The sequence below is a fragment of the Haematobia irritans genome, chromosome 4 (assembly GCF_050003625.1).
Source record: "Haematobia irritans isolate KBUSLIRL chromosome 4, ASM5000362v1, whole genome shotgun sequence".
In the NCBI taxonomy this organism is placed as follows: domain Eukaryota; kingdom Metazoa; phylum Arthropoda; class Insecta; order Diptera; family Muscidae; genus Haematobia; species Haematobia irritans.
The window spans coordinates 32,336,396-32,480,574 of NC_134400.1; the positions used below are offsets into that span (position 1 = coordinate 32,336,396).

The window sequence follows — 144,179 nt, forward strand, 5'->3', positions numbered from 1 at the left end:
TTTTATCTGAATTTATGATTGATCTGGTCATGACCCCATGATAAAGATGTCGGTAAGATTAACACGCTTGATATGTTACAGATCTCCATAATCCTGGATTGAGCATTCATATTTGACTGAAATAACTTTCATTTTTATTGGTGGGTGCACATAACCTAACGACAATTATAATTCAAAGACTTGTTAGTTAAAAACAAGTATATACAGCAGTAAGTTCGGCCAGGCCGAAGCTTATGTACCCTCCATCATGGATTGCGTAGAAACTTCTTCTAAACACTGCCATCCAGAAACGAATTACTTAAGTTGCGGTAACGCTTGCCGATGGCAAGGTATCTTAAAACCTCTTAACACCATCTTCTAAATTGTATGTAAGTCCATACGTGGTATATATTAAATCAAAAACGATCGATCCAATACGTATATAATTCAGTTTGACAAAGTAGACATAAAATTTTGGCAAAATTTTCTACAGAAATAAAATTTTAACAAAATTTTCTATAGAAATAAAAATTTTGACAAAATTTGCTATAGAAAGAAAATTTTAACAAAAATTTCTACAGAAATAAAATTGAAACAAAATTTTCTATAGAAATAAACTTTTGACAAAATTTTCTATAGAAATAAAATCTTGGTAGATTATTTTTGGCTCGAGTGGCAACCATGATTATGAACCGACTAAAATTTGAACAAAATTTTCTATAGACATAATATTTTGACAATGATGAAAATTTTATTATGAACCGAATAAAATTTTAGCAAAATTTTATCTAGAAATAAAATTTTGACAAAATTTTCTATAGAAATAAAATTTTGGTAGATTATTTTTGGCTCTAGTGGCAACCATGATTATGAACCGATATGGACCAATTTTTGTGTGATTGGACCAATTTTGGTATGGTTGTTAGAGACCATATACTAACACCACGTTCCTAATTTGAACCGGATCGGATGAATTTTGCTCCTCCAGGAGGCTCCGGAGGTCAAATCTGGAGAACGTTTTATATGGGGACTATATATAATTATGGACCGATATGGACCAATTCTGGCACGGTTGTTAAAGATCATATACTAACACCATGTTCCAAATTACAACCGGATTTGATGAAATTTGCTTCTCTTGGAGACTTCTCAAGCCAAATCTGGGGATCGGTTTATATGGGGGCTATACATAATTATGAACCGATGTGGACCAATTTTCGCATGGTTGTTAGAGACCATATTCCAATATCATGTACCAAATTTCAGGCGGATCGGATGAAATTTGCTTCTCTTTGAGGCTCCGCCAACCAATCTGGGGATCGGTTTATATGGGCGCTATATATAATTATGGACCGATGTGGACCAATTTTTGCACGGTTGTTAGAGACCATGTACCAATACCATGTACCAAATTTCAGCCTGATCGGATGCAATTTGCTTCTCTTTGAGGCTTCGCAAGCCAAATCTGGAGATCGGTTTATATGGGGTCTATATAATTATGGACCGATGTGGACCAATTTTTGCATGGTTGTTAGAGACCATATACCAACATCGTGTACCAAATTTCACCCAGATCGGATGAAATTTGCTTCTCTTTGAGGCTCCGCAAGTCAAATCTGGGGATCGGTTTATATGGGGGCTATATATAATCATGGACCGATATGGACCAATTTTTGCATGGTAGTTAGAGACCATATGCTAACACCATGTACCAAATTTCAGCCGGATCGGATGAAATTTTCTGCTCTTTGAGGCTCCGCAAACCAAATCTGGGGATCGGTTTATATGGGGGCTATATATAATTATGGACCGATGTGAACCAATTTTTGCACGGTTGTTAGAGGCCATATACCAACACCATGTACCAAATTTCAGGCGGATCAGATGAAATTTGCTTCTCTTTTAGGCTCCGCAAGCCAAATCTGGGGATCGGTTTATATGGGGGCTATATATAATTATGGACCGATGTGGACCAATTTTTGCATGGTTGTTAGAGACCATATACCAAATTTAAGCCGGATCGGATGAAATATGCTTCTGTTAGAGGCTCCACAAGCTAAATCTGAGGCTCCTTTTATATGGGGGCTATACGTAAAAGTGGACCGATATGGCCCATTTTCAATACCATCCGACCTACATCGATAACAACTACTTGTGCCAAGTTTCAAGTCGATAGCTTGTTTCGTTCGGAAGTAAGCGTGATTTCAACAGACGGACGGACGGACGGACATGCTTAGATCGACTCAGAATTTCACCACGACCCAGAATATATATACTTTATGGGGTCTTAGAGCAATATTTCGATGTGTTACAAACGGAATGACAAAGTTAATATACCCCCATCCTATGATGGAGGGTATAACAAGTATATATAGCAGAAAGCTCAATCAGGCCGAATTTTATGTATCCTTCACCATGAAATGCGTACATAGTTCTACTAAATTCCTTGAGATTCCGATGAAATTTGACAAACATTTAAATAGAAATAAAATTTTGACAAAATTTTCTATAGAAATAGAATTTTTAAAAAATTTCTATAGAAATAGACTTTTGACAAAATGTTCTATTTTTGTTGTTGTTTTTTTTTTTTTTTTTTGATTTCAGCTTAAAACCATGAATTGACTAAGCTACAAGTGTAGCTTAACCAACAGCGGTTATTGTTAGTTTATTGTAGGTTTTTTTCTTTAATCATTGTTGTTGTTTTTCGGAAGGTTCAAGTGTGGTTTACTTTTGGGTTTAGTGAACTGCCTGAATTTATTCTAATAATTGGCTGATAGTTTTGCTGCAAGTAGAGGATGCTGATGAGGAATGTGGTAATTCCGAAACGTGTGTCCATCCAACCATCTTGCAGTCTATAGGGTTTTGCCCAAATAAATTTGACAAACATACTTTTCCACTGTTGGTCAAGCTACACTTGTAGTTTAGTCAATAAATAGTCAATAAATGTAGTTTAGTCAATAAATGGTTTTAATAAAATTTTGACAAAATTTTCTATAGAAATAAAATTTTGACAACATTTTCCATATAAATAAAATTTTTGACTAATTTTTCAATAGAACTAAAATTTTGACAAAATTTCTATAGGGTAAAATTTTCACAAAAATTTCTATAGAAATAAAATTTTGAAAAAATGTCTATAAGAATAAAATTTTGACAAAAAATTTTCTATACAAATAAAATTTTGACAAAATTTTCCATATAAATAAAATTTTCACAAAATTTTCTACAGAAATAAAATTTTGACAAAATTTTCTATAGAAATAAAATTTTGACAAAATTTTCTATAGAAATAAAATATTGACAAAATTTTCTATAGAAATAAAATATTGACAAAATTTTCTATAGAAATAAAATATTGACAAAATTTTCTATAGAAATAAAATTTTGCCAAAATTTTCTATAGAAATAAAATGATGACAAAATTTCCTATCCATGAATTGCGTACATAGTTCTACTAAATTCTTTGAGATTCCGATGAAATTTGACAAAATTTTCCATAGAAATAAAATTTTGACAAAATTTTCTATAGAAATAGAATTTTTAAAAAATTTCTATAGAAATAGATTTTTGACAAAATGTTCTATTTTTGTTGTTGTTTTTTTGATTTCAGCTTAAAATCATGAATTGACTAAACTACACGTGTAGCTTAACAAACAGTGGTTATTGTTAGTTTATTGTTGGTTTTTTCCTTAATCATTGTTGTTGTTTTTCGGAAGGTTCATGTGTGGTTTACTTTTGGGTTTAGTGACAAAATTTTGACAAAATATTCTATAGAAATAAAATTTTGACAACATTTTCCATATAAATAAAATTTTGACTAATTTTTCAATAGAACTAAAATTTTGACAAAATTTCTATAGGGTAAAATTTTCACAAAAATTTCTATCGAAATAAAATTTTGAACAAAAATGTCTATAAAAATAAAATTTTGACAAAAATTTTCTATACAAATAAAATTTTGACAAATTTTTCTATAGAAATAAAATTTTGACAAAATTTTCCATATAAATAAAATTTTCACAAAATTTTCTACAGAAATAAAATTTTGACAGAATTTTCTATTGAAGTAAAATTTTGACAAATTTTTCAATAGCAATAAAATTTTGACATAATTTTCTATAGAAATAAAATTTTGACAAATTTTTCAATAGCAATAAAATTTTGACAAAATTTTCCATATAAATAAAATTTTCACAAAATTTTCTACAGAAATAAAATTTTGACAAAATTTTCTATAAAACTAAAATTTTGACAAATTTTTCAATAGCAATAAAATTTTGACAAAATTTTCCATATAAATAAAATTTTCACAAAATTTTCTACAGAAATAAAATTTTGACAGAATTTTCTATTGAAGTAAAATTTTGACAAATTTTTCAATAGCAATAAAATTTTGACAAAATTTTCCATACAAATAAAATTTTCACAAAATTTTCCATACAAATAAAATTTTCACAAAATTTTCTACAGAAATAAAATTTTGACAGAATTTTCTATAGAAATAAAATTTTGACAAAATATTCCATATAAATAAAATTTTCACAAAATTTTCTACAGAAATAAAATTTTGACAGAATTTTCTATAGAAGTAAAATTTTGACAAATTTTTCAATAGCAATAAAATTTTGACAAAATTTTCCATATAAATAAAATTTTCACAAAATTTTCTACAGAAATAAAATTTTGACAGAATTTTCTATAGAAATAAAATTTTGACAAATTTTTCAATAGCAATAAAATTTTGACAAAATTTTCCATATAAATAAAATTTTCACAAATTTTTCTACAGAAATAAAATTTTGACAACATTTTCTATAGAAATAACATTTTGACAAATTTTTCAATAGCAATAAAATTTTGACAAAGATTTCCATATAAATAAAATTTTCAAAAATTTTCTATAGAAATAAAATTTTGTCAAAATTTTCTATAGAAATAAAATTTTGTCAAAATTTTCTATAGAAATAACATTTTGACAAAATTTTCTATAGAAATAAAATATTGACAAAATTTTCTATAGAAATAAAATTTTGACAGAATTTTCTATAGAAATAAAAAAGACAGCCAATGCGAAGGGATCCAAAGAGACTCTATAATTTGATGTTATTTCCGATATTTTTTGTTTTTGAACAATAAAATTTAAAAAACAAACAAGTACTCGTATATACGGCCGTAAGTTCGGCCAGGCCGAATCTTATGTACCCTCCACCATGGATTGCGTAGAAACTTCCACGAAAGACTGTCATCCACAATCGAATTACTTGGGTTGCGGTAACAGTTGCCGATGGCAAGATATCTTCAAACTTCTTAACACCGTCTTCCAAATTGTAACTTAGTCCATATGCGGTATATATTAAACTAAAAAGGTCGATAAAATACGTATATAATTCAGTTTGACAAAATTTTCTATAGAAATAAAATTTTGACAAAATTTTCTATTGACATAAAATTTTGGTAGATTATCTTGAGCAATAAGGACCAATTTTTGTGTGATTGGCGATCGGCTATATATATCTATAGACCGATATGGACCAATTTTTGCATGACTGTTAGCGGCCATATACTAGCGCAATGTACCAAATAAATTTTGCTCCTCTAAGAGGTTCTGGAGGTCAAATCTGGAGATAGATTTATATGGCGGCTATATATAATTATGGACAGATGTGGACCAATACTGGCATGGTTGTTAGAGGCCATATACTAACACCACTTATCAAATTTAAACCAGATCGTATGAAATTTGCTCTTCCAAGAGGGTCCGGAGTTTAAATCTGGGGATCGGTTTATATGGGAGCTATACATAATTAAGGACCGATATGGACCAATTTTTGCATGGTTGTTAGAGACCATATACTAACACCACGTACCCAATTTCAACCGAATCGGATAAAATGTGCTCCTCCAAGAGGCTTTGGAGGTCAAATCGGTTTATATGGGGGCTATACGTAAAAGTGATCGGATATGGCCCATTTGCAATACCATCCGACCTACATCAATAACAACTATTTATGCCAAGTTTCAAATCGATAGCTTATTTCGTTCGGAAGTTAGCATGATTTCAACAGACGTACGGACATGCTTAGGTCGACTCAGAATTTCACCACGACCCGGAACATATATACTTTTTGGGGTCTTAGAGCAATATTTCGATGTGTTGCAAACGGAATAACAAAGTTAGTATACCCCCCATCCTATGGTGGAGGGTATAAAAAAAATAAGTATTGTGTATTAATTTGTTCCATTACCTATCAGCCACGCAGTAGATGGATATTTTGCAAACGGAATAACAAACTTATTATACCCCCTTCCTATGAAGGTGGTTATAAGGAATGTTTTTTGATGTAACCATAAAAACACGATGACGTTACATTTAATTATGAGTCAAAATAAATAAAAAAGAAATTCAAACAGAAAACCGCTTCAACTTGAAGAAAACCCGTAATAGATGAACCCCCTGCTATTTCTTTCTCTTTCTAGAAACTAGAAAATGTAGCAGCCATAGTATATGGCAGAAGACAATAAATTGACTAAAATGGTCACTTTTACTTTTAATACAGATTGCACATGAAGGAGTTTCCATGGGGAGCTATATTTGAATGCTGCATGCTTAGCATTATAAAAAATCAAAATGAGAAGAAATCATGAAATTATTTTGTTAACGTATGCAAATAAAATCGAACGTATTAAATAAATCATGGAGAAAATTTAAACATGATCTGCAAAGCCACCTAACCGTTTATTAACCTCATATTTCGGGATTTTTCGAAAAGGAAAAAAGCCATAATTTCATGAAGTCCAATTTGCTTTGCCTGTTATTTATTTTGATTTCCAAGGCCAAGGAAATTAATAAAAACTGGTTCTTAACAACGAAGACACAAAGTTTTGCCGCTAATAAAATAGTTTGTCAAAATTTACTACTATCGAAAATTTTACAAAAAAAAATTATTTCTATAGAAAATTTTGTCAAAATTTTATTTCTATAGAATAATTTATAAACTTTTACTTCTATAGAAAACCTTGTCAAAATTTTAGTTTCTTTATTTTCTTATTTCTTATTTTCTCATTTTATTTCTTATTTTATTTCTTATTTTCTCAAAATTTTATTCTATAGAAAATTTTGTAAAAATTTTATTTGTATAGAAAATTTTGTAAACATTTTATTTCTATAGGAAATTTTCTCAAAATTTTCTTTCTATAGAAAATTTTGTACAAATTTTATTTCTATAGGAAATTTTGTAAAAATTTTATTTCTATAGGAAATTTTCTCAAAATTTTATTTCTATAGAAAACTTTCTCAATATTTTATTTTATAGAAAATTTTCTAAAAATTTTGTTTCTATAGGAAATTTTCTCAAAATTTTATTTCTATAGGAAATTTTTTCAAAATTTTATTTCTATAGAAGATTTTGTAAAAAATTTATTTCTATAGGAAATTTTCTCAAAATTTTATTTCTATAGAAAATTTTGTAAAAATTTTATATCTATAGAAAATTTTGTAAAAATTTTATTTCTATAGAAAATTTTGTAAAAATTTTATATCTATAGAAAATTTCGTAAATTTTTTTTTTTGCTATAGAAATTTTTGTAAACATTTGATTTCTATAGGAACTTTCCTCAAAATTTTATTTCTATAGGAAATTTTCTCAAAATTTTACTTCTATAGAAAATTTTGTAAAAATTTTATTTCTATAGGAAATTTTTTCAAAATTTTATTTCTATAGAAAATTTTGTAAAAATTTATTTCTATAGGAAATTTTCTCAAAATTTTATTTCCATAGAAAATTTTGTAAAAATTTTATATCTATAGAAAATTTTGTAAAAATTTTATTTCTATAGGAAATTTTCTCAAAATTTTATTTCTTTAGAAAATTTTATAAAAATTTTATTTCTATAGAAAATTTTGTAAACATTTTATTTCTATAGGAAATTTTCTCAAAATTTTATTTCTATAGGAAATTTTCTCAAAATTTTATTTCTATAGAAAATGTTGTCAAAATTTTATTTCTATAGAAAATTTTTGTAAAAATTTTGTTTCTATAGGAAATTTTGTAAAATTTTTATATCTATAGAAAATTTTGTAAAAATTTTATTTCTATATAAAATTTTCTCAAAATTTTATTTCTATAGAAAATTTCGTAAAAATTTTTTTCTATAGAAAATTTTGTAAACATTTTACTTCTACAGGAAATTTTCTCAAAGTTTTATTTCTATAGGAAATTTTCTCAAAATTTTATTTTCTCAAAATTTTGTAAAAATTTCATTTCTTTAGGAAATTTTCTCAAAATTTTATTTCTATAGAAAATTTTCTCAATATTTTATTTTATAGAAAATTTTCTCAAAATTTTGTTTCTATAGGAAATTTTCTCAAAATTTTATTTCTATAGGAAATTTTCTCAAAATGTTATTTCTATAGAAGATTTTGTAAAAAATTTATTTCTATAGGAAATTTCCTCAAAATTTTATTTCTATAGAAAATTTTGTAAAAATTTTATATCTATAGAAAATTTCGTAAAATTTTTTTTTTTTGCTATAGAAATTTTTGTAAACATTTGATTTCTATAGGAACTTTTCTCAAAATTTTATTTCTATAGGAAATTTTCTCAAAATTTTACTTCTATAGAAAATTTTGTAAAAATTTTATTTCTATAGGAAATTTTTTCAAAATTTTATTTCTATAGAAAATTTTGTAAAAATTTATTTCTATGGGAAATTTTCTCAAAATTTTATTTCCACAGAAAATTTTGTAAAAATTTTATATCTATAGAAAATTTTGTAAAAATTTTATTTCTATAGGAAATTTTCTCAAAATTTTATTTCTATAGAAAATTTTGTAAACATTTTATTTCTATAGGAAATTTTCTCAAAATTTTATTTCTATAGGAAATTTTCTCAAAATTTTATTTATATAGAAAATGTTGTCAAAATTTTATTTCTATAGAAAATTTTTGTAAAAATTTTGTTTCTATAGGAAATTTTGTCACAATTTTATTTCTAACGAAAATTTTGTCAAAATTTTATGTCTATAGAAAATTTTGACAAAATTTTATTTCTTTAGAAAATTTTGTAAAAATTTCATTTCCATAGAAAATTTTGTAAAAATTTTATATCTATAGAAAATTTTGTAAAAATTTTATTTCTATAGGAAATTTTCTCAAAATTTTATTTCTTTAGAAAATTTTATAAAAATTTTATTTCTATAGAAAATTTTGTAAACATTTTATTTCAATAGAAAATTTTCTCAAAATATTATTTCTATAGGAATTTTTCCCAAAATTGTATTTCTATAGAAAATTTTGTAAAAATTTTATTTCTATAGGAATTTTTCTCAACATTTTATTTCTATAGAAAATTTTCTCAAAATTTTATTTTATAGAAAATTTTCTCAAAATTTTATTTCTATAGGAAATTTTCTCAAAATTTTATTTCTATAGAAAATTTTGTAAAAATTTTATTTCTATAGGAAATTTTCTCAAAATTTTATTTCTATAGAAAATTTTCTCAAAATTTTATTGTATAGGAAATTTTCTCAAAATTTTATTTCTATAGGAAATTTTCTCAAAATTTTATTACTATAGGAAATTTTCTCAAAATTTTATTTCTATAGAAAATTCTCTCAAAATTTTATTTCTATAGAAAATTTTCTCAAAATTTTATTTCTATAGAAAATTTTCTCAAAATTTTATTTCTTTAGAAATTTAATATCTATAGAAAATCAATAGAAATTAAATATTGACAAAATTTTCTATAGAAATAATATTTTGACATAATTTTTTATTGATATAAATTTTTTACAAAATTTTCTATAGAAATAAAATTTTGAAAAAAAATCTAAAGCAACAAAATTTTGCAAAACAAAATTTTTTATCTAAAATTTTCTATAGAAATAAAATCTTGACAAAATTTTCTAGAAATACAATTTTGACAAAATTTTCTATAGAAATAAAATTTTGACAAAATTTTCTAGAAATAGAATTTTGACAAACTTTTCTATAGAAATAAAATTTTGACAAAATTTTCTAGAAATAAAATTTTGACAAAATTTTCAAGAAATAAAATTTTGACAAAATTATCTAGAAATAAAATGTTGACAAAATTTTCTAGAAATACAATTTTGACTAAATTTTCTACACAAATCAAATGTTGACAAAGTTTTCTATAGAAATAAAATTTTGACAAAATTATCTAGAAATAAAATGTTGACTAAATTTTCTACACCAATAAAGTTTTTACAAAATTTTCTATAGAAATAAAATTTTGAAAAAAAAAAATCTATAGCAACAAAATTTTTACAGAATTTTCTATGCAAATACAATTTTGCAAAACAAAATTTTATATCCAAAATTTTCTATAGAAATAAAATTTTGACAAAATTTGCTATAGAAATAAAATTTTGACAATATTTTCTATAAAGATTAAATTTTGAAAAAAAAAATTATATTGAAATAAAATTTTGACAAAATTTTCTATTGAAATAAGATTTTGACAAAATTTTCTATAAAAATATACGTTTGACAAATTTTGTCAAAATTTTATTTCTATAGAAAATTTTGCCAAAATTTTATTTCTATAGAAAATTTTGCCAAAATTTTATTTCTATAGAAAATTTTGTCTACATTTTATTTATTAGAAAATTTTATCAACATTTTATTTCATATTTTTTGTTTTGATCTCAGCTTTAAAACCATTGCGTTGACTAAACTACAAGAGTAGCTTAACCAACAGAGGAAAAGAATGTTTGTCAAATTTATTTGGGCAAAGCCCTGTAGACTGCAAGATGGTTGGATGGACGCACGTTTCGGAATTACCACATTCCTCATCAGCATCCTCTACTTGCAGCAAAACTATCAACCAATTATCAGAATAAATTCAGGCAGTTCACTAAACCCTTCTGATAATTGGTTGATAGATTTGCTGCAAGTAGAGGATGCTGATGAGGAATGTGGTAATTCCGAAACGTGCCTCCATCCAAACATCTTGCAGTCTATAGGGCTTTGCCCAAATAAATTTGACAAACATTCTTTTCCTCTATAGGGCTTTGCCCAAAAAAATTTGACTAACATTCTTTTCCTCTGTTGATTAAGCTACTCTTGTAGTTTAGTCAAAGCAATGGTTTTAAAGCTGATATCAAAACAACAAATATGATTAAAGTACAAACCAACAATAACAACAAAAAACATTTTATTTCTATAGAAAATTTCATCAAAATTTTATTTCTATAGAAAATTTTGTCATAATATTATTTCTACAGAAAATTTCATTTCATAAATAGGACGAAGTATATAGTTCATTGAACTGATAACCCGTCATTATTTCACATCCATACAATAAGCTTTGTCTATATTTCTGTTTATGTTGTTTGTCTCTGTTTGTTTTTCAGGTTACGTGAAACGAGTTAGTGAAACGTTTGATAGAATCTATCGGAATAACTGTAACCAACCCATTAATCAGGGAAAATAGCCAGAGCTGGATTTTCCTCAAGATCATCTTCTTTTACATTGGGCCAGTGTTAATCCTGTTAGGCAAGTTTCGGTACTGGGCAGTTGGATGGGTGGTTAACATGACAAGATGATGATCATTGCAGCTATAAAAATCTCAATACTCACCATACCAGAAACAAAGAAAACACCAAGGCAGAGGTAATTGAGCCATCGTCAGCAGGCAATACAACAGTCAATGGCATTAACATTGTGGACTATATCTCGTTGTATGGACACATCAGGCGAAAGAGAGTGAAGGAATGCGATGCGAGCAGATCCTCCTCAATATGGTTTGACATGGAAAACTACTTTGTGGTATTGCCAGCATCGATGTTGCATTCGCATGAGTTCCAGTTCATCTTTTTTATGTGAGCAACGCCAATATGAAAAACCCGAAAAATTATTTAAGATTTCAGATAAACCGAATGACATAGGACTGTAAGACACAGTAGCTAGAAAATGGATTTAGTGTTGACATTACAAAAAAAAAACAAAACTGAATTATTTAACCATCGTCTTGAGAGATTTGATATAGCGTATGTTAATTCTTATACCCTCCACCATAGGGGGTATATTAACTTTGTCATTCCGTTTATAACACATCGAAATATTGCTCTCAGACTCCATAAAGTATATATATTTTGGGTCGTGGTGAAATTCTGAATCTATCTAAGCATGTCCGTCCGTCTGTTGAAATCACGCAAACTTCCGAACGAAACAAGCTATCGACTTGAAACTTAGCACAAGTAGTTGTTAACAGGTTGGCTGATAAGTCCCCGGTCTGACACATAGATGGCGTCGCTAGTATTAAATGCATATAGTACCAACCTTCAAATAATTCGTGTCAAAATTTCACGTCGGTAAGTCAATTAGTTTGAGAGATAGAGCGTCTTTTGTGAAGCAACTTTTGTTATTGTGAAAAAAAATGGAAAAGAAGGAATTTCGTGTTTTGATAAAATACTGTTTTCTGAAGGGAAAAAATACGCTCGAAGCCAAAACTTGGCTTGATAATGAGTTTCCGGACTCTGACCCAGGGACATCAACAATAATTGATTGGTATGCAAAATTCAAGCGTGGTGAAATGAGCACGGACGACGGTGAACAGCAATGGACGCCCGAAAGAGGTGGTTACCGACGAAAACATCAAAAAAATCAACAAAATGATTTTGAATGAGCGTAAAATGAAGTTGATGGAGATAGCAGAGGCCTTAGAGATATCAAAGAACCGTGTTGGTCATATCATTCATCAATATGCGGAAGCTCTGTGCAAAATGGGTGCCGCGCGAGCTCACATTTGACCAAAAACAACAACGTGTTGATGATTCTGAGCGGTGTTTCCAGCTGTTAACTCGTAATACACCCGAGTTTTTCCATCGATATTTGACAATGGATGAAACATGGCTCCATCACTACACTCCTGAGTCCAATCGACAGTCGGCTGAGTGGACAGCGACCGGTGAACCGTCTCCGAAGCGTGGAAAGACTCAAAAGTCCGCTGGCAAAGTAATGGCCTCTGTTTTTTTTTTTGGGATACGCATGGAATAATTTTTATCGATTATCTTGAGAAGGGAAAAACCATCAACAGTGACTATTATATGGCGTTATTGGAGCGTTTGAAGGTCGAAATCGCGGCTAAACGGCCCCATATGAAGAAGATACAAGTATATACGGCCGTAAGTTCGGCCAGGCCGAATCTTATGTACCCTCCACCATGGATTGCGTAGAAACTTCCACGAAAGACTGTCAACACAATCGAATTAATTGGGTTGTGGTATCTTAAAATTTCTTAACATCGTTTTCTAAATAGTAAGTTAGTCGATACGTGGTATATATTAGACAAAAAAGGTATGTATAGGTAAGTCTACAAATAATTACGAATCAATATGGACTTTTGCACGGTACGTAGAGAGCCAGAATAGAAATATGGGGGTCGCTTATATGTGGGCTATATACAATTATGATCTTGATATAGACCAATTTTTGTGTGATTAGGGATCTATTTATCTGAGGGCTATATATAAATATAGACCGATATGGACCTTGTTAGGCATGGTTGTTAACGGCCATATACTAGCACAATGTACCAAATTTCAACTGACTCGGATGAAGTTTGCTCCTCCAAGTGGCTCCAAAACCAAATCTCGGTATCGGTTTATATGGGGCTATATATGATTATGGACTGATATGGACCACTTTTGGCATGGTTGTTAAATATCTATACTTCCACCACGTACCAAATTTCAAGCAGATCGGATTAATTTTGCTTCTCCAAAAAGGCACCGGAGGTCAAATCTGGGGATCGGTTTATATGGGAGCTATATATAATTATGGACTGATAGGAACCAATTCCTGCATTGTTGTTGGATACCATATACTAACATCACGTACCAAATTTCAACCGAATGGGAAGAATTTTGCTCTTCCAAGGGGCTCTGGAGGTCAAATCTGGGGATCGGTTTATATGGGGCCTATATATAATTATGGACCGATGTGGACCAATTTTTGCATGGTTGTTAGAGACCATATACTCACACCATGTACCAAATTTCAGCCGGATCGGATTATATGGGGTCTCTATGGTTATGGACCGATGTGGACCAATTTTTGCATGGTTGTTAGAGACCATATACTCACATCATGTACCAAATTTCAGCCGTATCGGATGAAATTTGCTTCTCTTATAGGCCTCGCAAGCCAAATTTGGGGGACTTTTATATGGGGGCTATACGTAAAAGTGGACCGATATGGCCCATTTGCAATACCATTCGGCCTACATCAATAACAACTACTTGTGCCAAGTTTCAAGTCGATAGCTTGTTTCGTTCGGAAGTTAGCGCGATTTCAACAGACGGACGGACGGACATGCTTAGATCGACTCAGAATTTCACCACGACCCGGAATATATATACTCCATGGGGTCTTAGAACAATATTTCGATGTGTTACAAACGGAATGACAAAGTTAATATACCCCCCATCCTATGGTGGAGGGTATAAAAACATTGTTTTCTTGCTAATTGCATTTTCCCTCACATCTTTCTCACATCCACGTGGTTTTTTAGTTCTTAACACCTTTTCCTGTAATACCAACAATGTAGAAGAAATTATACGATTTTATAAATTTTTAAAATTTTTTTATACCCTCCACCATAGGATGGGGGGTATATTAACTTTGTCATTCCGTTTGTAACACATCGAAATATTGCTCTAAGACCCCATATAGTATATATATTCTGGGTCGTGGTGAAATTCTGAGTCGATCTGAGCATGTCCGTCCGTCCGTCCGTCTGTTGAAATCACGCTAACTTCCGAACGAAACAGGATATCGACTTCGTGGGAACTATATCTAAATCTGAACCGATTTTTTCCAAAATCAATAGCGATTGTCTTTGTCCCAAAAAACGACCCTATGCCAAATTTGAAGACGATCGGACTTAAACTGCGACCTGTACTTTGCGCACAAAAATACATGAACAGACAGACGGACGGACAGACAGACAGACATCCAGACAGACAGACGGACATCGCTAAATCGACTCAGAATTTAATTCTAAGACGATCGATATACTAAACTATGGGTCTCAGACTTTTCCTTCTTGGCGTTACATACATATGCACAAACTTATTATACCCTGTACCACAGTAGTGGTGAAGGGTATAACTATGAGAAACATATAATCTGAAGCAATTTTAAGGAAACTTCGCAAAAGTTTATTTATGATTTATCATTCGATATATATGTATTAGAAGTTTAGGAAAATTAGAGTCATTTTTACAGCTTTTCGACTAAGCAGTGGCGATTGAATACAGAAAAATGTTGGTATTTTGACCATTTTTGTCGAAATCAGAAAAACATATATATGGAAGCTATATCTAAATCTGAACCGATTTCAATCAAATTTGGCACACATGACTATATTACTACTTGTACTCCTAGTGCAAAATTTCAACCAAATTGGGCCAAAACTCTGGCTTCTGGGGCCATATAAGTCCATATCGGGCGAAAAATATATATGGAAGCTATATCTAAATCTGAACCGATTTCAATCACATTTGGCATACATGACTATACTACCAATTGTACTCCTTGTGCAAAGTTTCAAGCTAATCGGGATAAAACTCTGGCTTCTGGGTCCATATAAGTGCATATCGGGCGAAAGATATATATGGGAGCTATATCTAAATCTGAATTTCAACCAAATTGGGCCAAAACTCTGGCTTTTAGGACCATATTAGTCCATATCGGGCGAAAAATATATATGGGAGCTATATCTAAATCTGATCCGATTTCAATCAAATTTTGCACACTTGACTATACTACTAATTGTACTCCTAGTGCAAAATTTCAACCAAATTCTGCCAAAAATCTGGCTTCTGGGGCCATATAAGTCCATATCGGGCGAAAGATATATATGGGAGCTTTATCTAAATCTGCCCGATTTCAATCAAATTTGGCACACTTGACTATACGACTAAGTGTTATGTTTGTACAAAATTTCAAGCAAATCGGTATAAAACTCTGGCTGCTGGGTCCATATTAGTGCATATCGGGCGAAAGATATATATGGGAGCTATATCTAAATCTGAACCGATTTCTTCCAAAATCAATAGGGTTCTATTCTGACCGAAATTAGGAACATGTGCCAAATTTGAAGGCGATTGGACTTAAATTGCGACCTAGACGTTGGTCACAAAAATGTGTTCACAGACGGACGGACGGAGGGACGGACAGACGGATATGGTTATATCGACTCAGGGATCCACCCTGAGCATTATTGCCAAAGACACCATGTGTCTATCTCGTCTCCTTCTGGGTGTTACAAACATAAGCACTAACTTATAATACCCTGTTCCACAGTGTGGTGCAGGGTATAAAAATCAAAAATTTCCAGAGGGACCACATCACGCACAGAAGGATTACAGTCTTTAGTCTTTAGCAGAACTTGGTGCGCATCTATGGTGGATAAGAATATCAGTCGCTTCTGAAAAGACTAAGAAAATACCCAACAACAGTTCCGATTGGCCGAAATATAGCAACAAAATTTAATTTTATACAAAATCTTATTAAAAGAATATCCAAAGTATTAAAAGTGCCCAAAAAGAACACTGAGTTTGTTTGGGTGATTATATTTCTACAGGTATTCCAAGTCAAAAGTAGAAATCATGTTCTCGGTTTTGCACGCTATTGTATATACTAGTTTTCCATTGAACGTAAACGAGATTGGAACCTCTTCTATTTCCATTTAAAATTAAGGATTCTTCGAATCTAAGCTCATTTCATACAATGATAATACTCGAAAATTTTCATTTATACAACGAAGTCTTCATAGTTTAAATGAAAAATGTTGATGGCAAAATTTTAATGTTCTGCATACTTGATGGCAATTTGCTTTAATTGCGTGGGCACCATCATATAAAAAACATGCTTGCCCCCCAAATAATCGATGATAAAGATCATGTTGAAATTCGATGTAAACATAATGTTGCTGCAACAACTTCCAACGTCCACAGCATCAACTATGTCCACATTGATTCATTTACCTCATACAGCGGCGAAAAGATTCCACCTCCTTCAGGTTTTTTTTTTGTTTTGATCTCATTCATAGCTAATCATATAAATACGTTGCAATGCAAGCATTGCAACTTTAATAGTGAATTTGTCCTTGACATTGACATATCGTGCGCGTGAATGTCCATTTGCCGCGTCTGTGCATCACTGTAAAGTGACCGAAGCGCGTCTTCTTTTCGTATGCGTTTTTACGCATAGTCGTATTCGCACTCGTATTCGCAGTTTAATTGTAACGCCTCAGTGAATTTTATTTGGACGCAATCGAAATCGAATTTTTTAACTAACCTACCGATCGAGTTTTTCGTGAAATCTTGAGAAATTGTTGTGTTTGCAACAACCAAACAAAATGGCCATTGATGTAAGTTTTCTAGCGTAAGTTGCAGCAGCAGCTGCCACAAATGTTGCTTGGAGAAGTTTGACAAGCGTTTTTTCTATTCGCACTCCATATTGACGATTGTATAATCGCCTCATAGTATGGTGATGGTGGTGATGGTGTTGCTCGGTTTCATAAAAGTGAAATGAAAGCGAAAGTCCATATTACTTTGCATTGTTATGTATTCGAATATGTGTGTATGTGTGTGTGCACTGGTGTAAATGTGTGAGACCAAGTGAATCGACTTTCACTTAAGTGAAAGTCTTTTTGGCAAAATTGTTGTTTACTATTGAATTTTTGAACCAATTGAATGTTGAATGCTGATACCAAAGGATAATGACATTAACAACTAAAGGACATTCAACTGAATGGTTATTACTCGCACGCTCTCCATTCCTCTAGCGACCTCTTTCAAGAGAATTATCAAATTGTTTGTGCCATATGTATATTTTCCCACACACAATAATGGCCGTCGGTATTTCTATTTGTAAGCTCAAGAATTTATGATTTCGACAATAAGGGTCTTGGAATATGCTTTTTTTCCAAATTTGTCTGCCACCCCGAAAATAAAGTTCATCGTTAAATGGATAGTAAAATGAGCTTATGTTTATTGCAATCAAATTAAAATGATGCTAAAATGAGTTTATCTTTATTGCAATCAATTTATGTTGTTTTAGTTTATTTGTAAAAATGTTTAAGAATTTTTTCCCCAGGCCTAATGATTTTTTTTGTTCCAATTATTGCAACGGCTGTTGAAACGGTGGACATTCGTTCTATGACGAGTTCCTATTACATTCATCGCTTCTCCGCCAATTTTTCACCACTTCCGGACCCAAAAAGATCATTTTCACTTCTTTTTTGGCGACGCTTTTTTGCAGCATTGTTAAGATATTAATTTATGAAAGAATAGTTTTAATACCAATTACTATTTTTTAATTAAGATGACTAAACCAGACTAAACAACATAATAAAGGAGCTTTAGTTATTCAATTAAACCATAAGTTCAATCACAGCTCTGTTTCATAAATATCAGACTTCAAACATTGCCATCGGCAACTGATACCACAACCCAAGTAATTCGATTGTGCATGAAAGTCTTTAGCGGAAGTTTGTGCGGTTGTATATACTTGTTTAATTTTTATAAAAATGTAAAATCGTAAATAGGTTTTCAAATTCTGGGGGGGCTAAATTTTTTCTGGGGGGGTATAAGCCCCCTCCCCAGAGGCCTTCCTACGCTTATGAATTTGGCACGCATAGCTACAATGCTAATTCTACTCCCTGTGCAAAATTTCAACTAAATCGGAGTTAAAAATTGGCCTCTGTGGTCATATGAGTGTAAATCGGGCGAAAGCTTTATATGGGAGATATATCCAAATCTGAACCGATTTCAAGCAAATTTGGCACGCATAGTTACAACGCTAATTCTACTCCCTATGCAAAATTTCAACTAAATCGGAGCAAAAAATTAGCCTCTGTGGTCATATGAGTGTAAATCGGGCGAAAGCTATATATGGGAGCTATATCTAAATCTGAACCGATTTCAACCAAATTAGGCACGCATAGCAACAATGCTAATTCTACTCCCTGTGCAAAATTTCAACCAAATTGGGGTAAAACTCTGGCGTCTGGGGCCATATAAGTCCATATCGGGCGAAATATATATATGGTAGCTATATCTAAATCTGAAGCGATTTGTTCCAAAATCAATAGGGATCTATTCTGAGCCAAAACACATACTTGTGCCAAATTTGAAGTCGATTGGACTAAAACTGCGACCTAGACTTTGATTACAAAAATGTGTTCACGGACAGACGGACAGACGTACATGGCTATATCGACTCAGGAGCCCACCCTGAGCATTTTTGCCAAAGACACCATGTGTCTATCTCGTCTCCTTCTGGGTTTTGCAAACATATGCACTAACTTATAATACCCTGTTCCACAGTGTGGAGCAGGGTATAAAAAGGCGGATTAATTACGTATATAATTAAGTTTCACAAAATTTTTTATAGAAATAAATTTTTGACAAAAGTTTCTATAGAAATAAAATTTTGACAAAATTTTCTATAGAAATAAAATTTCGACAAAATTTTCTATAGAAATAAAACTTTGACAAAATTTTCTATAGAAATAAAATTTCGACAAAATTTTCTATAGAAATAAAATTTTGACAAAATTTTCTATAGAAATAAAATATCGACAAAATTTTCTATAGAAATAAAATTTAAACAAAATTTTCTACAGAAAGAAAATTTGACAAAATTTTCTATAGAAATTAAATTTTGACAAAATTTTTCTATAGAAATAAAGTTTTGACAAAATGTTTCTATAGAAATAAAGTTTTGACAAAATTTTCTATAGAAATAAAATTTTGACAAAATTTTCTATAGAAATAAAATGTTGACAAAAGTTTCTATAGAAATAAAATTTTGACAACATTTTCAATAGGATTAAAATTTTGACAACATTTTCTATAGAAATAAAATGTTGGCAAAATTTTCTATAGAAATAAAATTTGACAAAATTTTCTATAGGAATAAAATTTTAACAAAATTTTCTATAGAAATACAATTTTGACAAAACTTTCTCTAGAAATAAAGTTTTGACAAAATTTTCTAAAGAAATAAAATTTTGACAAAATTTTCTATAGAAATAAAATTTTGACAAAAGTTTCTATAGAAGTAAAATTTTGACAAAATTTTCTCTAGAAATAAAGTTTTGACAAAATTTTCTATAGAAATAAAATTTTGACAAAATTTTCTATAGAAATAAAATTTTGACAAAATTTTCTATAGAAATAAAATTTCGACAAAATTTTCTATAGAAATAAAATTTAAACAAAATTTTCTACAGAAAAAAAAATTGACAAAATTTTCTATAGAAATTAAATTTTGACAAAATTTTTCTATAGAAATAAAGTTTTGACAAAATGTTTCTATAGAAATAAAGTTTAGACAAAATTTTCTATAGAAATAAAATGTTGACAAAATTTTCTATAGAAATAAAATGTTGACAAAAGTTTCTATAGAAATAAAATTTTGACAACATTTTCAATAGGATTAAAATTTTGACAACATTTTCTATAGAAATAAAATGTTGGCAAAATTTTCTATAGAAATAAAATTTGACAAAATTTTCTATAGGAATAAAATTTTAACAAAATTTTCTATAGAAATAAAATTTTGACAAAACTTTCTCTAGAAATAAAGTTTTGACAAAATTTTCTAAAGAAATAAAATTTTGACAAAATTTTCTATAGAAATAAAATTTTGACAAAAGTTTCTATAGAAGTAAAATTTTGACAAAATTTTCTCTAGAAATAAAGTTTTGACAAAATTTTCTATAGAAATAAAATTTTGACAAAATTTTCTATAGAAATAAAATTTTGACAAAATTTTCTATAGAAATAAAATTTCGACAAAATTTTCTATAGAAATAAAATTTAAACAAAATTTTCTACAGAAAAAAAAATTGACAAAATTTTCTATAGAAATTAAATTTTGACAAAATTTTTCTATAGAAATAAAGTTTTGACAAAATGTTTCTATAGAAATAAAGTTTTGACAAAATTTTCTATAGAAATAAAATTTTGACAAAATTTTCTATAGAAATAAAATGTTGACAAAAGTTTCTATAGAAATAAAATTTTGACAACATTTTCAATAGGATTAAAATTTTGACAAATTTTTCAATAGAATTAAAATTTTGACAAAATATTCTATAGAAATAAAATTTTGACAAAATTTTCTCTAGAAATAAAGTTTTGATAAAATTTTCTATAGAAATAAAATTTTGACAAAATTTTCTATAGGAATAACATTTTGACAAAATTTTCTATAGAAATAAAATGTTGACAAAATTTTCTATAGAAATAAAATGTTGACAAAATTTTCTATAGAAATAAAATTTTGATAGATTAATTTTGGCTCGAGTGACAACCATGATTATGAATCGATATGGACCAATTTTTGTGTGATTGGGGATCGGCTATATACAACTATAGACCGATATGGACCAATTTTGGCATAATTATTAGCGGCCATATACTAACACATCGTTCCAAATTTCAACCGGATCGGATTAATTTTATTCCTCCAAGAGGCTCCGGAGATCAAATATTGGAAACGGTTTATATGGGGGTTATATATAATTATGGAACGATGTGGACCAATTTTTGCATGGTTATTAGAGACCATATACTAACACCACGTACCAAATTTCAATTTTTCTCCTCCAAGAGGCTCCGGAGGACAAATCTGGGGATCGGTTTATATGGGGGCTATATACAATTATGGACCGATATGGCTCACTTTTTGCATGGTTGTTAGAGACCATTTACTAATACCATGTACCAAATTTCAGCCGGATCGGATGAAATTTGCTTCTCTTAGAGGCTCCGAAAGCCAAATCTGGGGATCGGTTTATATGGGAGATATACGTTAAAGTGGACCGATATGGCCCATTTGCAATACCATCCGACCTACATCAATAACAACTACTTGTGCCAAGTTTCAAGTCGATAGCTTGTTTCGTTCGGAAGTTAGCGTGATTTCAACAGACGGGCATGCTTATAAAGGGTGATTCTTTTGAGGTTAGGATTTTCATGCATTAGTATTTGACAGATCACGTGGGATTTCAGACATGGTGTCAAAGAGAAAGATGCTCAGTATGCTTTGACATTTCATCATGAATAGACTTACGATCTGCCACAACGTCGAATTTTCAGTGAATGGGCCCTAGAAAAGTTGGCAGAAAATCCGCTTTTTTATCGACAAATTTTGTTCAGCGATGAGGCTCATTTCTGGTTGAATGGCTACGTAAATAAGCAAAATTGCCGCATTTGGAGTGAAGAGCAACCAGAAGCCGTTCAAGAACTGCCCATGCATCCCGAAAAATGCACTGTTTGGTGTGGTTTGTACGCTGGTGGAATCATTGGACCGTATTTTTTCAAAGATGCTGTTGGACGCAACGTTACGGTGAATGGCGATCGCTATCGTTCGATGCTAACAAACTTTTTGTTGCCAAAAATGGAAGAACTGAACTTGGTTGACATGTGGTTTCAACAAGATGGCGCTACATGCCACACAGCTCGCGATTCTATGGCCATTTTGAGGGAAAACTTCGGAGAACAATTCATCTCAAGAAATGGACCGGTAAGTTGGCCACCAAGATCATGCAATTTGACGCCTTTAGACTATTTTTTGTGGGGCTACGTCAAGTCTAAAGTCTACAGAAATAAGCCAGCAACTATTCCAGCTTTGGAAGACAACATTTCCGAAGAAATTCGGGCTATTCCGGCCGAAATGCTCGAAAAAGTTGCCCAAAATTGGACTTTCCGAATGGACCACCTAAGACGCAGCCGCGGTCAATATTTAAATGAAATTATCTTCAAAAAGTAAATGTCATGGACCAATCTAACGTTTCAAATAAAGAACCGATGAGATTTTGCAAATTTTATGCGTTTTTTTTTTTTTAAAGTTATCAAGCTCTTAACAAATCACCCTTTATATAGCCCCCATATAAACCGATCTCCCGATTTTACTTTTTGGGCATCTAGAATCCGTAGTTTTTATTCAATTTGCCTGAAATTGAAGATCTAGACGTATTCTAGTAAAATAAAAAGATAAGCCGAAAATGGAGATTATCGGTCCCTGTTTTGATATAGCCCCCATATAGACCGATCTTCCGATTTTACTTCTTGGGCTTCTAGAATCCGTAGTTTTTATCCAATTTGCCTGAAATTGGAAATCTAGAGGTATTCTAGGACCATAAAGAAGTGTGCCGAATATATTGTGTATCGGTACAGTTTTTGATATAGGCCCTTTATAAACCGGCCCTCCGATTTGGGGTCTAGATTCTAGAACTACAATTAGATGTGCTGAATACTGTACATCCATGTTTTGGTATAGCCCCCATTACACCGAAATCCCGATTTAACTCCTAGGGTTTCTATAAATTGTAGTTTTTATCCGATTTGTCACAAATTGAAAATATACTGGCATTTTAGACCCATAACAAAGTGTACATGAAGTTTTATCGGTCCATTTGTTAAGGCCTCCATATAGACCGATTTCACTTATTGAAACTGAATGCAAAATTTCCCGATATTACTTCTCGTAATCATATAAATAATTGGGATGAAAATCTACAGATTTTAGATTTCAAATCAAGGCGTTATTTCATCATTTTCTTGCACACTTACAAGAGATGTTTATGATTCCTCTAAAACTCAAACAAAAAATGGTTCTTATAAATTCAGAATCCAATCTAGACTTCATAGGTAAAATCTTTACATTTATCTGTGGGAAGCGTACTGGTTGAACTGATCTGCTTGGGAAAATATCTGTCATCAAACCCCTTGAAATTTTTAAACGAAATGGTGGTGGGTATTTAAGATTCGGCCCGGCCGAACTTACTACTGTATTTATATACTTGTTACAATACATTTTATTTCCAGACAGAACTATAGCTAAACCAATTTTGCTGGTAAAATTACTGTAGAATGCGAAATAAAAAGTTAAAAGAACCCTTAAACCTATGCACCAGTCAGAAGTTTTTGTTCAAATTTCGTTTCCTAAGCAAGTGATTTTGCTCAATAAAAAGTGAGAAATATATAAAAAGAACATTAAAGTTTTAGATTCTGTTATTTATTTGTGAACATCTTCTAAATGTTCAGGTCTGTGACGGTGTAAAATGTGGCACAGAACACCTCTTAAGTGTGACACCTCACGAAAGCGTTACATGTCTGTACACTCAAAAAAAAAACACTTTACTTGGATCCAAAGATTTTGACCTTCCCTTAAGTTTTTGGTATTGATTCTGAGCCAAAGATGCGTGTTCTTTCCAATATTAACTAAAATTAAAATTAACTTTGTCATTCCGTTTGTAACACATGGAAATATTGCTCTAAGACCCCATAAAGTATATGTATTCTGGGTCGTGGTGAAATTTTGAGTCGATCTAATCATGTCCGTCCGTCCGTCTGTAGAAATCACGCTAACTTCCGAACGAAACAAACTATCGACTTCAAACTTGGCACAAGTAGTTGTTATTGATGTAGGTCGGATGGTATTGCAAATGGGCCATATCTGTCAACTTTTATGTATAGCCCCCATATAAACGGACCCCCAGATTTGGCTTGCGGAGCCTATAATAGTAGCATATTTCATCCGATCTGGCTGAAATTTGGTACATGGTGTTAGTATATGATCTCTAATAACCATGCAAAAATTGGTTCATATCGGTCCATAATTATATATAGCCCCCATATAAACCGATCCCCAGAATTGAACTCCGGAGCCTCTTAGAGGAGGAAAATTCCTCCGATCAGGTTGAAATTTAGTACGAGGTGTTAGCATATGGTCTCTAATAACCATGCAAAAATTGGTTCATATCGGTCCATAATTATATATAGCCCCCATATAAACCGATCCCCCGATTTGGTTTGCTGACCCTGTAAGAGAAGCAAATTTCATCCGATCCGGCTCAAATTTGGTACATGGTGTAAGTATATGGTCTCTAACAACCATGCAAAAATTGGTCCATATCGGTCCATAATTATATATAGCCCCCATCATAAGCGTAGGACGGCCTCTGGGGAGGGGGCTTAGACCCCCCAGAAAAAATTTAGCCCCCCCCAGAATTTGAAAAGCTATTTACGATTTTCCATTGTTTTTATAAAAATTATAAACAAGTATATACAACCGCACAAAGTTCCGCTAAAGACTTTCATGCACAATCGAATTACTCGGGTTGTTGTTGTAACAGTTTATTGTGATTTCATCCTTTTTTATGTTATACGCTTTGGTACTTCAGCTTGTGGCCAGATCGAGGAACTCTGCGACTAAGGTGGGGTGCGTCCAGAGTGACCTGGCGGTAAGTCGGGTTGGTTTAGCTGGGCAAGAGAAAAGATGACGCGTGTCGTGTGGCCCTTGGTTGCAAATTGGACATACGTCAGCTACGCTGCTATCAATCACTGATAAATAGGAATTGAGGCGGCTGCACTTGCCTGATCTTAACTGGGCTAAAACTACCCTAGTCTGCCGTGGGAGGTCTCTTTCCTCCGGTGCTATGGGCGGTGGACGGACTCCGAGAACAGGATTAACCTTGTAGCTTCTCACCGCTTCAGTTACAGTATCCTCATGAATCCTGTTCAAACCTGCCTGGTACGCTGCTTGATCTAGAGGTTCTCTTTTGTAGCGCTGGATCTCGCGCTCTAGATTATGTATATCAACCCTTACGTTCCTGGGTGGTGGTTGTGCATCCATGAGATGGTGGTTTGGATGATTACTGCGATAACAACCCAGGAGATACTGCTTTGACAACATGTAGTTGTGTCTTCGCACAGGGATGATCTTTGTCTCCACATAAAGGTGATCCAGGGGTGTGCTGCGGAGATACCCAGTCGCAGTTCTAAGGGCAGCGTTCTGACAGGTTTGTATGTTATTCCACTGCGTATCACTAGTCTGCGGTGTCCACACTGGCGCTGCATAGTTTATCACTGACCGGCCAATTGCCTTATAGGTAGCTAACATGGTTTCTTTGTCCGCACCCCAAGTACTGCCGACAAGTGACTTGAGGACCTTATTTCTACCACGGAGCTTATTACAAATTGCAGTGGCATGGGCAGACGACCTGAAAAGGCTGTCGAATGTGACCCCAAGAATCTTGGGGTAATTTGTGGTCGGAATTATTTCGCCATCGACACTAATATTCAACTGCCTGCGCACTTCTGCCGTCCATGTAGTGAATAGTGTGGCTGAGGATTTGGTGGGGGATATCCTCAAGTTTCTCGCAGTAAAATAACTAGTAAGATTAGCTAAGTAGACATTTAAAGGATCGCAGATGTCATCAACATTGGGCCCAGATTGTACAGTCATCCGCATATGATACAATCTCGACGCCGTCAGGTGGGCGTGGAATCGAGGACAGGTAGAGGTTAAACAGTGCCGGAGATATCACCCCACCCTGGGGAACTCCCTGTTTAACTCTACGGGGTTTTGACTTTTTGTCCCTGAATTCCACGTACGACTGGCGTCCACACATATAATTCAGCACCCAACGTTTCACTCTTGCCGGTAGGGACGTATTCTCGATGTCCTCAAATAATTTGGCATGGTTGACCGTAGCGAATGCTTTCGATAGGTCAAGCGCCACGAGGACCGTCCTATGACACGGCCTGGGCTGATTAAGTCCCTTATTGATATGTGTCGAAATGGCATGTAAGGCTGTTGTCGTACTGTGTACCTTACGGAATCCATGTTGATGGTGGGCAGCTGGAAAATTCTCCACAAGGCTAGGGAGGAGTAGTGCCTCAAGTGTCTTTGCTACTGGCGAGAGAAGGGATATCGGTCTGTACGATTTACCTTTACTCGAATCTTTGCCTGGTTTCAGTAGTGGAATCACCCTTCCCATCTTCCAGACATCGGGTATAATGAGTGATTCTAAGGACAAATGGAGGAGTCTGGTCAGGTACTCAACTCCCAGTATTCCCAGATGCTTCAACATTAGAATTGAAATTACGTCGGGGCCCAGCGCCTTGGATGGTTTCGCGCTGTTGATGACACTGGTAACTTCGGCTACAGTAAATTGTGGTGTGTCGTCGGCTCGGAGACCACGTATACGACGTGTGGCTCTCCTTTTCGCTCTATCACTCTCGGGATGCTCGTCAAACTGTCGGTTGAAGTATTTGGCGCATCTCTTCGGATCAGTCACAGTCACGTCGCCAAAGGTGACTGAAATCCCATCATCCCTTGTAGCGGGGTTCGAGAGGGCTCTAACTGTTGACTCGGGTTGTGGTAGCTGTTGCCGATGGCAATATATAGTTTTATATCTTAACATTATCTTCTAAATTGTGAGTTAGTTTCTTTATTATAAGTGAATGTTTGAAGTTTGGTATTTATGAAATAAAGCTGTGGTTGAATTTATGATTTAAGTTCCTAAATTTATGTTTAGTTTAATAACTAAAGCTCCTTTATTATTTTATTTAGTCTGGTTTAGTCAATTTAATTAAAAAATAATTGATATTAAAAATATTCTTTCATAAATGAATATCTTAATAATGAATATCTTAATAAAAGGCGTCGCCAAAAAAGAAGTGAAAATTTTCTTTTTGTGTCCGAAAGTGGTGCAAAATTGGCAGAGAAGCGATAAATTTAATATTAACTTGTCATAGGACATATGTCCACCGTTTCAACAGCCGTTGCAATGAATTTGCATCACTTCTTAAGGTGCGATATTTTTATGATATTTTCCCAAATAAATAATTTTTATATTTTTATGTTTTTATGATTTAATGCATTCTAACGCTTGTTTGAAACGTTTTCCATCGAATATTTTCAAAAATTATCGATTTTTCTATAATGGATTTGGCATTTTTGTGGCAAAATTTGAATGATTTGTACCATTTTATTTATTCTTACTCTTTTCTTAAACTATTTGAAAAAAAGTTTACAAAAAATTACCCATTAAAATATGAAAAAAAAATAAAGTAAAAAACTTCCTGTGTAGTTAAATAATTAACTTCTTTGTGAGGACATTTTTGGAAGTGCTTTTAAGGTTGTGTCTTTAGAACAACTCCCAATTTTTTGCTGGAAAAAGTGTGGAACTACTTTTAGTTGGTTTATTATAAATTAATTGTCTAGTTATTTTAATGTCTGATTATTTATTCATTTTTATGAAATAAAACATTAATTGAACCTATAAGTTCAGTTTATAAATTCTTAGCTAGGGGGGCCTAGCCCCCCCTAGGAAAATTGTCTAGCTACGCTAATGGCCCCCATATAAACCGATCCCCAGATTTGTCCTCCGGAGCCTCTTGGAGGAGCAAAATTTATCCGATCCGTTTGAAATTTAGTACGTGGTGTTAGTATATGGTCTCTAACAACCATGCAAGAATTGGTCCATATCGGTCCATAATTATATATAGCCCCCATATAAACCGATCCCCAGATTTGTCCTCCGGAGCCTCTTGGCGGAGCAAAATTCATCCGATCCGGTTGAAATTTGGTACGTGGTGTTAGTATGTGGCCGCTAATAAACATGCCAAATTTGGTCCATATCGGTCTATAGTTATATGTAGCCGATCCCCAATTACACAAAAATTGGTCCATATCGGTTCATAATCATGGTTGCCACTCGAGCCAAAAATAATCTACCATAATTTTATTTCTATAGAAAGTTTGCGTCAAAATTTTATTTCTATAGAAATTTTTTTCAAAATGTTATTCCTATAGAAAATTTTGTCAAACTTTATTTCTATAGAAAATTTTGGCAAAATTTTATTTCTATAGAAAATGTTGTCAAAATATTGATTCTATAGAGAATGTTGTCAAAATTTTAATTCTATTGAAAATTTTATCAAAATTTTATTTCTATAGAAAATTTTGTCAAAATTTTTATTCTGTAGAAAATTTTCGTCAAAATTTTATTTCTATAGAAAATTTTGACAAAATTTTATTTCTATAGAAAATGTTGTAAAAATTTTTTTTTGTCAAAATTTTATTTCTATAGAAGATTTTGTCAAAATTTTATTTCTATGGAAAATTTTGTCAAAATTTTATATCTATAGAAAATTTTGTCAAAGTTTTTGTTCTGTAGAAAATTTTGTCAAAATTTTATATCTGAAGAAAATTTTGTCAAAATTTTTGTTCTGTAGAAAATTTTCGTCAAAATTTTATTCCTATAGAAAATTTTGTCAGAATTTTATTTCTACAGAAAATTTTGTCAAAATTTTATTTCTATAGAAAATTTTGTCAAAATTTTATTTCTATAGAAAATGTTGTCAAAATTTTATTTCTATAGAAAATTTTGTCAAAATTTTATTTCTATAGAAAATTTTGTAAAAAATTTATTTCTGTAGAAAATTTTGTCAACATTTTATTTCTATAGAACATTTTGTCAACATTTTATTTCCATAGAAAATTTTGTCAACATTTCATTTCTATAGAAAATTTTGTCAAAATTTTATTGCTATAGAAAATTTTGTCAACATTTTACTTCCATAGAAAATTTTGTCAACATTTTATTTCTATAGAAAATTTTGTCAAGTTTTTATTTCTATAGAAAATTTTGTCAAAATTTTATTTCTATAGAAAATTTTGTCAAACTGAATTATATACGTGTTTAATCGGCCCTTTTTTTATACCCACCACCATAGAATGGTGACGGGGGTATAATAAGTTTGTCATTCCGTTTGTAACACATCGAAATATCGATTTCCGACTATATAAAGTATATATATTCTTGATCAGGGAGAAATTCTAAGACGATATAACGATGTCCGTCTGTCCGTCTGTCTGTCTGTCTGTCTGTCTGTCTGTCTGTTGTAATCACGCTACAGTCTTCAATAATGAAGCAATTGTGCTGAAATTTTGCACAAGCTCGTCTTTTGTCTGCAGGCAGGTCAAGTTCGAAGATGGGCTATATCGGTCCAGGTTTTGATATAGTCCCCATATAAACCGACCTCCCGATTTGGGGTCTTGGGCTTATAGAAATCGTAGTTTTTATCCAATTTGCCTGAAATTTGAAATCTGGAGGTATTTTATGACCATAAAGAGGTGTGCCAAAAATGGTGAGTATCGGTCCACGTTTTGTTATAGCCCCCATATAGACCGATCTCCCGATTTTACTTCTTGGGCTTATAGAAACCGCAGTTTTTATTCAATTTACCTGAAATTGGAAATCTAGAGGTATTGTAGAACCACAAATACGTGTGCCAAAAATTGTGAGTATCGGTCCATATTTTGGTATAGCCCCCATATAGACCGATCTCCCGATTTTACTTCTTGGGCTTATAGAAAACGCAGTTTTTGTTCAATCTACCTGAAATTGGAAATCTAGAGGTATTGTAGGACCACAAATACGTGTGTCAAAAATTGTGAGTATCGGTCCATATTTTGGTATAGCCCCCATATAGACCGATCTCCCGATTTTACTTCTTGGGCTTATAGAAACCGCAGTTTTTATTCAATTTATCTGAAATTGGAAATCTAGAGGTATTGTAGGGCCACAACTATGTGTGCCAAAAATTGTGAGTATCGGTCTATATTTTGGTATAGCCCCCATATAGACCGATCTCCCGATTTTACTTCTTGGGCTTATAGAAATCGCAGTTTTTATTAAATTTACCTGAAATTGGAAATATAGAGGTATTGTAGGACCACAAATACGTGTGCCAAAAATTGTGAGTATCGGTCCATATTTTGGTATAGCCCCCATATAGACCGATCTCCCGATTTGGGGTCTTGGGCTTCTAGAATCCGAAGTTTTTATCCTATTTGCCTGAAATTGGAAATCTAGAGGTATTTTCAGGTCACAAAGAGGTGTGCCGAAAATGGTGAGTATCGGTCCATATTTTAGTATAGCCCCCATAAGAACGATCTCCCGATTTAACTCTTTGGGTTTCTAGAAACCGTAGTTTTTATCTGATATGCCTGAAATTGTAAATATTCTGGTATTTTAGGCTCACAAAAACGTGTATCGGATTAAGTTTTTATCGGTCCATTTGGTAATGCCTCCATATAGACCGACTTCACTTCTTGAGGGTGTAGAAGGCGCACTGATCATGAAAATTGCTTGAAACTCAATGTAAAATTTCCAGATTTTACTTCAACAGATTTAAGATTTCAAATCAAGACGTTATTTTATAATTTTCTTGCACACTTACAACAGTTGTTAATGATTCCTCTAAAACTCAAACAAAAATGGTTCTTATAAATCCAGAATCTGATATAGTCTTCATAGGTGAAATCTTTAAATTTATCTTCGGGAAGTGTCCTCAAGTCCTCAAGCCCTCCTGAAATTTCAAAGGAAACCCTAAAATTTTGTTCATGGTGGTGGGTATTTAAGATTCGGCCCGGCCGAACTTACTGCTGTATATACTTGTTTTTGTTTAATATATACCCCTTATGGACTAACTGACAATTTAGAAGACAGTGTTAAAAAGTTTTACGATACCTTGCCATCGGCAAGTGTTATCGCAACCCAAGTAATTCGATTGTGGATGACAGCCTTTAGTAGAAGTTCCTACGCAGTCCATGGTGGAGGGTACATAAGATTCGGCCTAGCCGAACTTACGGCCTTATATACTTGTTATGAAATAAAACATTAATTGAACCTATAAGTTCAGTTTATAAATTCTTAGCTAGGGGGCTTAGCCCCACCTAGGAAAATTGTCTAGCTACGCTAATGGCCCCCATTTAAATCGATCCCCAGACTTGTCCTCCGGAGCCTCTTGGAGGAGCAAAATTTATCCGATCCGTTTGAAATTTAGTACGTGGTGTTAGTATATGGTCTCTAACAACCATGCAAGAATTGGTCCATATCGGTCCATAATTATATATAGCCCCCATATAAACCGATCCCCAGATTTGTCCTCCGGAGCCTCTTGGCGGAGCAAAATTCATCCGATCCGGTTGAAATTTGGTACGTGGTGTTAGTATGTGGCCGCTAATAAACATGCCAAATTTGGTCCATATCGGTCTATAGTTATATATAGCCGATCCCCAATCACACAAAAATTGGTCCATATCGGTTCATAATCATGGTTGCCACCCGAGCCAAAAATAATCTACCAAAATTTTATTTCTATAGAAATTTTTTTCAAAATGTTATTCCTATAGAAAATTTTGTCAAACTTTATTTCTGTAGAAAATTTTGGCAAAATGTTATTTCTATAGAAAATGTTGTCAAAATATTAATTCTATAGAGAATGTTGTCAAAATTTTAATTCTATTGAAAATTTTATCAAAATTTTATTTCTATAGAAAATTTCCGTCAAAATTTTATTTCTATAGAAAATTTTGACAAAATTTTATTTCTATCGAAAATGTTGTAAAAATTTTTTTTTTGTCAAAATTTTATTTCTATAGAAGATTTTGTCAAAATTTTATTTCTATAGAAAATTTTGTCAAAATTTTATATCTATAGAAAATTTTGTCAAAATTTTTGTTCTGTAGAAAATTTTGTCAAAATGTTATATCTGAAGAAAATTTTGTCAAAATTTTTGTTCTGTAGAAAATTTTCGTCAAAATTTTATTTCTATAGAAAATTTTGTCAGAATTTTATTTCTACAGAAAATTTTGTCAAAATTTTATTTCTATAGAAAATTTTGTCAAAATTTTATTTCTATAGAAAATGTTGTCAAAATTTTATTTATATAGAAAATTTTGTCAAAATTTTTTATTACATAGAAAATTTTGTCAAAACTTTATTTCTATAGAAAATTTTGTCAAAATTTTATTTCTACAAAAAATTTTGTCAAAATTTTATTTCTATAGAAAATTTTGCCAAAATTTTATTTCTATAGAAAATTTTATCAGAATTTTATTTCTATGGAAAATTTTGTCAAAATTTTATTTCTATAGAAAATTTTGTAAAAATTTTATTTCTATAGAAAATTTTATTAGAATTTTATTTCTACAGAAAATTTTGTCAAAATTTTATTTCTATAGAAAATTTTGTCAAAATTTTATTTCTATAGAAAATTTTGTCAAAATTTTATTTCTATAGAAAATTTTGTCAAAGTTTTATTTCTATAGAAAATTTTGTCAAAATTTTATTTCTATAGAAAATTTTGTCAAAATTTTATTTCTATAGAAAATTTTGTCAAAATTTTATTTCTATAGATAATTTTGTCAAAATTTTATTTCTATAGATAATTTTGTCAAAATTTTATTTCTATAGAAAATTTTGTCAAAATTTTATTTCTATAGAAAATTTTGTCAAAATGTTATTTCTATAGAAAATTTTGTCAGAATTTTATTTCTATAGAAAATTTTGTCAAAATTTTATTTCTATAGAAAATTTTGTCAAAATTTTATTTCTATAGAAAATTTTGTCAAAATTTTATTTCTATAGAAAATTTTGTCAAAATTTTATTTCTATAGAAAATTTTGTCAAAATTTTATTTCTATAGAAAATTTTGTCAAAATTTTATTTCTATAGAAAATTTTGTCAAAATTTTATTTCTATAGAAAATTTTGTCAAAATGTTATTTCTATAGAAAATTTTGTCAAAATTTTATTTCTATAGAAAATTTTGTCAAAATTTTATTTCTATAGAAAATTTTGTCAAAATTTTATTTCTATAGAAAATTTTGTCAAAATTTTATTTCTATGGAAAATTTTGTCAAAGTTTTATTTCTATAGAAAATTTTGTCAAAATTTTATTTCTATAGAAAATTTTGTCAAAATTTTCTTTCTATAGAAAATTTTGTCAAAATTTTATTTCTATAGAAAATTTTGTCAAAATCTTATTTTTACAAAAAATTTTTGTCAAAATTTTATTTCTATCGAAAATTTTGTCAAAATTTTATTTCTATTGAAAATTTTGTCAAAATTTTATTTCTATAGAAAATTTTGTCAAAATTTTATTTCTATAGAAAATTTTGTCAAAATTTTATTTCTATAGATAATTTTGTCAAAATTTTATTTCTATAGAAAATTTTGTCAAAATCTTATTTTTACAAAAAATTTTTGTCAAAATTTTATTTCTATCGAAAATTTTGTCAAAATTTTATTTCTATTGAAAATTTTGTCAAAATTTTATTTCTATAGAAAATTTTGTCAAAATTTTATTTCTATAGAAAATTTTGTCAAAATTTTATTTCTATAGATAATTTTGTCAAAATTTTATTTCTATAAACATTTTGTCAAAATTTTATTTCTATAGAAAATTTTGTCAAAATTTTATTTCTATAGAAAATTTTGTCAAAATTTTATTTCTATTGAAAATTTTGTCAAAATTTTATTTCTATAGAAAATTTTGTCAAAATTTTATTTCTATAGAAAATTTTGTCAAAATTTTATTTCTATAGATAATTTTGTCAAAATTTTATTTCTATAGAAAATTTTGTCAAAATTTTATTTCTATAGAAAATTTTGTCAAAGTTTTATTTCTATAGAAAATTTTGTCAAAATTTTATTTCTATAGAAAATTTTGTCAAAGTTTTATTTCTATAGAAAATTTTGTCAAAATTTTATTTTTATAGAAAATTTTGTCAAAATTTCATTTCTATAGAAAATTTTGTCAAAATTTCATTTCTATAGAAAATTTTGTCAAAATTTTATTTCTATAAAAATTTTGTCAAAATTTTATTTCTATAGAAAATTTTGTCAAAATTTTATTTCTATAGAAAATTTTGTCAAAATTTTATTTCTATAGAAAATTTTGTCAAAATTTTATTTCTATAGAAAATGTTGTAAAAATTTTATTTTGTCAAAATTTTATTTCTATAGAAACTTTTGTCAAAAATTTATTTCTATAAAAAATTTTGTGAAACTTAATTATATACGTATTTAATCGGCATTTTTTAGTTTAATATATACCACGTATGGACTACCTTGCAATTTAGAAGACGGTGTTAGGAAGTTTTAAGATACCTTGCCATCGGCAAGTGTTACCGCAAGCCAAGTAATTCTTTTGTGGATGACAGTCTTCAGTAGAAGTTTCTACGCAATCCATGGTGGAGGGTACATGAGCTTCGGCCTGGCCGAACTTACGGCCGTATATACTTGTTAAGCCTCCTATCTGGCTTTAAATCTAGGAGTCTTTCTTCCCTGGAATGGCTGTGTTCTGGTCTTACGAATATCTGATAAGTTTTTCTTTATCAAGGGCCATTTGATAGATCATCTGGTTCATTTGGCTTTTTATACCCTCCACCATAGGATGGGGGTATATTAACTTTGTCATTCCGTTTGTAACACATCGAAATATTGCTCTAAGACCCCACAAAGTATATATATTCTGGGTCGTGGTGAAATTCTGAGTCGATCTAAGCATGTCCGTCCGTCCGTCCGTCTGTCCGGCTGTCCGTCCGTCTGTGGAAATCACGCTAACTTCCGAACGAAACTAGCTATCGACTTGAAACTTGGCACAAGTAGTTGTTATTGATGTAGGTCGGATGGTATTGAAAATGGGCCATATCGGCCCACGTTTACGTATAGCCCCCATATAAACCGATCCCCAAATTTGGCTTGCGGAGCCTTCCGGAGCAGCAAAATTCATCCGATCCGGTTGAAATTTGGTACGTGGTCTAAGTATACGGTCTCTAACAACCATGCAAAAATTGGTCCATATCGGTCCATAATTATATATAGCCCCCATATAAACCGATCCCCAGATTTGACCTCCGGAGCCTCTTGGAGGGGCAAAATTCATCCGATCCAGTTGAAATTTGGTACTTGATGTTAGTATACGGTCTCTAACAACCATGCAAAAATTGGTCCATATCGGTCCATAAATATATATAGCTCCCATATAAACCGATCCCCAGATTTGACCTCCGGAGCCTCTTGGAGGAGCAAACTTCATCCTACCCGATTGAAATTTGGTACGTGGTGTTAGTATATGGTCTCTAACAACCATGCAAAAACTGGTCCATATCGGTCCATAATTATATATAGCTCCCATATAAACCGATCCCCAGATTTGACCTCCGGAGCCTCTTGGAGGGGCAAAATTCATCCGATCCGTTTGAAATTGGGTACCTGATGTTAGAATACGGTCTCTAACAAGCATGCAAAAATTGGTCCATATCGGTCCATAATTATATATAGCTCCCATATAAACCGATCCCCAGATTTGAACTCTGGAGCCTCTTGGATGAGCAAAATTCATCCGATCCAATTGAAATTTAGTACTTGGTGTTAGTATATGGTCTCTAACAACCATGCAAAAATTGGTCCATATCGGTCCATAATTATATATAGCTCCCATATAAACCGATCCCCAGATTTGACCTCCGGAGTCTCTTGGAGGAGCAAAAGTCATCCGATGCGGTTGAAATTGGGTACATTTCGTTAGTATATGGCCTCTAACAGCCATGTAAAAATTGTCAAATTTTATTACTATAGAAAGTTTTGTCAAAATTTCATTTCTATAGAAAGTTTTGTAAAAAGTTTATTTCTATAGCAATGTTTGTCAACATTTTATTTCCATAGAAAATTTTGTCAAAATTTTATTTCTATAGAAAATTTTGTAAAAAATTTATTTCTGTAGAAAATTTTGTCAACATTTTATTTCTATAGACAATTTTGTAAACATTTTATTTCTATAGAACATTTTGTCAACATTTTATTTCTATAGAAAATTTTATCAACATTTTATTTCTATAGAAAATTTTGTCAAAATTTTATTGCTATAGAAAATTTTGTCAACATTTTACTTCCATAGAAAATTTTGTCAACATTTTATTTTTGTCAAAATTTTATAGCTATAATTTTGTCAAAATTTTATAGCTATAGAAAATTTTGTCAAACTGAATTATATACGTACTTAATCGGCCTTTTTTTTGTTTAATATATACCCCTTATGGACTAACTTACAATTTAGAAGACAGTGTTAAAAAGTTTTACGATACCTTGCCATCGGCAAGTGTTATCGCAACCCAAGTAATTCGATTGTGGATGACAGCCTTTAGTAGAAGTTCCTACGCAATCCATGGTGGAGGGTACATAAGATTCGGCCTGGCCGAACTTACGGCCGTATACACTTGTTAAACTTTTCATTATAATTACAACTTTCTCTGGCGTAATAATACACCAGAGAACAGTCTTTGTTTATAGGAAATTCTTGACTAAAATTAAAGCGATATCACTTAACCTAAATGGAATCGAATAAGCGAATATTTCTCGAGACTTTAGATATTTAAACGAAACATAATCTGTCCACTCCATATTAATTTATTTCTCTTTGGATTTCAAAACTAGTCCTGTTATCGACAAAAACATCTGGAAACAAATTAATTGCGTTACAACTTTACAACGTTAAAGACATTTGCCGTTAACTCATTTTAAGCCATGGCAAAAGTATGAATATAAAAAAAAAATAAAAATTTCATATAAAACAGTGGCGTAAGATAGGCATAGAATGTAAAACGAACTAAAAAGTTGTTCACAGTTTTATAGGCCACATTTTTACACTTGATTGTTTGGTAAAACGTTCAATAGTTCAAGCGATGTAGTCGAGAAATGGTTTTCCAATTGTTTCGGGGAAAAAGTGATAATTTTTTCGACATTTTTGGGATTTGGAGCATGAAGATAAAATTTTTCCGACTTAAAATATTTTTTGTTGGCCGAGTCAAGAGATACAACTATACTGAAGACTGCAAAAAAAAATAATAACATTTTGCAAGCTATGACCATGCGATAAATAGAAGGAAATTAACAAAAATATGCCCGCCTTGCATACAAAGTCTTATGGATTCCCATCCCAGTTTCGACCAAACACCAAAAAGTTCTTCAGCGGTGGAATATCCCCTCTAAGTAAAGCTGAAAAGATTTCTAAATATTTCAAAGCTTCTCTAAGTGGTTTCACCGCAATGTAGAATGCCGTTGTGACTCAGCTCTATAAAGGTGGTCCCTTGTTCTTAATATATACATAGCATACAGTGATAAGAGAGAAATTCATCTCATTGGTATCGCAATGGACTATAGAGTCTAAGTGATTCTGAAATATCGGGCTGCCACTATACCTAACATAACCGAACATAGCATTGTCTTGACTATTGCTCAAAACCCTAGTTGCCAACTATGCATTTTTAGCCCATTTCTATGAAATGGTACGTGAAGACCATATTGGAATATTTTTATACTTATTGATTATAATGTAGGATATTTTCGAATAAATATTTCTATTTCATGTCCTAAGTATCATATATATATAAGCCCACTGTATATAAAGAAAATTTCATAGGAATGGAAAATTTGTAACACATATATCTCCATAGGCAATTTGTCTGCCTCATTGCATTACATTATTATGCATATTTAGCACATTTACGAATTGTGAGCTGAACAAATTAATTTATGAACTTATTTCTTAACAGCCATCAATGCTATAGTACAAAAAAAAAAACTATCACCAGCACCCAAAATTTACATGGATGGAGAATGTTGTTAATTCAGCTGAAATAATATAATTAATAAAAATTGAAATTGCAAAATGAATGGACTACAGTCATAGTTGAGTGGAAAAACTGCTTACCACAAGCATTTATACATACCCCCAGCAATACCAAATTTTATTTCCATAGAAAGTTGTCAAAATTTTATTTCTATAGATAAATTTGTCAAAATTTTGTTTCTATATACAATTCTATAAAAAATTTTTTTTTTCTGTAGAAAATTTTGACAAAATTTTATTTCTATAGAAAATTTTGACAAAATTTTATTTCTATAGAAAATTTTGACAAAATTTTATTTCTTTAGAAATTTTTACCACAATTTTATTTCTATAGAAAATTTTGTCAAAATTTTATTTTTATAGAAAATTTTGTCAATATTTTATTTCTTTAGAAATTTTTACCACAATTTTATTTCTATAGAAAATTTTGTCAAAATTTTATTTCATTATTGTTGTTTTTGATTTCAGCTTAAAACCATGCATTGACTAAACTACAAGTGTAGCTTAACCAGTAGAGGAAAAGTATGCTAGTCAAATTTATTTGGGCAAAGCCCTATAGACTGCAAGATGGTTGGATGTACAGCTGTTTTCGGAATTACCACATTCCTCATCAGCATCCTCTACTTGCACCAAAACTATTAACCAATTATAAGAATAAATTCGGGTAATTCACTCAACCCAAAGTGAAATACACTTGAACCTTCCGAAAAAAGGTTTGATAGTCGGCTACTGCCTAAACAAATTTGCAAGCATATCTCTTTTCCTTTGCCAAACTCAAATCATCGATTTGCATGTAGTTGGCTGGGTTTGTTTTTGAGCGTGCTTCCTCTATCTTCATTCGTTTTGTTTGTTAGTGTTGGTTTCTCTTCAATAGTTATTGTTTTTAATTTCAGCTTAAAACCATGCATTGACTAAACCACAAGTGTAGCTTAACCAACAGAGGAAAGCTCAAAAACAAACCCAGACAACTACATTCAAATCGATGATTTGAGTTTGGCAAAGGAAACGAATTTATTCTGATAATTGGTTAATAGTTTTGCTGCAAGTAGAGGATGCTGATGAGGAATGTGGTAATTCCGAAGGAATGAAGGAATGAAGGAAGCACGCTCAAAAACCAAACCAGCCAACTACATTCAAACAAACATAACGATTGAAGGGAAACCAACAATAACAAAAAAAAACGAAAAAAGTTTATTTCTATAGAAAATTTGTCAAAAATTTTATTTCTATAAAAATTTTTTTCAAAATTATATTTCTACAGAAAATTTTGTCAAACTTTTATTTCTGTACAAAATTTGGTCAAAATTTTATTTCTATAAAATTTTTTTTAAATGTTATTTCTATAGAAAATTTTGTAAAAATTTCATTTCTAAAGAAAATTTTGTCAAAATTTTATATTAGCAGAAAATTTTGTCAAAATTTTATATTTACAGAAAATTTTGTCAAAATTTTATATCTACAGAAAATTTTGTCAAAATTTTATTTTTATACCCACCACCATAGAATGGTGACGGGGGTATAATAAGTCTGTCATTCCGTTTGTAACACATCGAAATATCGATTTCCGACTATATAAAGTATATATATTCTTGATCAGGGAGAAATTCTAAGACGATATAACGATGTCCGTCTGTCCGTCTGTCTGTCTGTCTGTCTGTCTGTCTGTTGTAATCACGCTACAGTCTTCAATAATGAAGCAATCGTGCTGAAATTTTGCACAAACTCGTCTTTTGTCTGCAGGGCAGGTCAAGTTCGAAGATGGGCTATATCGGTCCAGGTTTTGATATAGTCCCCTTTTAGCCGACCTCCTGATTTGGGGTCTTGGGCTTATAGAAATCGTAGTTTTTATCCAATTTGCCTGAAATTTTATATCTAGAGGTATTTTATGACCATAAAGAGGTGTGCCAAAAATAGTGAGTATCGGTCCATGTTTTGGTATAGCCCCCATATAGACCGATCTCCCGATTTTACTTCTTGGGCTTATAGAAACCGCAGATTTTATTCAATTTACCTGAAATTGGAAATCTAGAGGTATTGTAGGACCACAAATACGTGTGCCAAAAATGGTGAGTATCGGTCCATATTTTGGTATAGCCCCCATATAGACCTATCTCCCGATTTTACTTCTTGGGCTTATAGAAACCGCAGTTTTTATTCAATTTACCTGAAATCTAGAGGTGTTGTAGGACCACAAATACGTGCGTCAAAAATTGTGAGTATCGGTCCATGTTTTGGTATGGTCCCCATATAAAACGACCTCCCGATTTGGGGTCTTGGGTTTATAGAAACCGTAGTTTTTATCCAATTTGTCTGAAATTGGAAATCTAAAGGTATTTTCGGGCCATAAAGAGGTGTGCCGAAAACGGTGAGTATCGCTCCATATTTTAGTATAGCCCCCATAAGAACGATTTCGCGATTTATCTGATTTGCCTGAAATTGTAAATATTCTGGTATTTTAGGCTCACAAAAACGTGTATCGGATTAAGTTTTTATCGGTCCATTTGGTAATGCCTCCATATAGACCGACTTCACTTCTTGAGGGTGTAGAAAGCGCACTTATCATGAAAATTGCTTGAAACTCAATGTAAAATTTCCAGATTTTACTTCTACAGATTTAAGATTTCAAATCAAAACGTTATTTTATAATTTTCTTGCACACTTACAAGAGATGTTAATGATTCCTCTAAAACTCAAACAAAAATGGTTCTCATAAATCCAGAATCTGATATAGTCCTCATAGGTGAAATCTTTAAATTTATCTTCGGGAAGTGTCCTCAAGTCTTCAAGCCCTCCTGAAATTTCAAAGGAACCCCTAATATTTGGTTCATGGTGGTGGGTATTTAAGATTCGGCCCGGCCGAACTTACTGCTGTATATACTTGTTATATAGTAGATTTTGTCAAAATTTTATTTCTATAGAAAATTTCGTCAAAATTTCATTTCTATTAAAATTTTTCTCAAAATTTTATTTCAGTGGAAAATTTTGTTAAAATTTGATATCTATAGAAAATTTTCTTAACTTAACTCTTGTCATAGAAAATTTTGTCAAAAATTTTATTTCTATAGAAATTTTTTTCAAAATTATATTTCTACAGAAAATTTTGTCAAACTTTTATTTCTATAGAAAATTTTCTCAAATTTTTATTTCAGTAAAAAAATTTGTCAAAATTTTATTTCAGTAGAAAATTTTCTTAACATTTTATTTCTATAGAAAATTTTGCCAAAATTTTATTTCTATAGAAAATTTTGCCAAAATTTTATTTCTATAGAAAATTTTGTCAAAATTTTATTTCTATTAAAATTTTTCTCAAAATTTTATTTCTATAGAACATTTTCTAAATATTTTATTTATATATAACATTTTCACTTCAAATGAAACCTTTTTCAAATCAAATGAAAACTTTTTCAAATCAAATGAAACCCTTTTCAAATCAAATGATACCTTTTCCAAATCAAGTGAAACTTTTTCAAATCAAATGAAACTTTTTCCATTTCAAATTAAAACTTTTTCCATGTCAAATGAGACTTTTTTAAAATCAAATGAATCTCTAAAACCAAAGGAATTCTTTTTAATGAATGAATTTACAATTAGCCCGCAAAATTATTTTAAAAATAAATTTAAAAATAAAAATACACTTTTTTGAAGAATTATTTCGTTGAAGAATTTGTGTTCCTTTCCTATTTGTACACTCAACTAATGCTGAAATTATTGATTATCCAAGTCTTAATTTAGGATTGCACGCCCTTTTAAATATAAGCTCGTTTTTAAATGAATATAGCTATGGTAAACGTTATTCAAAAATGCATTAGGATTTTTAATTAAATTAAAGTCACTATTACTAATCGATGTCTAATATTATCATGGGAAATTTCATCCAATCGAAAATCCATAATGAGTTATAGTAACGATTGTAATTTTTCACACGATTTTTAAAAAATAAAACAAATTTCTTTTAAGTCAAAGTGTTTTTTTATACCCTGCGCCACACTGTGGAACAGGGTATTATAAGTTAGTGCATATGTTTGTAACACCCAGAAGGAGACGAGATAGACACATGGTGTCTTTGGCAATAATGCTCAGGGTGGGTCCCTGAGTCGATATAACCATGTCCGTCTGTCCGTCCGTTCGTCTGTCTGTGAACACATTTTTGTGATCAAAGTATAGATCGCAATTTAAGTCCAATCGCCTTCAAATTTGGCACATGTTCCTAATTTGGGTCAGAATAGAACCCTATTGATTTTGGAAGAAATCGGTTCAGATTTAGATATTTAAATATGGACCCAGCAGCCAGAGTTTTATACCGATTTGCTTGAAATTTTGTACAAACATAACATTTAGTCGTATAGTCAAGTGTGCAAAATTTGATTGAAATCGGTTCAGATTTAGATATAGCTCCCATATATATCTTTCGCCCGATATGGACTTATATGACCCCAGAAGCCAGATTTTTGGCCGAATTTGGTTGAAATTTTGCACTAGGAGTACAATTAGTAGTATAGTCAAGTGTGCAAAATTTCATTGAAATCGATTCAGATTTAGATATAGCTCCCATATATATCTTTCGCCCGATATGGGCTGATATGGTCCTAAAAGCCAGAGTTTTGGCCCAATTTGGTTGAAATTTTGCACAGGGAGAAGATTTAGCATTGTAGCTATGCGTGCCAAATTTGTGTGAAATCGATTCAGATTTAGATATAGCTCCCATATATATCTTTCGCCCGATATGGACTAATATGGTCCTAGAAGCCAGAGTTTTGGCCCAATTTGTTTGAAATTTTGCACTAGGAGTACAATTAGTAGTATAGTCAAGTGTGCAAAATTTGATTGAAATCGGTTCAGATTTAGATATAGCTCCCATATATATCTTTCGCCCGATATGGACTAATATGGTTCTAATAGCCAGAGTTTTGGACCAATTTGGTTGAAATTTTGCACAGGGAGTAGGTTAGCATTGTAGCTATGCGTGCCAAATTTGATTGAAATCGGTTCAGATTTATATATAGCTCCCATATATAGCTTTCGCCCGATTTACACTCATATGACCACAGAGGCCAATTTTTTACTCCGATTTAGCTGAAATTTTGCACAGGGAGTAGAATTAGCATTGTAGCTATGCGTGCCCAATTTGGTTGAAATCGGTTCAGATTTAGATATAGCTCCCATATATATGTTTTTCTGATTTCGACAAAAATGGTCAAAATACCATCATTTTCCCTTTTAAAATCGTCTCTGCTTAGTCGAAAACTTGTAAATAGGATTGTAATTTTCCTTGTCATCAAATACATACACGCAAAAAAATAATTCTTTCCTCCCAAACGAAATTTTAGACAAACAAAGTTCGTTTCTCATTTGCTTTTCGCTGTAAGGAAGTGTATTTGGGAGAAAAGTATATACTTTTTGTGATAAACGTTTATTCTTTTCCAGGATGTAAAAACAATTTCATAAGGACAAACTCAAAAAAAAAAAACATTGTTTTCTTGCTAATTGCATTTTCCCTCACATCTTTCTCACATCCACGAGGTTTTTTAGTTCTTAACACCTTTTCCTGTAATACCAACAATTTAGAAGAAATTATACGATTTTATAAATTTTTAAAATTTTTTTTACCTTTCGCCTGGACGGAGAATCGAACCGCGGACCATGCACTTTGTAAGCCAACACACTAACCACTGGGCTATGTACCTGTTATGGTCATCAATAGATAAATATCCATATAAGTTATATTTATATAGCATAGCTTGCGGCGCCCACGAACCGAATAAACAAAGTTTATTTAACAGAAACAAACATTTAGTTTGTCACCGTGGTGCAGTGGTAGCTACGTCCGACTTGCATGCCAAGGGTCGTGGGTTCGATCCCTGCTTCGACCAAAGTTTTTTTTTGTTTTGTTTTTTTTTTTTTTTTACATATATTCCAGATATGTTCGGAAGATTCCGAAAAAATGTTCAACATTCTATTGTAGTATATTAAATTTTGAACTGTAAAATGTGTCTTATTAAAGACCTAAAGTGAGAAAAGAACAGTGTTTGATATAAACGAAATGGACTGTGTTGTTGTTTCAAAAATAAATTTTTTTATTGAAAAAATAAAAATTTTGTAACAAACGAATTTTTTGGTGATAAAAGTTTAAAATTTTGGAAGCAATTCAAAAAACTCTAACAAAAGAAAAACGTTTTCGGTACACGTTTTCCAAACGTTTTTTTTCTTTGCGTGTATATATCGAAAACACGAATTTTTTCCCGACTACGGATGGGTCATACTATTTCAACGCATCAACATCTTATGAAAGTCAACTTGAACAACAACTGCCTTAAATGTGGAAATACCTTATCAGTATCTCATATTCTAAAAAACTGTTCTCATCTCACCCACTGGCACACCACTATACTCGACAATAAAGGATTGGACATCCTAAAATCTACAACAGCAGATAATATAAATATAATTTTTAATTTCATATCTACTATCAAATTTCCAATCTAAAATTGTTTTCTAAAATTTTTAGCTGATAGCCTTAGTAGCTAATGCTAGATTTTCTCTCTATTATTCTTATATTTACTATAAGTTTAATAAATAAATAAATAATTATCGAGCGATAATCATAAAAAAACTTTTGCGAAGTTTCCTTAAAATTGCTTCAGATTTAAATGTTTCCCATATTTATACCCTGCGCCAAACTGTGGAACTAATACCCTGTTAAGTTAGTGCATATGTTTGTAACACCCAGAAGGAGACGAGGTAGACATATGGTGCCTTTGGCAATAATGCTCAGGGTGGTTCCCTGAGTCGATATAACCATGTCCGTCTGTCCGTCCGTCCGTCTGTCTGTGAACACATTTTTGTGAGCAAAGTCGAGGTCGCAATATAAGTCCAATATCAATAATTAAGAGCATACACAATAAATAGAAATAAAATGTTGGTATTGTTTGATTTTATTCTTAATTAGTGAAATTAATGTTTATTGCCTAATTTATAAACCAAGTGTATAGATTTTATAGAAGTCTAACAAATTTTGCCCAGATCGGAAAATGTGGATCTACAAGGTGGTGCAGGGTACAATATAGTCGGTCCCTCCCGACTTTAGACTTTCCTTACTTGTTTTATAGTAAATTTTGCCAAAATTTTACTTCTATAGAAAATTTTGACAAATTTTTTTTTCTATAGAAAATTTTGTCAAAATTTTATTTCAGTAGAAAATTTTCTTAACTTTTTATTTCTATAGAAATTTTCTCAATTTTTATTTCTATTGTTTCTATAGAAAATTTTGTCACATTTTTATTTTTACATAGTAAATTTTGCCAAAATTTTATTTCTATAGAAAATTTTGTCACATTTTTATTTTTATATAGTAAATTTTGCCATAATTTTATTTCTATAGAAAATTTTGTTAAAATTTTACTTCTATAGAAAATTTTGTCAATTTTTTTTTCTATAGAAAATTTTGTCAAAATTTTCTTAAAATTTTATTTCTATAGAACATTTTGTCAAAATTTTATTTCTATAGAAAATTTTGTCACATTTTTATTTTTATATAGTAAATTTTGCCAAAATTTTATTTCTATAGAAAATTTTGTCACATTTTTATTTTTATATAGTTAATTTTGCCATAATTTTATTTCTATAGAAAATTTTGCCAAAATTTCTATAGAAAATTTTGTCAAAATTTTATTTCTATAGAAAATTTTGTCAAAATTTTAGCCTTTTATAAAATTTTGTCAATGTTCTATTTTTTTGAAAATTTTTATTTTATTTCTATAGAAAATTTTGTCAAAATTTTATTTCTATAGAAAATTTTGTCAAAATTGTATTTCTATTAACATTTTTCTCAAGATTTTATTTCAGTAGAAAATTTTGTCAAAATTTTATTTCTATATAAAATTTTGTCAAAATTATATTTCTATAGAAAATTTTGTCAAAATTGTAGTCTTTTATAAAATTTTGTCAACGTTTTATTTCTATAGAAAATTTTTTTAACATTTTATTTATATAGAAAATTTTGCCAAAATTTTATTTCTATAGAAAATTTTGTCAAAATTTTATTTCTATTAAAATTTTTCTCAAAATTTTATTTCAGTAGAAAATTTTGTCAAAATTTTATTTCTATATAAAATTTTGTCAAAATTTTATTTCTATAGAAAATTTTCTTAACATTTTATTTATATAGAAAATTTTGCCAAAATTATATTTCTATAGAAAATGTTGTCAAAATTTTATTTCTATAAAAAATTTGGTTAAAATTTTATCGCTGTATAAAATTTTGTCAGCCATCCTGTACGAGTATATCGAGAAAAGGACATTTAAGTACATTTTTGTCTTATATACTTTTGCTGAATTTAAAGTAGACCTCCTTAAAGCTACATAAACGAGTTCAAATTGTAATTGCTCGCAGTGTTTATTTAGCAACATTTCGAAATATTGTTTTCTCACTCCATATTTAATGGTAAAACTTTTGAGACCCAAAAATGCCTATCAATTTTGCAATTTTCTTTATCATCGGCCCCAAGGTGACAATTAGCGTTGATATTCATTAGTCGATAAAAATGTATTTAGCTTATCACCTTCGCTCCTCTATTAGTTGGACATTTTACAATTTGTCTTTAAAAAGCATTTTCAGTGGATTTTCATATTTTCCCTCATTTATTTACAGATACCACGCAAGTGGTTAAATTGGCTTTTGCTAATCACCATCACCGTTGCTATGTCAGCCAACAAAATCGTGCAATCGCAACCGATACACGTCGCCGACGATGACGATAATCACAAGGATGGAATGATGGAATACGCACCACAATTTGTAAGTAGCACATGTTTTCATGTCCATAATAATTAATGCTATTAATTAATTACTAGTGAAATGAATTGATATCAAAATATGCTAATTGAAGTAGGAGGAGGGGGTGGCGTGATAATCTCATCGTTTACAATAAAAATTAGAAAAGACTAAACTAATTTAATAATGGCAATTTCCAGAGATTTTTAAGTAAATGGAAAAATATTTGGTATGGGTGATTAAAGATTTGATTTGATGATATGGGAGTTTTTTTATTCATTAAAATCAAAATACGTAAGAACGACAGAAAGTGGAATCTTATATACCCTATGCCATAGATTGGCATTTTTACAATGCTTACTACTTAGTAGTGGCGATTGTACAAGGATATGGGTTAGATCTCGCCATTGTGGGTGTTGGGACAATATTGGACGAAATCGGGCGACATCTACACAAGTCGGAGCCTCATCTGAATCTTAACCGATTCTGTGGAAAGTCGACTATTACAGTGACCACAATATGGGCAAAATTTGGCATTTGGTTGTACGTATTGTCAACCAATTGTACTCAGTATGGAAAGTTTTAAGCAAATCAATGTGAAACCATTTAAATCCATATCGGGCGATATATATCTTCATCTGAACTGACTTTATAAATTCACATCGGGCGAAAGATATATACGAGAGCTATATCTAAACCAAGTTACCTGATAAATTGCAAGTAAGAACCTATGACAAATTTGAGGACGATCGGACATAAACTGCGAGCTGTACTTTGCACACAAAAATACAAGAACCTGCAGACAGACGCACGGACACCATCGCCAAATCGACCCAGTTTAATTCTAAGACTATGGATATACTAAACTGAGGAGTATACAAATCATCGGGTTTACATCACAAAGAGGTCAGCTGACCACCAATGGTCGCTCCCCGGCCATATATAGTGGGGTTCAAAATAAATGCCGAAAATTATCGAGAAAATTCCCCAAAAGTTAGTATTGAAGCCTTGAGCAGACTCAGTTCGCGTCAACCAAGAATGGCTTAAAAAATGAGGTTAATTGCATTTTTGCTACCCTACAATGACCACCAAAATCTTCAGTTCTCAATCCGTTGCACTTTTGCGCTTTGGTCATTTTAGAGAATGAGGTTGGCACTACAAATAGCAAAGTGTCGATGATCTGAAGACGGCCTACGCGGAAGATGTGCCATAATAGCGAAGAGCCAATTTCGTGTATCGTGTGATGGCTTTGTCGGCCGTTTGAGAGTCAGAGTTCATGCCAAAGGTTCATGCCAATTCATACAAATTTAAACGTAATGTTATATCCGACATTTATTGCATTTGAACAATGAAATTAAAACAAGTAACATATATATGACCGTAAGTTTGGCCAGGCCAAATATTATGTACCCTCCACCATGGATTGCATAGAAATTTGTACTAAAGACTGTCATCCACAAAAGAATTACTTGGGATGCGGTAACACTTGCCAATGGCAAGGTATCTTAAAACTTCCTAACACCGTCTTCTAAATTGCAAGGTAGTCCATTCGTAGTATATATTAAACTAAAATAGGCCGATTAAATACGTCTATAATTAAGTTTGACAAAATTTTTTATAGAAATAAAATTTTGATAAAAGTTTCTATAGAAATAAAATTTTGACAAAATTTTCTATAGAAATAAAATTTTGACAAAATTTTCTATAGAAAATAAATTTTGACAAAATTTTCTATAGAAATAAAATTTTGACAAAATTTTCTATAGAAGTAAAATTTTGACAAAATTTTCTATAGAAATAAAATTTTGTCAAAATTTTCTATAGAAATAAAATTTTAACAAAAACTTCTATCGAAATAAAATTTTGACACAATTTTCTACAGAAATAAAGTTTGACAAAATTTTCTATAGGAATAACATTTTGAAAAAATTTTCTATAGAAATAAAATCTTGACAAAATTTTCTATAAAAATAAAATTTTGGTAGATTATTTTTGGCTCGAGTGGCAACCATGATTATGAACCGATATGGACCAATTTTTGTGTTATTGGGGATCGGCTATATATAACTATAGACCGATATGGACCATATGTACCCTCATGGATTGCATAGAAATTTGTACTAAAGACTGTCATCCACAAAAGAATTACTTGGGATGCGGTAACACTTGCCAATGGCAAGGTATCTTAAAACTTCCTAACACCGCCTTCTAAATTGCAAGGTAGTCCATACGTAGTATATATTAAATACGTCTATAATTAAGTTTGACAAAATTTTTTATAGAAATAAAATTTTGTTAAACGTATCTATAGAAATAAAATTTTCACAAAATTTTCTATAGAAATAAAATTTTGACAAAATTTTCTATAGAAATAAAATTTTGACAAAATTTTCTATAGAAATAAAATTTTGACAAAATTTTCTATAGAAATAACATTTTGACAAAATTTTCTATAGAAATAAAATTTTGTCAAAATTTTCTATAGAAATAAAATTTTAACAAAAACTTCTATCGAAATAAAATTTTGACACAATTTTCTACAGAAATAAAGTTTGACAAAATTTTCTATAGGAATAATATTTTGAAAAAATTTTCTATAGAAATAAAATTTTGACAAAATTTTCTATAGAAATAAAATTTTGACAAAATTTTCTATAGAAATAAAATTTTGGTAGATTATTTTTGGCTCGAGTGGCAACCATGATTATGAACCGATATGGACCAATTTTTGTGTTATTGGGGATCGGCTATATATAACTATAGACCGATATGGACCAAATTTGGGATGTTTATTAGCGGCCACATACTAACACCACGTTGCAAATTTCAACCGGATCGGATGAATTTTGCTTCTCCAAAAGACTCCGGAGATCAAATCTGGAGAACGGTTTATATTGGGGCTATATATAATTATGGACCGATATGGACCAATTCGTGTCCATATCGTGTTTGTTAGAGGCAACATACTAACACCACGTTCCGCATTTGAACCGGATCGGATGAATTTTGCTCCTCCAAGAGGCTCCGGAGGACAAATCTGGGAATCGGTTTATATGGGGGCTATTTATAATTATGGACCAATATGGACCAATTCTTGCATGGTTGTTAGAGACCATATACTAGCACCACGTACCAAATTTCAACCGGATTAGATGAATTTTGCTCCTCCACGAAGCTCCGGAGGTCAAATCTGGAGAACGGTTTATATGGGGGCTATATATAAGTATGGACCGATATGGACCAATTTTAGCATGGTTTTTAAAGACCATATACCAACACCATGTACCAAATTTCAGCCGGATCAGATGAAATGTGCTTCTCTTTGAGGCTCCTCAAGCCAAATCTGGGGATCGGTTTATATGGGGGCTATATATAATTATAGACCGATGTGGACCAATTTTTGCATGGTTGTTAGAGACCAACACCATGTACCAAATTTCAGCAACATCGGATGAAATTTGCTTCTCTTTGAGGCTCCGCAAGACAAATCTGGGAATCGGTTTATATGGAGACTATATATAATTATGGACCGATGTGGACCAATTTTTGCATGGTTGTTAGAGACTATATACCAAAACGATGTACCAAATTTCAACCGGATCGTATGAGTTTTGTTCCTCCAAAAGGCTCCGGAGGACAAATCTGGGGATCGGTTTATATGGGGGCTATATATAATTATGGACCGATATGGACCAATTTTTGCATGGTTGTTAGAGACCATATACCAACACCATGTACCAAATTTCAGCAAGATCGGATGAAATTTGCTTCTCTTTGAGGCTCCGCAAGCCAAATCTGGGAATCGGTTTATATGGGGGCTATATATAATTATTGACCGATGTGTACCAATTTTGTATGGTTGTTAGAGATTATATATATATATATATATATTCAGACGGATCGGATGAAATATGCTTCTGTTAGAGACTCTGCAAGCCAAATCTGGGGATCGGTTTATATGGGGGCTATATATAATTATGGACCGATGTGGACCAATTTTTTACATGGTTGTTAGAGACTATATACCAACACGATGTACCAAATTTCAGCCGGATCGGATGAAATATGCTTCTGTGAAAAGAAAAATAACAGATTCCAATCTCCAAAAGACTAACAAGACATATGTTTCATTGCTGACTAAGACAAATTTCCATAGTCTTTCGGATAGATCTGGCGAAGTGACATGATTCAGTTTGCGTCTTATATCTTAATTTCCTATGGAAATCGCATACGAGAATTATTCCTCCCTATGTCCTTGTGTGTCCTCATATTTAGGTAGCATAATCTATCATATTTTTTCAGTGTAGGTATTATGAAAAAATTTAGCAATTCTAAACTTGCATTTTCTTGCCCTTAAGAATACGCACATTTGGAATCTAGATCATTTTCAACAATAGAGTGTAGCATTAATGCATTTTGGGACTATGGCTATAGAATGAAACGCATGGCATTTGACAACAATAACAGATAGTAAGACTGTCATGGACCTCTATGGAATTTCGAATGGGGCTATATTTCATTTTAAAATTCAAAGAACCCACCAAAAAAAAAAAAAAAACACGAAAGAATAAAACTGGCAACAAATGCAAATAAAAGGTTCAATATTTCGCCGTTACAATCCCACATTATGTCAATGTCTTGATCCGATTATGTCCGTTAACATGTTTTTGACATAGAAATGACATTTTTATTTATAGTCATCGTCATCATCGTCGTCGCCGTTGTCGTTGTCGTTGTCATATTTAAATTCTATTCAACAATTATGCAACGGTTTTAGCCTATAGACGCGCATAAATACTCAAACGGAGGGGGTGTCAATTGCGTATGAATGATACCAACCAACATATTCACATTGTTTACTATGTAAATTGGTCTGTTAACAAAACTCACAGTTCATTTACACCTTTCAAATTTGAAATGAAAGAACAACTTGAGAAAATTGATTTTTTTGCGGCCGCAGTAGCCATATTTTTAGAATTGTGCCAACAAAACAAAAAAAAAACAATTTTAAGATTCTTGAATAAAATGGATTTTCTTGTTTTCCGAGAATGTGGTTTGACAGTCAATTTTGACAATTTCATGTTGGCTATCATGTTGGAAAATTATTATTTTTTTCAATATTAAATTTATTTTTAGCCCTCTCGGAAGAGAGAGAGAGTCTAAATATGTAGTATAACCACAATATATGTATTTGCAGGAAACTAGTTTATTATTATTACAATTCATTAATAACACAGCTAATGGAAGCTCTTCCAAAGGCACAACTTTAAAAGGACTTCCAAAAATGTCCTCCCAAAGATGTTCTTTATTTTAACAGCACAAGAAGTTCATTTGAGTTAATTTTTTTATAACTCACTTTTTTAAAATTTTTAATGGAAAACAAGTAAGGAAAGTCTAAAGTCGGGCGGGGCCGACTATATTATACCCTGCACCACTTTGTAGATCTAAATTTTCGATACCACATCACATCCGTCAAATGTGTTTGGGGCTATATATAAAGGTTTGTCCCAAATACATACATTTAAATATCACTCGATCTGGACAGAATTTGATAGACTTCTATAAAATCTATAGACTCAAAATTTAAGTCGGCTAATGCACTAGGGTGGAACACAATGTTAGTAAAAACAAGTAAGGAAAGTCTAAAGTTGGGCGGGACCGACTATATTATACCCTGCACCACCTTGTAGATCCACATTTTCCGATCTGGGCAAAATTTGTTAGACTTCTATAAAATCTATACACTTGGTTTATAAATTAGGCAATAAACATTGATTTCACTAAATAAGAATAAAATCAAACAATACCAACATTTTATTTCTATTTATTGTGTATGCTCTTAATTATTGATATTGGACTTATATTGCGAACTCGACTTTGATCACAAAAATGTGTTCACAGACAGACGGACGGACGGACGGACAGACGGACATGGTTATATCGACTCAGGGAACCACCCTGAGCATTATTGCCAAAGGCACCATATGTCTACCTCGTCTCCTTCTGGGTGTTACAAACATATGCACTAACTTAACAGGGTATTAGTTCCACAGTGTGGCGCAGGGTATAAATATGGGAAACATTTAAATCTGAAGCAATTTTAAGGAAACTTCGCAAAAGTTTTTTTATGATTATCGCTCGATATTTATTTATTTATTTATTAAACTTATAGTAAATATAAGAATAATAGAGAGAAAATCTAGCATTAGCTACTAAGGCTATCAGCTAAAAATTTTAGAAAACAATTTTAGATTGGAAATTTGATGGTAGATATGAAATTAAAAATTATATTTATATTATCTGCTGTTGTAGATTTTAGGATGTCCAATCCTTTATTGTCGAGTATAGTGGTGTGTCGGTGGGTGAGATGAGAACAGTTTTTTAAAATATGAGATACTGATAAGGTATTTCCACATTTAAGGCAGTTGTTGTTCACGTTGACTTTCATAAGATGTTGATGCGTTGAAATAGTATGACCCATCCGTAGTCGGGAAAAAATTCGTGTTTTCGATATATATGTATTTGATGGTAAGGAAAATTACAGTCCTATTTACAAGTTTTCGACTAAGCAGAGACGATTTTAAAAGAGACCAGTAAGGAAAGTCTAAAGTCGGGCGGGGCCGACTATATTATACCCTGCACCACTTTGTAGATCTAAATTTTCGATACCATATCACATCCGTCAAATGTGTTGGGGGCTATATATAAAGGTTTGTCCCAAATACATACATTTAAATATCACTCGATCTGGAAGAATTTGATAGACTTCTACAAAATCTATAGACTCAAAATTTAAGTCGGCTAATGCACTAGGGTGGAACACAATTTTAGTAAGAAAATATGGGAAACATTTAAATCTGAAGCAATTTTAAGGAAACTTCGAAAAAGTTTATTTATGATTTATCGCTCGATATATATGTATTAGAAGTTTAGGAAAATTAGAGTCATTTTTACAACTTTTCGACTAAGCAGTGGCGATTTTACAAGGAAAATGTTGGTATTTTGACCATTTTTGTCGAAATCAGAAAAACATATATATGGGAGCTATATCTAAATCTGAACCGATTTCAACCAAATTTGGCACGCATAGCTACAATGCTAATTCTACTACCTGTGCAAAATTTCAACTAAATCGGAGTTAAAAATTGGCCTCTGTGGTCATATGAGTGTAAATCGGGCGAAAGCTTTATATGGTAGATATATCCAAATCTGAACCGATTTCAAGCAAATTTGGCACGCATAGTTACAACGCTAATTCTACTCCCTATGCAAAATTTCAACTAAATCGGAGCAAAAAATTGGCCTCTGTGGGCAAATGAGTGTAAATCGGGCGAAAGCTATATATGGGAGCTATATCTAAATCTGAACCAATTTTGCTGATATTTTGCAAGTTTTTCGAGACTCATAAAATATTCGGATGTACGGAATTTGAGGAAGATCGGTTGATATACACGCCAATTATGACCAGATCGGTGAAAAATATATATGGCAGCTATATCTAAATCTGAACCGATTTTTTCCAAAATCAATAGGGATCGTCTTTGAGCCGAAACAGGACCCTATACCAAATTTTAGTACAATCGGACTAAAACTGCGAGCTGTACTTTGCACACAAAAATACATCAACAGACAGACAGACAGACAGACAGACAGACAGACGGACAGACAGACAGACGGTCATTGCTAAATCGACTCAGAATTTAATTCTAAGCCGATCCGTATACTAAAAGGTTGGTCTATGATTACTCCTTCTTGGCGTTACATACAAATGCACAAACTTATTATACCCTGTACCACAGTAGTGGTGAAGGGTATAAAAATGATGGTATTTTGACCATTTTTGTCGAAATCAGAAAAACATATATATGGGAGTTATATCTCAATCTGAACCGATTTCAACCAAATTAGGCACGCATAGCTACAATGCTAATTCTACTCTCTGTGCAAAATTTCAGCTAAATCGGAGTAAAAAATTGGCCTCTGTGGTCATATGAGTGTAAATCGGGTGAAAGCTATATATGGGAGCTAGATATAAATCTGAACCGATTCCAATCAAATTTGGCACGCATAGCTACAATGCTAAGCCTACTCCCTGTGCAAAATTTCAACCAAATTGGGCAAAAACTCTGGCTATTAGAACCATATTAGTCCATATCGGGCGAAAGATATATATGGGAGCTATATCTAAATCTGAACCGATTTCAATCAAATTTTTCACACTTATCTGCACTACTAAATGTACTCCTAGTGCAACATTTCAAACAAATTGGGCCAAAACTCTGGCTTCTAGGACCATATTAGTCCATATCGGGCGAAAGATATATATGGGAGCTATATCTAAATCTGAATCGATTTCAATCAAATTTTGCACACTTGACTATACTACTAATTGTACTCCTAGTGCAAAATTTCAACCAAATGCGGCCAAAAATCTGGCTTCTGGGGTCATATAAGTCCATATCGGGCGAAAGATATATATGGGAGCTATATCTAAATCTGAACCGATTTCAATCAAATTTTGCACACTTGACTATACTACTAATTGTACTCCTAGTGCAAAATTTCAACCAAATGCGGCCAAAAATCTGGCTTCTGGGGTCATATAAGTCCATATCGGGCGAAAGATATATATGGGAGCTATATCTAAATCTGAATCGATTTCAAACAAATTTGGCACGCATAGCTACAATGCTAAATCTACTCCCTGTGCAAAATTTCAACCAAATTGGGAAAAAACTCTGGCTTTTAGGACCATATCAGTCCATATCGGGCGAAAGATATATATGGGAGCTATATCTAAATCTGAACCGATTTCAATCAAATTTTGCACACTTGACTATACTACTAATTGTACTCCTAGTGCAAAATTTCAACCAAATTCGGCCAAAAATCTTGCTTCTGGAGTCATATAAGTCCATATCGGGCGACAGATATATATGGGAGCTATATCTAAATCTGAACCGATTTCAATCAAATTTTGCACACTTGACTATACGACTAAGTGTTATGTTTGTACAAAATTTCAAGCAAATCGGTATAAAACTCTGGCTGCTGGGTCCATATTAGTGCATATCGGGCGAAAGATATGGGAGCTATATCTAAATCTGAACCGATTTCTTCCAAAATCAATAGGGTTCTATTCTGACCCAAATTAGGAACATGTGCCAAATTTGAAGGCGATTGGACTTAAATTGCGAGCTAGACTTTGATCACAAAAATGTGTTCACAGACAGACGGACGGACGGATGGACGGACATGGTTATATCGACTCAGGGACCCACCCTGAGCATTATTGCCAAAGACACCATGTGTCTATCTCGTCTCCTTCTGGGTGTTACAAACATATGCACTAACTTATAATACTCTGTTCCACAGTGTGGCGCAGGGTATAATTAAAATTTGTTTATACCCTCCACCATAGGATGGGGGGTATATTAACTTTGTCATTCCGTTTGTAACACATCAAAATATTGCCCTAAGGGCTCTACGAAATAACGCCCCAATGAAATAAAGCCTCAAAGAGAAAATGAAATAAGGCCCCAAAAAAAAGAAATAACACCCCAAAAAATGTTGTTTTTGTTATCTGTATAAAACTTTGGGGCCTTATTTCATTTTCTCTTTGGGACTTTATTTCATTGGGGCGTTATTTCGTAGAGCCTGCCCTAAGACCCCATAAAGTATATATATTCTGGGTCGTGGTGAAATTCTGAGTCGATATAAGCATTTCCGTCCGTCTGTTGAAATCACGCTAACTTCCGAACGAAACAAGCTATCGACTTGAAACGTGGCACAAGTAGTTGTTATTAATGTAGGTCGGATGATATTGCAAATGGGCCATATCGGTCCACTTTTACGTATAGCCCCCATATAAACCGACGCTCAGATTTGGCTTGCGGAGCCTCTTGGAGGAGCAAAATACATCCGATCCGGATGAAATTTGGTACATGGTGTTCGTATATGGTCTCTCACAACCATGCAAAAATTGGTCAAAATCGGTCCCTAAATTATATATAGCCCCCATATAAACCTATCCCCAGATTTGGCTTGCGGAGCCTCTAAGATAATCATATTTCATCCGATCCGGCTGAAATTTTGTACATGGAGTTGGTATAACAACTATGCAACAATTGGTCCACATCGGTCTATAATTATATATAGCCCCCATATAAACCGATCCCCCGATTTGGCTTGTCGAGCCTCTTGGAGGAGCAAAATTCATCCGATTCAGTTGAAATTTGGTACGTGGTGTTAATATATGGCCTCAAACTCCCATGCCAAAAGTGGTCCATATCAGTCCATAATCATATATAGCTCCATATAAACCGATCCCGAGATTTGGTTTTGGAGCCTCTTGGTGGAGCAAATTTCATCCGAGTGAGTTGAAATTTGGTACATTGTAAAGGGTGATTTGTTAAGAGCTTGATAACTTTTTTTTTAAAAAAACGCATAAAATTTGCAAAATCTCATCGGTTCTTTATTTGAAACGTTAGATTGGTCCATGACATTTACTTTTTGAAGATAATTTCATTTAAATGTTGACCGCGGCTGCGTCTTAGGTGGTCCATTCGGAAAGTCCAATTTTGGGCAACTTTTTCGAGCATTTCGGCCGGAATAGCCCGAATTTCTTCGGAAATGTTGTCTTCCAAAGCTGGAATAGTTGCTGGCTTATTTCTGTAGACTTTAGACTTGACGTAGCCCCACAAAAAATAGTCTAAAGGCGTCAAATCGCATGATCTTGGTGGCCAACTTACCGGTCCATTTCTTGAGATGAATTGTTCTCCGAAGTTTTCCCTCAAAATGGCCATAGAATCGCGAGCTGTGTGGCATGTAGCGCCATCTTGTTGAAACCACATGTCAACCAAGTTCAGTTCTTCCATTTTTGGCAACAAAAAGTTTGTTAGCATCGAACGATAGCGATCGCCATTCACCGTAACGTTGCGTCCAACAGCATCTTTGAAAAAATACGGTCCAATGATTCCACCAGCGTACAAACCACACCAAACAGTGCATTTTTCGGGATGCATGGGCAGTTCTTGAACGGCTTCTGGTTGCTCTTCACTCCAAATGCGGCAATTTTGCTTATTTACGTAGCCATTCAACCAGAAATGAGCCTCATCGCTGAACAAAATTTGTCGATAAAAAAGCGGATTTTCTGCCAACTTTTCTAGGGCCCATTCACTGAAAATTCGACGTTGTGGCTCGTTAGTAAGTCTATTCATGATGAAATGTCAAAGCATACTGAGCATCTTTCTCTTTGACACCATGTCTGAAATCCCACGTGATCTGTCAAATACTAATGCATGAAAATCCTAACCTCAAAAGAATCACCCTTTACTAGTATATGGTCGTTAACAACCATGTCTAACTAGTCCATATCGGTCTATAGTTATATATATATATATCCCTCAGATATATCGATTTCTAATCACACAAAAATTGGTCCATATCAAGTTCATAATTGTATATAGCCCCCATATAAGCGACCCCCATATTTCAATTCTGGCTCTCTACGTACCGTACAAAAAGTCCATATCGATTCGTAATTATTTGTAGACTTAACTATACATAACTTTTTTGTCTAATATATACCACGTATGGACTAACTCACAATTTAGAAAACGATGTTAAGAAGTTTTAAGATACCACAACCCAAGATTTCGATTGTGGATGACAGTCTTTCGTAGAAGTTTCTACGCAATCCATGGTGGAGGGTAAATAAGATTCGGCCTGGCCGAACTTACGGCCGTATATACTTGTTTTGTTTAATATATTCCCCGTATGGACTAACTTACAATTCAGAAAACGGTGTTAAGAAGTTTTAAGATACTTTGCCATCGGCAAGTGTTACCTCAACCCAAGTAATTCGATTGTGCACGGACGAAAAATACTGTTTTCATATGTTTGGATGTAAAAATTATATGTTTGGAATTCAATTTTTTTAACACAATATTTTTCAGTGCAAGCGTATAATGTTCATAAACTTGTATAATATGTTTGTGTCATATATGTTAATATGTTAGAACATATTATGTTTGAGACATAAAATGTTTGTAAATATAATATGCTATGATGCAAACAATTATTAATTTAGAAATAGCCTATAAACATATATGTGTTTAGAAAGAGAGACCTAGGAGGTATGCTGCAAGTAAAATAATGGAAGTAACCAATTGGCGCCTTAAAAATATATCCACACAGAGAAAATTTCATTAAAATTTTTTCTACCAGTGTATGCCATATGAAACATAATATGTTTGAAAAATACAAACAATATTTTGTTTGGACCAATCCTGAAAATATATATGCTTGAAGCAAAATGTGTTTGGGGTATATGTTACAGGAGCGACTTTTTTGAGGGTGTGGATGACAGTCTTTAGTACAAGTTTCTATGCAATCCATGGTGGAGGCTACATAAGATTTTTAATGGAAAATTAATTTTTTTTTGTTTCAAATAGGCTTAAAAGAGATTAAGAATTAATAAAATAGTACAAATTATTTAAATTTTGTTAAAAAAAAATGCTAAATCCTTTCTAGAAAAATTGCGAAATTTTGAAAATATTTGATGTCGAACGTTCCAGACAAGCGTTATAATGCATTAAAAATCATAAAATTTTTTTTATAATGCATTGATGAATGATATGACCAACACGTTCCTTCGATATCTTTAAGGCCTCTGCTATCTCGATCAGCTTCATTTTACGGTCATTCAAAATCATTTTGTGGATTTTTTGATGTTTTCGTCGGTAACCACCTCTTTCGGGAGTCCACTGCGTTTACCGTCCTCCGTGCTCATTTGGACCACTTTTGGCATGGTTGTTAAATATCATATACTACTACCACGTACCAAATTTCAAGCAGATCGGATGAATTTTGCTTCTCCAAAAAGGCGCCAGAGGTCAAATCTGGGGATCGGTTTATATGGGGGCTATATATAATTATGGACTGATATTAACCAATTCTTGCATGGTTGTTTGATACCATATACTAACATCACGTACCAAATTTCAACCGAATCGGATGAATTTTGCTCTTCCAAGGGGCTCCGGAGGTCAAATCTGGGGTTCGATTTATATGGGGCCTATATACAATTATTGACCGATTTCGACCAATTTTTGCATGGGTGTTTGAAGCCATATATTAACACCACGTTCCAAATTTCAAATGAATCAGATGAATTTTGGTCTTCCAAGAGGCTCCTGAGGTCAAATCTGGTGATCGGTTTATATGGGGGCTATATATAATTATGGACCGATGTGGACCAATTTTTTCATAGTCATTAGAGACCATATACTAACACCATGTACCAAATTTCAGCCGGATCGGATGAAATTTGCTTCTCTTAGAGGCTCCGCAAGCCAAATCGGGGGATCGGTTTACATGGGGGCTATATATAATTATAGACCGATGTGGTCCAATGTTTGCATGGTTATTAGAAACCATATACTAACACCATGTACCAAATTTCAACTGGATCGAATGAAATTTGCTTCTCTTAGAGGCTGCGCAAACCAAATCGGGGGATCGGTTTATATGGGGGCTATATGTAATTATGGACTGATGTGGACCAATTTTTGCGTGGTTGTTAGAGACCATATACTAACACCATGTACCAAATTTCAGCCGGATCGGATGAAATTTGCTTCTCTTAGAGCAATCGCAAGTAAAATTTGGGGGTTCGTTTATATGGGGGCTATACGTAAAAGTGGACCGATATGGCCCATTTACAATACCATTCGACCTACATCAATAACAACTACTTGTGGCTAGTTTCAAGTCGATAGCTTGTTTCGTTCGGAAGTTAGCGTGATTTCAACAGACGGACGGACGGACATGCTTAGATCGACTCAGAATTTCACCACGACCCAGAATATATATACTCTGTGGGATCTTAGAGCAATATTTCGATGTGTTACAAACGGAAGGACAAAGTTAATATACCCCCCATCCTATTGTGCAAGGTATAACAAAAAAACTTTCTATCGGAGAACTGCAGCTTCTACGCTAAGCAAACTTCGCATACGTATTTTAAGGACATGAAATATTTGGTCACGACAAATTTGTTTTCAGTATAGTGTAGTAAAAATGTTCTCAAATTTTTATTTCTAAAGATAAATTTGTCAATATTTTATTTTTATAGAAAATTTTCTCAAAGTTTTAGTTTTCTAGAATATTTTCTTAAAATGTTATTTGTATCGAAAAATTTCTCAAAATTTTATTTCTATAAAAAAATTTTCTCATAATTTTTTTTTCTATAAAAATTTTTTGCTTAATTTTATTTCTATAGAAAATATAGAAAAATATCCAAAATTTTATTTCCATAGAAAATTTTCTCCAAATTTTTTTTCTAAAGATCGGCTAGTACATCAAAATTTGAAATTTGAGTAACATTGGTTAATAAATAAGAGTACTATGGCCAAATTTGGGAAAATCGAGCGATGCATATATATGGAAACTATATCTAAATCTGAACCAATTTGCATAATATTTTGCGGGTTTGATTAATACCACAAAAGGTTACCTTGTGCAAGATTTGAATAAGATCAGTTAAGAATTGAGGCCTGTATGGTCAAACATAAGGTTATTAGGGGCGAATTTTTCAAAATCGGGTGATACATATATGTAAGCTATATCTACATCTGAACCGATTTCGATGAAATTTTTCACATATAGTTAGTACTATAGAGGACTGGATCTAGCCAACTTTTAGTAAGATCGGTTAATAAATAAGGGTTCTATGGCCAAATTTGGGAAAATCGGGCTATACATATATATGGGAGCTATATCTAAATCTGAACCGATTTCGATGATTTTTTGCACATATAGTATAGTTGGCTAAGATTATATTTAGCCAACTTTGAGTAAGATCGGTTGATAAATAAGGGTTTTATGGCCAAATTTAGAAAAATCGGGCGGTACATATATATGGGAGCTATAGCTAAATCTGAACCGATTTCGATGATTTTTTGCACATATAGTTAGTACTTTAGAAGATTATATTTAGCCAACTTTGAGTAAGATCGGTTGATAAATAAAGGTTTTGTGGCCAAATTTGGGAAAATCGGGCGATACATATATATGAGAGCTATATCTAAATCTGAACCGATTTGGATGAAATTTTGCAGACTTGAAGGGCGATGGAAAGGATTACCTTTTGCCAAATTTGGTGACGATCCATTTGAAAAAACGCGCAACGTGACCCCATTTGTCGAAATCGGGCGATACATATATATGGGAGCTATATCTAAATTTGATCCGATTTCTTCCAAATTCAATAGCGTTCGTCCTTGTGCCCAAAAACCTCTCTGTACCAAATTTCATCAAAATCGGTTAATAATTGCGACCGGAATCCTGTGAACAACAAATACATGGACAGACGGACGGACGGACGGACGGACGGACACCAAGGGCTAGATCGACTCAGAAGGTGATTCTGAGTCGATCGGTATATATTTTATGGGGTCTAAAATCAATATTTCTGGTAGGCACATTTTTTGGCCGATCAAACTTATTATACCCTGACCACTATGAGGTTTAGGGTATAATGAGGAGAGGAGTTTTTTCAAAATGTACCAAAACATGAAGAATTCCACCAAACAGTAAAAAATCTACTATATTTGGTAGAACACTACCAATTGTGTTAACCATGATTGCAAATGGTCCATATTTAATTTCCAGAGCCTCTTGGAAGATCAAATTTCATCAAAATCGACTGAAATTTGGTATGCAATGTTGGTATATGCCCTCTAACAATTAAGCAACCAGGAGCCTCTTGGAAGAGTAAATTTCAACCGATACTGTTGAAATCTGGTACGTTATGTAGCCATAACAACAATGCAAACAAATGACTCACAATTATATCTATATATATATAAGTCCCATGTAAACCGATTCCCACATTTCTCTTCCGGATCCTCGTAGAAGCTCAGATTTCTATCTATCCAGATGTCAATATATATTCTCAAAATTCATCCTCTAGGAGTATGCATTTTACGCCTCCTAGAGGAGCCAAGTTGAAATTTGGTATGTGATAATGTTCTAATAACCTTCCAAACATTGGTCCATAAAGGTTAAATAGACTCCTCCATATATAAAAACGACAACGTTTTTATCTAATATAGATTTCATATGGACTTACTTACAATTAGGAGACAATATTAGCTATTGTTAACATAATCCAAGTGTATCGATTGTGGATGGCTTTAGTAGAATTTTGCACGTAGTCTTGGCCTTCGTGGTATCGTGGTTTATTAAGAAAATCAAAGTATACGTAAACTTTTTTTGCTTACTGTATAATAAAGAAGTAGAGCCATTATTTCTCAAAGACACATTTTTGCGTAGAAACATGTATGATACTGTACGGTAATATAGTATACAATATCAACATTATTATTATTATTATTAGTATTTGGAATTCAATTTAACGAAAATAAAAACAAAAGCTTATACTGATTTGGCTTACAAGACAATTACTATAATTAGTGTTTACAAAAAGGTTACCAAATATATGTATTGAACACAAAAAAATATAAACTTAATTGCTATTTAAAGACTTTAGTAGTTATGTTGAAAAAAAACCGGATAGAGGAATAAAAAATGAACGAACGGATGCCAAACCGGTAGAAGGCGACTCTTATGGACCAAGCCAAAATACAAAAATTTCCAGCAGACATAAATGGTCTTACCTTTCTGTTACCATTTTCAGAAGATTGAATGACAAGTTTGTTTAATATTCTTTCGCTACTTGGCCGTAATCTCATAAAGTTGTCAATGAATGAACTAAAAGATAAAATTGAATGTATTTCAATTTTTATTAATTTATTTCAGAAATTTTTATTTAATGTGATTTAATTAAAATATTAATAATTTAATTTCGAATTCAATTAAAATTTTAAAGAACATGTCCTCACACAGTTTAGTAGGACAATCCCAAAGATAAATCCCCACGATCCGGTATTGGATACTCTCATAATAACGTATTCCATTTTGAGCATCGGAATCAAGAAAATATAGTAATTAATAAATAATATGAAAATTAAAAATTGCGACTGGAGTATCGGTGCAACAATTTCCCGCAGGGAAAATTTTGTCAACATTTTATTTCTATAAACAATTTTGTCAATTTTGTTAACATTTTATTTCTACAGAAAGTTTTGTCAAAATTGTATTTCTCTAAAAAATGATGTCAAAATTTTATTTCTATTAAAAATCTATAGAAAATTTTGTCAAAATTTTATTTCTATAGAAAATTTTGTCAAAATTTTATTTCAATAGAAAATTTTATCAAAATTTTATTTCTATAGAAAATTTTGTCAAAATTTTGTTTCTATAGAAAATTTTATCAAAAGTTTATTGCTACAGAAAATTTTGTCAAAATTTAATTTCTATAGAAAAATTTGTCAAAATGTTATTTATATTGGAAATTTTGTCAAAATTTTATTTCTATAGAAAATTGTATTCCTACAAAATAAATACTGAATTACATATCAGCCATCCTCTAGATTATTATCCAATAGAATTTTTGGGCCAACTCCACTCCAAAATTTGTCAATATTTTATTATATTACTACAGAAAATTTTGTCAAAATTTTGTTTCTATAGATAATTTTGTCAAAATTTTACTTCGATAGAAAATTTGGCAAAATTTTATTTCTATAGATAATTTTGTCAAAATTTTATTTCGATAGAAAATTTGGCAAAATTTTATTTCTATAAAAAATGTTGCCAAAATTTTATTTCTATAGAAAATTTTGTCAAAATTTTATTTCTATAAAAATTTTGTCAAAATTTTATTTCTATAGAAAATTTTGTCAAAATTTTATTCCTAAAAAAATAAAAATTAATTACATATCAGCAATCCTCTAGATTATTACCCAATAGTATTTTTGGCCAACTCCACTCCAAAATTTGTCAACATATTATTAATACAGAAAATTTTGTCAACATTTTATTTCTATAGAAAATTTGTCAAAATTTTATTTCTATAGAAAATTTTGTCAAAATTTTAATTCTATAGAAAATATTGTCAAAATTTTATTTCTATAGAAAATATTGTCAAAATTTTATTTCGATAGAAAATTTTGTCAAAATTTTATTTCGATAGAAAATTTTGTCAAAATTATATATCTATAGAAAATTTTGTCAAAATTCTATTTCTATAGAAAATTGTGTCAAAATTTAATGTGTATAGAAAATTTTGTCAAAATTATATATCTATAGAAAATGTTGTCCAAATTTTATTTCTATAGAAAATTTTGTCAAAATTTAATGTGTATAGAAAATTTTATCAAAATTGTATTTCTATAGAAAATTTTGTCAAAATTTATAGGAAATTTGATCAAAATTTTATTTCTTTTGTCAAAATTTTATTTCTGTAGAAAATTTTGTCAAAATTTTATTTCTATAGAAAATTTTGTCAAAATTTTATTTGTTGTTGTTTTTTTGATTTCAGCTTAAAATTATGCATTGACTAAACTACAAGTATAGCTTAACCAACAGAGGAAAAATATGCTTGTCAAATTTATTTGGGCAATGCTTTATAGACTGCAAGATGGTTGGATGTACAGCTGTTTCGGAATTACCACATTCCTCATCAGCATCCTCTACTTGCAGCAAAACTATCAACCAATTATCAGAATAAATTCGGGTAATTCATTCAACCCAAAGTGAAATACACTTGAACCTTCCGAAAAAAGGTTTGATAGTCGGCTACGGCCTAAACAAATTTGCAAGCATATCTCTTTTCCTTTGCCAAACTCAAATCATCGATTTGAATGTAGTTGGCTGGGTTTGTTTTTGAGCGTGATTCCTCTCAAAGACAATAAACTCTAGGAAGATAGGAAATTGGCTACTGAGGAGATCAAACCATTTACCGTGTTAGTTTCATACTCGAACCAAACGCGTATACGACAAGTATTGACATCAAAAACAATAAACTTGAGGAAGATAGGAAATTGGCTACTGAGGAGATCAAACCATTTACCGTGTTAGTTTCATACTCGAACCAAACGCGTATACGACAAGTTTTGTCATAGCATTAAAATGCAAATAAAAAGAAATTAAGTGCACGAAATAAATTTCCTTAAACGGGAAAATATAGTTTTTATGTTGTTGCCTAAAATTTAACATTATTTCATTAGGAAAATTAAGTTTTTCATTTAAAAAATAAAAACGAAAAACAAATAAAAAAATTACGAACATGTATGGAACTAACATGGTAAATGCAACATTTGGTATGACGCAAGCCAATTTCCTATCTTCCTCAAGTTTATTGTCTTTGATTGACATAGCATTAAAATGCAAATAAGAAGAAATTAAGTGCACGAAATAAATGTCCTTAAACGGGAAAATGTAATTTTTTGTTATTGCCTACAATTTAACATTGTTTCATTAAGAAAATTAAGTTTTTCGTTTAAAAAATAAAAACGAAAAAAAAATAAAAAAATTACAAACATGTATGGAACTAACATGGTAAATGCAACATTTGGTATGACGCAAGCCAATTTCCTATCTTCCTCAAGTTTATTGTCTTTGATTCCTCTATATCCATTCGTTTTGTTTTGTTATTGTTGGTTTTATTTTTTTTTTCCTTTAATCATTGTTGTTGTTTTTGATTTCAGCTTATTTCTATAAAAAATTTTGTGAAAATTTGATTCCTATAGAAAATTTTGTCAAAATTTTATTTCTATAGAAAACTTTGTCAAAATTCTATTTCAATAGAAAATTGTGTCAAAATTTTATTTCTATAGAAAATTTTGTCAAAATGTGATTTCTATAGAAAATTTTGTGAAAATTTTATTTCTATAGAATATTTTGTCAAAATTTTATCTCAAAGAACATTTTGTGAAAATTTTATTTCAATAGAAAATTGTGTCAAAATTTTATTACTACAGAAAATTTTGTCAAAATTTAATTTCTATAGAAAATTTTGTCAAAATTTTAGTTCTATACAAAATTTTGTCTACATTTTATTTCGATAAATAATTTTAACAAAATTTTATTTCTATAAATTATTTTGTCAAAATTTAATTCTATAGAATATTTTGCCAAAATTTTATTTCTATAGAAAATTTTGGTAAAATTTTTCTAACATATCCGACTTTTGTATATAGTGGGCAAATACAAATACATTTTTTAAATAAAAAATATATAAAATTTCACCCATGGCTATTTTAAACAGCTTGTGCTTACATATTTGTCGAAAATTACTGCAGATATGCAATACAATTATTTTAAGACCCTCAAATCCTCCAATTAATATCGATTACTTGTGGGACCCAACCGAAGGGATCAACACAACACACACACATATGAACTCCATAAATCCTTTAAGTATAACGACAACATTATGAATAAAATATGGATTTTGAGGTTGTGTCCAGCCGTACACAGCACAAATTATGAAATTATTTCGAGCCATATTTATGACAGCCAAAAATATTATCGATTAACGCTTGAATGCCAACACCACCCTCTCTGTATGGCAGCAGAAGTTGTATATCAATGATTTTATTAATGTTACCACATTATGTGTTTAATAACGAACTAATTAAAATTAATTACACAATATTTTATGTGGCAGAGTGATACAATGAAATGTGTTAACTCATAATACTGTAAATGGTATTCAGATATAGTTCCAAATAGAATGAAACGAAAAATGAGCTATAGGCGGGTGGAGTTGGCATAAAAATACTATTATTAATAATCTAAAGAATTGCTGATATGTAATTCAACAATATAAAGTGATATATTTACATATACATATTTCAACCGTCGAACTGAACGGACGTGTTTTTTAATTGCGGATTATTTCATCGTACTAGGTACCTATTACGAATTTCACTTGTGGTGGAAAATTAAACCACCATGCAGCGAAATTCAAAGTCATCCACTGGGTTGCTAAATTCAGGGCCCAGTGGACGGGTATCGACTGAAGTTATAAATTTGGGCAGTGACCAAGAGTCAGGCCCAATTAGTCGACCTGTAAACGGGTCGACAGGTGGCAACACTTTGGCAAGTCGAACCTTTTCTAAGGTAACGACATCAAATGGAGGTAATCCCTCACGAAAGAGATTCAAGGAACGCAGAAATGCTTTGTTTATCCTAAAGAAATTAGGATCTGTCGACCCAAGCACGTTGTCGGCTAAGCAAAGCGATTCCTTAAAATGGGCTCAAGGAATTCTTGAAGCTGGCAAAAGTGAGCGATCACCGGATGAACTGCCATCCTCTAAACGGGATCAAAGATCGTTTGCATCAGTTGCAAAAGACTGCCTTATGATGGCTATCGTTAATAAAGGAGCATTGGACGGTATGGTTCCAAAGCAAAAATGGGGGGGGGGATTGGTAACGCGATGTCTGGTGTCTACTCAGAGGTGCGAAATGAGTTTCCAGGACCAAGTCCTCGACGGCAAGATGCTGAATGGTATCAAGGACGATATAAGTTAATATCATTTGCGGACCAGAGGTCTATGGATTGATGCTAAAAAAATTAGGATCTGTCGACCCAGGCACGTTGTCGGCTAAGCAAAGCGATTCCTTAAAATGGGCTCAAGGAATTCTTGAAGCTGGCAAAAGTGAGCGATCACCGGATGAACTGCCATCCTCTAAACGGGATCAAAGATCGTTTGCATCAGTTGCAAAAGACAGGAGCATTGGACCGTATGGTTCCAAAGTAAAAATGGGGGGGGGGGATTGAGAACGCGATGTCTGGTGTCTACACAGAGGTGTGAAAAAAGTCTCCCGGACCAAGTCCTCGACGGCAAGATGCTGGATGGTATCAAGGACGATATAAGTTAATAGCATTTGCGGACCAGAGGTCTATGGATTGCTTTAAAACTGATTTGATGCTAATTGGTGAAGTTTGGGAAGGAGCCGCTTTGAAGTTAGTCGACAGAAAAGACATACCGGCTAAACCTAGAGCACATGCATGGATACCGGCAAACCCTCCTGATCCTGAGTCAATACTAGAGAGACTAAAAGAATGTAACCCAGATCTTCCAGCCGCCGATTGGAAGGTTGGTCGTTTGGATGAGGTGGATGGACCAAGACGACATGCGGTGTTTATATTAAACATAGAGTCGCTGCCACATCTAGCCCAGACCCAAGGACGTGTAAGTTATGGCTTTCATGATATCCATATAAAGGTATACAAAAGCGATCAACCAAAGGATTCCGAAACGACCAAGCCTCCGGTAGAGTCAGAAGAAGAAAAATCTTGCGAAGCCGAAGGAGACATAAAAACTGCAGACATTGACGAACATCGTATGTGGGAAGTCCCAGATTTCACTCCTGATATCTGCTATAACGGGTCGCTGCCTGATAGGCGATTTTGCAAAAACTATTGGTGCGAAGTATAATGACTATTGTATGAGCTGTCATGATGCGGAGGAAAAGGAATCAATAAAACACCTCTTGTGTGAGTCCTGCATTTTGTGTAAGGCGTAAGCAAATTTTAGGGGCATATAGCTTCAGATTACTGGCGGACCTGGAAAACGTTAACTTAAGCAGTCTGCTAATGTTTTTGGAACAATCTGGTTGGTTTAACAGAAGCAAATAATCGAGAACGTTCAACGGTTAAAACTAGAAGTGCCCATATGTAATAGGTACTTTTAGTTAATGTGGTATCACAATGGACTGAATAGTCTAAGTGAGCCTGAATCTTAATCGGGCTGCCACTTTAACCTAACCTAACTGAACCGCGGGTTGTTGCGAGAGTCACCGAGATCTGTGAAGAGGAAGTCCTTGATGACTCAATTGAAGCGGCTGATGTGACGGTGTTTGAAAATTTGGATGGTTCTACGGTTCCTCCAGATAAATCTTCACCATTGTAAGACCGCTTGTGCTGCCTTAAAAGTTCTCCTGATAAATGGAGACATAGATATAGTTCTTATTCATGAACCATACATATATAAGAACAAGATTTGTGATTTAACCACTCCGGGTTTCAAACTTTTGCATAATACCGGTAACGACATAAATCGAGCATGTATAATTGCTAAAAACGAACTAAACTTGTTTCTGCTTCCTTCATTGAGCAATGCAGACACTGTCGTAGCCAGTCTAGAGATATCCAAATGCAAATACTGGGTATATTCGGTCTACATGGGACATGATAGGGAGATGCCTCCATGTGCCGTTAAGACCTTAGTTGAGGACTCACTGAAAACAAAGACGAAACTCATTATGGGATGCGATGCGAATGCGCATCATAGTATATAGGGAAGTAGTGATACTAATGCAAGTGGAGAGTCACTAATAGAGTTTATTTGACGTACTAATCTGGTAGTCTGCAACAAGGGAAATGCCCCAATCTTTGTCACTAAAAACAGGCAAGAGGTTTTGGACATCACCTTGGCCTCGCAAGAACTGAATGAAATGATATCTGAGTGGCAGGTTTTAAGTGAACACAGCTTCTCATATCATCGCTACATCAGTTTCAAATATGATGTTCATACCACCAAGACCATATTTCCGCCAAATGCAAGGAAAGCTGACTGGAATAGGTATAGGGAATCGTTCAATATGATGATACCGGAAATAACAGGCACAAATATGAGAAATGTGCAAGATATCGAACACGCAGTGGAGCGTATTACTAAGGCCTTCAAAATCTCACTGAAAGCATGCCCTAGAGGGAAGCTAAGGGGGATAAATCGACCACCATGGTGGTCTACGAAGTTAAGTAATATGAGGAAATCCTGCAGGCAGCTCTTTAACAAAGTCCACCAGAGCTCCTGAGGATTAGGATGCTTACAAGAAGAATCTGAGAGGATACAAGAGAGAACTGAGAAAGGCACAGCATAACTCTTGGAATGTTTACTGCAGCAGTATACGTCCGAGGCTTCTACTACGAAAGGTACTAGCATCCACCAACTCCGCTCCAGGTTTCATTAAAGCATCGGAGGGCAATTGGACAACGTCCAGTAAGGAGACGCTGGAGGTACTATTGGACACACATTTTCCTGAAAATCAGACGGTTGAACCATGTTCTGGCAGTGCCACAGTGGACATTTCCCATCGAGGAAATTGTATCGGAATCTAGAATAAAATGAACGTTAAATAGCTTTCGGCCATTCAAATCCCCCGGACCTGATGGAATTACTCCGGCGGAGTTACAAGCAGTGACTGAAAGAATTATGACCTGGTTGACGGTGATATATAAAGGATGTATAAACTTAGCATATATTCCAGAAAAGTGGAGAGAAACAAAAGTCGTCTTCATACCTAAAGCGGGAAAAGCCTCTCACTCGAGTGCGAAGGATTTCCGACCAATCAGCTTATCCTCATTCCTACTTAAGACTCTGGAGAGGATGATAGACATTTATCTTAGAACTAGCGTCGATTCAAGTTTGCTCTCGAAACGACAGCATGCATACTCGGAGGGCAGATCTACTGAGACCGCTTTGCATGAACTAGTTACCTTTATTGAAAGCTCACTATTTGTCAATGAATACACAATCGTGGCGTTTCTAGGGGGCATTGAATAACGTCCATAACGTCCATTAAATGGACTGGCAACTCTGAATGTTGATCCAGGTATACTTAGGCTGCTACACGAACTGCCAATGAGGAGACGTATTTCGGCCACACTAGGACAAGCAAATATACAAAGGTATGTGAACAGAGGCACTCCCCAAGGAGAAGTTCTATCACCTCTTTTTTGGAATGTTGCCATAAACAACCTTCTGGTTTCCCTAGAAAAAGAAGGGATAAAAGTGGAGACATACGCAGACGATGTGGCTCTAGCAGTCAGGGGAAAATTCCTATCCACAATCATATACAGAGATCCCTCCGGATGACTGAGAAATGGACGAAAGAGAATGGCCTTGGAGTAAATCCTGCAAAGACAGAATTAGTCATGTACTGCAAAGATCGCAAAACTCCCACGGTTAAGCCCATATCCTTAGGGGGTATTGAAATTCCCTTTAGTGAGTGTGCAAAATACCTTGAAGAAAGAACGAGAAAAGCCACGGTAGCTTTGTACTCGTGCAAAAGGCAATAGGAACAAGCGGCCGTAAGTTCGGCCAGGCCGATTCTTATGTACCCTCCACTATGGATTGCACAGAAACTTGTACTAAAGACTGTCATCCACAATCGAATTACTTGGGTTGCGGTAACACCTACCGATGGCAAGGTATCTTAAAACTTCTTAACACCGTCTTCTCAATTGTAAGTTAGTCCATACGGGGTATATATTAAACAAAAGAGCCGATTAAATACGTATATAATTCAGTTTGACAAAATTTTCTATAGAAATAAAATCTTGACAAAAATTTTGTATAGCAATACAATTTCGACAAAATGTTCTATAGAAACAAAATTTTGACAAAACTTTCTATAAAACTAAAATCTTGACAAAATTTTCTATAGTTATAAAATTTTAACAAAATTTTCTATAGTAATAAAATGTTGACAAAATTTACTGTAGAAATACAATTTTGGTAGATTATTTTTGGGGATCGGCTATATATAACTATAGACCGCTATGTACCAATTTTGACATGGTTGTTAGCGTCCATATACTAACGCAATGTACCAAATTTCAACCGAATCGGATGAATTTAGCTCATCCACGAGGCTCCGAAGGTCAAATCTGGGGATCGGTTTATATGGGGGCTATATATAATTATGGATGGATGTGAACCAATTTATGCATGGTTGTCAGCGGCCATATACTAGCGCAATGTACCAAATTTAAACCGGATCGGGTGAATTTTTGCTCTTCCAAGGGGCTCCAGAGTTAAAATATAGGGATCGGTTTATATGGGAGCTATAAAGGGTGACACGGTCAAAATTTGGTCAAGGGAAAACGCGTGTAAATCGGTAAAATCGTTTATTTAAAAAATCTAATTAAATTTCTTTTTCAAGTTCAATTAGTATAAAATTGAGGAAAAATATTCAGTTAGGCTTTCGCTTTTCCAAATCCGAATTGCCGGGCCTCACGCTTGACACCTGCCATCAGATTTTATACAGCCACCTTGTCCACCTTCTTCGCCGTAGAAAGCCAGTTTGCCTTGAACTGCTGCTCGTCCTTAGCAGTTTTTTTGGTCTTCTTTAGGTTCCGCTTGACAACAGCCCAGTATTTCTCAATTGGGCGGAGCTCTGGCGTGTTGGGAGGGTTCTTGTCCTTGGGAACCACCTGCACGTTATTGGCGGCGTACCACTCCAAGGCCTTTTTACCGTAATGACAAGATGCCAAATCCGGCCAAAACAGTACGGAACAACCGTGTTTCTTCAGGAAAGGCAGCAGTCGTTTATTCAAACACTCTTTCACGTAAATTTCTTGGTTGACAGTCCCGGAAGCTATGAAAATGCTGCTTTTCGAGCCACAGGTACAGATGCCTTGCCAAACCAGATATTTCTTTGCGAACTTTGACAGTTTTATGTGCTTGAAAATATCTGCTACCTTTCCCCTTCCTTTTGCCGTATAAAACTCCTGTCCCGGAAGCTGCTTGTAGTCGGCTTTGACTTAGGTTTCGTCGTCTATTACCACGCAGTCAAACTTCGTCAGCATCGTCGTGTACAGCCTCCGGGATCGCGCTTTGGCCGTCGTATTTTGTTTATCATGGCGATTTGGAGTCACTACCTTCTAGTAAGTCGATAGTCCGGCTCGTTTTTTGGCTCGATGCACGGTTGTAGACGATACACCCACCTTATTTGCGGCATCTCGGAGAGAGAGGTTAGGGTTTCGCTTGAAATTACCGGCAACTCTCTTTGTCGTCTCAGCGGCTTCCGGTTTTCGATTCCCCCCCCCGATCCAGACTTCCTGGCTGTCGACAAACGTTCCCCAAACACTTTAATTATATTTGTAACGGTTGATTTGGCAACTTTTAGCGATTTTGCCAGCTTTGCGTGCGAGTAGCTCGGATTTTCGCGATGCGCGAGCAAAATTTTGCTACGCTGCTCCTCTTGCTTGGACGGCATTTTGACAACTGAAGAGTGAATTCCAAAATCAAAATAGGAGCAACATTCTACACACACACACCTTCAAAATGAGGGGTGTTCAGGTTTTTTAAATGCAAAATTGAAAGAAATACGTCAAGTTTATATTGACCAAATTTTGACCGTATCACCCTTTATATAATTATGGACCGATGTGGACCAATTTTTGCATGGTTGTTAGAGACCACATACTTAAACCATGTACCAAATTTCAGCCGGATCGGATGAAATTTGCTTCTCTTAGAGGCTCCGCAAGCCAAATCGGGGGATCGGGTTATATGGGGGCTATATATAATTATGGACCGATGTGAACTAATTTTTGCATGGTTGTTAGAGACCACATACTTACACCATGTACCAAATTTCAGCCGGATCGGATGAAATTTGCTTCTCTTAGAGGCTCCACAAACCCAATTTGCGGATCGGTTTATATCGGGACTATATATAATTATGGACCGATGTGGACCAATGTTTGTATGGTTGTAGTCTGGTGGCCAGCACTTCAGCAACCGACAGGTTTAGATAAAGTGCAGCGTATGGCGCGCTTGTGTATCTCAGGCGCATTCAGTAAGACAGGATCAGATTTCCTTAATGTCATACTGCATCTATTGCCTTTAGACATTTTGGCCAAACAGTCAGCTGGAACAACGGCTGTGCGGTTGCGCGAGCTATCGCTGTGGTCGGAAAAAAGTTACGGTCACAGTTCGGTCCTCAAAATAATGCCAGATGTGCCTAACGTAGTGGATTACACTGTGGCGAGTCCACTTTTCGACAAAAAGTTTGAGACTCTAATTCCCAACAGTGAGGCATGGTGTACACGGACCCCGGGGAATAAAAGTTATATAGATTTCTACACTGATGGCTCCAAATTGGATGGCCAAGTGGGTTTCGGAGTATATTCTAAAGATCTGGAACTTCGAATAGCGAATTGGCTGAGAAGTAATGTTCCAAAAATTGTTGGCATTAATATATACTCAGACAGTCAACCTGCAATAATATCCTTGGACTCTGTGTTCCTCAACTCGTAAACGGCCATCGACTGCCGCAAATCTCTCAATGAGATGGCTGAGCAGCGCAATATTCACCTAATATGGGTGCCTGGCCATAGGAACATACCGGGAAACTGCGAAGCAGATGAGCTAGCAAGGCTAGGAACTACCTTACATATTCCAGGGGAACTAAAGGGTGATTTGTTAAGAGCTTGATAACTTTTTTTTTAAAAAAAACGCATAAAATTTGCAAAATCTCATCGGTTCTTTATTTGAAACGTTAGATTGGTCCATGACATTTACTTTTTGAAGATAATTTCATTTAAATGTTGACCGCGGCTGCGTCTTAGGTGGTCCATTCGGAAAGTCCAATTTTGGGCAACTTTTTCGAGCATTTCGGCCGGAATAGCCCGAATTTCTTCGGAAATGTTGTCTTCCAAAGCTGGAATAGTTGCTGGCTTATTTCTGTAGACTTTAGACTTGACGTAGCCCCACAAAAAATAGTCTAAAGGCGTCAAATCGCATGATCTTGGTGGCCAACTTACCGGTCCATTTCTTGAGATGAATTGTTCTCCGAAGTTTTCCCTCAAAATGGCCATAGAATCGCGAGCTGTGTGGCATGTAGCGCCATCTTGTTGAAACCACATATCAACCAAGTTCAGTTCTTCCATTTTTGGCAACAAAAAGTTTGTTAGCATCGAACGATAGCGATGGCCATTCACCGTAACGTTGCGTCCAACAGCATCTTTGAAAAAATACGGTCCAATGATTCCACCAGCGTACAAACCACACCAAACAGTGCATTTTTCGGGATGCATGGGCAGTTCTTGAACGGCTTCTGGTTGCTCTTCACTCCAAATGCGGCAATTTTGCTTATTTAATTGTTTGCTCACTTGGTCGATTATGTAGACCATAAATCGGACGTAAAGCGCGAAACACATTTCGAACCGAACACTGATTTTGGTAATAAAATTCAATGATTTGCAAGCGTTGCTCGTTAGTAAGTCTATTCATGATGAAATGTCAAAGCATACTGAGCATCTTTCTCTTTGACTCCATGTCTGAAATCCCACGTGATCTGTCAAATACTAATGCATGAAAATCCTAACCTCAAAAGAATCACCCTTTAGAATCTGTTGGTATGCCTCTGGCTACCTGCAAGCTCTTACTGCGTGAGAAGGCTGTCATGATGGCAAATGTTCGATGGGAGAATTGCAAGGGTTGTAACGACACCAAGCAAATATGGCCCCATTTAAACTTAAACCGCACACTAGATATGCTAGTGTTCTCGAGACGCCAGATATCACTCCTGATATCTGCTATAACGGGTCGCTGCCTGATAGGCGAATTTGCAAAAACTATTGGTGCGAAGTATAATGACTATTGTATGAGCTGTCATGATGCGGAGGAAAGGGAATCAATTAAACACCTCTTGTGTGAGTGTCCTGCATTTTGTGTAAGTCGTAATCAAATTTTAGGGGCATATAGCTTTAGATTACTGGCGGACCTGGAAAACGTTAACTTAAGCAGTCTGTTAATGTTTTTGGAACAATCTGGTTGGTTCAACAAAAGCAAATAATAGTGAAGGTCCAGTGGTTAAAACTAGAAGTGCCCATATGTAATAGGTACTTTTAGTTAAATGTGGTATCACAATGAACTGAATAGTCTAAGTGAGCCTGAAACTTAATCGGCCTGCCACTTTAACCTAACTGCTATATTTTTTTCCTTTTTTTAAGAATAAAATTTTGACAAAATTTTCTTTAGAAATAAAAATAAAATAAAAACTTTTTCTATAGAAATAAAATTTTGACAAAATTTTCTATAGATATAAAATTTTGACAAAATTTTCTATAGTTATATAATTTTGCCAAAATGTTCTATAGAAACCGATTTGACAGTGGCATTGGAAAAGAGATATGTTTGTACGAATTTATTTCGGCATAAGCCGGCTATCATGTAAAACCTTTTTTCGGAAGGTTCAAGTGTGGTTCATTGTTGGGTTTAATGAACTGCCTGAATTTATTCTGATAATTGGTTGATAGTTTTGCTTCAAGTAGAGGTTGCTGATGAGGAATGTGGTAATTCCGAAACGTGCGTCCATCCAACCATCTTGCAGTCTATAGGGCTTTGCCCAAATAAATTTGACCAACATTCTTTTCCTCTGTTGGTTAAGCTACACTTGTAGTTTAGTCAATGTATGGTTTTAAGCTGAAATCAAAAAACAACAACAAATAAAATTTTGTCAAAATTTTCTATAGAAATAAAATTTTGACAAAATTTTCTATAGAAATAAAATGTTGATAAAATTTTCTATAGAAATAAAATTTTGACAAAAGAAATAAAATTTTGACAAAATTTTCTATAAATGTTGACAAAATTTTCTATAGAAATACAATTTTAATAAAATTTTCTATACACATTAAATTTTGACAAAATTTTTTATAGAAATAAAATTTTGTCAAAATTTTTTATAGAAATAAAATTTTGACAAAATTTCCTATAGAAATAAAATTTTGACCAAATTATCTATAGAAATAAAATTTTGACCAAATTTTCTATAGATATAAATTTTGACAAAATTTTCTATAGATATATAATTTTGACAAAATTTTCTATAGAAATAAATTTTTGACAAAATTTTCTATAGAAATAAAATTTTGACAAAATTTTCTATAGAAATACAATTTTGATAAAATTTTCTATACACATTAAATTTTGACAACATTTTTTATAGAAATAAAATTTGGACAAAATTTTGACAAAATTTTCTATAAACATAATTTTTATACCCTTCACACTGTGGTACAGGGTATAATAAGTTTGTGCATTTGTATGTAACGCCAAGAAGGAGTAATCATAGACCAACCTTTTAGTATACGGATCGGCTTAGAATTAAATTCTGAGTCGATTCAGCTATGTCCGTCTGTCTGTCTGTCCGTCTGTCTGTCTGTTGATGTATTTTTGTGTGCAAAGTACAGCTCGCAGTTTTAGTCCGATTGTCCTAAAATTTGGTATAGGGTCCTGTTTCGGCTCAAAGACGATCCCTATTGATTTTGGAAAAAATCGGTTCAGATTTAGATATAGCTGCCATATATATTTTTCACCGATCTGGTCATAATTGGCATGTATATCAACCGATCTTCCTCAATTTCCGTACATCCGAATATTTTATGGGTCTCGAAAAACTTGCAAAATATCAGCCAAATCGGTTCAGATTTAGATATAGCTCCCATATATAGCTTTCGCCCGATTTACACTCATTTGCCCACAGAGGCCAACTTTTTGCTCCGATTTAGTTGAAATTTTGCACAGGTAGTAGAATTAGCATTATAGCTATGCGTGCCAAATTTGGTTGAAATCGGTTCAGATTTAGATATATCTCCCATATATAGCTTTCGCCCGATTTACACTCATATGACCACAGAGGCCAATTTTTTGCTCCGATTTAGTTGAAATTTTGCACAGGGAGTATAATTAGCATTGTAACTATGCGTGTCAAATTTGGTTGAAATCGGTTCAGATTTAGATATATCTCCCATATATAGCTTTCGCCCGATTTACACTCATATGACCACAGAGGCCAATTTTTAACTCCGATTTAGTTAAAATTTTGCACAGGGAGTACAATTAGAATTGAAGCTATGCGTGCCAAATTTGGTTGAAATCGGTTCAGATTTAGATATAGCTCTAATATATATGTTTTTCTGATTTCGACAAAAATGGTCAAAATACCAACATTTTCCTTGTAAAATCGCCACTGATTAGTCGAAAAGTTGTAAAAATGACTCTAATTTTCCTAAACTTCTAATACATATATATCGAGCGATAAATCATAAATAAACTTTTGCGAAGTTTCCTTAAAATTGCTTCAGATTTAAATGTTTCCCATATTTATACCCTTCACCACTACTGTGGTACAGGGTATAATAAGTTTGTGCATTTGTATGTAACGCCAAGAAGGAGTAATCATAGACCGACCCTTTAGTATACGGATCGGCTTAGAATTAAATTCTGAGTCGATTTAGCGATGTCCGTCTGTCTGTCTGTCTGTCTGTCTGTCTGTCTGTCCGTCTGTCTGTCTGTTGATGTATTTTTGTGTGCAAAGTACAGCTCGCAGTTTTAGTCCGATTGTCCTAAAATTTGGTATAGGGTACTGTTTCGGCTCAAAAACGATCCCTATTGATTTTGAAAAAAATCGGTTCAGATTTAGATATAACTGCCATATATATTTTTAACCGATCTGGTCATAATTGGCGTGTATATCAACCGATCTTCCTCAAATTCCGTACATCCGAATATTTTATGAGTCTCGAAAAACTTGCAAAATTTCAGCCAAATCGGTTCAGATTTAGATATAGCTCCCATATATAGCTTTCGCCCGATTTACACTCATTTGCCCACAGAGGCCAATTTTTAACTCCGATTTAGTTGAAATTTTGCACAGGGAGTAGAATTAGCATTGCAACTATGCGTGCCAAATTTGGTTGAAATCGGTTCAGATTTGGATATATCTCCCATATATAACTTTCGCCCGATTTACACTCATATGACCACAGAGGCCAATTTTTAACTCCGATTTAGTTGAAATTTTGCACAGGGAGTAGAATTAGCATTGTAACAATGCGTGAAAAATTTGGGTGAAATCGGTTCAGATTTGGATATATCTCCCATATATAGCTTTCGCCCGATTTACACTCATATGACCACAGAAGCCAATTTTTTGCTCCGATTTAGTTGAAATTTTGCACAGGGAGTAGAATTAGCATTGTAGCTATGCGTGCCAAATTTGGTTGAAATCGGTTCAGATTTAGATATATCTCCCATATATAGCTTTCGCCCGATTTACACTCATATGACCACAGAGGCCAATTTTTAACTCCGATTTAGTTGAAATTTTGCACAGAGAGTAGAATTAGCATTGTTGCTATGCGTGCCAAATTTGGTTGATATCGGTTCAGATTTAGATATAGCTCCCATATATATGTTTTTCTGATTTCGACAAAAATGGTCAAAATACCAACAATTTTCTTGTAAAATCGCCACTGCTTAGTCGAAAAGTTGTAAAAATGACTCTAATTTTCCTAAACTTCCAATACATATATATCGAGCGATAAATCATAAATAAACTTTTGCAAAGTTTCCTTAAGATTGCTTCAGATTTAAATGTTTCCCATATTTTTTTACTAACATTGTATTCAACCCTAGTGCATTAGCCGACTTAAATTTTGAGTCTATAGATTTTGTAGAAGTCTATCTAATTCGGTCCAGATCGAGTGACATTTAAATGTATGTATTTGGGACAAACCTTTATATATAGCCCCAAACACATTTGACGGATGTGATATGGTATCGAAAATTTAGATCTACAAAGTGGTGCAGGGTATAATATAGTCGGCCCCGCCCGACTTTAGACTTTCCTTACTTGTTTTTACTAAAATTGTGTTCCACCCTAGTGCATTAGCCAACTTAAATTTTGAGTCTATAGATTTGTAGAAGTCTATCAAATTCTGTCCAGATCGAGTGATATTTAAATGTATGTATTTGGGACAAATCCTTGTATATAGCACCCAACACATTTGACGGATGTGATATGGTATCGAAATTTAGATCTACAAAGTGGTGCAGGGTATAATATAGTCGGCCCCGCCCGACTTTAGACTTTCCTTACTTGTTTTTAATAAGTTCTTCTCAATATCATGGCGACAGGTGTACGAACTTCAGGCCTGCCGAAATTATCCCCATTCTTAGTTTATTGCTCTAATTCAATTAAATTTAACACTTTAATTTAACACCTTTTTTAATGTGTCTTTTTTTTCGTATTTCGACTTCTAATTCGTTTCTATTTGTTAGCTCATATTAAAATATGTGGAGGCTGACAGTTCATTAAAATAAAATAAAAAAATAATAATTCTAATTAATGTTGGATTTACAAATATTTGACATCATCTGGGGTTAAATGATTGATGATGTAGCTGAAAATAGACTGAGTAGCAGAACCTAAGCCAAGTAGTGAATACTTTGTTGGTAGCATTAGGTGCAGTTGGCGTGAGAATCATAGCCTAGAAATTCTTAATATGAGTGGAAAATCAAATTAGCTATCTACTGTTGTTGAGGAGTTTTACAACTATGGGCAAAAAATAGTAAGGCGTTGATCATAGTTTTAAAATCCATTATTTATTCTTGTAAATATATTACGCCCTCAAATTTTTTTCCCCAATTTTCGTAATAGTCGTTAAATTAAATTTTCAACATAGGCTGTAATATCTTCAATTTAATTGATTCAATTAATTTCTATGATCGATTTTTATTTTGCCTAAAAATCAACTTTTTATACCCTCCATCATGGGATGGGGGTATATTAACTTTGTCATTCCGTTTGCAATATTGCTCTAAGACCCCATAAAGTATATATATTCTGGGTCGTGGTGAAATTCTGAGTCGATCTAAGCATGTCCGTCCGTCCGTCCGTCCGTCTGTTGAAATCACGCTAACTTCCGAACGAAACAAGCTATCGACTTGAAACTTGGCACAAGTAGTTGTTATCGATGTAGGTAGGATGGTATTGAAAATGGGCCATATCGGTCCACTTTTACGTATAGCCCCCATATAAAGGGACCCTCAGATTTGTCTTGTGGAGCCTCCAACAGAAGCATATTTCATCCGATCCGGCTGAAATTTGGTATATGATGTTGGTATATGGTCTCTAACAACCATGCAAAAATTGGTCCACATCGGTCCATAATTATATATAGCCCCCATATAAACCGATCCCCAGATTTGACTTGCGGAGCCTAAAAGAGAAGCAAATTTCATCCGATCCGGCTGAAATTTAGTACATGGTGTTGGTATATGGTCTCTAACAACCGTGCAAAAACTGGTTCACATCGGTTCATAATTATATATAGCCCCCATATAAACCGATCCCCAGATTTGGCTTGCGGAGCCTCAAAGATAAGAAAATTTCATCCGATCCGGCTGAAATTTGGTACATGATGTTGGTATATGGTCTCTTACAACTATGCAAAAATTGGTCCATATCGGTCCTTAATTATATATAGCCTCCATATAAACCGATCCCCAGATGTGGCTTGTGGAGTCTCTAAGAGAGCGTATTTCATCCGATCCGGCTGAAATTTGGTACATGGTGTTGGTATATGGTCTCTAACAATTATGCAAAAATTGGTCCACATCGGTCCATAATTATATATAGCCCCCATATAAACCGATCCCCAGATTTGGCTTGCGGAGCCTAAAAGAGAAGCAAATTTCATCCGATCCGGCTGAAATTTGGTACATGGTGTTGGTATATGGTCTCTAACAACCGTTCAAAAATTGGTCCACATCGGCCCATAATTATATATAGCGTCCATATAAACCGATCCCCAGATTTGGGTTGCGGAGCCTCAAAGAGAAGCAAATTTCATCCGATCCGCCTGAATTTTGGTACATGATATTGGTATATGGTCTCTAACAACCATGCAAAAATTGGTCCACATCGGTTCATAATTATATATAGCCCCCATATAAACCGATCCCCAGATTTGGCTTGCGAAGTCTCCAAGAGATGCAAATTTCATCCAATCCGGTTATAATTTGGAACATGGTGTTAGTATATGATCTTTAACAACCGTGCCAGAATTGGTCCATATCGGTCCATAATTATATATAGCCCCCATATAAAACGTTCTCCAGATTTGACCTCCGGAGCCTCTTGGAGGAGCAAAATTCATCCGATCCGGTTCAAATTAGGAACGTGGTGTTAGTATATGGTCGCTAACAACCATACCAAAATTGGTCCAATCACACAAAAATTGGTGCATATCGGTTCATAATCATTGTTGCCACTAGAGCCAAAAATAATCTACCAAAATTTTATTTCTATAGAAAATTTTGTCAAAATTTTTATTTCTATAGAAAATTTTGTGAAAATGTTATTTCTATAGAAAATTTTGTTAAAATTTTATTTCTGTAGAAAATTTTGTCAAAATTTTATGTCTACTTTGTCAAACTGAATTATATACGTATTGGATCGATCTTTTTATACCCTCCACCATAGGATGGGGGGTATATTAACTTTGTCATTCCGTTTGTAACACATCGAAATATTGCTCTAAGACCCCATAAAGTATATATATTCTGGGTCGTGGTGAAATTCTGAGTCGATCTGAGCATGTCCGTCCGTCCGTCCGTCTGTTGAAATCACGCTAACTTCCGAACGAAACAAGCTATCGACTTGAAACTTGGCACAAGTAGTTGTTATTGATGTAGGTCGGATGGTGTTGCAAATGGGCCATATCGGTCCACTTTTACGTATAGCCCCCATATAAACGGACCCCCAAATTTGGCTTGCGAGGCCTCTAAGAGAAGCAAATTTCATCCTATCCGGCTGAAATTTGGTACATTGTGTAAGTATATGGTCTTTATCAACCATGCAAAAATTGGTCCACATCGGTCCATAATTATATATAGCCCCCATATAAACCGATCCCCAGATTTGGCTTGAGGAGCCTCTAAGAGAAGAAAATTTCATCCGATCCGGCTGAAATTTGGTACATGGTGTTAGTATATGGTCTCTAACAACCATGCAAAATTTGGTTCACATCGGTCCATAATTATATATAGCCCCCATATAAACCGATCCCCAGATTTGACCTCCGGAGCCCCTTGGAAGAGCAAAATTCATCGGATTCGGTTGAAATTTGGTACATGATGTTAGTATATGGTATCTAATAACCATGCATGAATTGGTCCACATCGGTCCATAATTATATATAGCCCCCATATAAACCGATCCCGAGATTTGGTTTTGGAGCCTCTTGGAGTAGCAAGTTTCATCCGAGTCAGTTGAAATTTGGTACATTGTGCTAGCATATGGCGGTTAACAACCATGCCTAACTAGGTTCATATCGGTCTAAAGTTATATATAGCCCTCAGATAAATCGATCCCCAATCACACAAAAATTGGTCCATATCAAGTTCATAATTGTATATAGCCCCCATATAAGCGACCCCCATATTTCAATTCTGGCTCCCTACGTACCGTGCAAAAGTCCATATCGATTCGTAATTATTTGTAGACTTACATACCTTTTTGTCTAATATATACCACGTGTGGACTAACTCACAATTTAGAAAGATACCACAACCCTAGTAATTCGATTGTGTATAACAGTCTTTCGTAGAAGTTTCTAAGCAATCCATGGTGGAGGGTACATAAGATTCGGCCTGGCCGAACTTACGGCCGTTTATACTTGTTTGATTTAATATATACCACGAATGGACTTACATACAATTTAGAAGATGGTGTTAGGAGGTTTTAAGATACCTTGCCATCGGCAAGCGTTATCGCTACTTAAGTAATTCGATTGTGGATGGCAGTGTTTAGATGAAGTTTCTACGAAATCCATGATGGAGGGTACATAAGCTTCGGCCTGGCCGAACTTACGGCCGTATATACTTGTTTTAATTTGACTATTTTTTCACATGCAATTAAGGTTTCAATTGATACAAATGAAAGTTCTACTAAGGACTTTCATTCATAATTAAATTTCACAAAAACATAGAAAATCAATAAAAACAAGCATCTACTGCCGTAAGTTCGGCCAGGCCGAATCTTATGTACCCTCCACCATGGATTACGTAGAAACTTATACTATAACATTTGTAACATTTGCCGATGGCAAGGTATCTTAAAACTTCTTAACGCCGTCTTCTCAATTGTAAATTAGTCCATACGGGGTATATATTAAACATAACAAGTATATACGGCCGTAAGTTCGGCCTGGCCGAAGCTTATCTACCCTCCACCATGGATTGCGTAGAAACTTCTACTGAAGGCTGTCATCCACAATCGAATTACTTGGGTTGCGGTAACACTTGCCGATGGCAAGGTATCTTAAAACTTCCTAACACCGTAATATATACCACATAGTCCATACGTTGTATATATTAAAGTACAAAAGGCCAATTAAATACGTATATAATTAAGTTTAAAGTTTCTATAGAAATAAAATTTTGACAGCATTTTCTATAGAAGTAAAATTTGGACAAAATTTTCTATAGAAATAAAATTTGGATAAAATTTTCTATAAAAAAAAAATCTGACAAAATTTTCTATAGAAATAAAATTTTGACAAAATTTTCTATAGAAATAAAATTTTGACAAAATGTTCAACAGAAATAAAATTTTGACAAAATTTTCTATAGAAATTACATTTTGACAATGTTTTCTATAAAAATAAAATTTTGGTAGATTATTTTTGGAGCGAGTGGCGACCTTCATAATCATAATCGATAAGGACCAATTTTTGTGTGATTTGGGATCGCCTATATATAACTATAGACCGATATGGACAAATTTTCCCATGGTTATACTAACACCACGTTGCAAATTTCAACCGGATCGGATGAATTTGCTCCTCTAAGAGGCTCCGGAGATCAAATCTGAGGAACGGTTTATATGGGGGCTATATATAATTATGGACCGATATGAACCAATTCTTGCGTGTTTGTTGGAGACCACATTCTAACACCACGTTCGAAATTTCAACCTGATCGGATGAATTTGGCTCCTCCAAGAGGCTCCGGAGGACAAATCTGGGGATCGATTTATATGGGGGCTATATATAATTATTGACCCATATGAACCAATTCTTGCATGGTTTTTAGGGACCGTATACTAACACCACGTTGCAAATTTCAACCGGATCGGATGAATTTTGCTCCTCTAAGAGGCTCCGGATGTCAAATCTGGAGATCGGTTTATATGGGAGCTATATATAATTATGGGCCGATGTGGACCGATTTTTGCATGGTCATTAGAGAACATATACCAAAACCATGTCCCAAATTTCAGCCGGATCGGATGAAATTTGCTTATCTTAGAGGCTCCGCAAGCCAAATCAGGGGATCGGTTTATATGGGGGCTATATATAATTATGGACCTATGTGGACCAATTTTTGCATGGTTGTTAGAGACCATATACTAACACCATGTACCAAATTTCAGCCGGATCGGTTTATATGGGAGCTATATATAATTATGGGCCGATGTGGACCGATTTTTGCATGGTCATTAGAGAACATATACCAAAACCATGTCCCAAATTTCAGCCGGATCGGATGAAATTTGCTTATCTTAGGGGCTCCGAAAGCCACATCTGGGGATCGGTTTATATGGGGCTATATATAATTATGGACCGATATGGACCAATTCCAGAATGGTTGTTAAAGACAATATACCAACACCACGTACAAAATTTCAACTGAATCGGATGAATTTGGCTCCTCCAAGAGCTCCGGAGTTCAAATCAGGGGATCGGTTTATATCGAGGCTACATATAATTATGGACCGATGTGGACCAATTTTTGCATAGTTGTTAGAGACCATATACTTACACCATGTACCAAATTTCACCCGGATCGGATGAAATTTGCTTCTCTATGAGGCTACGCAAGCCAAATCTGGGGATCGGTTATATGAAGGCTATATATAATTGTGGACCGATGTGGACCAATTTTTGCATGGGTGTTAGAGACCATATACTAACACCATGTACAAAATTTCAACCGGATCGGATGAATTTTGCTCCTCCAAGAGGCTCCGCAAGCCACATCTGAGCGTCGGTTTATATTGGCTATACATAAAAGTGGTCCGATATGGCCCATTTGCAATACCATCTTACCTACATCAATAGCAACTACTTGTGCCAAGTTTCAAGTCGATAGCTTGTTTCGTTCGGAAGTTAGCGTGATTTCAACAGACGGACGGACGGATGGACATGCTTAGATCGACTCAGAATTTCACCACGAACCAGAATATAAATATATACTTTATGGGGTCTTAGAGCGATAGTTCGATGTGTTACAAACGGAATGGCAAAGTTAATATACCCCCTATCTTATGGTGGAGGGTATACAAATTAAATTTCATCCAGCTGGGTTTTAAACCTGTGCGGTTTGACTTTTTCACTTCCATGGAAGTTCTTTTGCGAAGGGTTTGCAAATTGTTAATTTTTTGTTGATTTTTAATAGAACAAGTATATACAGCAGTAAGTTCGGCCGGGCCGAATCTTAAATACCCACCACCATGAACCAAATATTGGGGTTTCCTTTGAAATTCCAGGAGGGCTTGAGGACTTGAGGACACTTCCCGAAGATAAATTTAAAGATTTCACCTATGAGGACTATATCAGATTCTGGATTTATAAGAACCATTTTTGTTTGAGTTTTAGAGGAATCATTAACATCTGTTGTAAGTGTGCAAGAAAATTAAAAAATAACGTCTTGATTTGAAATCTTAAATCTGTAGAAGTAAAATCTGGAAATTTTACATTGAGTTTCAAGCAATTGTCATGATCAGTGCGCCTTCTACACCCTCAAGAAGTGAAGTCGGTCTATATGGAGGCATTACCAAATGGACCGATAAAAACTTAATCCGATACACGTTTTTGTGAGCCTAAAATACCAGAATATTTACAATTTCAGGCATATTAGATAAAAACTACGGTTTCTAGAAACCCAAGGAGTTAAATCGGGAGATCGTTCTTATGGGCGCTATACCAAAATATGGACCGATACTCACCATTTTCGACACACCTCTTTATGGTCCTAAAATACCTCTAGATTTCCAATTTCAGACAAATTGGATAAAAACTACGGTTTCTATAAGCCCAAGACCCCAAATCGGGAGATCGGTCTATATGGGGGCTATACCAAAATATGGACCGATACTCACAATTTTTGGCACACGTATTTGTGGTTCTACAATACCTCTAGATTTCCAAGTTCAGGTAAATTGAATAAAAACTGCGGTTTCTATAAGCCCCAGGAAGTAAAATCGGGAGATCGGTCTATATGGGGGCTATACCAAAACAAGGACCGATACTCACCATTTTTGGCACACCTCTTTATGGTCATAAAATACCTCCAGATTTCAAATTTCAGGCAAATTGGATAAAAACTACGATTTCTATAAGCCCAAGACCCCAAATCGGGAGGTCGGTTTATATGGGGGCTATACCAAAACATGGCCCGATATAGCCCATCTTCGAACTTGACCTGCGCGCAGACAAAAGACGATTCTGTGCCAAATTTCAGGACGATAGCTCTATTATTGAATGCTGTAGCGTGATTACAACAGACAGCCAGACAGACAGACGGACATGCTTATATCGTCTTAGAATTTCTCCCTGATCAAGAATATATATACTTTATATAGTCGGAAATCGATATTTCGATGCGTTACAAACGGAATGACAAACTTATTATATCCCGTCACCATTCTATGGTGGTGGGTATAAAAATATATTTATACAAAACTATATGCCGAAAATAACAAATTATTTTATCAAAAAAATCTAATGAAGTAGTTAGAATGTCATATCGTGGTATCATATTAGGTTCATATCACAAATAGTTGGTTATTACTTTGCAATTTTTGAACAAAGTTACCTCCAATATTATTTGGTAATGGCAGTTTTTCATAGGACATGATTCATTCATATTTTTTCTCTAAGTGCGTATTCTTCATTCTCAGCATTTATAAAGTAAAATTAAATTTTATTTCTTATAAAATGCTATATAATATAATATAACAACCACAAAATATCTACTTGTTTATACTTATGATTGACTATAAACGACACTCCTGATTGACGCTTGCGTGGCTTTACATATTACGATTTTCAACACCGGATTGTGATATCAACGATAAATCATCAAAAGTGAGACCTATCCTAATTTTCCGTCAGTTGAAATTTATCCAAAGTACCAATGATTTCTGACATGCCGATGAATAGAAAACAATGCTAAAATGTGATTTAAAAAAAAAAACAAGAACAAGACAAGATATTGACGCATGCATACACGCATGCGCCGTACAGATTTACGATTAGAATTTTCCCATTGATTTTAATTAAAATGTCCATTTTGGAAGATTGCCTTGGCCTAATTTTTTGTAAGCTATTGATTTTATTGAGTGTTTGTTTTTTTTAATCTTCTGATTAAGCACAATTCTATAAAGAACGATAACAATTACACATTAGATACCATAAAAAGAAATAGAAGTAAATATATACACAAAAAATTACACTCTAAGAAAAAACGTTTTAAAAGAAATTTTGACAAAATTTTAATAAATTTGTTTATAGAAACAATAGAAATAATTATTGGAGTAGTAACGTTATTCCTCTCATTCTTGTAACGTTTTTAGGGTCTTATAGACTTCGTTACATATATGTTGAAACAAAAATAAAAATAAATAAAATGTTGGCGAAATTTTCTATAGAAATAAAATTTTGACAAAATTTTCTATAGGAATAAAATTTTGACAATATTTTCTATAGAAATAAAATGTTTGATAAAATTTTCTATAGAAATAAAATTTTGACAAAATTTTCACCAGAAATATAATTTTGACAAAATTTTCTATAGAAGTAAAATTTTACCAAAATTTTCTGCAAAAATAAAATTTTGACAAAATTTTCTATAGAACTAAAATTTTGGCAAAATTTTCTATACAAGTAAAATTTTAACAAAATTTTCTATAGAAATAAAATTTTGACAAAATTTTTTATAGAAATAAAATTTTTGACCAAATTTTCTATAGAACTAAAAGTTTGACAACATTTTCTATAGAAATAAGATGTTGACAAAATTTTCTACAGAAATAAAATTTTGAAAAAAAATTCTATAGAAATAAAATTTTGACAAAATGTTCTATAGAAATAAAATTTTGACAAAACTTTCTATAAAATTAAAATTTTGACAAAATTTTCTATAGAAGTAAAATTTTGACAAAATTTTCTATAGAAATTAAATTTTTATAAAAATTTCTATAAAAATAAAACTTCGACATAATTTTCTATAGAAATAAAATTTTGACAAAATTTTCTATACAAATAAAACTTTGCCAAAATTTTCTATAAAAATAAAATTTATACAAAATTTTCTATAGAAATAAAATGTTGACAAAATTTTCTACAGAAATAAAATTTTGACAAAATTTTCTATAAAAATAAAATTTTGACAAAATTTTCTATAGAAATAAAATGTTGACAAAATTTTCTATAGAAATAAAATTTTGACAAAATTTTCTATAGAAATAAAATTTTGACAAAATTTTCTATAGAAATAAATTTTTGACAAAATTTTCTATAGAAATAAATTTTTTGACAAAATTTTCTATAGAAATCAAATGTTGACAAAATTTTCTATAGAAATAAAATTTTGACAAAATTTTCTATAGAAATAAAATGTTGACAAAACTTTCTATAGAAATAAAATTTTGACAAAATTTTCTATAGAAATAAATTTTTGACAAAATTTTCTATATAAATAAATTTTTTGACACAATTTTCTATAGAAATAAAATTTTGACAAAATTTTCTATAAAAATAAAATTTTGACAAAATTTTCTATAAAAATAAAATTTTGACAAAATTTTCACCGGAAATATAATTTTGACAAAATTTTGAATAAAAATAAAATTTTGACAAAATTTTCTATAGAAATAAAATTTTGACAAAATTTTCTATAGAAATAAAATGTTGACAAAATTTTCTATAGAAATAAAATTTTGACAAAATTTTCGATAGAAATAAAATTTTGACAAAATTTTCTATAGAAATAAAATTTTAACAAAATTTTCTATAGAAATAAAATTTTGACAAAATTTTCTATAGAAGTAAAATTTTGAAAAAATTTTCTATAGAAATAAAATCTTGACAAAATTTTCTATAGAAATAAAATGTTGACAAAATTTTCTATAGAAATAAAATCTTGACAAAATTTTCTATAGAAATAAAATGTTGACAAAATTTTCTATAGAAATAAAATGTTGACAAAATTTTCTATAGAAATAAAATTTTGACAAAATTTTCTATAGAAATAAAATTTTGACAAAATTTTCTATAGAAATAAATTTTTGACAAAATTTTCTATAGAAATAAATTTTTTGACAAAATTTTCTATAGAAATCAAATGTTGACAAATTTTTCTATAGAAATAAAATTTTGACAAAATTTTCTATAGAAATAAAATGTTGACAAAACTTTCTATAGAAATAAAATTTTGACAAAATTTTCTATAGAAATAAATTTTTGACAAAATTTTCTATATAAATAAATTTTTTGACACAATTTTCTATAGAAATAAAATTTTGACAAAATTTTCTATAAAAATAAAATTTTGACAAAATTTTCACCGGAAATATAATTTTGACAAAATTTTGAATAAAAATAAAATTTTGACAAAATTTTCTATAGAAATAAAATTTTGACAAAATTTTCTATAGAAATAAAATGTTGACAAAATTTTCTATAGAAATAAAATTTTGACAAAATTTTCGATAGAAATAAAATTTTGACAAAATTTTCTATAGAAATAAAATTTTAACAAAATTTTCTATAGAAATAAAATTTTGACAAAATTTTCTATAGAAGTAAAATTTTGAAAAAATTTTCTATAGAAATAAAATCTTGACAAAATTTTCTATAGAAATAAAATGTTGACAAAATTTTCTATAGAAATAAAATCTTGACAAAATTTTCTATAGAAATAAAATGTTGACAAAATTTTCTATAGAAATAAAATTTTCTATAGAAATAAAATCTTGACAAAATTTTTTATCGAAATAAAATTTTGACAAAATTTTTGTATAGAAACAAAAAAATATTAAATTTTTTGACAAAATTTTCTATAGAAATAAAATTTTTGGCAAAATTTTCTACACAAATAAAAATTTGACAAAATTTTTTATCGAAATAAAATTTTGACAAAATTTTCTATAGAAATAAAATGTTGACAAAATTTTCTATAAAAATAAAATCTTGACAAAACTTTCTATAGAAATAAGATTTGGCAACATTTTTCACCAGAAATAGAATTTTTAAAAAATTTTCTATAAAAATAAAATTTTGACAAAATGTTTGTATAGAAACAAAAAAATATAAAATTTTCTATAGATATAAAATCTTGACAAAACTTTCTATAGAAATAAAATTCTGACAACATTTTCTATAGAAATAAAATTTGGACAAAATTTTCTATAGAAATAAAATTTTAACAAGATTTTAATAAAATTTTTTAAAGAAATAATATTTTGAATAAATTGTTTCTAGAAATAATATTTTAATAAATTCTTTTATAGAAAAAAAAAATCAAAAAAAATTTATATTAATAAATATTTAACAAAATTTCTATAGAAATAAATTTTTGACAAAATTTTCTGTATATCAAATTTTTTATATTTGGTAGATTTTTGCTAAAATTTTATTTAACTTTTGGTATATTGTATTTGACACGAGTGCTTGCAGATCTAAAGTAGAACATTTGCACTACATTTTTGCTCCGTACTTAGTTAGAAATTTTCTATAGTGTATCTAACCATGTAGAGCTAACATAAATTTTCTAAGATTAAGAGCAACAGCAGCAAAAGCTTCAAAACTCCATGAGAACAAGGTGTGGTACAACTCCACTAGGGGTAAATAAACTGAATGCTGACTGCTGGCTGGCTTGACGGTGTTTTATTGTATCAGCACGCATGCTGGGCAAAGTGCGTCAACTTGTTAGATAATATATAAAAAAATATCTATAGTTTTTTCTTTATATTTTTCAAACTAGTTTATTGTGTAATTGTTGCCAAAAACCCGCCAAAAAAAAAAAAACTTAAATCAATTTTCTTTCATTTTTTGTTCTCCTTAGGAACACCCAGAATACGCCTTCAGTTATGGTGTCAAAGATTTACATACGGGCGATGTAAAATCTCAATGGGAATCACGTGAAGGAGATGCCATTAAGGGTCATTATAGTGTCCTCGAACCAGATGGTTCCATTCGTACGGTGACCTATACAGCAGATGCCAAATCGGGCTTCAATGCTGTGGTCAAGACAGTGGGTGCCAATTCTCATCCCATCACCGATTCGCCCCATTCAGCCAATGTGAAAAACGATGATACCTCACAATCGAAAATTAATCACTACAGCAAAGACCAGGAGCACATAGTCTTGAGCTCCGATATAAAGCCCATAAAGAAGCCCATAGAAGATCTAACACATTCTCATCCAAAAATTCCCAGTCTTATAGAATTTAAACCACACGCCCGTATACGTCAAGTTCCCATGGAATTGGAACCCGGTATGCGGGAACGCTTGCAAGAGGCCCGTGAAAACTATTACAAAGAATCAAATCGTGAGAGTACGAAATTTTTTCAACCTTCAGAAATCATAACGGAACCCCTTGAGTTGCACCAGGACAATGATTGGAAAGCTGTGGTGGGCTTGAGTAAAGATTATGCGCAACCGGAGAATTATATCCAACCCGCCCAATACCAGTCACATCAACCCTATCGTCATACCGAGTTCATAGCCTCAAAGCCATTACATTCGCAACGCTATCATATCACAGCCCCAGCCCATCCAGATACTCAAGTGAATGCCATTCACTTTAATAGCAAGAAAACTGGCATTAAATCAACACCTGGCCTAAAACATTTTGCCTCCCTACCCCATAAATATTTGAATCATAAGCCCAGACATGATTACTCTGCCTATTTTCAGCGAAATCTAAAGAAACCTCGTAAATTAAATGACCCAAGAAAAGGTCCCGTTGAATTTCCCAAAAATGAGTCGGACGATGAAGAGCAAGAAGAGGAGGAGGATGAGGATGAAAATGAAGAGCCCCAAGATGCTGCTTCTGCCAGCTTGGTTCAGGCAATGGTGAAACGTGATAAAAAACTAATGGTACCCAGATATGCTCGTCATTATGGCCAATGGGATTCCGTACAGCCTCATCAGCCTCATCATCATAAGAAGCAACGTTCCCCAGTATTTCGTTTACTTTGAAGGCTTAAAACAAAGTCCATGATCGTAAAGGGTCATTAAGCTCATGGATTAATTTCCATAGCAAGACTTCACAGTTATGTGTTATGAATATCCTATATTCCTTTCTATATTTATCACACAGAAAAGACAAACATAACCAATATTGGTAATTAAATTTTAATTGAAAAACTTGAATTACATAAATTAATGAAATTAATTAAAATTTTAATTGGCGATGTTGATTGATTTCTCCATTTTCTTGAATGAGGCATTACAATTTAATTAATTAATTTAATTTGCACCAAATATTCCATTACAATTTAAATAATTCAATTAATTTTTTAATTAAAACTTAAAAAATTCATAAATTGATTCACATTCCCACAATTTCAATACAATTAAAAATGTACATAATTCAATTAAACTTTTAATACAAAAAATTTCATTACATAAATTGATTTAATTTTAATTGTAATTGACGATGGCGACTGTTCCAATTAATAATTGGCGATGGTGATTTATTTTTCCATTATTTCTTGAATGAAGTATTACAAATTAATTAATTAATTTAATTTGCAACCAAATACTCAATAAACATTTTAAATAATTCAAATAATTTTTTAATTCTAAATTAAAAAAAAATAAAATTTAGTTAATTAATTCAATAGGCAATTATTAAAAATTTAATTATTTCAATTAAATTTATAATTCAAACAAATTTGCATTACATAAATTAATTGATATAATTAAAATTTTAATTGATTGTGATTGATTTTTTGATTTCGATGGATAAAACATTACAAATTAATTAACTAATTCGATTTCCCATAAAATATTCAATTAAAAATTTAAGTAAATCAATTAATTTTTTCATTAAAAAAATTTTATTACATAAATTAATGGATTTAATTAACGATGGTGATTGATTTTATCATTTCTATGAGTAAACCAGAGCTTCACATATTTTCTTTTGTATGAGAATATCTCTTACAGCGTATAAAAATATCACCATTATTAATTTAATTTTCAACGAAATATTCAACAAAAATTTAAATAAGTCAATTATTTGTCTTTTATTCAAAATTTAAATTAATTATATACATTAATACAATTAATTTTAAAATTTTAAATGACAAAGGTGATTGTTTTGTTGTTATTTCCATAAATAAAGCATTAAAATTAATTAATTCAATTTCCCAAAAAATATTCAATTTTAAATAGTTTTTAATGCACAAAATTGCATTCCATAAATTAATGGATTTAATTTAAATTTTAATTGCCAATGGAGATTGATTTTTCCTTTACAAATTTGAACCATTAAAAATTAAATAATTAATTTAATTTGTAGCCAAGTATTCAATTAAAACTTCAAATAATTCAATTAATTTTAATTAATTAAATATTAAAAAAAAATTAAAATTAATTCAATTTCCATCAAATATTCAATTAACATTTGAAATAATTCAAATAATTTTTTAATAAAAAAATAAAAAAATAAATTTATGGATTTAATTAACATTTCAACTGATGATGCTAATTAATTTTTTACATTCAATTAAATATGCCAAATGTATTCAAAGAAACAACTGATTCAATTAATGCCAAAACAAAATTTATTTTGTAATAAATACAAAATTTCAATTACATAAATTAATTGAGTAAATTAAAGTTTTAAGTGAAATAATTAAATTGTTTACTGATGATGTTGATGGATTTTGTATCTTCAGTTAAACTCAATTAAAAAATAATTACATTTGCAAAAATATTCAATTAATTTATGTAATTGAGTTAATTAAAATTTTAATTGAAATAATAAATTTTTTATTTGATGATATTGATTGATTTTATCTCTGAAGCAAATTCAATTAAAAATATTTGCAAATGTTCAATTACTTAAATTAATTGGGCTAATTAAAATTTAAATGGAAATAATTAAATTTGTAATTGATGATGTGGATGGATTTTATCATTTCAGTTATTGAAGCAAATTCAATTAAAAAATAATTCAATTTGACACAAATATTCAATTACATAAATTAAAAGTTTAATTGAAATATTTAAATTCTTTTTGATTATTTTGATGAATTTTATCATTATTGCCAATGAATCAAACTCAAATAATACAATTTGCCACAAAATATTCAACTATACAAATTAATTGAGTTAATTAAAATTTTAATTGAATTAATTAAATTTTTTACTGATGATGTTGATGGATTTTATCATTTCAGTTATTGAAGCAAATTCAATTAAAAAATAATTCAATTGGCCACATTTATTCAATTACCTAAATTAATTGATTTAATTAAAATTTTAATTGAAATATTTAAAATGATGTTTTTGATGGATTTTATAACTTGAGTTATTGCAACAAACTCATTTAATGTAATATTCAATTACATAAATTTATTGGGCTAATTAAAATTTTAATTGAAGTAATAAAATTTTTAATTGATGATGTTAATGGATTTTATCATTATTGCTACACACAAAAAAATATTTTTTGTCTTCAATCACGAAATTAATTGATCCGATTAATTTCTAATTGAAATGTCTTCAATCACAGAAATTGAAAAATTAATTGAAAGGCAATTCAAAAATTAATTGAAAGTCAATTAAAAAATTAATTGAAAGTCAATTAAAAAATTAATTGATAATATTAATTTTTGTGTTTGATTTTGGTTTCAATTAAAAAATTTGTTTAGTCAATTAAATTTTTAATTGAATATTTTTTAAAACTCAACTAAGACTTTAATTGGGAAATTTTTCGTGAATTTTTTTTCTGTGTACAATTAAATAATAATAAAATCTGCAAATTGCAAATTTTTTTTTTATTAAAACCAAAAGCAATTACATTAATTGAGTTAATTTATTTTTTTTATTTATCACAATAGTAGATTCGATTGAATTAATTCCGTGATCAAAGCAATTACAATTAAACAATTAATTGGATCTATTTATTTATTTTCTTTCGATAGACCTGAATCGTAATCTGTGTAGCCTTCATTAATATTTTTCTATGTTTTTTTTTTCATATATTTTCGGACTATAAAGAATTTCATATTTATATATCCTTGTGTCATATGATAAGGTTGTTTTTCTTTTTTTTTTTTTTGGTTAAATTTAAGATTAATTTTATTTAAATTATTTTATGTATTAATTTTAAGAAATTTTAAATATGAACAACTGAAATAAAAGCACAATTATTTATTTAATTTAAATATTGGAAATTTCTTAAGGTAAGTAAACACAGGCATCATGTAAGAAAGGCAGTGAGCCATATCAGTCGCCTTGGATTCAAAGGGTCGTGGCCTCAAACCCAAAAAGTTTCTCAGCGGTTATCTGGTGATATTTCTAAATCTTTCGAAGCTTCTTCAAGCGTTGAAACGTCCTTCGAACTCTGGCATTACAGATACATACCACGCTTACGGCAACTCAAACTAAAATTAGAAACAATAATGTAAGTTAAGATACACATACAAGGCCACGTATCCGGCCAGGCCGAATTTTAATTACCGATGGCTTAACATAATTGATAATATAAAGAATTTGAACAACCATGCTCCGTCAAGAAGATCCATTAAAAGAATACGGTTCCCGATTTTAAATTTAAAGTTCCTCCATATGAAAACTACACCAATTTCTGGATTAAAAAAACCATTTGTTTCTTTTTTTGAGTTTTAGAGAAATGTTAAGCTTCTCTTCTAAGCGTACAAGAAAATCTAATGAAATAATACTTCCCATGTAATTTAAAATGTAAATTATGGGAATTTTTGCCCTCATTACTGGAAGAGAATGAGAAGTAAGTAAGAAGTGATAAGTGCGCCTTCTCTCCTTTCAAGAAGAAATAAATTTTTCAGAAAATTTTGACATAATTTTATATAGAAATAAAATTTTGACAAAATTTTCTATAGAAATAAAATTTCGACAAAATTTTCTATAGAAATAAAATTTTGGCAAAATTTTCTATAGAAATAAAATTTTGACAAAATTTTCTATAGAAATAAAATGTTGACAAAATTTTATATAGATATAAAATTTTGGCAAAATTTTCTATAGAAATAAAATCTTGGCAAAATTTTCTATAGAAATAAAATTTTGACAAAATTGTCTATAGAAATAAAATTTTGACAAAATTTTCTATAGAAATAAAATCTTGACAATATTTTCTATAGAAATAAAATTTTGACAAAATTTTGTATAAAAATAAAATTTTGACAAAGTTTCTACAGAAATAAATTTTTCAGAAAATTTTCTATAGAAATAAATTTTCAGAAAATTTTCTATAGAAATAAAATGTTGACAAAATTATTTACAGAAATAAAATTTTGACAAAATGTTCTAAAGAAATAAAGTTTTGACAAAATTTTCTATAGAAATAAATTTTCAGAACATTTTCTATAGAAATAAATTTTCAGAACATTTTCTATAGAAATACAATTTTGACAATATATTCTATAGAAATAAAATTTTGACAAAATTTTCTCTCAGCATAAAATTTTGACAACATTGTATAGAAATAAAATTTTGACAAAATTTTCTATTGAAATAAAATTTTGCAAAAATTTTATATAGAAAATAAATTTTGGCAAAATTTTCTATAGAAAAAACATTTTGGCAAAATTTTCTATAGAAATAAAATTTTGGCAAAATTTTCTATAGAATTAAAATTTTGGCAAAATTTTCTATAGAAATAAAATTTTGACAAAATTTTCTATATAGAAATATTATTTTGACAAAATTTTCTATAGAAATAAAATCTTAACAAAATTTTTTATAGAAATAAAATTTTGACAAAATTTTCTATAGAAATAAAATTTTGACAAAAGTGTCTACAGAAATAAATTTTTCAGAAAATTTTCTATAGAAATATTATTTTGACAAAATTTTCTATAGAAATAAAATCTTAACAAAAATTTTTATATAAATAAAATTTTGACTTAATTTTCTATAGAAATAAAATTTTGACAAAATTTTCAATAGAAATAAAATTTTGACAAAATTTTCTATTGAAATAAAATTTTGCAAAAATTTTATATAGAAATTAAACTTTTGCAAAATTTTCTATAGAAATAAAATTTTGGCAAAATTTTCTATAGAAATAAAATTTTGACAAAATTTTCTATAGAAACAAAATATTGACAAAATTTTCTATACAAATAAAATTTTGACAAAATTTTCTATACAAATAAAATTTTGGCAAAATTTTCTATAGAAATAAAATTTTGACAAAATTTTCTATAAAGAAATATTATTTTGACAAAATTTTCTATAGAAATAAAATCTTAACAAAATTTTTTATAGAAATAAAATTTTGACAAAATTTTCTATAGAAATAAAATTTTGACAAAAGTGTCTACAGAAATAATTTTTTCAGAAAATTTTCTATAGAAATATTATTTTGACAAAATTTTCTATAGAAATAAAATCTTAACAAAAATTTTTATAGAAATAAAATTTTGACAAAATTTTCTATAGAAACAAAATATTGACAAAATTTTCTATACAAATAAAATTTTGACAAAATTTTCTATACAAATAAAATTTTGGCAAAATTTTCTATAGAAATAAAATTTTTGCACAATTTTCTATAGAAATAAAATTTCGACTTAATTTTCTGTAGAAATAAAATTTTGACACAATTTTCTATAGAAATAAAATATTGACAAAATTTTATATAGAAATAAAATTTTGACAAAATTTTCTATAGAAATAAAATTGTTATTGTTGTTTTTGATTTCAGCTTAAAACCATGCATTGACTAAACTACAAGTGTAGCTTAACCAACAGAGGAAAAGTATGCTTGTCAAATTTATTTGGGCAAAGCCCTATAGACTGCAACCACCGTGCTGCAATGGTTAGCATGCCCGTCTTGCTTACACAATGTCGTGGGTTCGATTCCTGCTTCGACACCAAAAAGTTTTTCAGCGGTGGATTATCCCACCTCACTAATGCTGGTGAAATTTCTGACGGTTTCAAAGCTTCTCTAAGTGGTTTCACTGCAATGTGGAACGCCGTTTGGACTCGGCTATAAAAAGGAGGTCCCTTGTCATTGAGCTTAACACGGAATCGGGCAGCACTCAGTGATAAGAGAGAAGTTCACCAATGTGGTATCACAATGGACTGCATTGTCTAAGTGAGCCTGATACATCGGGCTGCCACCTAACCTAACCTAACCTAACCTATAGACTGCAAGATGGTTGGATGTACAGCTGTTTCGGAATTACCACATTCCTCATCAGCATCCTCTACTTGCAGCAAACCTATCAACCCAAACTATCAGAATAAATTCGGGTACTTCACTCAACCCAAAGTGAACTACACTTGAACCTTCCGAAAAAAGGTTTGATAGTCGGTTACTGCCTAAACAAATTTGCAAGCATATCTCTTTTCCGATGATTCGAGTTTGGCAAATCAAATCATCGATTTGAATGTAGTTGGCTGGGTTTGTTTTTGAGCGTGCTTCCTCTATCTTCATTCGTTTTGTTTGTTATTGTTGGTTTCTCTTCAATCATTATTGTATTGGATTGAAGAGACAGAGATTTTCTATAGAAATAAAATTTTGCCAAAACTTTCATAGAAATAAAATTTTGACAAAATTTTCTATATAAACAAAATTTTGACAAAATTTTCTATAGAAATAAAATTTTGACAAAATTTTCTATAGAAATAAAATTTCGACAAAAGTTTCTATATAAATAAAATTTTGACAAAATTTTCTATATAAATAAAATTTTGACAAAATTTTCTATAGAAACAAAATTTTGACAAAATTTTCTATAGAAATAAAATTTTGACAACATTTTCTATAGACGTAAAATTTGGACAAAATTTTCTATAGAAATAAAATTTTGCCAAAACTTTCCATAGAAATAAAATTTTGACAAAATTTTCTATATAAATAAAATTTTGACAAAATTTTCTATATAAATAAAATTTTGACAAAATTTTCTATAGAAATAAAATTTTGACAAAAGTTTCTATAGAAATAAATTTTTCAGAAAATTTTCTCTAGAAGTAAATTTTCAGAAAATTTTCCATAGAAATAAAATGTTGACAAAATTTTCTATAGAAATAAAATTTTGAAAAACAATTTCTATATAAATAAAATTTTGACAAAATTTTCTATGGAAATAAAATTTTGACAAAATATTCTATAGAAATAAAATTTTGACAAAATTTTCTATAGAAATAAAATTTTGACAAAATTTTCTATAGAAATAAAATTTTGACAAAATTTTCTATAGAAATAAAATTTTGCTAAAACTTTCCATAGAAATAAAAATTTGACAAAAGTTTCTATAGAAATAAAATTTTCAGAAAATTTTCTCTAGAAGTCAATTTTCAGAAAATTTTCCATAGAAATAAAATTTTGACAAAATTTTCTATAGAAATAAAATTTTGACAAAATTGTCTATAGAAATAAAATTTCGACTAAATTTTCTATAGAAATAAAATTTTGACAAAATTTTCTATAGAAATAAAATGTTGACAAAATTTTCTATAGAAATAAATTTTCAGAACATTTTCTATAGAAATAAAGTTTTGACAAAATTTTCTATAGAAATAAAATTTTGACAAAATTTTCTATAGAAATAAAATTTTGCCAAAACTTTCCATAGAAATAAAATTTTGACAAAATTTTCTATATAAATAAAATTTTGCCAAAACTTTCCATAGAAATAAAATTTTGACAAAATTTTCTATAGAAACAAAATTTTGACAAAATATTCTATAGAAACAAAATTTTGACAAAATATTCTATAGAAATAAAATCTTGACAAAATTTTCTATAGAAATAAAATTTTCTATAGAAATAAAATGTTGACAAAAGTTTCTATAGGAATAAAATTTTCAGAAAATTTTCTCTAGAAGTCAATTTTCAGAAAATTTTCCATAGAAATAAAATTTTGACAAAATTTTCTATAGAAATAAAATTTTGACAAAATTTTCTATAGAAATAAAATTTTAACAAAATTGTCTATAGAAATAAAATTTCGACTAAATTTTCTATAGAAATAAAATTTTGACAAAATTTTCTATAGAAATAAAATGTTGACAAAATTTTCTATAGAAATAAATTTTCAGAACATTTTCTATAGAAATAAAGTTTTGACAAAATTTTCTATATAAATAAAATTTTGACAAAATATTCTATAGAAATAAAATATTCAATAGAAAAAAATTCTAATTTCGAAATAAAATCTTGACAAAATTTTCTATAGAAATTAAATTGTACAACATTTTCTATAGACGTAAAATGTTTACAAAATTTTCTATAAAAATAAAAGTTTGACAAAATTTTCTATAGGAATAAAATTTTGACAAATTTTCTATAGAAATGAAATTTTGACAAAATGTCTATAGAAATGAAATTTTGACAGTATTGTATTATTGTCCATCATATCAATGTCAATCAATGCTAAAAGAGAGTTTTACCACTTTCAAGCGGCACATCAAAGCCTTAGTTATCAATTCGAACTAAAAACTACAAGGTCTCTTCAAAAAGGTCGATGCTAACATTGAAGGTTAACATATTGCACCGGAATGCCTCCAAAGCCATGTGAATAACAGCTCTAACGACAATAACCTTGAGAAAAGATAGAAGGCTACAATGTCAAAGCCTAATGTCCAAAAACATAAATGTTTTGCAATATTTCGAGCCCATAAAATATGGTGATATACGATAACGACCATTTATTGTACTGAGATAATCAGTAAATTATAACTCCAAGAGTAGTGGCGATGATGACGATGATGACGACGACAACAACAACAACACCCAAGTCTATTGACTTGAATAAACCATCTATGGACCATAAAGGCCTAACTTGTTTGTGGCACAACACCCAACATTAATACAGTGGCCACTGGAATGGATTCATTCATTCTATCTATCCATCCATCTGTCCATTTGATTGTCCGTCCATCCACTATGCATTAGGCAATCTAGATTAATTTTTTGTTTGTATTCTAATCTGTTTTTTTTTGCAAAATTATTTTGATATTGGAATTCGATATTCACTTCAATTGCAAATCCAAATCTAAATGGACAATCCCAGAATAAATGGTGCGTGCGAATGCTAATACAAATGCTATCGACTAGCTAGCTTTTAATTAAAAGTTGGTCACCTTTCTGAGTGCGAAATATGTGACCTGAGAAAACTACATCGATATACAGTGAAACCTCTGAAAAGTTGAACACCCTTAAAATTGGAAAATTTTCAAAAGTAGAAAATTTTTGTAAAACGTTTGGTATTAGCACATCAAAATTAACCTTGGCCATTTTTGGTCAAAATTTAGGCGACCCGGAGTGTGGAATTCTAAGAGGTTTCACTGTAGTACGAAACAAGTATAAAGGGCAACCATCTTCAAGTTGTTATTATTTCTTTCTTGCAGCAATTTCGTCGGTGATGAAATGTGCTAAGGCGACTGTTAACTTGTATGGAGCAGAAAATCTAGGTTCGAGTCTTCGGAAACGAATTTTTTTATACCCTAAACCATTAACTACTTTATATATAAATTTGATCTGCCAAAAAATGTGCCTACCAGACATACTGATTTTAGACCCCAAAAATATATACCGAACGACTTCGAATCACCTCCTGAGTCGATCTAGCCCTCTGTGTCCGTCCGTCCGTCTGTCTATGTGTTTACTGTTCACAGGATCCTGTTCGCGGTTATTAACCGATTTTGATATATATATTTTTGGGGTCTAAAATCAGTATTTCTGGTATATATAAATAAATAAATAAATATATATGTATATATATATATATATATATATATATATATATATATATATATATATATATATATATATATATATATATATATATATATATATATATATATATATATATATATATATATATATATATATATATATATATATATATATATATATATATATATATATATATATATATATATATATATATATATATATATATATATATATATATATATATAGAAAATTTTGACAACATTTTCTATAGATATAACATTTTGACAATGTTTTTTATAAAAATAAAATTTTGGTAGATTATTTTTGGCTCGAGTGGCAACCATGATTATGAACCGATATGGACCAATTTTGTGTGATTGGGGATCGGCTATATATAACAATAGACCGATACGGACCAATTTTGGCATTGTTATTAGCGGCCTTATACTAACACCACGTTGCAAATTTCAACCAGATCGGATGAATTTTGATCCTCCTAAAGGCTCCGGAAATCAAATCTGGGGAACGGTTTATATGGGGCTATATATAATTATGGACCGATGTGGACCAATTCTTGCGTGTTTCTTAGAGACCACATTCTAACAAATCTGGGGATCGATTTATATGGGGGCTATATATAATTATTGACCGATGTGGACCAATTCTTGCGTGTTTCTTAGAGACCACATTCTAACAAATCTGGGGATCGATTTATATGGGGGCTATATATAATTATGGACCGATATGGACCAATTCTTGCATGGTTGTTAGAGACCATATACTAACACCACGTTGCAAATTTCAACCGGATCGGATGAATTTTGCTCTTCCAAGAGGCTCCGGAGATCAAATCTGGGGATCGATTTATATGGAGGCTATATATAATTATGGACCGATCGGATGAAATTTGCTTCTCTTTGAGGCTCCGCAACCCAAATCTGGGGATCGGTTTATATGGACGCTGTATATAATTATGGACCGATGTGAACCAATTATTGCATGGTTGTTAGAGACCGTATACCAACTCCATGTACCAAATTTCAGCCGGATCGGGTGAAATTTGCTTCTACTTGAGGCTCCGCAAGCCAAATCTGGGGATCGGTTTATATATGGGGGCTACATATAATTATGGACCGATGTGGACCAATTTTTGCAATGTTGCTAGAGACCGTATACCAACTCCATGTACCAAATTTCAGCCGGATCGGATGAACTATGCTTCTCTTTGAGGCTCCGCAACCCAAATCTGGGGATCGGTTTATATATGGGGGCTACATATAATTATGGACCGATGTGGACCAATTTTTGCATGGTTGTTAGAGACCGTATACCAACTCCATGTACCAAATTTCAGCCGGATCGGATGAACTATGCTTCTCTTAGAGGCTCCGCAAGCCAAATCTGGGGATCGGTTTATATGGGGGCTATATATAATTATAGACCGATGTGGACCAATTTTTGCATGGTTGTTAGAGACCGTATACGAATTCCATGTACCAAATTTCAGCCAAATCGGATGCAATTTGCTTCTCTTTGAGGCTTCGCAAGCTAAATCTGGAGATCGGTTTATATGGGGTCTATATATAATTATGGACCGATGTGGACCAATTTTTGCATGGTCATTAGAGACTATATACTAACACCATGTAGCAAATTTCACCCCGATCGGATGCAATTTGCTTCTCTTTGAAGCTTCGCAAGCCAAATCTGGAGATCGGTTTATATGGGGTCTATATATAATTATGGACCGATGTGGACCAATTTTTGCATGGTTGTTAGAGACCATATACCAACATCATGTACCAAATTTCAGCCGGATCGGATGAAATTTGCTTCTCTTTGAGGCTCCGCAAGCCAAATCTGGGGATCGGTTTATATGGGGGCTATATATAATTATGGACCGATATGGACCAATTTTTGCATGATTGTTAGAGACCATATACCAACACCATGTACCAAATTTCAGCCGGATCGGATGAAATTTGCTTCTCTTGGAGGCTCCGCAAGCCAAATCTGGGGATCGGTTTATATGGGGGCTATATATAATTATGGACCGATATGGACCAATTTTTGCATGATTGTTAGAGACCATATACCAACACCATGTACCAAATTTCAGCCGGATCGGATGAAATATGCTTCTCTTTGAGGCTCCGCAAGCCAAATCTGGGGATCGGTTTATATGGGGGCTATATATAATTAAGGACCGATATGGACCAATTTTTGCATGATTGTTAGAGACCATATACCAACACCATGTACCAAATTTCAGCCGGATCGGATGAAATTTGCTTCTCTTGGAGGCTCCGCAAGCCAAATCTGGGGATCGGTTTATATGGGGGCTATATATAATTATGGACCGATATGGACCAATTTTTGCATGATTGTTAGAGACCATATACCAACACCATGTACCAAATTTCAGCCGGATCGGATGAAATATGCTTCTCTTAGAGGCCAAATCTTGGAATCGGTTTATATGGGGGCTATATATAATTAAGGACCGATATGGACCAATTTTTGCATGGTTGTTAGATACCATATACCAACACCATATACCAAATTTCAGCCGGATCGGATGAAATGTGCTTCTGTTAGAGGCTCCACAAGCCAAATCTGAGGGTCCCTTTATATGGGGGCTATACGTAAAAGTGGACCGATATGGCCCATTTTCAATACCATCCGACCTACATCGATAACAACTACTTGTGCCAAGTTTCAAGTCGATAGCTTGTTTCGTTCGGAAGTTAGCTGTGTCCAGAAGCCCAAGAAGCCAAATCGGTCTATATGGAGGCTATAGCAACACATGGGCCGATTAGCCCATCTTCGAACTTGACCTGCTTGCAGACAAAAAAAAGAATACGTGTCATAGCGATAACATCATTTTGGAAAACTGTAGCATGATTACAACAGACTGATAGACGGCCAGACAGGCACGGTTATATTGTCCTACAATTTCTTCCTGATCAAGAATGTATATACTTCATATAGTCGGAAATGGATATTTCCATGTGTTACAAACTGAATGACAAACTTATTATACATCATTCTATGGTGGTACGGTAAGCTACACCAGAAATGTTTCGAAAAATGAAGACCCAATTCGATCGAAATCCACACCGTAGTGGTATAAAACTTGCTCACGAGCTACAAATATCGCGAGAACGGATGCAATACATATTGAAAAAAAGAGCTTGGACTAAATGCCATTGAAGCTCCATAAAGTGAAAGAGGTCATCGATACAGAATAAAAATGTTAAACTCGAGAGAGCCAAGTACACGCAAAGAAAAAAAACGTTTGGAAAACTTGTACCGAAAACGTTTTTCTTTTGTTAGAGTTTTTTGAATTGCTTCGAAAATTTTAAACTTTTATCACCAAAAAAATTCGTTTGTTACAAAATTTTTATTTTTTCAATAAAAAAAGTTATTTTTGAAACAACAACACAGTCCATTTCGTTTATATCAAACACTGTTCTTTTCCGACTTTAGGTCTTTAATAAGACACAGTTTACAGTTCAAAATTTAATATACTACAATGTAATGTTGAACATTTTTTCGGAATCTTCCGAACATATCTGGAATATATGTAAAAAAAAAACAAAAAAAAAAAACTTTGGTCGAAGCGGGGATCGAACCCACGACCCTTGGCATGCAAGTCGGACGTAGCAACCACTGCTCCACGGTGCCAAACTAAATGTTTGTTTCTGTTAAATAAACTTTGTTTATTCGGTTCGTGGGCGCCGCAAGCTATGCTATATAAATATAACTTATATGGATATTTATCTATTGATGACCATAACAGGTACATAGCTCAGTGGTTAGTGTGTTGGCTTACAAAGTGCATGGTCCGCGGTTCGATTCTCCGTCCAGGCGAAAGGTAAAAAAATTTTAAAAATTTATAAAATCGTATAATTTCTTCTACATTGTTGGTATTACAGAAAAAGGTGCTAAGAACTAAAAAACTTCGTGGAAGTGAGAAAGATGTGAGGGAAAATGCAATTAGCCAGAAAAAAAATTTTTTTGAGTTAGTCTTTATGAAATTGTTTTTACATCCTGGAAAAGAATAAACGTTTATCACAAAAAGTATATACTTTTCTTCCAAATGTACTTCCTTTCAACGAAAAGCAAATGAGAAACGAACTTTGTTTGTCTAAAATTTCGTTTGGGAGGAAAGAATTATTTTTTTGCGTGTAGTTGCTTCGCTTACCCAGAAGTGGCCATATACCGAATTTGGTATTCTCCGATGAGAAACCTTTTCAAATTGAACAGTTTGTGAACAAACAAAGAGATCGCGCTTACTTGCCCAAGAAGTCAACCAAAAATGTACACCTTCGATTGGCCACCAAGGGCCGCCGTGGGGTCAAAATAAATATCGAATATTATCGGAAAAACTCCCTAAAGGCAGTCTTGAAGCCATGGGCAGAAAAACATATCGGCCGCAGACCATGGACATTCCAACAGGACTCAGCACCATCGTGTTCAGCAGGCTTCAACGGGGAATGGATTAAAAAAGGTTAAAAAAGAGAGTCCTCGCTACATTTCTACTGTACAATTGCCACCAAAACCTCAGGTTCTCCTTTTGCTGGATATTTGTGACTTAAAAAGGAGGTTCCCCGCATCATTGCTACCGCTAAATTGCCATCTCAAAATCTCACGATCTCCATTCGTTCAACATTTGTGCCTGGGGCATTTTGAATGCGCATTTTTAAAATGTTGCCAGCAACCTTAAAACATGATATCATTTCAGCGGGCAGAAAAGAATTCAAAGGAGCAACAGGAGCAGCACTCTCGTTTGTCGTCAGTGCTGAAAATGCCCGTAATTTGCCTCTATGCCTTGCAATATTTTCACAAGAGAATTCGAAGCTTCTTCGCACTTTTGCCAGTTTGTTTTATAAAAGAATCTAAAAAGTTAATTTTCCGGGCAAAATGCAAAGAAAGTGCTCATTTTTTACAAGAAAAGAAAACACCATAAAGGTTGGCACTAAAAAATACTGAAGACGGCGCTTCGCCGGAAATGGGCCAAAATACCGCAGAGCCGCAATCGTGCAGCATGTGATGGCTTTGTCAGCCGTTTGAAAGCCATAATTCATGCCAAAGGAAACCAATTGCAATAAATCTAACCTCATTTTAAATTTCGATGTTGTTTACAAAGGACAGTATTGAAACGCTGGGCAGATAAATATTTCACCTGCAGAGCATGAACATTCCAACAGGGCTCGTATTCAGAACGCTTCAACCGAACGCTTCAACCCCCTCATTGCTACCGCCAGGAAAATCTCAGGATCTCAATTCGTTGATCTTTTGTGCCCGGGCATTTTGGAGGGTAAGGTTGGCATTAATAACTACTCAAGACGGCGCTTAGCCGGGAATACCTTGGGTTAGATATAGTGGCAGTCCGATATTTCAGGCTCACTTTGACTATTCAGTCCATTGTGATACCACAATATTGACCCTCACTTTTATCACAGAGAGCTTCCTGATTCCATATTTAGCTCAATGATAAGGGACCTCCTTTTTATAAACGAATCCAAACGGCGTTCCACATTGCGGTGAAGCACTTAGAGATGCTTGGAAGCACTTAGAAATGTCACCGGCATTACTGAGAGGGGATAATCCACAGTTGAAAATTTTTTTGGTGTCCGGTTGAAACTGGGATTGAACCCACAATCATTTGTAAGCAAGGCGGACAAATGCTAGCCATTACACCATACATCAGCCACCCTGTGTATAGTAGCGCCATCTATGACTTTTCACTTGCTGCTATGAGTGATTGGTATTTTGTGTGGGTGCCATCACACTGATATCCATTGCCTTTTTGTTCAGTGTAGCTCTTCACCCCACGTTTGCAATTTAATCACTATGTCGCAATCATAACAGCTTTTGGCCCACATTCCACACTAATTAAACGCATTTTTTTGCGTTTTGCATACACTCCGTACAATCGGACAGAGGGAAAAACCATTTCGATTACATTGAAACTTTAACGACATTGAAAAATAAAATGAGGTTCGCTGCTAAAACGACTATGGCAAAATAATTTTAACCCCTCCCATGAATATAGAAAGAGTATAAAGGTCCTACTTCTCAAACAAAAAACAAAAAAACCTAGAACAAATTTACATGACAAAAAACATTCGGTTGTCATGACGCTACAAAAGATATGCCATGAAATGAAATACGCAACGCATATTTCATGTTCAGATGCAGATATGTCGTCTGGGCCACGACTAACCAACCAACCAAAGGTGGCAAAAAAACGAAATTCTGGCAATCTGAAATTCAGAAATGGCAATAGACCAAATTTTTGAGTACTATGAATAGAGCGATGCAAAAACAACGTAAAAACGCGGTTTACACACTCATTCAGCCATAAATTAAATTTTAGCCTTCCATTTGCATCGCATCGGGATTTCTAAGGGGAACGATGCAAGTGCAGTCTCTTAATTGGTAGCAAATTGTCACCTTAATTTTTCGCTCTTAGATATTGTCTGAAGTCTAGAAGTTCACAAGCTCATTGTATCAAGGGGTTAGGAAAGAATTACCGCCATCCGTAACTATTGGTTGCCACCAGTGTCACTCGCTTGTTATGTTGGTGAAGTAATCGTTTAACCACAATTACCTCCGCCATAACACAGTGGCAACATCGCGTACTTTGGATAAGAATTTTCTATAGAAATAAAATTTTGAAAAATGTTCGACATAAAATTTTGAAAAAAATTTCTCTAGAAATAATATTTTGACGAAATTTTCCATAGAAAAAAATGTTGGCAAAATTTTCTATAGACTTAAAATGTAGACAAAATTTCCTATAGATATTAAATTTGGACAAAATTTTCTATGGAAATAAAATTTTAACAAAATTTTCTATAGAAATAAAATTTTAAGAAAATTTTCTATAGAAATCAAATTTTGAGAAAATTTCTTATAGAAATAAAATTTTGAGAAAATTTTCTATAGAAATAAAAGTTTGAGAAAATTTTTCTATAGCAACAAAATTTTGATAAAATGGTTCTATAGAAATAAAAGTTTGAGAAAAATTTTCTATAGCAATAAAATGTTGATAAAATGGTTCTATGGAAATAAAATTTTGAAAAAATTTTCTATAGCAATAAAAATTTGACAAAATTGTTTTACGGAAATAAAATTTTGAAAAAATTTTCTATAGAAATAAAAATTTGAAAAAAATTTCTACAGAAATAAAATTTTGAAAAAATTTTCTATAGAAATAAAATTTGGACAAAGTTTCATATGGAAATAAAATTTTGACAAAATTTTTCTGTGGAAATAAAATTTTGACAAAATTTTTCTACGGAAATAAAATTTTGACAAAATTTTTCTATGGAAATAAAATTTTGACAAAATTTTTATATAGAAATAAAATTTTGAAAAAATTTTCTATAGAAATAAAATCTTGAAAAAATGTTCTATAGCAATAAAATTTTGACAAAATTTTTCTATGGAAATAAAATTTTGATAAAATTTCCTATGGAAATAAAATTTTGACAAAATTTTTCTATGGAAATAAAATGTTGACAAAATTTTTCTATAGAAATTAAATTTTGAAAAAAATTTCTATAGCACTAAAATTTTGACAAAATTGTTCTATGGAAATAAAATTTTGAAAAAATTTTCTATAGAAATAAAATTTTGAAAAAATTTTCTATAGAAATAAAATTTAAAAAAAAAATTTTTCTATAGAAATAAAATTTTAAGAAAATGTTCTAAAGAAATCAAATTTTGAGAAAATTTCCTATAGAAATCAAATTTTGAGAAAATTTCCTAAAGAAATAAAATGTTGACAAAATTTTCTATAGAAATAAAATTTTGACAAAATTTTCTATAGAAATAAAATTTTGACAAAATTTCCTATGGAAATAAAATTTTGACAGAATTTTTCTATGGAAACAAAATTTTGACAAAATTTTCTATAGAAATAAAATTTTGACAAAATTTTCTATAGAAATAAAATTTTGACAAAATTTTCTATAGAAATAAAATTTTGAGATAATTATCTATAGAAATAAAATTTTGAAAATATTTTCTATAGAAATAAAATTTTGACAAAATTTTCTATAGAAATAAAATTTTGAGATAATTTTCTATAGAAATAAAATTTTGAAAAAATTTTCTATAGAAATAAAATTTTGAAAAAATTTTCTATAGAAATAAAAATTTGAATAAAATTTTGAAAAAATTTTCTATGGAAAAATAAAATTTTGACAAAATTGTTCTATGGAAACAAAATTTTGACAAAATTTTTATATAGAAATAAAATTTTGAAAAAATTTTCTATAGAAATAAAATCTTGAATAAATTTTCTATAGCAATAAAATTTTGACAAAATTTTTCTATGGAAATAAAATTTTGACAAAATTTCCTATGAAAATAAAATTTTTCTATGGAAATAAAATGTTGACAAAATTTTTCAATAGAAATTAATTTTGAAAAAAAAATTTATAGCACTAAAATTTAACAAAATTGTTCTATAGAAATAAAATTTTGAAAAAATTTTCTATAGAAATAAAATTTTAAAAAAATTTTCTATAGAAATAAAATTTTAAGAAATGTTCTATTGAAATCAAATTTTGAGAAAATTTCCTATAGAAATCAAATTTTGAGAAAATTTTCTATAGAAATAAAATTTTGACAAAATTTTCTATAGAAATAAAATTTTGACAAAATTTTCTATAGAAATAAAATTTTGACAAAATTTCCTATGGAAATAAAATTTTGACAAAATTGTTCTATGGAAATAAAATTTTGATAAAATTCTCTATAGCAATAAAGTTTTGACAAAATTTCCTATGGAAATAAAATTTTGACAAAATTGTTCTATGGAAATAAAATTTTGATAAAATTCTCTATAGCAATAAAGTTTTGACAAAATTTCCTATGGAAATAAAATTTTTACAAAAGTTCCTATGGAAATAAAATTTTTACAAAATTTCCCATGGAAATAAAATTTTGACAAAATTGTTCTATGGAAATAAAATTTTAAAAAAATTTTCGATAGCAATAAAATTTCGAAAAAATCTTCTTTAGAAATAAAATTTTGAAAAAATTTTCTATGGAAATAAAATTTTGAAAACATTTTCTATAGCAATAAAAATTTGACCAAATTATTCTATGGAAATAAAATTTTGACAAAATTTTTATATAGAAATAAAATTTTGAAAAATAGAAATAAAATCTTGAATAAATTTTCTATAGCAATAAAATTTTGACAAAATTTTTCTATGGAAATAAAATTTTGACAAAATTTCCTATGAAAATAAAATTTTGACAAAATTTTTCTATGGAAATAAAATTTTGACAAAATTTTCTATAGAAATAAAATCTTGACAATATTTTCTATAGAAATAAAATTTTGACAAAATTTTCTATAAAAATAAAATTTTGAAAAATTTTTCTATAGAAATAAAATTTTAAAAAAATTTTCTATAGAAAAAAATTTTAAGAAATGTTCTATAGAAATCAAATTTTGAGAAAATTTCCTATAGAAATCAAATTTTGAGAAAATTTCCTATAGAAATAAAATTTTGACAAAATTTTCTATAGAAATAAAATTTTGACAAAATTTTCTATAGAAATAAAATTTTGACAAAATTTTCTATAGAAATAAAATTTTGACAAAATTTTCTATAGAAATAAAATTTTGACAAAATTTCCCATGGAAATAAAATTTTGACAAAATTGTTCTATGGAAATAAAATTTTGATAAAATTTTTCTATAGAAATAAAATTTTGAAAACATTTTCTATAGAAATAAAATTTCGAAAAAATTTTCTGTAGAAATAAAATTTTGAAAAAAATTTCTATAACAATAAAATATTAACAACATTTCCTATGGAAATAAAATTTTGACAAAATTTTTCTATAGAAATAAAATTTTTGAAAAAATTTTCTACAGAAACAAAATTTTGACAAAATTTCCTATGAAAATAAAATTTTGACAAAATTTCCTACGGAAATAAAATTTTGACAAAATTTCCCATGGAAATAAAATTTTGACAAAATTGTTCTATGGAAATAAAATTTTGAAAAAATTTTCTTTAGAAATAAAATTTTGAAAAAAATTTCTATGGAAATAAAATTTTGAAAACACTTTCTATAGCAATAAAAATTTGACCAAATTGTTCTATGGAAATAAAATTTTGACAAAATTTTTATATAGAAATAAAATTTTGAAAAAATTTTCTATAGAAATAAAATCTTGAATAAATTTTCTATAGCAATAAAATTTTGACAAAATTTTTCTATGGAAATAAAATTTTGATAAAATTTCCTATGAAAATAAAATTTTGACAACATTTTTCTATGGAAATAAAATGTTGACAAAATTTTTCTATAGAAATTACATTTTGAAAAAAAATTCTATAGCACTAAAATTTTGACAAAATTGTTCTATAGAAATAAAATTTTAAAAAAATTTTCTATAGAAATAAAATTTTAAGAAAAGTTCTATAGAAATCAATTTTTGAGAAAATTTCCTATAGAAATCAAATTTTGAGACAATTTCCTATAGAAATCAAATTTTGACAAAATTTTCTATAGAAATAAAATTTGGACAAAATTTCCTATGGAAATAAAATTTTGACAAAATTTCCTATGGAAATAAAATTTTGACAAAATTTTTCTATGGAAATAAAATTTTTGAAAAAATTTCTTCAGCAACAAAATTTTGACAAAATTTCCTATGGAAAGAAAATTTTGACAAAATTTCCTATGGAAAGAAAATTTTGACAAAATTGCCCATGGAAATAAAATTTTGACAAAATATTTCTATGGAAATAAAATTTTGAAAGAATTTTCTATAGCAATAAAATTTTGACAAAATTTTCTATAGAAATAAAATTTTGAGATAATTTTCTATAGAAATAAAATTTTGAAAAAATTTTCTATAGAAATAAAATTTTTAGAAAATTTTCTATAGAAATAAAATTTTTAGAAAATTTTCTAGAGAAATAAAATTTTTAGAAAATTTTTTATAGAAATAAAATTTCTATACATACACCAATGCAAACAACTCCCACTGTGGTACGGATGATTCAAAATCATGCGAATGCAAAAAAACATTTTTTTTTTGTTTTGCTATCTAAAATTTTTTCTTATTACACTCAGTGCTCGATATTGTCTCCCACACGTCAAATTGTAATCTACGCCAACGCTTAAAAAAAAAAAAAATAAAATAATATATGCGTTTCCATTAAGTAAGAATGACAAGAAAAAACTCGATATTCATTGCTTTAAAAGTTAGAGCATTTTAGGAGACTCACTACAAAGATCAATTTTCATATGTTTTGGGCTGTGATTGAGCTATGAAACCAAAACAGAACAACACAACAAACAAAGAAAGACTTCGTCAATATTTGCTAGGGTAATTCATGTTCCATGCATTTCAATTTAAGCATAGTTAATTTTCATGACTAAAGGATTAAAAGTTGGTTGTTGTCTTATATTCTGGTGCTTTGCTGTGTTTTTTTTTCAGCAAAATCTATCCCATGTGGAAATGATCTGAAATATTGTGAATGTGGGTTAGATCAAATAAAAGTTCAATTGATTGATTTAAAGATTTTAACCTTCAGTTAATCTGACAGAAAAGTCTTTTTTATATCAACGAAAAGTATTTTTGAAATTCATAAATGTAAGAATACTTTTCGTTATTATAATGAATTTTGTAGTGAACGACAAAACGTCATACTTTCATAATGGCAAATTTCCTTACTATTACAAAACATTTTCTTGCAGTGTGCAGATTTGACGAAAATCAAAATCTGAATCACACTCGATATGCTACCCTGCTACCGGTCAGAAAATCAATGTAGAACAACTGTAGTTTTCATTGAAACCAGCCGCCAGCAATAACAGCGCCACAGATAACCAATCACTCACTCCATGGGTAAAAGCAATCATAGCTCCTATGACATCGTAGTCATTTTCAAAACAGTATTAGAAAATTTCATACAAAATATAGATCCGGTTTCGTATGCAATAACGAAAATCATTTGCCTTTTTCGGCAAATACTATACGTCCGTCAATCAACAAAAAGAAAAACAAAATTGGTTTTCTTAACAACAACTGCAGCTAAAGTGATAATTGCTACAGACACTAATTTATTTTAAACTGTATGGAAATGCCATTTAAAACAATTAGAATATACAAATTACAAGAGTGAACCCCTTGAGCCAGTCTTAAAAGTTGATAACATGGGCAAAAACACACACCTAGAAATCCACCAGATGTTATATCCACCAAAGATAGATTTTTATATGACAACCAAAAAATATGAGAATATTAGAAAATAAATTTGCCAGCTTTAGCATTGTAACCATCAGGGCTGTGGAGTCGAGTCAATTTTCCGTCGAGACTCCGACACCGAATTCGACTCCAGGTGGTGTACCTAAATCTCATTTTAACAGTATTCCAATTGTAATTTTAAGGTGTAGTGTTCCAAAAATAGACCGATATAAGTATTCTATTTTGCCATATGTGTTTATATGTGCTAAAGAACCCTAATTTTAAATTTTGATACGACTCGCCGACAAATCTCAGCATTTTAAGAATGTAAAGAACTCTACATTTTAATGTCAGACCAATAAATTAAAATACGACACAAGACTATATAGAGACCACATCAAAATATGTGTAGATAACAAGAATCTCCAGAATATGTATTTATAAAACAAGTAAGGAAAATCTAAAGATCTGGACAGAATTTGATAGAATTCTACAAAATCTATTGACTCAAAATTTAATGCACTAAATGTTAGTAAAAAACTATGAGAAACATTTAAATCTGAAGCAATTTTAGGGAAACTTTGCAAAAGTTTATTTATGATTTATCGCTCGATATATATGTATTAGAAGTTTAGGAAAATTAGAGTCATTTTTACAACTTTTCGACTAAGCAGTGGCGATTTTACAAGGAAAATGTTGGTATTTTGACCATTTTTGTCGAAATCAGAAAAACATATATTTGGGAGCTATATCTAAATCTGAACTGATTTCAACCAAATTTGGCACGCAAAGCTACATTGCTAATTTTACTCCCTGTGCAAAATTTCAACTAAATCGGAGCAAAAAATTGGCCTCTGTAGTCATATGAGTGTACATCGGACGAAAACTATATATGGGAGCTATATCTAAATCTGAACCGATTTCAACCAAATTTGGCACGCATAGCTACAATGCTAATTCTACTCCCTGTGCAAAATTTCAACTAAATCGGAGTTAAAAATTGGCCTCTGTGGTCATATGAGTGTAAATGGGGCGAAAGCTATATATGGAAGCTATATCTAAATCTGAACCGATTTCAAGCAAATTCGGCACGCATAGCTACAATGCTAATTCTACTCCCTGTGCAAAATTTCAACTAAATCGGAGTTAAAAATTGGCCTCTGTGGTCATATGAGTGTAAATCGGGCGAAAGCTATATATGGAAGCTATATCTAAATCTGAACCGATTTCAAGCAAATTCGGCACGCATAGCTACAATGCTAATTCTACTCCCTGTGCAAATTTTCAACTAACTCAGAGTTAAAAATTGGCCTCTGTGGTCATATGAGTGTAAATCGGGCGAAAGCTATATATGGGAGCTATATCTAAATCTGAACCGATTTCAACCAAATTTGGCACGCATAGCAACAATGCTAATTCTACTCCCTGTGCAAAATTTCAACTAAATCGGAGCAAAAAATTGGCCTCTGTGGTCATATGAGTGTAAATCGGGCGAAAGCTATATATGGGAGCTATATCTAAATCTGAACCGATTTCAACCAAAATTGACACGCATAGCTACAATGCTAATTCTACTCCCTGTGCAAAATTTCAACTAAATCGGAGTTAAAAATTGGCCTCTGTGGTCATATGAGTGTAAATCGGGCGAAAGCTATATATGGGAGCTATATCTAAATCTGAACCGATTTCAACCAAATTTTGCACGCATAGCTACAATGCTAATTCTACTCCCAGTGCAGAATTTCAACTAAATCGGAGCAAAAAATTAGCCTCTGTGGCCAAGGCCGTAGCCAGGATTTTAATTCGGGGGGGGTTCAACTTTAAAAAAAATATTCATATAATCTCATGTGTAGAAATTTTTATTTATGCATAGGTATGTATACAATATTTTTATACCCACCACCATAGAATGGTACTGACATTTTGCACAAACTCGTCTTTTGTCTGCAGGCAGGTCAAGTTAGAAGATGGGCTATATCGGTCCAGGTTTTGATATAGTCCCCATATAAACCGACCTCTCGATTTGGGGTCTTGGGCTTATAGAAATCGTAATTTTTATCCAATTTGCCTGAAATTTGAAACCTAGAGGTATTTTATGACCATAAAGAGGTGTGCCAAAAATGTTTTGGTATAGCCCCCATATAGACCGATCTCCCGATTTTACTTCTTGGGCTTATAGAAACCGCAGTTTTTATTCAATTTACTTGAAATTGGAAATTTAGAGGTATTGTAGGACCACAAATACGTGTGCCAAAAATTGTGAGTATCGATCCATATTTTGGTATAGCCCCCATATAGACCGATCTTCCGATTTTACTTCTTGGGATTATAGAAACCGCAGTTTTTATTCAATTTACCTGAAATTGGAAATCTAGAGGTATTGTAGGACCACAAATACGTGTGCCACAAATTGTGAGTATCGGTCCATGTTTTGGTATGGTCTCCAATAAAACGACCTCCCGATTTTGGGGTCTTGGGCTTATAGAAACCGTAGTTTTTATCCAATTTGTCTGAAATTGGAAATCTAGAAGTATTTTAGGACCATAAAGAGGTGTGCCGAAAATGGTGAGTATCGGTCCATATTTTGGTATAGCCCCCATATAGACCGATTTCTAGATTTTACTTCTTGGGCTTCTAAAATCCGAAGTTTTTATCTTATTTGCCTGAAATTGGAAATCTAGAGGTATTTTCGGGTCAATAAGAGGTGTGCCGAAAACGGTGATTATCGGTCCATATTTTAGTATAGCCCCCATAAGAACGATCTCCCGATTTAACTCCTTGGGTTTCTAGAAACCGTAGTTTTTATCTGATTTGCCTGAAATTGTAAATGTTCTGGTATTTTAAGCTCACAAAAACGTGTATCGGATTAAGTTTTTATCGGTATATTTGGTAATGCCTCCATATAGACCGACTTCACTTCTTGAGGGTGTAGAAGGCGCACTGATCATGAAAATTGCTTGAAACTCAATGTAAAATTTCCAAATTTTACTTCTACAGATTTAAGATTTCAAATCAAGACTTTATTTTATAATTTTCTTGTACACTTACAAGAGATGTTAATGATTCCTTTAAAACTCAAACAAAAATGGTTCTTATAAATCCAGAATCTGATATAGTCCTCATAGGTGAAATCTTTAAATTTATCTTCGGGAATATCCTCAAGTCCTCAAGCTCTCCTGAAATTTCAAAGGAAACCGTAATATTTGGTTCATGGTGGTGGGTATTTATGATTCGGCCCGGCCGAACTTAGTGCTGTATATACTTGTTATAATATTAAATTGAGCCGACGGGCTTTTTGGGCAGCAAATAAATCAATGACTTCTTCAGTCGGCACATTTATTCGGCGATGAACCGACATTAATGCTAATCCTTTGAGTCTACTCTCGCTAGTCGAATTTCTAAGATACGTCTTTAATCTCTTCATTGTTGAAAATGAACGTTCGGATGAGCACGTAGTAACTGCAGGGATGGAAAATGCAGTACTATAGTACTTTTTTCAAACCTTTTTCACCCCGGTCAGTACCGTAGAACCCCCGCGAATGATTTTGTACCTTTTGTGTAGACATTTTTGAGTCGATATCAGATTTATGGTACAATAGCTTTGACAAAATATTTTAATATTTTGAGAATGTCTTTATCAACCTTATTTGCTAATAGTCTTTTACAAATATGGCAAAACAGACATGTTCATGTGGGAAGAAAATCTCGATTTTGTAAAAGACATAGTCAAAAACAGGATTTTATTGAACTTCAAGAAAGTTTTAGTCGAAAAAAGAATGCGATTCTATATTATCGATTTTTTATTTTATTTATTTTTATTTTTTTATTTTGTAAATTTTATTTCAATTGAAAATTTTGTAAAAATTTTATTTCTATAGGAAATTTTTGCAAAATTTTATTTCTATAGAAAATTTTGTCAAAATTTTATTTTCTTTAAAATTCAGTCTCTTGGCAATAATCTTCCAGTGAAATTTTTGTTGAAATTTAGTAAAAAGTACCTTTCCGCTCAAAAAATACCTTTTTTGTACTGTCTTAAAAATTGTATTTTCCATCCCTGAGTAACTGGCAAAGTGACCAAAATTTTTAAAAGAATATGCACGTTTGGTAAAATCTCTTTATTGCTACCATCGCTGATTTAGGCAGGTTCTTTTCGCAGGTTTTGCGCCATTTCATTTACACATGTGTGTTTGGCTGTTTCGTTGTTGTTGCTATGGCCAAACAAAGCGAGTCATGTTCACAAAAAGAACAACAAACACACATAAAAAGCAGAAATACATTTTCCAAAAATGAAATTTGTGGTGCGAGAACAAAAATCGTCGTTTGACGGGCTTTTCAACTAGTATTCTATGATTTGTGCAAGTTTTATAGGCAAGCGTTTTTCAAAATAAAACCTCCAGCTTTTCTTCAACATCTTCGATAAGATTTTTCTATGCAGCTAAAAATATATATTTATTTATATAAAAATATTCACTCATTTCGGGGGGGGGGGGGGTTTGATCCCCCTCATCCCCCCTCCCCTTGAATACGGCCTTGTCACGGCCTTGTCTGTGGTCATATGAGTGTAAATCGGGCGAAAGCTATATATGGGAGATATATCTAAATCTGAATCGATTTCAATAAAAATTGGCACACTTGACTACACTACTAACTGTACTCCTAGTGCAAATTTTCAATCAAATTGGGGTAAAACTCTGGCTTCTGGGACCGTATTAGTCCATTTCGGGCGAAAGATATATATGGGAGCTATATCGAAATCTGAACCGATTATAATAAAATTCGGCACACTTGACTATAGTACTAATTGTTCTTCTTGTGCAAAATTTTAAGCAAATTATGGTAAAACTCTGGCTTCTGGGGCCATATAAGTCCATATCGGGCGAAATAGATATATGGGAGCTATATCTAAATCTGAAACGATTTCTTCCAAAATCAAAAGGGTTCTATTCTGAGCCAAAGCATATACTTGTGTCAAATTTGAAGTCGATTGGACTAAAACTGCGACCTAGACTTTGATTACAAAAATGTGTTCATGGACAGACGGACATGGCTATATCGACTCAGGGACCCACCCTGAGCATTATTGCCAAAGACACCATGTGCCTATCTCCTCTCCTTCTGGGTGTTGCAAACATATGCACTAACTTATAATACCCTGTTCCACAGTGTGACGTAGGGTATAATTACCAGCTTCCAAGGACATCGGGTGTATATGGAGATTTCTCAAGGAATTATCTCCATATACAAAATATATGGTCCGGCGGAAATTTCCGCATTTATTTATGGATCTCAAATAACTCTAAATTCAAAATTTCTGACAAATCTTATGAAAATGTTAGACTGGGAAAACTTCTTAAAACAAATCGGAAGATGGGTTTATATGTAGGTCACAAAATTGTCCGGTATGACCCATCTTCGAACTGAACATGCCTGCCAAAAAATTTAGAACGTTAGGTTCTACTGCTATATTACATTAAAATTGTACATTTATCAAGAGTACATATAGGGTCAAAAATCGATATTTTAAGATGTTAAAAATGGACAATACAATTGATTAATTCATCCCATATTCTAGTAAAACCTACTTTTTATATCACCGTTTTTCGTTCTTCGATTAAAACCCCTCCAGGAATCTAATTTGTCGAAATATTTCTTTAGTTACAAAGATAGGAAGTGTTTTTCAAAGTTTGTTTCGCAGGAGTCGGAGTCGAGCAAAATTTCTACGACTCCGGCTCCGACTCCGACTCCAGTAAAATCTTCAGACTCCGAAGAACATTTTATCAAAAATCTACCATAATTAAAAAATTTTATTTTGAAGTTTTTGATCAAAATTTTGCCATTTTTATACCCTCCACCATAGGATGGGGGTATATTAACTTTGTCATTCCGTTTGTAACACATCGAAATATTGCTCTAAGAACCCATAAAGTATATATATTCTGGGTCGTGGTGAAATTCTGAGTCGATCTGAGCATGTCCGTCCGTCCGTCTGTTGAAATCACGCTAACTTCCGAACGAAACAAGCTATCGACTTGAAACTTGGCACAAGTAGTTGTTATTGATTTAGGTCGGATGGTATTGCAAATGGGCCATATCGGTCCACTTTTACGTATAGCCCCCATATAAACGGACCCCCAAATTTGGCTTGCGATTGCTCTAAGAGAAGCAAATTTCTTCCGATCCGGCTGAAATTTGGTACATGGTGTTAGTATATGGTATCTAACAACCATGCAAAAATTGGTCCATATCAGTCCATAATTACATATAGCCCCCATATAAACCGATCCCCCGATTTGGCTTGCGGAGCCTCTAAGAGAACCAAATTTCATCCGATCCGGCTGAAATTTGGTACATGGTGTTAGTATCTGGTATCTAATGACCATGCAAAAATTGGTCCACATCGGTCCATAACTATATATAGCCCCCATATAAACCGATGCCCCGATTTGCCTCCGGAGCCTCTAAGAGAAGCAAATTTCATCCGATCCGGCTGAAATTTGGTACATGGTATTGGTATATGTTCTCTAATGACCATGCCAAAATTGGTCCACATCGGTCCATAATTATATATAGCCCCCATATAAACCGATCCCCCGATTTGTCCTCCGGAGCCTCCTGGAGGAGCAAAATTCATCCGATCCGGTTGAAATTTGTAACATGGTGTTAGAATGTCGTCTCTAACAAACACGCAAGAATCGGTCCATATCGGTCCATAATTATATATAGCCCCCATATAAACCGTTCCCCAGATTTGATCTCCGGAGCCTCCTGGAGGAGCAAAATTCATCCGATCCGGTTGAAATTTGCAACGTGGTGTTAGTATAAGGCCGCTAATATCCATGCCAAAATTGGTCCATATCGGTTTATAGGTATATAGCCGATCCCCAATCACACAAAAATTGGTCCATATCGGTTCATATTCATGGTTGCCACTCGAGCCAAAAATAATCTACAAAAATTTTATTTTTATGGAAAACATTGTCAAAATTTTATTTCTATAGAAGATTTTGTAAAAATTTTATTTCTATAGAAAATTTTGTCAAAATTTTATTTCTATAGAAAATTTTTTCCAAAGTTTATTTCTATAGAAAATTTTTTCCAAATTTTAATTCTTAGAAAATGTTGTCAAAATTTTATTTCTATAAAAACTTTAAACTTAATTATATACGTATTTAATCGGCCTTTTTTAGTTTAATATATACTACGTATGGACTACCTGGTAATTTAGAAGACGGTGTTAGGAAGTTTTAAGATACCTTGCCACCGGAAAGTGTTAGCGCAACCCAAATAATTCGATTGTGGATGACAGTCTTCAGTAGAAGTTTCTACGCAATCCATGGTGGAGAGTACATAAGCTTCGGCCTGGCCGAACTTACGGGCTTATATACTTGTTTTCTCTAGAAAATTTTGTCAAAATTTTATTTCTATAGAAAATTTTGTCAAAATTTATTTCTATAGAAAATTTTGTCAAAATTTTATTTCTAAAGAAAATTTTGTCAAAATTTTATTTCTAAAGGAAATTTTGTCAAAATTTTATTTTTAAAGAAACTTTTGGTCAAAATTTTGTTTCTAAAGAAAATTTTGGTCAAAATTTTATTTCTAAAGAATATATTGTCAAAATTTTATTTCTAAAGAAAATTTTGTCAAGATTTTATTTCTAAAGAAAATTTTGTCAAAATTTTATTTCTAAAGGAAATTTTGTCCAAATTTTATTTCTAATAAGAAGAATTTCTAAAGAAAGTTTTGTCAAAATTTTATTTCTAAAGAAAATTTTGTCAAAATTTTATTTCTAAAGAAAATTTTTGTCAAAATTTTATTTCTAAAGAACATTTTTGTCAAAATTTTATTTCTAAAGAAAATTTTTGTCAAAATTTTATTTCTAAAGAAAATTTTGTCAAAATTTTATTTCTAAAGAAAATTTTTGTCAAAATTTTATTTCTATAGAAAATTTTTGTCAAAATTTTATTTCTAAAGAAAATTTTTGTCAAAATTTTATTTCTAAAGAAAATTTTTGTCAAAATTTTATTTCTAAAGAAAAATTTTGTCAAAATTTTATTTCTAAAGAAAATTTTCAACTGTGACAACCATGATTGTAACTCAAATTGTATTGTCGTGAGGCCAAAGATTTATTGTCTTTAAAATACGAATGCGTTTTTTGCTTAGCATATAAGTTTTTTTCCTTGTCCTAAAGTCGATAAGCTTCTCAATAAAGTCATTTTGTCCTTATAATTAAGTGATTCGATTTAAGAAGAGATATCTTAACATGATTAAGGTCAACTTGTCTTTAGTAATTGTGAAAAATGTATTTCTAAAGAAAATTTTGTCACAATATTATTTCTATAGAAAATGTTGCCAAAATTTTATTTCTAAAGGACATATTGTCAAAATTTTATTTTTAAAGAAAATTTTGTCAACATTTTATTTTTAAAGAAAATTTTGTCAACATTTTATTTTTAAAGAAAATTTTGTCAACATTTTATTGCTATAGAAAATTTTGGGGCTTCTAGATACCGGAATTTTTATTCGATATGCTGGAAATTAGAAATCTTGAGGAATTTTTGGTCCATCAATAGATGTTCCAAATATGATGCGTATCGATCCATGCTTTGGTAAAGCCCCCATATAGACCTATCTGCCGATTTGAGTTCTTGGGCATCTAGATATCACTTTTTACCGATTTGCATGGAATTGGAATTCTAAAGGTATTTTAGGTCCAAAAATATATGTTCTGAGAAGGCTCATGATCATCCCAAACATGTTTTATTTAAGAAGAGAATGTCCTGTTTGACGTGACCACATTTTGGAATAGCCCACATAGATATAGAATGATCTTTGTGGGCGTCCAGAAACCTCAATTTTTATAGTATGGGTACACGTAAGTGTACCCTGTGTTCGTTATCAATATTTTTTCGTTAGCGCCATATAGCATTGACTCAATCCTTATAAATAACTTGCTATCTAAATAATAAATAATAAAGATTTAAAAGTCCCAAATGATCAACTATCATAACCCTTGGATATTTTATTTGCTAATTGTAACAAAAAAACAAAAAAACAAGGAGAAACAACTTTAATATTGAAGTAGTTTCAGGCCTTTTTTTAATTAAAGGCTCGCTTAAACAATGAAAACACACGCAAACAATTAATGCCACAACCACAATTCTTGAAAGTAAAAGACCACCGGGCAAAAATGCAAGCAACATCTAATAGATCATTTGATCTGTCCTGGCTTTATGATCAGTTAATATTTTTATATAATTTCATGGGTCTCCTTTGACTTTTTATTGTGTGTGAATGTGCTTCAGATTGTGCGGACAATGAATTATGTCTTTTTTTTCACTCGATAAGCTGCTGCGTGTTTGGCGGTGTAATTTTTAAGTTTTCAATCTATGCTGTAATTGATTTTTTTCGAAAAAAAAAATTTTATATTTGCAAAAGTAGTTAAACAGATTAAAAAGTAATATGCCTGCCTGCATAACATAGATCTACAATGGAACCGGGGACGAGTATTATCCATGAAATTGTAAAGTTATGTCAATTTCCACGTATTTGCAGCATTTGGATATACCACTTCTGATACACTATGAAAAGTAGGAACTTTTAACAATGTCTTCTAAAATGTTCCCTGGCTATAGTTGAGCGTTAGACATTTAAACTTCTACGTCCAGTTCGGGGAAGCGATCTGCCTTTTTTAGTGAAGGTTATGCAGGTGTATTATTCAGGATACGCGAAGAGATGACATGTGATGCGAGGCGAGTCCACAATTTGGGCAAACATCTTGAATTTCCGGTTTCAGAAGATGTCAGATCTTAGCTGGGATATCACCGACTTGGTCTCTCTAGGCGTCCGTTTCTCGTCATCGCTGGCAGGTGGTGGTCTTGCTCCCTGGACAACGCTGCACTGGTAGGAATATATTGCCTTCTGAACCGCTGTTGTTGTAGTACCTGGGGAATTGATTTAAAAAACAAATAAGGAGGATAAAAAGACAAAACAACTTCGGGGAAGCGAGCTGCCTCTACAGGATGAGTCCAGAGTGAAGTAGGTTTCAGGTCTATAAGCTTTGCAGGACTTCTTCGCGAGTCCTTGTGATGTGATGCGAGTGTCCACAATTAGGGCAAATGTCATGAATTGCTGGTTTCATAAGGGAGAGATAACTGTTCAAATACCTGGAGATGTCGGATCTTAGCTGGAATAGCACCGACCTGGTCTCTCTATGCAGCTGCCTCTCGCCGTCGCTGACAGGTGGTGGTCTTGCCTTCTGAACCGCTGTTGTTATAGTCCCTGGGAATTGATGTACGATACAAATGGGGAGAATAAAGAGACAAAACAAATTCGAGGAAGCGAACGGCCTCTGCTGGATGAGTCCAGAGTGTAGTAAGTGTCAGGTTTATAGGGTATGCAGGACACGCGAAGAGATGCCTTGTGATGTGAGGCAAATGCCCACAAATATCTTGACTTGCCGTGTTCAGAAGGGAGAGATAACTGTTCAAATACCTGGATATGGCAGTTCTTTGCTGGGATAGCACCAAGAGGCCAAGTGTCTCTATAGACAGCCGCCTCATCGCTGACAAGTGATGGTCTTCCACCCAGTACAACGCTGTACTGGTAGGAATCTATTGCCTTCTGAACCACTGTTATTGTAGTTCGTGGGAATTGATGTACGAAACATATAGAGAGAATAAAAAGTCGAGGAAGCGTACAGACTCTGCTGGATGAGTCCAGATTGAAGTAAAATTCAGGTCTGTAGGGTATGCAGAACACGCGATGATATGCCTAGTGATGTGAAGCAAATGTCCACAATTTGGGCAAATATACCTGGTCTCTCTAGGCAGCCGCCTCTCGTCATCACTGTCAGGTGCTGCATCCAACACAACGATGCACTGGTAGGAATCTATTACCTTCTAAACCGCTGCCGTGTGTGCCATCCTTATTCCCTCATCACTGCCATCGCCGATCAAGTGGTCAATTGATTGTAACTCTTTCCTAAAATCAAGCCGGATGGAATTGGCTCGTTCGGATGGTACCCTCCTGGATGTGGCATCAATTGGTGGTGGGTGAGGAGGTCGCACCCACCAAGAGCATTTTGGACTCATGCTGTATTTTGGAGGGACATCCAGTGGCAATCCGTAACGCAGTAGTTTGCACCGTTTGAAGATTTCTTCATTGGATATCGCTAATACTGAGAGTCTAAACGGGTGCCGCATAATCGATACAGGGACGACCAATAGACTCATTAGTCTTTTGTATCGTCTCTTTATCTCTCCCCCAAGGGCTACCATTCAATTTTATTCTACTCCTAATGTGTTTAGCTACCATGTCCGCATGAAACATGGAAGTTTATTCCACTAAAGAATAAACTATCAAACGTCACACCAAGAACCTGGTGATTCTTGCATATGGTGATGTTCTAGCCACGATTGTGGATATCGAATTCCGGGTTCACTTTCCCAGTCCACGATGTGAAAATGGTTGCCGTTGATTTAGGAGCAAAAAATTTCAGTTTTCTGCTGACAATGAAGTCCTTAAGAGCAGGAAGCTAGGAGTCCTTAGGGAGAGGAGGTCCTGTCAGGTAAACGTTAAAAAGAGGCGAAGATGTGTTTCCTCTGAATTCCTGTCTACCAGCATATATTTCGCCAACCATCTCTTAAGCTTATTAGAGAGAGAAGTTCCCATAATATCTCTTAAGAGGGTGGGGTGGTTCACCGTATCAAACACACGTGCTACGGGAACCAATCTTTTATGCGGCCTTTTACTATTCAATGAGTGGTCGTACTCCTGCCCGAGCGAAAACCATGCTGATGTTAGTTGTTCTATAAAGTGGGGCAGTAAAAAAGCTTCCAGAATCTTTGTGACGGGGGAAGAAGGATAATTGGTCGATACGAGTCCCAAAAATAAGCTTGTTTTCCTAGATTCAGAACTGGAACAACATTCCCTATTTTCTAGATATCTGGTTGAGGCAAACAATGAAGGAATGGGCTAGGAATCTAGCGCCATCCCCTCCTATGTACTTTAACGTCCTCGTCGCCGCACCATCTGGACCAATTGTTGTCTGTCGCTTTGAGCACACACTGTTAGCTGATTACCACAGGGTGGCTGTCCAGTCTGAGCGCGCGTAATACTCTCCTTCTGCTTGCATGATCTGTTTTCTGGAATGCTCAACGTATTGTGTACAGAAAGCATTCGCTACACGTGCGTCGTCCTTCAGAGTTTCCATCCCAAATGAAATGGAGATGTTGTCTTTTCCTATAGGGTTCGAGAGGTTTCGTATCGTAGACGACAACCCTTTGAATCCAAGATAGAACTCCTCTAAATTCTTGCGCCACTTATTTTGCCTATGGGTCGATCTCCATAACGGGACTCGGGATTCTTGGATCTGCTGGATCTACTTTTTGGCTCCTAAATCTACTTGCGGTAGGACTGTGTGCCAGCCATATAGTTTGCTAACTATCTCTTAAGGTTATTAGGGAGGGAAGTTCCCATAATATCTCCTAAGAGGATGGTATGCTCCACCGTATGAAACACTATAGACGGGAATAGAGCGTATATGCGGTCTTTTACTATTCAATCCCTGTGCAATGTTGGCTGTTAATTCACACAACGCAGTGGTTGTACACCTGCCCAAGCGAAAACCATGCTGATTTCTGCGAAGCTTCCAGAAATTTAACGAAGGGGTTAAGGAGGGCCTTTTCCTTGCGCCATTTCTCTCGCCTATGGGTGGCTAAATACCGGTCGTCCTCCATAACGGGACCCAATATTCCCTCTTATCTGCGAACCATAAAACTTCCATGGGGAAATGAGGACGGATATCAGGGATCCGTTGATATACATCTTTTGTATATCAACTTATACATCTATTGTATAAATATCAATAGAAGAACTTTTATCCAGCCGGCGCTGACGTTGGCAGAATCGACTGGGAATTAAAGTCGATTTCATGTATAACAATCGACGGTCTTTTCGGAAGCATTAATGGCTTTACGCCGCAAATATGACATTTTATTTGAAATTTATCTTTCAAAATTTACCCTTTCGAAATCATACGAAGCAAAAGTTGCATCGTTTGTACGAAACGGAGATGAGAAGGCTTAATACTGGGTCCCGATCTTTGGAACATCAGTTATGCTTAGATCTTGATTATGGAGAGGCTATCTTTTAAGTAGGATACGTTGATATCAAAAAACCTTTGAAATTAATAATAATAATAATGGTTAGGTTAGGTTATGTGGCAGCCCGATTATCAGGCTCACTTAGACTATTCAGTCCATTGTGATACCACAGTGGTGAACTTCTCACTTAGAGAAGCTTTGAAACGCTCAGAAATGTCACCAGAATTACTGAGGTACCATCGACCTTGTGAATGCAAGGCGGTCATGCTAACAATTGTACCACGGTGGCCCCCAATAACAATGATAGAAATTTCACTATAACGAAAATCCATCACAAAATTCTCTATGTGTACTTAACATATTCCAAGCCAAACATAAGTGCGTGAGTGCTGGCCTAGCTTCTACACAAGCTCTAAAGGTACATGCTTGAAACATACAGTCAGTCAGTCAGGAGTGTTGCTATGCTGCACCAAAGTGTCACCATGATATGGAGTCTTAGACATTACCCACAATGGTCTACGATCACGGGCCGCATTATGGCCCAATCGACGACTACAATCGCCAGATTGCTCCGTTGTTACTGTCGATGTCGTTTTCCTTCAAATTTTCCAAACGTAACTCAAGCTGCGTATGACAAATATGCGATCAAGCCACCACACACACTCATTGGTCTGACTGACCAACTACTAGCTGGCCATTCTAAAATGAAATTTTCACAAAACCAAAAAAAAACGAACAAATAAACAACCCCCCTCCTGCAATAAAAAAAATCAAAAAAATTAAAATAAAAATAAATTGTATCTCTAGTTTTGCGTATAGATTTTTGTCCATATCTCTTGGACTAAGACTTAGTTTAGATCTTTCGTATTTATGCGCGAGTGTGTGTTTGTGTGTGTATGCGTTGTTCTAGTTTGGCTATCGCTGTTTGAGCCATGTTTTTAATTACTTTTAACCCCAAAAAGTCTTAAATTTCGCACCAGATTGAATTGACATAAAAAAACTCAATAGAAAAAAAAACGCAAGCTTATCCATAGCATTTAGACCAAATAATATACGGTCCATGTATATTAGCATTCCATCCACAACAATCTCCAATCAGACGCCTTCGATTTAGTGTGACTGAGAAAAAGAAACCTAGAGATAAATATTAAATATGTTATCGACTGACCAGGATATTAAATTATTGGTGTACAGAAAACCTTGCCCGCTCCTTTAAGCTGATACAAAGTATTACCTATATATACGGTAATATATTTTTTTTTGGGAAACTAGTTTTTATTGATTGAAATGTCATGACTTTTGACTTTTTGAAAGTAATCTAAGAAAATTTCAGAATACATTCACTTTTACTCGATATGCGAACCCTTTGACTTAACTCTTGCTCTGCGTCGTATTGCCTTCATTTCAGCTTAAAATCCTGCATTGCCAAGACTACAAAGGTAGCATAGCCAACAGAGAGAAAATGTCGGAATTTAATTTATATAGAAAATGTTTCCAAAATTTTATAGCTATAGAAATTTTCTCAAAAATTTTCTCCCAAAATTTTTTCTCAATAAAAAATTTTTCCAAAAATTTATTTCTATAGAAAATTTTCTAAAAATTTTATTTCCATAGAAAAATTTGCCAAAATTTTATTTCTATACAAAATTTTCTCACATTTTTTATACCCTTCACCACTACTGTGGTACAGGGTATAATAAGTTTGTGCATTTGTATGTAACGCCAAGAAGGAAAAGTCTGAGACCCATCGTTTAGTATACCGATCGTCTTAGAATTAAATTCTGAGTAGATTTAGCTATGTCCGTCTGTCTGTCTGTTGATGTATTTTTGTGTGCAAAGTACAGCTCGCAGTTTTAGTCCGATTGTCCTAAAATTTGGTATAGGGTCCTGTTTCGGCTCAAAGACGATCCCTATTGATTTTGGAAAAAATCGGTTCAGATTTAGATATAGCTGTCATATATATTTTTCACCGATCTGGTCATAATTAGCGTGTATATCAACCGATCTTCCTTAAATTCCGTACATCTGAATATTTTATGAGTCTCGAAAAACTTGCAAAATATCAGCCAAATCGGTTCAGATTTAGATATAGCTCCTATATATAGCTTTCGCCCGATTTACACTCAAATGACCACAGAGGCCAATTTTTTGCTCCGATTTAGTTGAAATTTTGCACAGGGAGTAAAATTAGCAATGTAGCTTTGCGTGCCAAATTTGGTTGAAATCAGTTCAGATTTAGATATAGCTCCCATACATATGTTTTTCTGATTTCGACAAAAATGGTCAAAATACCAACATTTTCCTTGTAAAATCGCCACTGCTTAGTCGAAAAGTTGTAAAAATGACTCTGATTTTCCTAAACTTCTAATGCATATATATCGAGCGATAAATCATAAATAAACTTTTGCGAAGTTTTCTTAAAATTGCTCCAGATTTAAATGTTTCCCATATTTATACCCTTCACCACTACTGTGGTACAGGGTATAATAAGTTTGTGCATTTGTATGTAACGCCAAGAAGGAGTAATCATAGACCAACCTTTTAGTATATGGATCGGCTTAGAATTAAATTCTGAGTCGATTTAGCGATGTCCGTCTGTCTGTCTGTCCGTCTGTCTGTCCGTCTGTCTGTCTGTCTGTCTGTCTGTCTGTCTGTCTGTCTGTCTGTCTGTCTGTTGATGTATTTTTGTGTGCAAAGTACAGCTCGCAGTTTTAGTCCGATTGTCCTAAAATTTGGTATAGGGTCCTGTTTCGGCTCAAAGACGATCCCTATTGATTTTGGAAAAAATCGGTTCAGATTTAGATATAGCTGCCATATATATTTTTACCCGATCTGGTCATAATTGGCGTGTATATCAACCGATCTTCCTCAAATTCCGTACATCCGAATATTTTATGAGTCTCGAAAAACTTGCAAAATATCAGCAAAATCGGTTCAGATTTAGATATATCTCCTATATATAGCTTTCGCCCTATGTACACTCATATGACCACAGAGGCCGATTTTTAACTCCGATTTAGTTGAAATTTTGCACAGGGAGTAGAATTAGCATTGTAGCTATGCGTGCCAAATTTGGTTGACATCGGTTCAGATTGAGATATAGCTCCCATATATATGTTTTTCTGATTTCGACAAAAATGGTCAAAATACCAAAATTTTCCTTGTTAAATCGCCATTGCTTAGTCGAAAAGTTGTAAAAATGACTCTAATTTTCCTAAACTTCTAATACATATATATCGAGCGATAAATCATAAATAAACTTTTGCGAAGTTTCCTTAAAATTGCTTCAGATTTAAATGTTTCCCATATTTTGTTACTAAAATTGTGTTTCACCCTAGTGCATTAAATTTTGAGTCTATAGATTTTGTAGAAGTCTATCAAATTCTTCCAGATCGAGTGATATTTAAATGTATGTATTTGGGACAGCCCCCAACACATTTGACGGATGTGATATGGTATCGAAAATTTAGATCTACAAAGTGGTGCAGGGTATAATATAGTCGGCCCCGCCCGACTTTAGACTTTCCTTACTGGTTTTTTAATAACATTGTGTTCCACCCTAGTGCATTAGCCGACTTAAATTTTGAGTCTATAGATTTTGTAGAAGTCTATCAAATTCTGTCCAGATCGAGTGATATTTAAATGTATGTATTTGGGACAAACCTTTATATATAGCCACAACACATTTGACGGATGTGATATGGTATCGAAACTTTAGATCTACAAAGTGGTGCAGGGTATAATATAGTCGGCCCCGCCCGACTTTAGACTTTCCTTACTTGTTTTTTCTATAGAAAAAATTGTCAAAATTTTATTTCCATAGAAATTTTTGTTAAAATTTTATTAATATAGAAAATTTTGTCAAAATTTTTATAGAAAATTTTCCAAAATTTTATTTCTATAGAAAATTTTGTCAAAATTTTATTTCTACGGAAAATTTTGTCAAAATTGTATTTCTATAGAAAATTATGTCAAAATTTTATTTCTAAGGAAATTTTTTCGAAAATTCTATTTCTATAGAAAATTTTTCAAAATTTTATTTCAATATAGAATTGAAGTAGACTTAGTTGGAGAGGAATGTTTCGCAAAATCTACAGAAATCTTTTCCAAAATTTTATTTCTATAGAAAATGTTGTCAAAATTTTATTTCTATAGAAAATTTCGTTAACATTTTATTTCTATAGAAAATTTCGTTAACATTTTTTTTCTATAGAAAATTTTGTCAAAATTTTATTTCTATAGAAAATTTTGTCACAATATTATTTTGATTGAATATTGTACTGCTCAGCCATCTCGTTGAGAGATTTGCGGCAGTCTATGGCCGTTTTCGAGTTAAGGTAAGTACTATGTTCGCTTTTCGCGTTGAAATTTTCGTGGTTACCTTATTAAAGCAGTTCAATAGAAAGCAGATAAATTAATTCAATTGATGCGCTGTTTCTTGTTTCTCTAGATTTCGACTATATTTTACAGGAATAAGTTTGTTTTCATTTATAATTTTTATTATCTAAGGAAAAGTAATCGCGGAAATAAAGTGGTTTTCAACTCGAAAACCGAACATAGTACCCACCTTTAAGGAACAGGTTGACTGTCTGAGTATATATTAATGCCAACATTTGTTGGAACATTACTTCTCAGCCAATTCACCACCTCTCTTATTGCCAATATTTCAGCCTGAAAAACGCTACAGTGATTAGGTAATCTTTTCGCTATTCGAATTTTCAGATCTTTAGAATATACTCCGAACCCCAGTTGTCCATCCAATTTGGAGCCATCAGTATAGAAATCGATATATCTTTTATTCCCCGGGGTCTGTGTACACCACGCCTCACTGTTGGGAATTAGAGTTTCAAACTTTTTGTCGAAAAGTGGTTTTGCCAGGGTGTAATCCACTACGTTAGGCACATCTGGCATTACTTTGAGGACCGAACTGTGACCGTACATTTTTCCGACCATAGCGACAGCTTGCGCAACCGCACATCCGTTGTTGCAGCTGACTGTTTGGCCAAAATGTCTAAAGGCAATAGATGCAGCATGACATTAAGGGAGTCTGTTCCTGTCTTACTAAATGCGTCTGAGATACCTAAGCTCGCCATAGGCTTAACTTTATCTAAACAAGTCGGTTTCTGAAGTGCCGGCCACCAGACTACAACACCATATAGCATTATAGGTCTAACTACTGCCGTGTATAGCCAATGCACAATTTTTGGTTTTAGTCCCCACTTTTTCCCTATTGCCTTTATGCACGAGTACAAAGCTACCGTGGCTTTTCTCGCCCTTTCTTCAATATTAAGCCTAAAATTCAGCTTCCTGTCCAAAATAACGACAAGGTATTTTGCACACTCACCAAAGGGAATTTCACACTCACCCTAAGGAAATGGACCTAACCGTGGGAGTTTTGCGATCTTTGCAGTACATGACTAGTTCTGTCTTTGCTGGATTTACCCCAAGACCATTGTCTTTCGCCCATTTCTCAGCCATCCGGAGAGCTCTCTGTATAATATCTCTGATTGTGGATGGGAATTTTCCCCTGACTGCTAGCGCCACATCATCTGCGTATGCCACCATTTTTATCCTTTCTTTTTCTAGGGAAACCAGAGGGTTGTTTATAGCACCATTCCAAAGAACAGGTGATAGAACTCCTCCTTGGGGAGTGTCTCTGTTCACATACCTTTGTATGTTTGCTTGTCCTAGTGTGGCTGAAATACGTCTCTTTATTAGAAGTTAACAGCCTAAGTATACCTGGATCAAAATTCAGAGTTGTCAGTCCATTTAATATCGAGCTCGGATTGACATTAGTGAACGCCCCTTCGATGTCTAGAAACGCCACGATTGTGTATTCTTTAACAGATAGTGAGCTTTCAATAAAGCTGACTAGTTCATGCAATGCGGTCTCAGTAGACCTGCCCTTCGAGTATGCATGCTGTCGTTTCGAGAGCAAACTTGAATCCACGCTAGTTCTAAGATACATGTCTATCATCCTCTCCAGGGTCTTAAGTAGGAATGAGGATAAGCTGATTGGTCGGAAATCCTTCGCACTCGAGTGAGAGGCTTTTCCCGCTTTAGGTATGAAGACGACTTTTGTTTCTCTCCACTTTTCTGGAATATATGGAATTTTCTATAGAAATAAAATTTTGACAAAATTTCTATAGAACTAAAATTTTGACAAAATTTTCTATAGAAATAAAATTTTGACAAAATTTTCTATAGAAATAAAATTTTGACAAAATTTCCTATAGAAATAAAAGTTTGACAAAATTTTCTATAGAAATAAAATATTGACAAAATTTTCTATAGAAATAAAATTTTAACAATATTTTCTAAAGAAATTAAATTTTGACAAAATTTTCTATAGAAATAAAATTTTAACAAAATTTTCTATAGAAATAAAATTTTTACAAAATTTTTTATATGAATAAAATTTTGACAAAATTTTCTGTATGACTAAATTTTTGACAAAATTTTCTATAGTAATAAAATTTTAACAAAATTTTGTATAGAAATAAAATTTTTACAAATTTTTCTATATGAATAAATTTTTGACAAAATTTTCTATATGAATAAAATTTTGACAAAATTTTCTATATGAATAAAATATATAATAATATATAAAATCCAAACTTCTCTTGACGAATTGCAATTGATTACTACTGTTCGGTAAATAAACTCAAATGGCAACAATAATACTTCTTTTTTTTGTCAATTACTCTTTTATATGTAATAGGTAATGATTTTTTTCCAAAGGCAATAGGAAACTCACCAAAAATATTCATTATTTCCCGATTGCAAAATATTCTATAGAAATAAAATATTGACAAAATTTTCTATAGAAATAAAATTTTAACAATATTTTCTAAAGAAATTAAATTTTGACAAAATTTTCTATAGAAATAAAATTTTAACAAAATTTTCTATAGAAATAAAATTTTTACAAAATTTTTTATATGAATAAAATTTTGACAAAATTTTCTGTATGACTAAAATTTTAACAAAATTTTGTATAGAAATAAAATTTTTACAAATTTTTCTATATGACAAAATTTTTGACAAAATTTTCTATAGAAATAAAATTTTAACAAAATTTTGTATAGAAATAAAATTTTAACAAAATTTTGTATAGAAATAAAATTTTTACAAAATTTTCTATATGAATAAAATTTTGACAAAATTTTCTATATGAATAAAATTTTTAAAAAATTTTCTATATGAATAAAATTTTGACAAAATTTTCTATATGAATAAAATATATAATAATATATAAAATCCAAAATTCTCTTGACGAATTGCAATTGATTACTACTGTTCGGTAAATAAACTCAAATGGCAACAATAATACTTCCTTTTTTTGTCAATTACTCTTTTATATGTAATAGGTAATGATTTTTTTCCAAAGGCAATAGGAAACTCACCAAAAATATTCATTATTTCCCGATTGCAAAATATTCTATAGAAATAAAATATTGACAAAATTTTCTATAGAAATAAAATTTTAACAATATTTTCTAAAGAAATTAAATTTTGACAAAATTTTCTATAGAAATAAAATTTTAACAAAATTTTCTATAGAAATAAAATTTTTACAAAATTTTTTATATGAATAAAATTTTGACAAAATTTTCTGTATGACTAAATTTTTGACAAAATCTTCTATAGTAATATAATTTTAACAAAATTTTGTATAGAAATAAAATTTTTACAAATTTTTCTATATGACTAAATTTTTGACAAAATTTTCTATAGAAATAAAATTTTAACAAAATTTTGTATAGAAATAAAATTTTAACAAAATTTTGTATAGAAATAAAATTTTTACAAAATTTTCTATATGAATAAAATTTTGACAAAATTTTCTATTGAAATAAAATTTTTACAAAATTTTCTATATGAATAAAATTTTTAAAAAATTTTCTATATGAATAAAATTTTGACAAAATTTTCTATATGAATAAAATATATAATAATATATAAAATCCAAACTTCTCTTGACGAATTGCAATTGATTACTACTGTTCGGTAAATAAACTCAAATGGCAACAATAATACTTCTTTTTTTGTCAATTGCTCTTTTATATGTAATAGGTAATGATTTTTTTCCAAAGGCAATAGGAAACTCACCAAAAATATTCATTATTTCCCGATTGCAGGATTGATTAAGTTATTTGAAAAAAAAAAAAAAAACAAAAGAAAAATTGCTAATTTGGATTGATTTTGCCGAAACATTGTAAATAGGAGTGATTCAATGAAACAATGAGAAAAACTCATTCGAAGTGCAAAAGAAAAAAAGAAAAGAGAAATCGGTTGTGGTAACAATTGCATGCATGGCAATCAAGTGATTGAAATCACATGAGTGCCATAGCCCAACAACAAAAACAGGAGACATAATGGCAAACACACAAAAATCAGTTGTCAAAAGAGTTTGTTTAAATTTATTTATTGGCTCTTTTTTTCACCCCCATCTCTCATAATTTGACAGATTTTTTAGTACATACTCGTACCAATAAAGCAAGCATACAAAAGTGTACAGTGTTTTCAAAAAAAAAAAACAAAAAGAATAGATTAGTTGAGATTATATACATATATACATATACATAAAAACTGAATTTGTACATTTTTATAAATTTATGAACTTTTCCGTAGAATAGATGTATATATACAAAAAAATTTTTTTTGATTTCAATCACGAAAATCGCGGAATCAATCATTTTTTTAATTGAAATGTCTTCAATCACGAAAATGATAGTATCAATCACCTATTTTGATTGAAAACCAACACGATTTTTAATTAAAAATTTAATTGACTTTTGTCACGGAATCAATTAATTGTGTGATTGAATCAATTAAAAACGTGATTGATTTTTAACATAAAATTCAATCACAGTTTTAATTGAATCAATTAAAATTTTAATTAATTTCGCGACAAAAATCAATCAACTATTTGATTCATTCAATTAAATAATTAATTGAAATTGGCTATAAATTTCGATCAAGAAATTTATATATTGCGACCCCAAAATCTTATTTTTATTTGAAATAAAAGAAAATATGTGTTTCTTATAAAACATATTTAACATTTTATTATTTTTTCAAATTATGCAATAGACAAATAAATTTGGTTCTTGTCATTTGTGTTTTGTTCTAACATAACTTACAAATACAATTACTATCAATAACAACTATAGGGTGAAAAAATAAATTATATAAATCATTATCTTCCGTATAATAATAACCATGTTAGCATGTTCCTTCTAATGTGTAGATGCGCCTAGATTTTCAATAAAACAGCAGCCTGTAAGCTAAATTAGTTTTTCTGAAAGTAAACAGAATAATTCGAAATTAATTTTGTTCAATTAAAAGTTAATTTTGTTAAACATTACCTGCATAGAATATCAAGTTCAATTCTTAGTTCCAGGTTGCAGATTTATAATCTTCTTTTGCAGTTGTAGTCTTTAGCATAAAAAGATGTATTAAGGAGCTCGGTAATTTAATTTTAGTACAATTCATTTCCAAAATTTCCACACACTGAAATCGTCTATTAAAACTTGAACCAATCAAAGACAAAAATAATGGCAAAACAATAAAATATTTCGTATTATGTTTATGATACTTTGCAAATTCTGGAAATAGAACAAATATAAATGGAAAATACATATTTTTATTATTTTCGGATATTTTTCATATTTTTAAATTCAAAAGAAAGAACTTTTTTACCGTTACATAATTCAGCTCATTAGTTTATATATCAGATATACTGCTATCTACTTGGGTTCAAACTGAAAAAGCCAGGTAAAACAAAAATTCAATCTAATGCCAACGCCACTTTGCAACTTCAAGACCCATACCAACAAACCCACACCGCTCTTGGTTTTAAGAAAACTAGGAGTGAAAAAAATTATAATTTTAAAAGATCAATATGGTACCCACCTTTTGATTGCAAACATATTCTTATAGTCTTATATATTTGATAAAAGGATGCAGTTGATTGATTGACCAATTTCACGAAATATAATTGCTCACTAAAATAAATGAATAAAAAAATATTTTACTTTGTTTAATGTAAACAGGCTTCAATAGAAAACGGTATTCACATTTCACAATGTCTTACCTTCAATAAACGTAGATTGTTTTCCATTTTTACAATACCACAAAACACAAACACAGGTAATTTCTAATGCGTTCTGTCATATATTTTTTCAAACGTTTACCACGTGGCCATTTGTTGTTGCACACTTTATTTATTTCGACCCTTTGCTATGATTTGTTGTTGCGTTCAAAATATGTGTGCACACATTTTGAATGCAGCAGACAGAATGTCGCCAATCATGTTTTTCAATTTACGCGAAAAACAAAAACCCAACCGTTCGTTACGAGTTACTTCCACAGACTGATCTCTCCATCATACATTTTTTTATAAATACCCATTCTCTTGTTCTCTTTTCGCTCTTTCCATTGCTCAAAATTATTCAATTTCAATCACAAAGGTGATTGGATCAATCACATGTGTAATTGGAAACGGAAAAAATTTCAATCACGTTTGTAATTGAAAATTATTTCCGAATTGATTAACAAATTGATTGAATCAATTAATATTTTAATTGGAAACGTAACAAATATCAATCATTTTTTTAATTGGTTTTTATTCGGATTTGATTAAATAATTAATTGAATCAATTAACATATTAATTGAACCCGTTTCCAAATTCAGTTAAATGTTTAATTGAAAAAATTTTGGTGATAATTTTTTGTGTGTATGTACATAATATATTGTTTTCGTAAATACCTGCTATGAAGTTATGAATTTTTAATAATATCTATGCACTCTTTCGTAAAATTCATGAAACTTTACATAATATATCCAACAAGTATATACGGCCGTAAGTTCGGCCAGACCGAATCTTATGTACCCTCCACCAATCGAATTACTTGGGTTGTGGTAATACTTCCCGATGGAAAGGCATCTTAAAACTTGTTAACATCGTCTGCTGAATTCTAAGTTAGTCCATAGGTGGACAAAAAAGTCCATAGGTGGACAAAAAAGGCATGGGGATCGGCTTATCTGATGTACCAAATTTCAACTGTATCAGATGAAATTTTCTTCTCCAAGAGGCTGAAAAACTAAATCTGGGGATTGGTTTATATGGGGGCTATATATGATTAGGGACCGATATCGACTAATTTTTGGCATGTTTGTTAGAGACCATATAACAGGTTGGCTGATAAGTCCCCGGTCTAACAAAGAAAAACACATTTTTTTTATCAAAAATCGTTTTTATTACTCAACATAGTTCCCTTCAAGAGCGATACAACGATTATAACGACCTTCCAATTTTTTGATACAATTTTGGTAGTACTCCTTCGGTTTTGCCTCAAAATAGGCCTCAGTTTCGGCGATTACCTCTTCATTGCAGCCAAATTTTTTCCCAGCGAGCATCCTTTTGAGGTCTGATAACAAGAAAACGTTGCTGGGGGCCAGATCTGGAGAATACGGTGAGTGGGGAAGCAATTCGAAGCCCAATTCATGAATTTTTGCCATCGTTCTCAATGACTTGTGGCACTGTGCGTTGTCTTGGTGAAACAACACTTTTTATACCCTCCACCATAGGATGGGGGTATATTAATTATACCCTCCACCATAGGATGGGGGTATATTAACTTTGTCATTCCGTTTGTAACACATCGAAATATTGCTCTAAGACCCCATAAAGTATATATATTCTGGGTCGTGGTGAAATTCTGAGTCGATCTAAGCATGTCCGTCCGTCCGTCCGTCTGTCCGTCTGTCCGGCTGTCCGTCCGTCTGTGGAAATCACGCTAACTTCCGAACGAAACTAGCTATCGACTTGAAACTTGGCACAAGTAGTTGTTATTGATGTAGGTCGGATGGTATTGAAAATGGGCCATATCGGCCCACGTTTACGTATAGCCCCCATATAAACCGATCCCCAAATTTGGCTTGCGGAGCCTTCCGGAGCAGCAAAATTCATCCGATCCGGTTGAAATTTGGTACGTAGTCTAAGTATACGGTCTCTAACAACCATGCAAAAATTGGTCCATATCGGTCCATAATTATATATAGCCCCCATATAAACCGATCCCCAGATTTGACCTCCGGAGCCTCTTGGAGGGGCAAAATTCATCCGATCCGGTTGAAATTTGGTACCTGATGTTAGTATACGGTCTCTAACAACCATGCAAAAATTGGTCCATATCGGTCCATAAATATATATAGCTCCCATATAAACCGATCCCCAGATTTGACCTCCGGAGCCTCTTGGAGGAGCAAACTTCATCCTACCCGATTGAAATTTGGTACGTGGTGTTAGTATATGCTCTCTAACAACCATGCAAAAACTGGTCCATATCGGTCCATAATTATATATAGCTCCCATATAAACCGATCCCCAGATATGACCTCCGGAGCCTCTTGGAGGGGCAAAATTCGTCCGATCCGTTTGAAATTGGGTACCTGATGTTAGTATACGGTCTCTAACAAGCATGCAAAAATTGGTCCATATCGGTCCATAATTATATATAGCTCCCATATAAACCGATCCCCAGATTTGAACTCTGGAGCCTCTTGGATGAGCAAAATTCATCCGATCCAATTGAAATTTAGTACGTGGTGTTAGTATATGGTCTCTAACAACCATGCAAAAATTGGTCCATATCGGTCCATAATTATATATAGCTCCCATATAAACAGATCCCCAGATTTGACCTCCGGAGCCTCTTGGAGGAGCAAAAGTCATCCGATGCGGTTGAAATTTGGTACATTTCGTTAGTATATGGCCTCTAACAGCCATGTAAAAATTGTCAAATTTTATTACTATAGAAAGTCTTGTCAAAATTTCATTTCTATAGAAAGTTTTGTAAAAAGTTTATTTCTATAGCAATGTTTGTCAACATTTTATTTCCATAGAAAATTTTGTCAAAATTTTATTTCTATAGAAAATTTTGTAAAAAATTTATTTCTGTAGAAAATTTTGTCAACATTTTATTTCTATAGACAATTTTGTCAACATTTTATTTCTATAGAACATTTTGTCAACATTTTATTTCTATAGAAAATTTTGTCAACATTTTATTTCTATAGAAAATTTTGTCAAAATTTTAATTGCTATAGAAAATTTTGTCAACATTTTACTTCCATAGAAAATTTTGTCAACATTTTATTTCTATAGAAAATTTTGTCAAGTTTTTATTTCTATAGAAAATTTTGTCAAAATTTTATTTCTATAGAAAATTTTGTCAAACTGAATTATATACGTATTTAATCGGCCTTTTTATACCCTCCACCATAGGATGGGGGTATATTAACTTTGTCATTCCGTTTGTAACACATCGAAATATTGCTCTAAGACCTCATAAAGTATATATATTCTGGGTCGTGGTGAAATTCTGAGTCGATCTAAGCATGTCCGTCCGTCCGTCCGTCTGTCCGGCTGTCCGTCCGTCTGTGGAAATCACGCTAACTAACGAACGAAACTAGCTATCGACTTGAAACTTGGCACAAGTAGTTGTTATTGATGTAGGTCGGATGGTATTGAAAATGGGCCATATCGGCCTACGTTTACGTATAGCCCCCATATAAACCGATCCCCAAATTTGGCTTGCGGAGCCTTCCGGAGCAGCAAAATTCATCCGATCCGGTTGAAATTTGGTACGTGGTCTAAGTATACGGTCTCTAACAACCATGCAAAAATTGGTCCATATCGGTCCATAATTATATATAGCCCCCATATAAACCGAACCCCAGATTTGACCTCCGGAGCCTCTTGGAGGGGCAAAATTCATCCGATCCGGTTGAAATTTGGTACCTGATGTTAGTATATGGTCTCTAACAACCATGCAAAAATTGGTCCATATCGGTCCATAATTATATATAGCCCCCATATAAACCGATCCCCAGATTTGACCTCCGGAGACTTTTGGAGGGGCAAAATTCATCCAATCCGGTTGAAATTTGGTACCTGATGTTAGTATACGGCCTCTAACAACCATGCAAAAATTGGTCCATATCGGTCCATAATTATATATAGCTCCCATATAAACCGATCCCCAGATTTGACCTCCGGAGCCTCTTGGAGGAGCAAAATTCATCCGATCCGGTTGAAATTTAGTACGTGGTCTTAGTATACGGTTTTTAACAACCATGCAAAAATTGGTCCATATCGGTCCATAATTATATATAGCCCCCATATAAACCGATCCCCAGATTTGACCTCCGGAGCCTCTTGGAGGGGCAAAATTCATCCGATCCGGTTGATATTTGGTACCTGATGTTAGTTTACGGCCTCTAATAACCATGCAAAAATTGGTCCATATCGGTCCATAATTATATATAGCCCCCATATAAACCGATCCCCAGATTTGACCTCCGGAGCCTCTTGGAAGAGCAAAATTGATCCGATCCAGTTGAAATTTGGTACATGGTGTTAGTATATGGTCTCTAAAAACCATGCAAAAATTGGTCCATATCGGTCCATAATTATATATAGTTCCCATATAAACCGTCCCCAGATTTGACGTCCGGAACCTCTTGGAGGAGCAAAAGTCATCCGATACGGTTGAAATTTGGTACATTTTGTCAACATATGGCCTCTAACAGCCATGTAAAAATTGGTCCATATCGGTCTTTAGTTATATATATCCGATGACTTATTACACAAAAATTGGTCCATATCGCCAAAAATAATATACCAAAACTTTATTTCCATAGAAAATTTTGTCAAATTTTATTACTGTAGAAAGTTTTGTCAAAATTTCATTTCTATAGAAAGTTTTGTCAAAAGTTTATTTCTATACAAATGTTTGTCAAAATTTTATTTCCATAGAAAATTTTGTCAAAATTTTATTTCTATAGAAAATTTTGTAATCTACCAAAACTTTATTTCCATAGAAAATTTTGTCAAATTTTATTACTATAGAAAATTTTGTTAAAATTTCATTTCTATAGAAAGTTTTGTCAAAAGATTATTCTATAGAAATGTTTGTCAAAATTTTATTTCTATAGAAAATTTTGTAAAAAATTTATTTCTGTAGAAAATTTTGTCAACATTTTATTTCTATACTAAGTTTTGTCAAAATTTCATTTCTATACAAAATTTTGTCAACATTTTATTTCTATAGAAATTTTTGTCAAAATTGTATTGCTATAGAAAATTTTGTCAACATTTTACTTCCATAGAAAATTTTGTCAACATTTTATTTCTATAGAAAATTTTGTCAAGTTTTTATTTCTATAGAAAATTTTGTCAAATTTTTATTTCTATAGAAAATTTTGTCAAAATTTTAT

General features: G+C 32.1%; 1 protein-coding gene across 1 annotated transcript; it reads left to right on the plus strand.

Moving 5' to 3' along the window:
- Positions 1-17,116: 17,116 nt before the first annotated feature.
- Cpr76Bc (Cuticular protein 76Bc) lies at positions 17,117-94,011 on the plus strand. Its single transcript, XM_075307810.1, has 3 exons — positions 17,117-17,382; positions 46,949-47,095; positions 92,704-94,011. The coding sequence occupies exons 1-3, from the start codon at positions 17,371-17,373 to the stop codon at positions 93,841-93,843; spliced, it is 1,299 nt and encodes a 432-aa protein (XP_075163925.1). The 5' UTR covers positions 17,117-17,370; the 3' UTR covers positions 93,844-94,011.
- Positions 94,012-144,179: the final 50,168 nt, after the last annotated feature.

Excerpts from the sequence above, each read along its gene's own strand:
- Cpr76Bc (XM_075307810.1), top strand. Across the intron at positions 47,096-92,703 it reads TGGAATACGCACCACAATTT|GAACACCCAGAATACGCCTT; the intron begins GTAAGTAGCACA and ends TGTTCTCCTTAG.